General features: G+C 39.3%; 8 protein-coding genes and 1 long non-coding RNA gene across 16 annotated transcripts in view; 4 read left to right on the top strand and 5 right to left on the bottom strand.

Annotated features, from left to right (window-relative positions):
* The window catches only part of LOC109035634 (uncharacterized), a 226,466-nt gene extending 209,127 nt beyond the window's left edge, over positions 1-17,339 (bottom strand). The window contains exon 1 of one of the 5 annotated variants that reach the window (XR_011900338.1): positions 16,931-17,339. Coding sequence is in view for 1 of the 5 variants with exons in the window: in XM_072303179.1 (XP_072159280.1) it covers positions 16,931-16,960 (30 nt within the window). In the remaining 4 variants the exon portion in view is untranslated. The remainder of the gene's footprint in view (positions 1-16,930) is intronic. The other 4 variants (XR_011900341.1, XR_011900339.1, XR_011900340.1 and 1 more) reach the window with 4 other exon arrangements.
* On the top strand, positions 6,697-9,840 carry LOC109044578 (uncharacterized). The gene has a single exon (XM_019062386.2). It carries the CDS (start codon positions 6,697-6,699, stop codon positions 7,405-7,407), a length of 711 nt encoding a protein of 236 aa, XP_018917931.1. The 3' UTR covers positions 7,408-9,840.
* Positions 17,340-24,789: 7,450 nt separating the features above from the next.
* On the bottom strand, positions 24,790-37,094 carry jub (LIM domain-containing protein jub). Its single transcript, XM_019062168.2, has 7 exons — positions 35,976-37,094; positions 34,146-34,378; positions 30,744-30,874; positions 29,575-29,626; positions 28,433-28,501; positions 25,998-26,114; positions 24,790-24,870 (listed from the first exon to the last, which is right to left on the bottom strand). The coding sequence occupies exons 1-7, from the start codon at positions 36,955-36,957 to the stop codon at positions 24,838-24,840; spliced, it is 1,617 nt and encodes a 538-aa protein (XP_018917713.1). The 5' UTR covers positions 36,958-37,094; the 3' UTR covers positions 24,790-24,837.
* Positions 37,095-37,173: 79 nt separating this feature from the next.
* Positions 37,174-58,218, top strand: LOC109044447 (MMS19 nucleotide excision repair protein). 2 transcript variants are annotated; one of them, XM_019062166.2, is made up of 16 exons: positions 37,187-37,446; positions 38,294-38,532; positions 39,131-39,275; positions 40,430-40,620; positions 41,309-41,470; positions 42,780-42,999; positions 43,651-43,763; positions 45,084-45,198; positions 51,521-51,719; positions 52,116-52,210; positions 52,818-52,968; positions 53,881-54,045; positions 55,299-55,392; positions 56,410-56,575; positions 56,889-57,071; positions 58,102-58,218. In XM_019062166.2, exons 1-15 carry the CDS (start codon positions 37,338-37,340, stop codon positions 57,053-57,055), a joined length of 2,331 nt encoding a protein of 776 aa, XP_018917711.2. In that variant the 5' UTR covers positions 37,187-37,337; the 3' UTR covers positions 57,056-57,071; positions 58,102-58,218. The 2 variants fall into 2 exon arrangements, 1 of the variants encoding a protein (XP_018917711.2); XR_011900375.1 differs by lacking the exons at positions 52,116-52,210; positions 52,818-52,968; positions 53,881-54,045; ... (2 more) ...; positions 56,889-57,071; positions 58,102-58,218 and adding an exon at positions 46,862-50,949 and having other exon boundaries at positions 37,174-37,446; positions 51,521-51,654.
* On the top strand, positions 57,489-61,468 carry LOC140225276 (MMS19 nucleotide excision repair protein homolog). The gene is made up of 6 exons (XM_072303560.1): positions 57,489-57,521; positions 58,102-58,217; positions 58,630-58,777; positions 59,104-59,274; positions 60,059-60,139; positions 61,361-61,468. Exons 1-6 carry the CDS (start codon positions 57,489-57,491, stop codon positions 61,466-61,468), a joined length of 657 nt encoding a protein of 218 aa, XP_072159661.1.
* A 2,283-nt stretch (positions 61,469-63,751) lies between these two features.
* LOC109044452 (syntaxin-12) lies at positions 63,752-70,926 on the bottom strand. Of its 3 annotated transcripts, XM_019062173.2 has the most exons (7): positions 70,752-70,884; positions 70,614-70,643; positions 68,549-68,776; positions 67,515-67,680; positions 66,060-66,321; positions 65,214-65,296; positions 63,752-64,235 (listed from the first exon to the last, which is right to left on the bottom strand). In XM_019062173.2, the coding sequence occupies exons 3-7, from the start codon at positions 68,755-68,757 to the stop codon at positions 64,143-64,145; spliced, it is 813 nt and encodes a 270-aa protein (XP_018917718.2). In that variant the 5' UTR covers positions 68,758-68,776; positions 70,614-70,643; positions 70,752-70,884; the 3' UTR covers positions 63,752-64,142. The 3 variants fall into 3 exon arrangements, with proteins under 3 accessions (XP_018917718.2, XP_018917720.2, XP_018917719.2); XM_019062175.2 differs by lacking the exon at positions 70,614-70,643 and having other exon boundaries at positions 70,752-70,926; XM_019062174.2 differs by lacking the exons at positions 70,614-70,643; positions 70,752-70,884 and adding an exon at positions 68,881-69,025.
* LOC109044458 (uncharacterized) lies at positions 70,242-76,362 on the top strand. Its single transcript, XR_011900376.1, has 2 exons — positions 70,242-70,422; positions 75,560-76,362. It is a non-coding gene; the product is annotated as an uncharacterized lncRNA (long non-coding RNA).
* LOC109044456 (basic phospholipase A2) lies at positions 75,547-126,017 on the bottom strand. Its single transcript, XM_072303418.1, has 5 exons — positions 125,475-126,017; positions 89,944-90,157; positions 85,891-86,022; positions 78,138-78,244; positions 75,547-75,719 (listed from the first exon to the last, which is right to left on the bottom strand). The coding sequence occupies exons 2-5, from the start codon at positions 90,063-90,065 to the stop codon at positions 75,574-75,576; spliced, it is 507 nt and encodes a 168-aa protein (XP_072159519.1). The 5' UTR covers positions 90,066-90,157; positions 125,475-126,017; the 3' UTR covers positions 75,547-75,573.
* LOC109044450 (uncharacterized) lies at positions 78,652-83,106 on the bottom strand. Its single transcript, XM_019062169.2, has 3 exons — positions 82,608-83,106; positions 80,893-81,303; positions 78,652-79,556 (listed from the first exon to the last, which is right to left on the bottom strand). Exons 1-3 carry the CDS (start codon positions 82,959-82,961, stop codon positions 79,161-79,163), a joined length of 1,161 nt encoding a protein of 386 aa, XP_018917714.2. The 5' UTR covers positions 82,962-83,106; the 3' UTR covers positions 78,652-79,160.
* Positions 126,018-130,614: the final 4,597 nt, after the last annotated feature.

Raw genomic sequence — 130,614 nt, 5'->3', positions numbered from 1 at the left:
CCATTCTCGCCCCCGTACAACCTCAACGATGGGTTGCACTGGTGCGTGAGTTCGTAGAATATTACATCCAGCGTAGCGAACTTTTTGGTGTCGCTCCTGGTTTCTTTTACGTTCGCGACGGAATGAGATGTGTCTCTTTACCAAGCCTAACCTTCTTCGTTGATGGGAATAGGTTTTGGACTAACACCGAACAGTTTATGATCAATAATAATAGAAAAGTGTATAACCCTAGAACGTCGGTCACCTATAGTATAGCAATGATGGAAAGGCATCTTTCCACTTGTGATCTACACTATAAGTTAGCCTCTATTGGCTCTGACGAAGTTATATACATCCAGTTGCCCGTACGGTGTCCTATCATCTTCAAAGCGGAGCAACGCGACCCAATGCCACTTGAAATTATATATGATAAATATGATCGCAGTTTTATTACGGCTGTCAAAGTGAAGCCTCAAGCCATAGGTGTTATCACTTACTCTCAGGAAGATAGGACGGCTCCAGATTTTGCGCTAGAAAAATTGCAACATCCCGAAACCGTATATTTTTCAGACCATTATTTTAAAATATTCTTCATGGTCCCTCGTTCGCGGATATTTTCGACCCAGAATTGAGGAAATATTACTTGTGGAAAAGAGCAGCCTCGAGATAACCTCAACCCCGCTCCCCTGCCAAGTCCCAATTCCGATTCCTGAGTCTTGAACCCAGCCCTGTGGAAGCAGTGTCCCCTGTCCAGAGCTGTCAATTTCGCCCTGACCTCGCAATCCTAGCTAGTGTTACCTGATCCTAACTCACTTTTGGTGATATTCTTCCATTTTTTCTTTTTTCATTTTTTTTGTGAAAATTTTTTCCTAACCTCAAAGGGGATTTTTATATTATTTCTTCATAACCTTCAACAATTGATTCATTGCCGTAGTAACTAGATCTATAAATTGAGAACAGCTGTGATTATAAACTGTGTCATTTTCCGACCGACATTGAGAGTTGCCGGTTTTTATTTTTAAAAAAAAAAAAAACAAACTGTAATTTCTTTTGAGGTTGAGAAATAAATGCTACCTACTTTTTCACAGGCAAAATTTGAACTGGGGGTGAGAACTTGCAGTGCGGATAACATTATGGATTCTGAGTATGCAAAATTTCTTCGTAGTGAATTTGAATATCCATTGTCAAAATTAAATCGTGAACGTGGTGGAGTTGAGCAACAACAACCTCTAATTAATATTTTTGATAGTGATTCTGATACTCTTCTCATAGAAAATCGAGAATTAGAGAAGGTAAATAAATCGACCTTTGCGGCTCCGAACAGAGATTTTTCAGGTTCACCACTTATTCCTTCCCCTTCTTCTGTTTATGCTTCGGCGGAAAATAATAGTAAACATTCATTTTTAAATAGGAAAAGAGATTGCATTTTGGAGGAGGCCGTAACTATCTTGGAAAATTCGAAAAATATAACACCTGATAATTATGAATCATTTGAATTTAGAGTAGAAAGATTAAAGAAACTCCAGGATATGTTTGACCAAATCCAGAGTGAAATTCTTGAAACAGGTGCCTCCAAAGAGGACATAATTGATTATCAACGGAAGTTTTCTGCAATAAGTGATGAAGCTCAAAGTCTATTTTTTAAAGCAAAAAAAGGGTTGAATAATGCTTGCTCGGCAAAATTTAATTCTTCCGCGGCTGCATCTAGGGCTCATCTCAAGTTGCCAAAAATTAAATTACCGAGGTTTAATGGAAAGAATCTATCAGATTGGTCAGTGTTTCAGGGCTTATTTGAAGCCACAATTCATAATTCAACTGCTTTAAGTAACAATGAAAAATTCCAATATTTGCTGGCACAGCTTGATGATGAACCTCTTAGATTAATTAAAAATTTGGAACTTACTTCGGACAACTATTTAGTGGCGTGGAAATTATTAGTTGATTATTACCGTAATGAAAGAAGGTTGTTGACTCACCATCTTATTAGTCTTTTAGATTTGCCTGAATTAACAGCTACAAATTTATCTCTTTTTTATTCTAAAATAAAAGAAAACATGCAAGCTTTGGAAGCTTTGGGATTGAAACCAGAAAATTATTGCTCATTGTTAGTAGTTGTATTATTGAGAAAATTTAACAATTACCATAAAAGGAGGTTTGAAGATTTTCGGGACGAAAAAACAAAAATGCCAACTGTGGAAGAAATTTGTGAATATTTGCATACGGAAATTTCTCAGTTTTCAGAGAGTGAACAAAATAGGCAAAAGCCAAATCAAAAGTGTCAAAAACCTGTCACTGGGCCACCAGTGAGAGCTCTTCAAGTTGGAAATTTCAGATGAATCTTCTCGTACAGAAAAATTCAAACCTTCTACAAACATTAATGGTAATAATTCAAAACCGGGGAATTCGCTATCACCGTACTTTAAATGTGTTCAGTGCCAACCAAATCCAAACCATGCTACGGCGCAATGTAGAAAATTTAATAATATGAGTGCTGAGGCTAGAAGGGATTTGGTGGTTCAGCACAGACTTTGTTTCAATTGCCTTTCTAACTCTCACGGCGTTAAAGACTGTAAGAGCAAAAAATGTAGTATTTGTTCTAAAAGTCATCATACAAAATTGCACGTAGCTCAGAATACCGCATTGCCTACTCAGATGTACCAACATACCCCAGCATCGGAGAAATCAGTTCTTGGAAAAATGGACCCTACTTCGACTCTTAGTTCCTCCTCACACCAAAATAATGTAAATGTCACTTGTCATGTGAGTGAAACTAGACAATGTACAGCGATCCTTCCAACAATTCAGGTTTTATTAACGGCAAAAAACGGCCGAACGCTGTTAGCTCGAGCTATTCTCGACTGTGGAGCGGATCAAGGAATTTTAAGAGCGGAATGTTGTCAAAAATTAAAGTTGAAACCAAACCTTAACGGCTCATCAGTTTCTGGTTTGTCAGAAACTCCGGTTGAGACCAAGGGATCTGTTGAAATAACTATTTCAACGCCGGGAGGAAAGGTCGTGGCACCGGATTACCCTATGACAGTGGTAAAAAATATAACGGGATTATTGCCCTCTGTTCCTCTGGATCCGAAACTTAAAAAACTTTTGCGAAATTATCCTTTAGCAGATGAAACATTTGATGCACCTGGTAAACCGGACCTGCTATTAGGAATCGACCTGTATGCTGTAATAGTTACAGGAGGTCCGATAACTCTCGGTCCGTCACTTCCTGCCCTAATTCCGACTATATTTGGATATGTCGTTATTGGGAAGTCTTTTAACCCTCTCCCTTCCATGCATTCAGAGCCATTGCGCCCTCCAGAATGTACTTCATCCACAGTGCTTGTGTGTTGTAACATTCAAAGTCAAGTGGAAAATTTTTGGAAAATGGAAGAAGCCGATCCACCGTTGGCTCGGAAACCGGAAGATGAATTTGCTGAAAAGTTCTATCAGGAGACTACAATTCAGCTTCCGAACAAAAAGTATCAAGTTCGCCTACCCTTCCGCCCCCAAGCGTCCCATCTTGGTGAATCTCGTTCAATTGCTTTGAAACGGTTTCATCAGTTGGAGGCAAGATTACAAAAGAATCCCAGATTAAAAGAAATGTATGTTAAATTTATGTCCGATTATTTAGAAAATGGCTATATGAAGCCAGTTCCTACTCCTTCTACAGAGGTGCCACATTTCTATATGAGTCATCATGGAGTGATAAACGAAACCTCAAGTACAACAAAATTAAGAACGGTGTTTAATGCTAGCATGAAGACTTCAAACGGGTTATCTTTGAATGACCTATTGTTACCTGGTCCCTCTTTATTGGAAGAGATACCGACTATTTTGTTAAATTTTCGTAGACATAGGACTGTTTTCTCGGGGGATATAAAGCAAATGTACTTACAAATTGAGTTAGCCCCATGTGATCATTTGTATCAATTAATTTTGTGGCGATCTGAGCCTTATTTACCTCTTCAAACATATGCTTTGACTACAGTAACTTTCGGAGTTAATTGTTCCCCCTTTCTGGCGATTCGAACAATAAAAAAATTAATAGAAGACCACGGTCATAAATACCCTAGAGCTGCAAAAGCTCTTTACGCAAGTCTTTATATGGATGACTTGATACATGGAGAGAGGGATGAGAGAAAAGCTCGGGAATTGCTTGAAGAGGTAATCTTATTGTTAGAAGAAGGAGGTTTTTTTATGAGAAAGTGGACTTCTAATTCACAATATGTTTTGGAGGGTTTTCCCATAGGTGATCTTGAGATGCCAAAAGGGAACCCTGAGGATCCACAACATAAAATTCTTGGTATTCAGTGGTCTCCGGAAAAAGACGCCTTCACTTACAAAATAATTAGTATGCCAGCTCCAACCACAAAACGGAGCTTACTCTCTCTTATTGCTTCAATATTTGATCCTTGTGGCTGGCTGACAGCAGTCATTTTTAAGGTAAAAGTATTTATGCAGGAATTATGGTTGATAAGTGTGGACTGGGATGATCCCTTGCCAAAGGAGGTAATTTTTAAATGGGAAAATTTCGTGGACCAACTCCCTTGTTTGAGTAAAATATCTATCCCAAGGCTTATTGACACTGAAGGGAGGAAGGTGCAAGTATGCTGTTTCTGTGATGCGAGTGAGGCTGGCATAGCAAGTTTGATGTATGTAAGGATACCACCTCTACCTTCTGAAGAGAATCATAAGGCAAAGATTCAATTAGTTTTTGGAAAATCAAAAGTAGCGCCTTTAAAAAAGATATCAATACCTAGATTAGAACTTTGTGCAGCATTGTTGTCGGCCACGTTGATAAAAAAGTATGTTCCTAAATTGAAGGAGTTTTTTGGTGTTGAACAAATTTTTTCATGGTCTGATTCAACAATTGCGTTGACATGGATTCAGACTCCAAGTTATCGGTTAAAAACGTTTGTTTCCAACAGGGTGGTACAGATACAAGAATTAAAGGAAAAAGTTATTTGGAAACATGTGGAAGGTAAGGATAATCCGGCGGATTTAGCAAGTAGAGGTCTTTTACCTAAGGAAATATTACAGAATTATTTCTATTGGGAGGGACCACAATGGCTGAAAGAGAAAATAGAGAAATGGCCGGAGTCTATTACAACGTTACCATCCAGCCAAAAATTACCGGAATTAAAAGTAATAAGTCCCACCTTAATTGTGAAACAAATAGAACAGGAAATTAAAGATGAGGAAATAAAAATACCTCATTTGTCAACGTGGACAAAAACAATTAATGCTATGGCTTATGTTCGTAGATTTCTGGTCCGAAAAATATTATTAGTTGATAATATTAAAAAATTGGAAAAGATTAAAACAGGAAAATTTACTGCGGAGGAGTTACAGTTAGCGGAAACAAAAACTCTCCTTTTAATTCAAAAGGATAGTTTTAGGGGGGAGAGACTTTTGATAGAAAAAGGCGAACGTTTACCATCGAAATTTAACGCGGTAAAGCGGTTGACACCATTTTTAGATCCAAATGGCTTGATGCGCGCTGGAGGCCGGCTAGCGCATGCAACAGTACCAGAATCAGTGCGTTATCCCTTACTTCTTCCGTCGCGTCACCCGTTAGTAAAATTATTAGTTGTTTATTATCACCGGAAAAATTTGCATGCACCATCACAATTACTCCAATCGCTACTAAGGCAGAAATTCTGGATTTTAGCTGCCAGGCGACTGACGCGGATGGTTGTGAATGAGTGTATCGCCTGTTTCAGGGTAAAGCCGTCAAGTGTCTCCCCTCCTCTCATGGGAAATCTCCCCGCAACCAGGGTTCAACAAAGCCCCCCTTTCTTTAAAACAGCTCTTGATTTTTGTGGCCCATTCCAAGTGAAGATCCATCAAACTAGATTCGCTCGAGTGTTTGCCGTATATGTTTGTGTATTTGTTTGTATGAGCGTAAAGGCTGTTCATTTGGAAATGGTGTCAAATTTAACAACTGATGCCTTTGTTGCTGCTTTGCAGCGTTTCGTGTCAAGAAGGGGGTTACCAAGTTATATTTATTGTGATAATGCCAGTAACCATACAGGAGCTGCAAATAGATTTTTGAAACTTATATCGGGAACAGAGCCGGAGCTGATCCATTTTTCTGTGAACAATAAGGTTGAATTCCACTTTAACGTGCCAATGGGACCTCATTTAGGGGGACTTTATGAAGCAGCAGTTAAGAGTTTCAAATATCATTTTAAAAGGGTTTGTGGTTTGACAGTTCTCACCCAGGAGGAGTTTCAGACTCTGACGTCACGAATTGAAGCAGTTCTCAATTCGCGGCCATTAACTCCGCTGTCTTCCGATCACAGGGATTTGCAGGTTCTCACCCCTGGACATTTTTTGATAGGAAGACCTTTAAGTTCTCTTCCGGAGAAAAAGTACGATATTGAAAACCCCCCTTTCTTGCAGCGGTGGACGTACGTTGAGTTCTTTGCACAGGCTTTTTGGGAAAGATGGCATTTTGAATATCTCCACACGTTGCAAGAGAGGTCCAAGTGGTTAGAAGTCACCAAGAGTATAAAGGAAGGAACGTTAGTTTTGATTCACGATGCGCAGGCACCCCCGCTCACATGGAAAAGAGGACGAATTGCTAAAATTTTCCCAGATCCTGATGGGCATGTAAGGGTGGCTGAAGTAATTACTGCCACGGGAATGCTCAGGAGGCCTGTAATCAAATTGTACCCGTTGCCAATAATGTCCCCTTAACATTGACTTTCTAGAATGGAGAAGAACGGTTTCCTGTCCCTCCCGACCCCCTCAAAGGATGAACTCTCCCTCCCGACCCCCTCAAAGGATGAACGCTCCCTCCCGACCCCTTTAAAGGATGGCTTCCCTCTACCTGCCCCGTCAAGACATCAATCCCCCGTCCCCAACCCCTCCGAAAATGAACTTCCCAAATCTGGTCCTGATAAGACTGAGGCTTCAACTCCCTTCGGCAAAAAAGAAGACGATCCTAATGCTAATATGCAGCGATCACGATCCTATCGAACGCGAATTTTGAAACGATGGAGAGCGGTTATGAAGTGTCCCATTTGTTTATTCACCGCTGAGCCCCCATTCGAGTTGTGCAGTAACGGGCATCGAATTTGTCATCAATGCCGGGTTCGACTACAAAGTTGTCCCATCTGCAGAGTTTCGCTGGCGAATAACGTCAAGGATCGGGCCATGGAAGAGTTACACCAAGCCCTACGGCCACCACCAACGAATAGAAATGTATTGAATGAGGACAGTGAGGAAGAAGAAGAGGCGGAAAGACGACCACAGAGGAGAGAAGAAGAGAGACGTGAGGCAAGGCAGGGACAGATGGGTTTGGAATCGTTGTCGTTTGAAGCGCTAGCAGAAAGGATAGAGGCTATTAAGTTAACCCTACCAAGACACCTTTGGGCTGTGGCCCGCCTGAACCCAGGCGGAGGGGCCATCCTCGATATTTAATTAGGTCCCTCCCCTGGTTCGGTGCTAATACCCTCCCTTTCTGGGCTCTTCAGGATGATGCCTTTAGGGGGTGGACGTCTGTCTCGGTCTGAACCCCTAAAGGGGTTCAGGGCGGGCTGGATGTCCAAGCCCCGATCGGCATCAGCTGATGGAGCTTCGGAAAGGGAGGAGTTTCTTTTGTAAAAAAGTTTATAATGTTAACCTAAAAAGTTGTCGAAAAAAGTGGAAGTCTTGGATTGTTGTTCTCTTTAGTTTTTTCTTCTGATAAAAGTTTATTCCCACCCAAAAGTGAGTATTACTTCTCCTGCGGTTCCTGTAAGGTTCCTGATCCCCCCCAATATTCTTCAGTATGTGATTCCCTCTTAAAGTTCACTGATGCATTCTGCGGCTTCCCTGGGTTGTCACATGATGCCAGGGTATGGTCCAACTGGAATTGCTCTAGCTGAAAACAGAGACGACTATCTGCCACCAGGTAGTCATTTCCTCTGCGATTCAGCTTACACATGTACGACTTATACCATCCCAGTGTTTAAAGACAATGGTCATTTCACGCCTCAGCAGATGACTTGCAATAACGAAATCTCTTCAGTGCGCGTTCGAATAGAACTTGCCTTCGGGCGTCTTAAAGGAATTTTTCAGCGATTACTTCATTTAAATGTAACAAATCTAAACTAAACTTGGCGGATCATGCGCCTCGGTATTCCAGGGCTGCATACGTTGGTAATGGAGGGAAAACCACCTTCGAGAGGAATGCGGGAGCATACGCCTCCCATGGCTACATAGCTAACTTGCATGTCTTCGAGCCCGCCACCGTATGGACTTCTGATTTTGGCGCTAACAAAGTCCACGCCCCGTGCCAGGTGGGCGACAACCTGTCTCCCCAGCAAGCTGCCACCATCGGTAGGAGGCCTTTTCGCCCAAACTTTTTACCCCAATAGCCAAAATGTTCAGACTTCTTTTCACCCTAAAAACCACCAAAAATTCATCCAAAGAAAATTCACCCGACAATTTTACCCAATAATTTAGAGAGAAAATTTAGAATGCACTCAAAGCACTCCAAGCGAAACACCGGGGGAATTCATTCATCGTCCTAATCTGTGTGTCGCACGACAACACTACTACCGCTGCCTCGATGATTTAAATGCGGAAAATGATTGTTTCGTGTGCGGTCGTAGACTACACATTTTTAGAGGCGATGAGTGCATTGCCGAATTTTTCCAAATTTTGCTGAACCCGAAAAAACAATTTTCAGAGATCGTAGCCTTGAGCCATTACGGAAAAGGCTATGATAATGTCCATTTCCGGTCGGCCACCCAAAAAGAATTCTCGTAGGAGATCAGTGCACTGCAAACATAGAGCAATACAACGGGCTCATCATGTGCAAAGTTTTGCCGCCTTTTGACCTGTACTTTCCGGTTCTACCTGTGAAGTTCGTTGGAAAACAAGCGTAGGTTTGGACCAGTACAATCGAAGAACCCCGCCCACCTCACTGGTCGCGGATTACGCACTTACATTGCTACTATGTCAGCAGTTTGCAACTTGGATGCCCCCCAAAAAAGTAATATTGGCAAGTCTTCAGGTCACGACATGAGCACGCATGAGAAACACTATTCATTACCGGAAAAAATTAAATTTTATGTACAATGATAAGAATTTCAATGACATTTTCCATGTAACTAAACTATCATGTTCTCCAATAATAGGTCTTGCTCTCGCAGAACAACTAGGCTTCATTGATATTTTTAAAGAAATCAATGAATCCGAAACCACTTGAGAATCAACTCTCAAGGAAACCTTAGAATTCTCTGAAAAACTTCAATCTGAATTAGATGGCCAAATAGCCTTACTCGATGAAACCGTTGCTATGTCTTTTAGTGATAAGAAACTTGATGAATTTAAAACCGAGACTCAAAATGATGTAGTCTTAAATGTTCTAAAAGATCATTACTTTAAGGGTTGGCCTGCAACAATTAAAATGTGTAATATCCATGCTAAACCATTTTTCAAAGTGAAACATGCAATTTCCGTCAGAAACGGTCTACTTTTTGGATTGAATGTGCGACTCAGAATGGGGTAAGATGCTCCAATTTTCGGAGGATTGCATTCCAAAAGTTTAAGATAAATAGGTTTGTTTTGCAATGTTTTGCAACAATGGAAAGTTGAGCATGAGAAAACTGTAGCTGCAGAAGCAGCAGTGGAACTTGAGTGATAATGCAGCACAACATCAATAATTGGGGGCGATGAACTCGTAAATTGTGCATCTTCTGAATCCTATTGAGGCATATGAATAAAGTCTCTAAAGAGCATGAATTTATTTCAATTCCGTTCATAAATAAAATGAGAATGGATTTTTTTGTGTTCAAAAATGTAACTCCTTTCCAGCAGCCTCATTGTTTTTTTTTTTTTTTTTTGGCGCATATTGGCAGCATCCACTCCATAAATCAATTTGGGGTCAGTAAGGGATTAATTGCTGTTTCAGTATTGCTTCGTAATCTATTGATTCTAACAGTTTTCTTTCTTATGAATTTCAGGTGAGGTTTTGCCTTCGTTCAAGTGGAAAAGTGCTTCCATCAAGCTCCTGCTGAAATTGCGATTGGAAAAAGAAGAACAGTTTGCTCCACCGCCAACTGCCAAGAGTAAGCTGTGGGTTTCCATCGCTAATTCTATGGCTGAGCAAGGATACTTTGTCAGTGGTCCTGCTTGCGATGCCAAGTATCGTAATCTCAAAAGTACCTATCAAAACATGCGTTTGCGCTTATTAAAAACTGGTGAAGCGAGAGAGATCGATGGAAAAACTGAGGAATCGCCCAGTTGGGAGTTTTACGCTTTGTTCAGGGACAACATAGGGACAAAAGCAAGCGTTCAGCGGACGAAGGTCTGTTAGGAGGGGCCTTTAATCAGGCTGAGAAACCAGCTACACACGACACATCCTTTGGGTAAGAAAGTTCTCCTGAAGAAGGGAAAACTGGAATGTTTTCGAAAGGTAAACGAAAGAGAGTGAAGACACAACCAGAACTAACCGTGAAACAGTCTCTTCGTCAGAAAAATGCACAGGATTATTAGGACCGCGTTTACGCATTTAACACGATCTAGGCATGCAGTCACCAAACAACAACTAGTCAATTGGCATGCTGAAATAGAACCATGGATGCGTATCTGAAAACGAGGAAGTTTTTAGTTAACCCTGACAAGCCTACAGAATTTTTTAACCCGGAGGAAACAGAGATAGATCCGGAACGCCCAGCACCTATACTGTTGTTGAAGGTAATAGTGTAATAACAGACCCCAAACGGATCTTCAATGGAGATGAAGCTGCTTTTTTTTGAAATCCGAAAGGCTCTAAAGTCATTGTTGCCAGAGGTGAAAAATGTGTTTATCACGTGGTAAATACAGATGAAAAAGAATGTCTCACTGTTATGATGACTGCAAATGCTGCTGGTAACATAGTGGATCCTTTGATTGTCTTTAAATGAACACGAGTACCAAACGAAATTGCAAAAATTATTCCAAAAAACTGGGCTATAGGAAGGTCGGAGAATGGTCGGTTTTTCAGACACTGACTCATGGTTTGATATTCTCTTACTTTTAGGTAACTTAAGTGCCATTCAGGATTGTTAGCAAAAGCGTTGCTCTGATAAATTTCTTTGCTTGATCTCCTTATTTATATACTCTCTTATTTATTTACTATTAAGTGCAACGTGTTCTGCTATGCAGTTTACGTAAAACGTAATAAGCTCATTTACTTTCTTTACTTTAAGTGTTCTTACAAGTCAGAGGTGCTATTTTTTAGTTACCTATAAACTAAAATTCTGAGTTTGCTCAAAGATTTTTTAGTTACCTATAAACTAAAATTCTGAGTTTGCTCAAAGATTATAACTCAATAAGTGTAAGCATATTAATTTATTTTTAAATGTAACTTTCAAAATGAGCTTTCAATGCCCTTTAAAGTTTACTTTTGATTACCAGAGACTTTTTGATAGTTCCTAAAGAAATTCAGCAAACAATTTTGTGAAAATTATTTTTATTCCAGTATTTTTGTTACTTTAATATAATAAAATATTTGTTCTTTCAACTCTATGATCTTCTCTCATTACCATGAACGTATAATTTATAACTTTAAAATTAATAATCAAATATAAAACAAAAGAAAATCTGAGAGGCCATAATGGGGACGAGGGGATGGCTATAATGGGGACGAAATGACATTTGAAGTGGCCATAATAGGTACATTCACGTTTTTTCTCTTAAATAAATTAAAAAAAAAAAAAAAATCCTCACGCTCTATTATCTAAAAACATCCTTACTACCAAACTAGAACATATTTTGAAGGCCCTGCCCCAAACAAAGTTTAAATTTGATCACAACTTTCATTTGTATGATTTTTTTTATCGAGAAATTTTCCTTAAGGTGGCCACAATTGGGATATTTACCATAGTTGTTCCCACACATTGTTCCCAAATCGCTGCAACCTAAAATTTTAAAAGTTATCCATCAAGGACACATCGGTTTTCAGTCATCTTATCGTCGAACCAAACATGTGGTTTACCGGCCTATTATGAAATCAGAACTAAAAAATTTAGTTGATGAGTGCAGCGCATGTATCAAATATTTCAATGCCAACAGGTAACAACCTTTAACACCACACGAAATTCCACAAACTCCATGGCTGAAAATTTTCAGCCAAACCAGTTAATACCAATTTCCAGTACCAGTACCAGTTTTCAGTTAATACCAATTTAAATTGGTATTAACTTGTTCGAACGTAGCAAATCCAAATACTTGGTTGCTGTTGATTATTATACAAAATTTCCTGAAGTTGTACCCATGAAATCCGATACATCCGCTGAATTTGCGATAGAAGTGTTGAAATCTATCTTTGCCAGGCATGGTATCACTTCCACTATTATGAGTGATAATGGTCCACCATTCAATTCTGAAGCATTTAAAAATTTCACATCACCATGGAGCATTAATCATAATACGTCCTCTCCCAATTATGCTCAATCTATGATGGTCAGGTAGAGAGGACTATTCAGTCGATTAAAATTTTAATTTAAAAATATAGCGAATCAAATGAAGATTTTCACCTAGCGCTTTTAAATTATCGCAATACGCCCAAGGCAGATGCTCCTGCTCCTAGCCAATTACTCATGTCACGTAATTTAAGAACCATGTTACTATGTAGTTTAAATCATATAAAGCCCAAATTAGTGGATACGACAAATATAATCACTCTCCTCAAAAAAGAAAGCAATCAATGATTGACTGTTAGGCAAATTACAATCCCCTCAAAGAACTTTAAGCTGATGAAAAAATCCATTTTCAAAAAATTCTGGCCGACTATCGTGTTCACGGTGCCAAATATGGAATCGGGAGCCAAAACCGGTTCAGCTAGAACGTGACAGTCCGTTTTCCAGAAAGATAATTTATATTCTCGAGATAATTGCTGGGTAATGATGTCATAAACCGACTCGTTTGCATTGTTTCAATGTGAACTTCAAGTGCCGAACCAGTCTGTTTATGCTTAACGCAGAAAGTGGAGAGTGGTTGCCTTGATTTCCGTCACAACTTTCTCTATAAGATTTTATACTTTCAAATGCACCCGGTGACAATAGAAACTAGTCAATGCCATGCAAATGTGATGTTAACTTCCTTTTATCAGGGAAGTTTTCTCAATTTGAGTGATGATTTATCTCAGGAAGGCGTTCCGAGCACTTCAATCTTCTGCTGGCTGGCGCTCCCAAAACTAATAAGATAGAAAATTACAATTTTCACTCGGTTTTGGTAAATGAATAGACTCCGTCTTATTGTCGCGTTAACATTTCAGAATTTAGTCGGTTAGGTCATTTAAGATATTTCTTGTGCGAATAAGATCGATTAAAGATAATATTTATGTTTTTTATGCTTTCACTCAGGCTCGCAATAAATTTTGCTGTTTTTTTGTTTTCAGGGAGTGCAATGTTTTGAGGACCTTATGATTACTGCCCCGGCAGCTACCCATATGGGTTTTAACACGGGCGAAAACTATTGTGAGGCTGTCAATTTCGGCAACCGTTTCTGGCTGTCGTATGTGAAGGGTCGGATGGATGCTGGCACGTACCCGGAGTGCTCCTACAAGCACAAGTACGTATATAACATACAACCCCCAAAAATTGTTGCCTACGACTCAGGTAAAAAGCCTGTTGGTTTGAAAACCTGACCTGCATGGCAAAATTTTTTTTCTCCTTTGATGAAAAAAATATCACAATATACAGTATGAAAAATAATCACACCTGTATTTTTGCTTTTTTCAAAATTTTCATTTTTTCCAATTTTTTTGGCAAATTTCGGCTGGTTGCCAAAAGGCAACTCCATGCAGTAAAACGTTGGATCAGTACCATTTTTGGTACATTCTTAGCCCATTTTTAGCTCTAGTTGCCATTTGGCAACACCAAATTGGCTTTTTTTTTATAAAGAAAATTTATGTTACCATGTAGTTTAAATCATATAAAGCCCAAATTAGTGGATACGACAAATATAATCACTCTCCTCAAAAAAGAAAGCAATCAATGATTGACTGTTAGGCAAATTACAATCCCCTCAAAGAACTTTAAGCTGATGAAAAAATCCACTTTAACTCCGACAGATGTCTGGCAACCTGCACGAATTATTCGAAAATGTGAAGAGCCTAACTTTTAAGAACTTCAAACTTCATCAAGTAAAGTTTTTAGACACACCCGCCTCCACATTAAAAAATGTCCCACAAAGGCCTCTTTTAGTTTAGAGGATTCTGACATAAAAAGTGAATCTTGCGATAACCTCGCCTCTACAACTCTCAAAAATCAGAATATTCTAGAACCCAAATCTGATCAAAGTCAACACCAGTTGAAAATACTGTTACAGCCATCTGCTGTTAAACCAGCAACTACAAATCCTGTGCCCATCACACTCAGTGACAGAGTGTTAAATGATGGTAAATACTTTAAGTATTATGTGTCATGTTAATAAGCTGTTTAATATGTCGTATCTAATTATATACTTTCCAAAAATCCACACTTGTGAACCTCGTGAAATTATTGTTAAATTTAGTTCTTATGAAGTGAAAGAAAAGCTGCAAGAGAACTTTGGGAAGAAATTTAAAACAGGTATGCCTTTGAACATGGTCTTAGTTAAAAATACCAAAGCGAGTAATAAGAATAATGACGGTACTAGAATCTGGGTTAAGGACCACTTAACGCCTAAAAGAAATTTCCTTTGGAGGCTTGCGAAGCAACTCAAAAAGGAGGGGAAACTTAAATTTGCATGGGTAAAAAGAGGTAGTATCCTTATTAAGGTACATGAGGATTTCCCAGTTAAAATAGTCTTAAGCGAAACTGATATCCTTGATGAGCTCAAAAATGTTACGGCCGCCAATGCAACTGCTTCAAGTGCAGACACACCATCCAAGTAAATCAGGAAATCTTTAACCTTAAACATGCCTCGCATAAACATTAGATTAATTGCCAAGTCCTTCCCCCCCCCCCCCCTAACTGAGTTCTATTCATAGCGAAATATAAGTCTGGTCATAATTGTATTGTGAATTCGGTAAATGCTAATAAGATTGGTGGAATCTGGTCCACTAATATGTTCCTCAGTACCTAAAGTAATTTTTAAATTTACTGTGCAAGCTGCAGTTTGATTATCCTGTCTCTGTTGTCTACACCCCCATCTAACATCTCGCACCTGGTCTCATTAGTATAATAGCTATGACTTAATAATGTAATTTAATTTTTTTGAACTTATTACTTATGGTGATTCGTCAAGCTCAAGTGACGTGGTCAAACTGGCATGGGTTCTCTCGATGAAGTCTGGCCCGATTGGAACCGCTACGTCAACTGTTCTTGTACTCCTGCGGGGCGCTGAGCTTACAAATTTTGCAAGGACCGTCCAACAGTTGTTGGTTTTGCACCCAGAGCTCATGGGCTGGAACGCCCTAGCCAAGTTCTTTCCCAATATCATCAAGGCCTATAGGCAGTTTTCCTCCATGGGCAAGTGCGGAGATTGGATAAAACTACTCCTCCCAGATTCAATGGTTGAAGAATTTAAGACCGCTCATTTGAAGATTCCATTCACCATAGCGCGAGCTGTGGCTGAAGAATACGGCCAAACCACATTGTCTCAAGCCGAAGGGATAGACCAGTCTCCCGCCATTCAGGAACTGGTGCAAGAGGCAATTTTGATAGTGAAGATAGCGCAAGGTGCCCGCACCATAGATACACAGTCAATACGCCAAAGGGACAAAGTCTCAGACGTTGCTGGAGAGTGGAAAGTAGTTACTTATAAATGGAGAGAATCACAAACACATCTGCAGTAGCGATACATTTGAAAGAAGAGATTGAAGGTGTGAAAGCTGCTTTAGGTAAACCCCCATAAGAGCAGAGCGACACACCAAAGGATATCAGTCTCAAAATTTCAATACAGTGGCCATCACCGAGTCACTTGCAGAAGCAACAGCAACGCAGATCCAAACAGTTAAACCAACTCAAAACATACCGATGGAAATCCAAAGACTGGTAAAACAGCAACGAGCAGCCAGAAAAAAATGGACCAACACGCGACACCCAGCAGACAGGAAAGAGTTACACAGACTCGGACGCATATTGTCAAAAAAATTGTGGAAACAAAGGAACGAATAATTTCAGGAATTCACGGAGTCATTGTCACCTTATGAGGACACTAACTACTCTCTTTACAGAATAACCAAAGCAATACCCCGTCCCAGAATGAATACACCCCCTCTGCTACTACCAAATGGCCAGTGGGCTAAAACATCCTAAAGAATAGTATTATACTGTTCCTTTGTCCCATACAGAAAACAGGAAAAACGCGGCTCTGTGGATTTTTCCAGGGAGTTTTAAAATAAATAAGTACAATGAAAGTGTCCATGCTGTCCTGGAAAAGGAAATTGCCACCCTCCATAAACGTACTAAATGTCGAGTCACAACTGCTAAAAGCTAAGCGAAAACATGAAACAGGTTCGGACGACGACAGCCTTGATTCACAAGTTCCCAGTGTGTGTGGCATATGTAGCATCAAAGTAAGCATGATTTGAAACAAGCAACTGGGCTTGAAGCAAACTGAAGTTTACTCGGCGTTCTTTGAGAACGTGCCTAATGAGGATTATACATGTTGGTCTCTCCGATACAGGTTTGAACTTGATGTCGGAAAACTGTGATGATGTTTATCATCTTGATCGGAGCACACCTCCATGAATTATTGTTGTAGGAATGTAAAACAAACGATAATATTCATGAAAAATCATAGGAAACTCAATGGATTACTTAATTTAGTTGTTAAGATCGAACCGCCCCGAAAGTCACTTAGGCTACCCCAATGTCACCGTTGCCAAAGGCATGGTCATGTTGAGACCGGATGAATGCTTAAGCCAAGATAAGTAAAATGTGCAGGAGCCCATCTCACTAAATACTGTGCCAAAGATAAGAAAACTCCCCTAATAAAATGATAAACTATGTTTAGGAGTTATCAATTGAAAACAAGGACTCACCAGAGAGAAGCGGCCTAAAGCTGATGTCATTTGTGAGGGCGACCAATCAAGGGTTAAAGACGTTTATAACAGATCTAAGCGTATCTAAGTCACTCAATATAACTAAGATGAAAGTCCACTACGATAAATTCAGCAGTAGAGTAAAAATTCGATTGAATTTCGCACAGAAATCAAGGAGAACCGTAAACCGCACGTGCCTCGAGGCGAGGGAAAGCGGCCGAGAATAATGGTGGCACAGAGTATGTAGAGTATGATGCTTCTTTGCTTCTATGGAAACCATGATGGAAACCGGAGACCGGACCGGGAGACCTAGCCTACCTGTTGCACACGCCAACAGACACGACACGAGATGTGGTGTAAAATGCACGGTAGCATTCGCCGTTTTCAGGATTCCGAGTTTATTTTGGCATTGATTGGGCTGAAACTTTGACAGTAGGTCGCTCCAATCCATAGCTAGAAATTTTCTCTTCAAAATTTCAATTTTTTCGACTTTTGACTCTGAACAGAGGCGGCTAATAGTGAATCGATCCGAGTTGCACTCTCCATTTTCACGATTCCGAGTTTATCTGGGCATTGATTTAGCAGAAAATTTGACAATAGGTATCTGAAATCTATAGATAGAAATTAGTTTCTTTCCAAGTACAATTTATGGCTTGGTTATCTCACATTATGCTTCGGAACGGAGGCGGTCGATGGTGACTCAAACGATGTGCATTCGCCGTTCTCACGATCCTGAGTTTATTTGGGCATTGGTTGAGCTGAAAATTTTACAGTATATCGCTCAAATTTAAAGCTAGAGGTTATCATATTCCAAATTTCAACAACCGGCCTATTTTTTTCAAAATTTTACCTTGAACCGTGCCTAACTCCTGTATTCGCTCTGCAGTTCCATCGCTGTCTGCAGAATTCCGGCATTATTATAGCATCAATGAAGCTGAAATTTTTCAGGAAGGTAGCTCATATACGAGTCTCGAACTGATTTCTTTCTAAATTTGAAAAACTGCGATGAGTTTTAGATAAAATCACGGAAATTCAAACTTCGCGGTCTTTGCAGAGCGCCGTCGACGGTAACGCGCTCTCTTAGCACAGGTCTCAAGTTGAACTGGTGGCATGAAACGTAGAAGAAAGAAATGAAAGATCGGAAAATTTAGGGAAATATTTCATGCAATTTCACGCGGCTGTGAAATAATTCATGAAATTTCACGCGGCTGTGAAATATTTCATGAAATTTCACGCGGCTGTGAAATATTTCATTAAATTTCACGCGGCGATGAAATATTTTATGAAATTTCACGAGGCTGTGAAATATTTCATATTTTTCAGGGGCTAGAATATGTAACCCGCACTCAAACACACGAAAATAGAAGAAATTCACAATTTTTACATTTTGCGAAACGTTAGAAAGACCTAGTATTTTCATAAATTTCATGAGATCTCATGAAGTATTTTACGCGAAATTTCAAGATTTTATTTTTCACGAAATTTTGCCACCCTGAGTTGAACCCCTGTCGAATATCCCCTTAAGATTAGATTGTAGTCGTAATTGCATACGCGGCAGGCGCTCGGAGCGTCACTCGGCGCATCGCGCCGCCCCACGCGTCGTCTCATGCATGAATTTACGACGCCGAAATTGAATCTCCACAAAAAATGTAAACACGAGAGGACGTTTTAGACCCTAAGGAGGTCGGCTGGCGGAGTCTCGTGTTTGCTAATTTATCGCCGTGCGTCACCGCTGCGCGTGGAGGGTTGCGGTTTCGTCGCGAGAAGGGGCAGGTTGTAATGGAATCGGGGGAGGCAGAGGCGGCGACGGTACTCACGGTAATTCGTATGAATAATTAAACAGCCCGGGTATTAAATATCGTTCGCACTTTCTGCAGTCCGCTTTTTGCGTGCGGGAAGCTTCTCTCGCTCGGAATTCGATTACTTATCCGCAATGCTTTATTAAGCACTACCTCTAAATGGATCCAAGGCGTTGTCGCTCCAATTCACATTTTTGGTGACCATATGCCTCTTGCTGTATTGGGGGGGGGGGGGGGCTTTTTGATTCACGGAACGATCAAATTTTTCAGTCCAGATAATCGCAGTTTTCGGTTATGGGGACTGAAGTTCAATTTAGGCGACTATAATTTTAGTTAGACACACTCTATGCCAAAGATTTTGGTTAACTGGACTGAAGTACCTACCTTGAGTGTGAGTATTATGATCGCATCGCTAAACGCGGAAATCAAGCGCGCAACTATTCGAACTCCAGGGTGTTGTGCGAAAATGTAAATATAGCTTTTTCGCTGCTCCTCGCGATACTGAGATGAAAATCGCGCAATTTCTCACTTTTTAAGAATCGGAATTGAAGCGAGCATATATATTCCAACTCCGGAGAGGGTATGTGGTATCACGCAAAATTGAAGGAAAATCTTAGGCTTTCGTATCTCTGGTGACGTTTATGATTATTCTGCTTGCATCGATCGACGGGAAACTTTAACGTAAGTAATACATATATGAATGCAAAGCACACATCAAATGCTCTACTAAAGGCTCCGAGGTGAGCAAGGCAGCCTCAGGCCATAGGTCTGGTTGGGGAAGTGACAGGTAGATGCGTGATGCGTGTGTCAGATGTCAGCAAGTATAACGAATGATACAAGTAATGTAGACAAGATGTGTTATCGATGTTGCATAGGAAGGCGACCGGGAAAAGAAACCGTCCACCGGGAAAAGAAAATTTAACTTTTTTCATTAGGAGTATTAGGAAAATCATATAAGAAGGTAACCTATACCTCTTACAAAGCGGGTTACCTAATCTGACATGGCGTTTAAAAGTAGATATTGTAATTAATAAAAATACGATGACTGGTCCAGCTGTAGGACCTACAGAGACTTTCAGTGCATTAAGTCAAGCACAATGTTCAATTTGACTCTTCGTTAGATAAGCCTTTAAATCGATCAAAATCCTCAAATAACAGGCACAAAATCTTAATTGGAAATTCACATTATCTCGAGGATTCCACTGTATTTGCTAACTGGTGGGGCTATATTTTTAAAATGTTCAAGGCATGGTAAAAAGCATCCTATCATTTCTAACTCCAAGATTTAATACCTTTTAACTATCAAAAATAAGGAACGGAGGCAGTTTTATTGCTCTCCTGAAAAATCGGGTTTTCCGAGATACGTGGTATGGTAGTTTCACCATCGATGCAATGTTTTATCATTTGAAATGACAATAATTCCAACAAGCTCTACAAAATCTTTAAAATCATAAGTTGGAAAGCATCAAATACACGGCGCGGGGCTGGCGCGCACGGCGCGAAAGGCATAGTAGCGCCTTACAAGATCGCAGGATACTTCATGCATTGCGTGTACAGCAGTCCGTGCGACGCATAGCGCCTTACGAGTCTGCGAAATACTTCATGCATTGCGCGTATACATACCACGGTGCGCGCTCAAGTCGTTGAAAAGTCGCGCGGATTTTCTATGCGTAAATAAAAGGTTTTAAAAACAATTTTTTTTCCCACTCACTTGCGACGAATTTTTTCTTCGGCGAACGCGTTTTGAGTGAAGTGCGGCTCATCTCGGGGTTACTTGGTGTGCACCATTTCCGAACAGAGCACACCGCGAGCTTGCAATCCTGAACGTTTTCCGGTGAAAATGTAATTTACGAGTGGGCATTTTTCGAGTTGGAATGCTGTTGTTCTATCTTCTGGAAAACGTCGAACTTACCTAACTTCCATGGGAGAAAGTGGACATTTTTTTCACCACATGTGGCAAAATTTCCAAGGACATATCGACGGTGTGAGTCGGCCACCACATAGGTAACTCGGTTTGTGACGCCGCAGACTCCTTGTTATACTTTATTTTTTTTTAAACGGAAAACTACTCAGTGGGAATTCTTTAAAACTGCCGTGATTTTTTTTTTCTCTGCGCGAAGAAAATTCTGCAAAAACATCGAGGAATGGTGTCAATTTGTTCTCTTTTCGGAAATAACATAGAAGCGGAGATTTTCAGACACCGCAAAAGATATTGTGTGATTGCGGACTTACGCCGTCGATATATTCTTGATATCATTCAAACAAATATGAACTCCGGCAATCTAACTTAACTTCGGCAATTTTTGCAAAATGACCTAGGTACGCCTATGGCTAATATCGAACAATTACGGGGGGGGGGGGGGGGGTGTCCATCGCGGCACAGCAATGAGCCGGTCCGTTGGCAATTTCCCGAGGGGCCAGTCCGCCTCTGTTGGGATATTCAACATGTGATTTTTTTCATTCATTTTCAACATTCAAGCGACCGAGAGACACTAACAGCTGTAGGGTAGACATCATGACCGACTTCAGAATCATCCATGCTGAACTGCACCTGACCATCAGGTGGTCGCGGATCAAACGCGAAGTTCGTTCTTACCTAATAATGGTTTTTGCTTGAGACCACGCGCAAATTCATCCAATTCGAAATCGGGTGCACATATAGGAGCGAATTTTTCACAGAATAAGACTAGTTATACTTGAAATCATTAATATCTCAATTTTTTAAGAGACTGCACTTTTGCGCCTTTTCCTCCAAGCCCCTCATTAATAGTGCTTCCCAGTATGTTTGTTGCCTATGCCATAAAATTGAAGGTGAACTTGTAATGTACGATATCCATCTGCAGGTTTATTTAAAACATTATTCGTTAATCAAAGCTTACTTATGACGCGATACAAACGTGACCAACACCTTAATTATTTTCTCTTCCACGTACATTTATTGTTGGTTCAGTCGAAGCATACAGCAGGGTAAGTGCATAGTTTTTGAATAGTTTACTATTTGTGCTCCCGATGGATTCTTTACTTATTCAGAAAGCTGAGGGTGCTAAGTATTTAAGTATACGATATCTGTCAAAACAAAAAAAGGGGATGAAATAAAACTAAATATATTAATAGGAACTTGGGGTTCTCTTCCAAAATCATCATGTTCAATACTTCAAAATAAATTATACTTCCTACTTACATATCAGTGCAAGATAAAATAAGTTGGGCTTTTCCCTTATCTTGTTGTGCCAAAAATTCTGATTATTAACCAGCAGGGCACTATTGGCTTTAATCTAGGCCACACACACCTATCAGTGACATTCATGCCTCAGATGAGTTTGCAAATAAACGCACACCCCGTCTTTTAAAACTTGGGTGTCAAAAGGGTGGCTGATCATAATTAAATGAAACACTGAAGTAAAAATGAAATCATTTTAATGGAATAAAATATATACACAACGTTGCGAATTGCCGAAATACAAAAGGTAGATAGAAACAAATAACAATTGTGATGCAAGGAGAAAGGCTATATTATCCTTTGGGATTTGATTTTAAGCATTAAGAAAATCGCGTGTGTAATTCATAGCAGGAATTTACTTATTGCAATATTTTAAGAATGATGAGTAACAGGGATCTTGTAAGATAAAACTAACATATTATGCATTGAAAAGCAGACTGATCATCGTTCTGAAAGTCATATTTGATCATTCTCTTTGAGGCAAGGCCAAGCCACACAGGAAGACCACTGCATATCTTTTGGAAATCCACTCCTCCAACCTGCCTTCACTCAACACCACAGCCAATATAACGTAACATTGGCTTCTCCCATGAGAAATGCATTCAATTTAAACTTCTCGCTGCCAACGTACTGTAATGAGGTCTTAAAACTCTTCAATGATACGGACAGACCTATGTGAATTGGTTTTGCTGGGGAGGGGGGGGGGGAGAGCTGGCAATGAGATTTAAAATTTTTAAAATAGCGAAAGAATAAAAGTATAAAAATTGAGCACCTATGCGTTGAAAAAAACTTATCCGCAGTAAATTAAGCAAATTTGAAAGCCTGGGGAAGGTTTCGATTAGATATGAAAATAGTCCATGAAATAGGAAATTAGAAATAGAAAATAGATTGAATATTGTAAAAAGTATGGTATTTGATAAAAATGTATCACATTAAAACGTAAATTTTAGTCAACTATTGGAATTGTTCTGAACATTGATCAAAAGAGCAATCCCACAATTAGACTTGATTTAACTGGGATCAGATTGACTGCATTATATGTTGCATAATTTTTTCCTCTTTTTTTCCTTTTTTTAAACAGAGAACTAAACTAGGTACTTAAAGCCACTTGGAACTTTCTGTGAATTTACCATTGATTATGAAAAATATGTTTGCAAAATTTCAAGTTTCATGTTGCTTAAGTTTCTGTTCAAAAAAGGAAACACCAGAGAAAATTCGGCAACATCTGATGTAGTAAGGCTGATTTCAGCTACACTCGCCCAATAAATACTTAGTTTTAAATAAAGAAAAAGAAGAGGAGAACAATTCTTGAACAGTATACATAACATCACACTATAATGGAATTCCATCCAACTCTCAGCATAACACCAAAATAACAACAAAGTAAGGTTAGAATTAAAAAGAATACATTACAGCTTTAACTTCAACAAAATTTACAACTTGATACAGAGATATAGCTCGCATATTTCAATGATAATTATGCACTACACAGTACACCTAATGAGTATCAATAGCGATAAAATGCCAAAACGAATATTTTTTAATGATCGAATAACTATACAAATAAATAACACCGGTAGATTTACGTCCCACCTAAAATCAGTAACTAAAAGGAAATAAGATAGTTTCATAAAGAAAAGTATAAAATTTTTGTTAATGCAATCAGGATTCTGTATTATAAAGGTTTCTTGAACTATCAAAAATGTTTATTACAGCATAAAAGGAACTTCATGAGACAAAAGAGGTTTTGAAAAAATTAAAGTTTAAGAAACAAAAGAGAATAGACCAACAGGAAAGGTGTACCTCTCCTCCATTAAAATATACCTATACTGGCACCCTGCGTTCTGACATCATTTCAGCCGATATTATTTTTCATTTATTTTTGTGAATTAATTACAACTAAGAAAAATCACAAATTAAAAACTTCAATGGCCTATTCAAGCACTTAGAGAGAATCTAATGTTTTCCATTCTCCCCTAGTTCATTGAATTACATTATAGAATAATTTATGTTTAAAAATTTCGATTTGGAAAATAAGAAAATTTCCAAGGATGTGATGGAACTTTCCATGTAAATTGAAAAACCAACGAATCACGCAAAATCAAACAAAGCACCTAAGCATCCTAAAATTTTCAAAAATGAGAGGCGAGCTGTTGATCAATTCAGGAAGGCAACACTTGAATCAATGTAAAAAGTGATTCAATCGTTTTTTTTTACTTTCCATAGTAATTTTTTTTTGTTGCTAAAATAGCTATCAATCATAGATTTTCCCAAACCTGAACTTATTCGATAGAATGAAGTTCATGCTTATAATTTTTAATTTTAATAATAGCTCCCACGATTTACTTATCCCTCCTAAGAATTAAACCGCACTTGAATCGATTGAAAAAATCTTAACACTAAATATGATCGAATGCCAAAGTAAAGAAAAGTATTTACACAAACATTCAATAATTAAAAAATATATAAAATTTTGCCGTTTGAGCAAATATTAGAGCACACATTGATTTTAAAAAGAGACAATAAACAATACTACTAGCTCTACGAGGGATATTAAGAATGGTTGCTTCTTCCCGTTGGAATGAAAAATTTAGAGGCACCGACTTTCATAAGGAAGGTAGAAAAAGTATTACTGACCTGAACAATTTACTGGTTACATGAAAAAAAAAATGCTATTGGAATTATCATTTCATAATGAAATTCGACAGAATTTGAGATGAAAGCGATATGAGTGATGAATTGACAAAATAGAAAACATTATTATAAATTGGAAAGATAAAATTTCCTTGAAAGAACTGCGAGTTTTTGCAAAATCAATGTCGATCATAACAGGCATGTCGCTTTTGATGAGTAGCTGATTTGCTACCTTCAAACACAAGAAGGTTGAATTAACCCATGTACTGGTACGTTGCAGAAACACTCTGAAACACAAAAAGATAATCTTGTAAAAAACAGTTACTAAGGAACATGTGAGAAAATAAAGTTTCTGGGTGCCCTCTTAAATGCTTCATGGGTTATCTCCATCCAAAAAGGGACAAAGTCTTAAAACGAAGACATAGTAAATGATTCCTTGGGAGGAAGTAACAAGAAACAAGTACACTCAAGTTTATGAGCCTAAAAGTATTACATTGAGGATCAAGATCATATATGCTGCAACCCAAGCTAGTCACTGTCGCCGTGAATCGCGTTTTTTTTGCAAAATTTTGGCATTGGTCATATTAAAGCAGGACCAAGAAAAAAATGTTGGTGGCACTCGCCTATTATTAAATTCCCAACGCGAAATTGAGACCCTGGTGCAAAATCACGCTCATATTGCAACATCATCGTGAGTTTCAGGGTTTCACAATGCGAAATCCGCGAATTTCTGAGGTTTCTAGCCTTGTGCAATTCCGCTCAAGTTTTCAATGCGATTTCTTACGATATACTAGCAGAAATTACAAGTTTGCATTTTTACACTTAAAGGTTGACATGAATCCTTAAAAATTCAATATATAGTGTATTTGCACAGAGATATTTAAAATATTTGATGTAGGCACTGCAATAAATTTTTTCAAAATATGACCTAAGTTTTTGAGCCTCCAAAACAAAATTTCGTTGATCAATTCAAATTACCTATTTTGGCCTTTCAAAACACCACTTCACTACTGCAAAAGACAAGTTCAATACTCCTACTCCCGAGAATGTTAAGTTTAGAATTTGGAGCTTTTTTCGTTCTATTTTCATAGAGATCAGGCTCAGGAGCAGGTCTTTCAGCATGTTAACGTGAACTTTCAATGAGAAATGTTGAAGCGTTGCTAAATAAGTGACCAAGGAGAGTTCTCTTTTTCTTGCCCAAAAAAAAGACAGACCTCCTCCTCTCATATCTCATTTGAAATTCATGCTCAGCAAGATTGAAGCAAAAGATCTGAATCAATGAATAAAAGAATAAAATGAAAATCGTCAAATAAAAAAAGAAATAAAAAAATCGGTGATTTGCAAACGTCGCCATAGAAGTGCACATTTTTCACACTTAGCTATTGTTATACAGTAATACGTGCAGCTTACAAACCTGCAAATGTTTGGGATGGTGATTAAGGTGTTGGATGTGGCAGGGACGGCACATGAGTCGGCCTTCAAGAGGATAGCACCGCTTGTCCGGTTCATCTGTGAGCTGCATACCACAATCCTGTAATGAAAATTCAGCATCTTGGTTAGTGTTTTTTGACGATAATGTTGACAGTCAAATGCAAAAGCTGATGTTTCCGCTGATGTTTATGTTAATGTTGTTTGACAAACAGGTTTGTTTGTTTAATGTTTGATGTCCACTATTAAAATGAGTATAGAAGGATGTCAAAGAGAGGGCAACTCAGGAAGAACTGAATTAGAGACTTGCCTCTGGACTTGCTAAAAAAATGCCCTATCGTGGAATGTGTGGCAAACGCCCACTAAGCTAATATGCCAGATCACGAGAAAGTGTTGGGATTTAGCACGACCATTCACTTCCTTAAAACATATGCACTCGTCTTTCATTTCTATGTTGTGAAAGAATTTCACGAATTAAGTCAATACAAGGAGTCAAGCAAGAAGGTGAGTAAACTGAAGCTAGGTCCAAGGAAATCAAGGCCTACAAATTTCAACGATTTTCATTACATTAAAAAATTTGACTTTTAATGAGAAACATTGCGAGACTAAGGAGGAGAGCGTTCAGCTCACGCAGACGCATTGACTTATTAAGTTGGGGTCATGCCGAAAGACCTACATCAATATATCTCCGCGTGACCTCCAATAAATGTTCCAATTCATCTGCCAGAGCTGAACGCTCTCTCTCTCTCAGGTTTGTGCTGATGCCAATTGGAGTTCAATTTCTGATATTTTTTGACCTTGATTTCTCTGCTAACAGTATGGAACCGGTACTACTCTACCGGCTTGTTGTTGTTAATGGTTCAAACCACAATTGAGGCACTGGATACAAAAAGGGCACTTCTCGATTGCAGTGTTTCAGAATCTCTGTTGCTAATTAATCCTCTGGAGAAGAATATAATGGGTGATTTTGCCAGAATTCTTCCCATAGACAATTGTAGACTCATAAGAATATTCGGTGACATTTTTAGTGAAATGGTTGCATTCACTTTCCTTACAATGAATAAAATATTAGAGGAGACTTTGAAACACTGCAACCGAGAAGTGATCTTTTCGCATCCAGTGCCTCAATTTTAGTGGGTTTTTTCCTTTCCTGAGGAGTCAAGTTCATATCCAGTTTAACAGGCGCAAGATACTTGTACTTGCGCGCTTGTACTTTCAGGCAGGTAAGTGTCCATGCATACCCTATTACGCAAATGAGCTATGCCCAATGAATAGCAGGTCCAACTTGACCGATTGAGTATGTTAAAGGCAGTGAGATTGTATGCAATCTCCACTCACAGAGTTATAATTGGCCTCTGTAGGAGAGACAGTGTCTCCGAAACAGGATTGGCTCCCCTTAGTCATATTCTAGCAAGTGCTTGGCTGGTAATGAATCAGGGATTTTATGAATCAGACATCACCGTTTCACCCTATCAATGAGACAAATTTGATGAGATTGCTTCAATCAGCCCAGGCAAGCAGAATGTGCTCCGACAGGCAAAATGTTTCAGCGGGTGAGCGGTGTACACTAGCAAACATGGTGTAGATACCAGTAAGGGCTGTATTCCTATTCCCAAATAGTAGGAGCTTAGTTGCATGCTTGAAGCACATTCGTGCTTTTGATTGCTTTACAAAGAAATGAATTGGATAATGCCAGCGATGAATTGAGTTCGTTCTGTTGGCGTTTCGGAACAGAGTCAGCATTCGGCAATGAACTTTATCTTAAAATTATCTGTGTTTTTATGACTCTGAGGAAAATGAGTTTTTTGAGGAACTGATATCTGCATACTACAGGACAGGACAAGCTTTTCTTCATCAGAGTCATAGGAGTTCGGCCTTCATCTGAGGCCATTTTCAATGAAATTGTAACAAATGAGCTAGGTGCATCTAACTTCAATGATTTAATATGATTTTGAAGGAGTTCCAACTTCAAATTTAGACCATGGAAGTATTCATTATTGCTTAGGCGCTAACTTCTGGCCAAAATTACTTCAACTGCACTGCTTTTGATGTTCAGACAACTTTGACCACACTGATTTTTTCAAGCCCCCCCCCCTTTTTTTTTGAAGGAATGACCTTGATTCAATCTACCTATATACTTTGAAATCAATATGAAAAAATTGAATCCATGAATCATCATGATGCCAGTGGAGGAAAAAATCTGTGACTAATTTTATTCTCTTTTCATTTCAACATTCTGCTCAAGAGATAATCTCTTTTAGGAGCAATTATGACTCGTCAGATTTGATGACTCATAATACTTCAGATAGCTGTAGCTCACTCATTTTGAGGATTGCAAATACAAATTGAAAGCGCAAATGGTGTAAGTTGTAAGCTTTAAGAAAAATTAAGAGGAAAAAGAGACATGTAGATCAAACGAACCTCACACACGTAGCAATCAACATGGAAATCCTTGTCCATTGAGACAACTCGTACTGTTTCTTCTGTGCCCTGAGTAACAGAGAATTTATCATTGTCACATAAGAAAATAAAATGATTGAAAAATATAATGCATTTTTGAATATTGAGACAACATAATTCGTACTACACTGAGTGACATGCCATTAAGCTAGGGTAATCAATATCATTGCCTTAAGATACAAAATCATTGTCACCTGATCAATTGATATTAAATACCAGATTTTATAAAAGAGGAAAAATAGAATACTGTGAGATACCATTACAGGGTTTCTACTGGTACCCTGTCATTCAGATTCCTTGCTTTTCCCTTACTTTCCCATTAATTCCTTTTTTGGCGATTCTTAGAATCCTTGCTTTTTTCTTACCTTTTCCTCACCTCACACGTATTTTTCACTATACACGGATTGGAAAATTGGAATGATGGAATGACAAAGGAATAAACCGAAAAACATGAGGAATTGAAGCGGGATGTTGATAAATGGATCATGTTAGAACATCGCATACGACCAATGCTATATTTTTGAGTTTGTCACAAAAATCTTGAATTTCCGAACCTTTATACCGAAAAACCGTACCTTTTCTGTACTACCGTACCGACCTTTGAAAATCCGTGCTTTTTCAGTGTATCCGTACTTATCCTGTACAATCGACACCCTGTCTAGTGGTCCATACAACACCAGATTTTAGAAAAAAACAACATGGTGACTCTGTTAACTTTTTTTACTCGTGTAAATAATACTGGATGTTTCAGATTTTCACTGGGCAGCACTTGAAAGAGATTCAATTTATCACCGAGTCTTTCAGAAAACATGCGCTAATTCTACTCAATAACATTTTGTAGCTCTGCTTTCTTCATTAAACCCTTTTGAAAATTTCAAGCCTCCTGTGTTTGGCTCAATGTTCTATTACTTTCTGGGCGAAAAATTTGAAATATTTCTGAAGGACTTCATCCATTTAGAAATTCTTAGTCCTTCAGTTTATAGTTTTTCAAAAGTCATTTTGTATTAGACTGCTAGTCTTCTATACTTGGTCGAACGATAAGTGTAAGATTACTTGAGCTCTGGGATTTTGAAAAAATCAATGAATTTACTTTAGAAACTTACTTCAACAGGTGTGATTCCTTTCCCGCAAGCTGCACACTTTGGAGCAAACATTCTGAAAAATGAGCAATTGTTACGAGAAAGTCAAGATCACAGAAAATAAAGAAGAAACAACAGAGATTATTTGAAGATGGTAAAGAGACACACAGATATTAATCTCATGTCGTGTAGCAAAGTCTTGTGTCGAGCAAAATTGATTCCATTAATGAGACACCCAAATTCACTTTTTACTTGAGTATTCTGTGTAGATAATTGTGGCAGCCTCGCTCTTTTAAGAACTGGACTGCATTATGCAATTAGGAACTAAAATTTCTATCTCAGATAAGAAACAACACAAAAGCCATTAGTTGTCCTACGCATATAAGTGTTTTTACGTATGACTCAGAAGTTGTAGATCCTTGTCGCAAAGTTAAGTCCAAATCATCCTGAGCTTGAGATAAAAAGAAGAAAAAGTACTCAACACCACATTAAAATTTAGCATACCAGAGTGGATGAGAGGCAAACATATATGATTATTAAAAGTATTTAAAAATTAATGAAAATGTACAACACTGAAACCATGCAAACAATTTCTAAGTCAAAATGCAGCTTTAAACGCTGATGAAAATTCTGCAATCATCTGAACCCACACACATTTGCATACCTGAAAATCAAAAATGAAGAAATGTGCTTGAAGAGTGTTCCAGAGTTAACACAAAAAAATTTGGGGGTTGATTCTAGAGGTTAGAGGAAGAGTTTTCAGCCCTTTGAACCAGAGTCTAAAAATCGAAGCCTTGCAAGTTACATGGGAACATATTTGCGATGGATGAACATTTGGTTGGTAAAGGGGTTCCTCAACAACACAAGAAAGATAGATAAAACCAAAAAGGTTGATCTCCCTCCAAAACCCTCCCCATTCAATAGTTATTCTAGTACAAATTCAAAAGCAGTATCAGTAATTATACCAAGAGTGCTGCATTTCATAATTACCTGTCTACCAAACACCCAAAATTTACGAAAACCTGATTATCCTCTGGACCTCAAGAACTAGCTTGGACAAGATTGATTTTTGAACTCATTTTCAAAAGAAAAAAAATCCTAATTTTAGTCGCTTGAACTGACCCTTACATTATTTTATGTTAATCCTAGGACATGCTGTGCAGACTTCAAATGTATCCATTTATTTGACTAACCTGTGATAATCATTGACACAATAGATTTTATTGTCAACATCGACCGTGAAAGGAACTCCATCCAAACACTCATTGCACATACAACAGCGGAAGCAGCCTGGATGATAAGATTTCCCCATTGCTTGCAAAATCTAAAAGAAAATGCAAAGTTAGGATCTTAATACGGACAGTGGTAGTGATGTACTTAGGAATGTGAAGATGGAAAGAATTTATCGTAACCTACAACTGGTGTTTAATACACCAGATACTGATTCAACTATCCTTAGGGCTGACAGCTGGTGTCAGCAGCATTAATGGTACAAGGTCATTACAATCTAAGTTCCCACTGTTGAGGAGGGGCTAAAAAAAATTTAAAATGAAAATATAAAATAATTTAAAAAAGAAAAATTTTATTATAAATACAACTGGGTGTCAGTGTTTGAAACACACACTGGCCAAACAGCAATTTGCCGGTAAGAAATCACCTTGCTAAGAAATGAAACTAGCGGTAAAGCCTCTGCCACTAAGAAATTTGTTGTTAAACTCCGTTTTTAGAATTTTTTGGCGCATTCTGCAAGGTGCCATGTCGGGTCAAGCTATCAATTCTTCAATTTTTCATTTTGGCCGCTAAGAAATCTGAGATGGCCCCTAACAAAAAAGTTGCAGGTCAGATGGCTGCTAAGACTTTATGCCAAGCTTCAAACACTGCTGGTTGTATTCCTGTTAAGCTCAACCCAAAAGGTCTAGTCAGAAACCTGCTGCTGAGAGCACAACTGAACACGTGATTCTACTCACATTGTGTTTGTGTCCGATAGTGATCTGATCATTGATCATTGGTCAAACATTGGACCATTGGCTCAATGGTCTTAGGGTGACAGTTGTGAACAAAAATTCAAACTAAATGCTCCAGACGATAAAAAAACCATTGGTCTGCATAGTATGATGTGATAAGGTAACCGACCAGTACCCGTCACCTTAAGCACCTTGCGAACTTTGAGAGCCTGTAAATACCTGTTTGTAAACCTGTACATACAATTTGTTGTATATTCTGTGTGTAGAATTACTTTGGCTTTCATTTGTGACCAAGTTCATTAAAATCGGTCAAGTATTAACTCAACCCCGGAAGAAAAACGATAAAATGCCGAAAAGTACCAGTTTCCGGCACTTTTTGCCTATCTCCGTCATCCTGACCCCAATATCCGTCACCCGTTTGTTTACATCAATCTAACCTCAATTTTTCGGCGGGATCTTTGAAATATCAGCGGAAAAGACGAAAAAATAAGAAATTGCACTTGAATGAAGAGGAACGAAAGTTACCTACTTGTTAGTCTCTTAAAATGTAACTACTCTGGACATTCAGTCAAAAAGCTGCACTGAAAAAAAAAAGGTTTTTTTTTTCAATTTAAAACAAAAATTGTACCTCGTTGAACTTAATAAGTACTTACTCAGACAAAGTCATGACGCAAAGGAGAAAAACTTAAAATTATTTAACACTGGTGGGTAAATTATTTACTCACTAAATAATTTAATAATTCATTATTACTTATTTAAATAAATAAAAATTCAGAGGAACAAAAAAACAAAGAAAAAATTCTTAGGTAAAGTGTCTAAAGACATGTTTGGGCAAAAAGTAAGAATGCACATCAATGCACTAGAGTACCTATTGGAACACTAGAATAAAAATAAACTAAAGGTTTATTAAATACAGTTAAGCACCTCAAGTACCAAAAAAAGAGAATGAAAAACACAGAAAAAATTCAACTAGAGAAGTTGTGTCAGTAAACCTAAAAAATGAAAAATTAGGAAAAGGATGCCTCATTATGACATATTGACGAGGCTCAAATTGTAAGGCATACTTAAGTACTTAAGCAGGTAAGGGAAAACATGTTAGTAGATTGATAAAAATGCAGGGAGATACACCAGAAAGTTAAAAAGGAGACTCTTCTCACCAACAGCACCCTGTCCCCCCTCAAGGAGTAACTGATTTGAAGAAGACACCTACAAGTTCGACTTCGTAAGCCCCAAAATCTGACGATTTTGAGAGCATGCATAACCATATATTTTTATTTAAATATAGTTCTTGTAGTACAGATGGTATCTTAGAGAAAATGACTGATGTGGAATTTTACAAGATCCTTCTCAAATGTTAAACTCTGAAGAAGCGATAGCTACTCCTTGTTGAAGCCTTATTCATATGTAGATTCATACAGCATGACTGAAACTGAAGTCTGCTGCCTCCCCGTTACTGCTCCAAACAGTGGCTGGATGATTGCAAAGGGATTCCATGAGTTTATGGCCAATACATTGAATGACTGGGTGTAGAAAAAAGGAATGGAAGCACCAGTTTTGTTTCTTATTTTCTATAGCAACACTGCAAACGCTCCTTCTGCCAGTCCATGACCTTATTGATGTAGTAGACTGCCATCTGATACATCAAGAAGATTATAGACTTGAATATGAAGGAAAGATGCCCAATCTATTGAAGAATTCGGTCCAATTTCAATATGCACAGCTGGAATCGCCTTTGCTTGGGCCGATAGTGGGCACTGTGTTGGCAAAAAACAAATATTCACTCACGGATGAAATTGAATTTCACCTTTTTCTCCATTATTCCCCAGGAGCCACATAAACTTACTTAAGGAATCTGGAAACCATTTCAGAAGTACCTCCTTAGTAAAAGCAGAGAAAATCTACTTACCACCATGCAAAATAGGTTCCGCCTCAAAGAGCTTGCGGTGAACAGAAAAAAAAATCACTTTCTCACCAAGATTCTTAAGAGTTATACATACCCCTGAGCATAATGTTGCTTTATAACCTTATCAGACAGAGGAAATGCAAATTATGTCGTTTATGTAGTCGGAAAATTTGCAGAATAGCTTGTTTTTCCATGAAAACTAACGTGTGACGGATATTGGGTTTGGGTAAAAACGCGCGAGACCAAAACCCGGCACGGGCTGCCGGATATTGGTTTTTTCGCGAATTGCCGAACCACTACCGTCACGATGACATTATCAAGTAAATACGCGACGAATTTGGCTTTACTTGGTGTCAATCAGTAGCTGAATTCTTCCTGAAAACATACATGTATCACATCAATACTATCTAACAAATATCAAAGAGAAAATGACAATTTTCACCTTCGAAATCCTTACCGAAATTGCCATGAAAATAGATTACGGGGCGTGTTCGCCGACATACGATCTTTAGAGGACTAACCTCATTTATTCCTTGAATGTAAACAATATGATGTTTATGTATTAGTGCTGCTCTCTACGTCTAGTTTCTGGAACTATATTTAGTTTATCACAGAGTTGCCTTCCTCCCTATTTATTCCCAATAATGTTGCAGAGGTGACGGGTACTGGCTCGTGCCGGGTACTGGGTCGGTTACCTTAGTGTGCTTTTACTTGAAAAACCAACTTACCATTTCCATGATCAGATGGCCGCAGATAGCACACTTCTCGGCAGTTTGCTGGAAACCAGAGTATAGGTAGTCTTCTTCACAGTAGACTCTACCGTGGACATTGTAGAATGCCTTGCCTCGCAGAGCACGTCCACATGAGCAACAAATGAAACAATTGGTATGGTATAGATTTCCCATGGCCTGACATGCTTGACCCGCTCCTGTTACTTTTTCACCACATGTGTGGCAGATACCTGTAACCAAGACATTCAGAAAAAGGCATTGAAATATAATCAACTTGCTTACGGTGAGAAGTAAAGCAGATATCCACAGACCTTTAGAGAAATTACTCGGGGAGGTACTCAGGAGACACAGAAATATTAGATGTACATAATTTTGTTTTATGATAGAATTACGTAATGAGTGAATATGCGACACAGTGTGAGCCATTTGAATTACATTAGAGTGTTACTGAAAATCAATGCGCAAGCCTACTGTAATACAAAAATTTTATACAAGAGCTAAATAGCGATGTTATCATAGAACTTGGAAAATAAAAGATAGGATGTAAGTCGTATCAACCTGGATGCATCGATCATCGGGTGTCATCATTGACTACCCGTTGACTTATAACACAATCTAGACCGCGCACTAGGCCTAACTTCAGGCAGGGGAGGTAAGACAGGTAGGGGGGTTAAAGCAAGGCGTGCAGGATGAAGACGCTTAGTTGATACAGCCGGACGTAGGAAGGTTGCCAGGCAACAGCACAGGCAAGACTGGCATCTCTATTGTCTGGACACCCTTTGCAATCTGGGTTGCCTATCGTCTCTCCGAAATTTCCTAATGCGCGGTCTAGATTGTAATATTTATGTGACTTTCATTCATGTTGAGTAGTGCCATTTTCCCTCTCCTTCCTTCCCCCAGTTCTAATACTTTACATAATGCATGAAAACTTGCAAGATGATGCTCAACACTGTTGTTGAATTGCTAACTTTACTTTCATACACTGTTGTCTCATTGGCTAGATGCATTGTTAAATGAACTTACTGTTACTAAGTATAATGTTTAATTTCCCTGCTTACTAAGTATTTGAAACTAAATGGTCCTAACAGCCTCTGAAGATTGTTTGGCATTGGGTAAAAACTTTGTGGGCTTGCATTGGTTTGCAAACCAAAAATCAATAGAAAAATATTATCTGTTACACTGGAAATTCAATTTCAAGATGGTCCCAAACATTTAGTTTAACAGCTTAAACGTCATAAACGAGTAACTCAACTGTCAATTCTTTGATATAATAAGGCAGCTGCTAGAGTGATTCTTATGATAGATAGTTTTCACTTCTTTCTTGAAATGCTAATTTAGCAATAAACGTTATACTTGTAATGAGTAAATTGTAAAAATTGAGGAGAATTGTCACCGACACAGAAGAAGCTTGTGAAAAACTCATTAACGTATAATACAATCTGAACTGCGCATTAGGAAATTTCGGCGAGACGATAGGCAACCCGGATTGCAAAGGGTGCCCAGACAATAGAAATGCCCGTCTCGCCTGTGCCATTACGAACCCAAACCACGTGCTAGTGAAACCCTCATTACGAGTACAAGGCTAATCCATTAGTGATTACTATCAACTGTCGGCACCCTTCGTATATCTGGCTGTATCAACTAAGCTGAAGGCGAGTCTTTATCCTGCTTTACCCCCCTGGCTGTCTTACCTTCCCCGCCTAAAGTCGGGCCTAGTGTGCGGTCTAGATTCTGTTTTAAGTCAATGGAAAAACCTCACACTACGGAAAATTTAAGTGTATAACATCTGATTGAAATCAATATAAAAAATTGTTCACATGAAATTACCAAAGTATTCCCCTTCTTCCTCTTGCTTCTCCATTTCTTCCTCAAGTTGCCTGGTCAGCTCTTCAATTTTTCGTTCAGCCTCTGTTGGCCCCATGGGTCGAGGGGGTGTCACATTATACGGGAGCAAGTTCTTTCCAGATGAGGCTATGGGCTTCGGCTTGGTAGGGAGTGGAGGAGTCACAGGATCAGCGTAGCTCGATGTGTTGCGTTGATAACTCATAGCAAGTGCTGGCTGCCCCATCGTCACACCCACTGCACTGCTGGATGAAACTATTTCACACTTTGATGCAAACTGAGCATGAAGTGGAGGCATTGGCTTAGGAAGTGAATGAGAAGCAGGGTTAATCGGCTTGGGTAGAGAGTGAGCATTTGGCGAAATTACGGGTTTCGAGAGTGAATGAGCTGCAGGAGTTACACTCGGTTTCTGAAGTGAAAGCGATGAGTTTGAAGGTGTGAGTGGTTTCGGTTCTACAAGAGGAACTTGCGGACCTGGTTGTGACGGTTCATGACTGACTAGTTTCTTCAAATCCTGAATGTTTTCATAAACTGGCGGTGCTTCATAGGGTGGCTTGTCTTTGAAAGACATGGGCGGCGGAAATTTCATACCCACAGGAACTTGAGGCTGAGCCTTGTGATGATTAGACTCATATTGTGAATCGATAATATTTAGTCTTTGAAGGGAATGTCTGGAGTCCTGAGAGCTGATGGAATGTGACTTAGTATGCGTAGGCAGCTGGTGGTAGTACGGAGGACTTTGAGCTGGCTTGCGGCCGTTATAATAGTCTAGGTTTTCGTAAAGAGGCGAAGCTTGGTTCTTAAAATCGCAGCTCTGTTGAGGCATTGCGACCATATTCATACGGGAGCCGGGGTCTTTATTGAGTCCACTCATGCTTTCTGACTGGGCACCACCTAACTTGGGAGTGTAATTCGGACTGTAGAACTTGTTCATTTCGTTGGGTGCGGGAAGTTTACCATAACTCATCACTGAACATAAGTAGCACTGGTACTGAAAAAACTCACTCGGGAAAAATTAAACACTCATAATGAGAGCCGAAACACACGAAAGTGACAATGAATGAGATGAAATTTCTTTCCAAGACACTGAAAACAACAAAAATAATGGCCTCTGGTGAATGTTGACCACACGGTTTCCTCATCGTTGGTCATCGTTCATCACTAATTTTTATAGGTTATGTTACTGATAAACACACCTGTCGAAACCCTAAAGTACATGTGCTTTTGTCGATCATTATTATGTGAACTCGCCCTCTAAATCAGTAATAATCTTGGTCTTCCTTTCTCGTAAGTTACATACCTTTCTCAGAAAATTGCAGTTTTGTGTGGAAACCGCTTTATCTGGAAATGGATGTTGATCAAGACATAAACTTGTTGAGTTCTTTCACTGCTTATCTGTCCAACTTGAGCTCTGTAGAGGACATCACCGAAGAAGAATGTAACAAATATGTAAAAGGTGAGTCATGAAGTTGTTTTTTAAGCCCTGTGAAATAATGTCTTTGCTGCTCTCTCAGTTTTCATCCAATGAAGAAACACAGGTGCTCATGTTTCAACTCGTTCAATCCTAAAACCCATCACCGATCAGCATGCCAACTATTGAACATTTCCCTCGTTGGGACAGTATGAACTTACTAAAATATTCAAAATTACTGTATTTATCAGTTTTGCCAGTGAAGTATCTATTGCCTTTATTCAGTCTAAAGATATTGTGACAGTTCAACATGCGCCATGGTTTAACATCATACGCAATTCCACATTTTTTGCAACATCTTAGCACATGTAAGCCAACTCCTTTTTTAATGTTTCTTATTTTCAAACGGCGGTCACTGATTACCATATTGCGTTCTCAAAGTGTTTGGTCGGTGCTCATGTCATGGCCGAATGAGTGGTCATAGCTGGATCTGGTACTTTTGATCACTCCAATGATTGGAGTGACCGAAAGAATTTTCAGCACAATCCACTGGTCCACTAGTAGGAAACCCTAATTAGCCTCTCTTTTTGAGCGGTGACCTATTTCTTTTAGAGTCCATATCAAATGAATTTATGTACTTCTAGCCCGGAATAGAAGATCTGATCATCTTGATTCTGGCATCAGACGATCTTTTGTTGCAGCCTTTAAGTACGTAAACTTAGTCAGGGTACTTCAGTTTAGATCATGATCTGGATCTCCTATTTCCCCCCTTCATAGGAATGTCTCCCCATACAAATCTTGTTTTGCTATTTCCCATGATTCTGCACCTACCTGTTTTACTTAGGTACGCTAAAAGTTCTAAATGTATCACTGTGTATTTTCTTAATCATAGGTATCACCAGTAAAAACATTCAACTTGTGCAGTTGGTGGAGAACCTTGGGCCTTTTCTTCTGCACTTGGACAATGACAAGCGGGAGCAAGGCTGTTTAGTTCTCGCGAATATTTTGACCTTACTACCTCAGGATGCTCTCTCTTCTATGGAAGTCACTTTTATTGCCCGTTTTCTGTGCGAAAGAATGAAAGATCACCATTCAGTCATTCCGGCTGCATTGAAGGGCACCCTGGCCATTGTAAGTCTTACTTCAGATTTTGCTCCAGCTTCGTTCTCCAATTTTTTATTATTTTTTTGTTTTTTTTTTGTATAGGATTAATTAATTTCGGAACAGTGCAAGCAAGCCTCTTCATAATAAGTACTATACAGAATGCAGTAATTATGTTTGACAGACAGAGCAAAAAGGACAGAATACACAGTATATCAGTGAAACGCTTACTTACTTTATTCTGAGCATAAAACACCAAATGCTTCGACTCAAAAGAATAAAACTTTCGTTTGGGTGAAAAAATTGACTTTACATGTTCCAAACCACCAAATCCAAAAATTGCGTTGGTCCAGTAAGTCACCGTTTTATGTGTTCTCAAATTTTCCTCACATCCTGATGCACCAGAACAACATTGTTTTGCAATTCTTGTTTTGTAAGTAGATAAGTACCTATTGATAGTGTTTCTGTACCTCAAATTATGGAATTATAATTTAAATCTAAAACATAACAAAAGTCATTCAAAATTCTCTCTGTTTTCCCAGAAGCCTCAGAATTAGTCTCTCATTAAAAAATTAATAAATTTGATAAATTTGGCAGTTATGTATGTTTTACTGACTGAATGTTCCAGGCAAAAATGAAGAATGTTGATAACGGGATAGCAGCAGAATTCTTCTCTACAGCTTTCATCCATTTTTATTGTCAGTCTCAGCGGCATGATGACAGAAACACGTTTTACCAAATTATTTGCTGCTTTATGGACACAAAAACACCAGGTAAGAAACTGAATTATCAGAGCTAGGAGTTGCTGAAACAATATGTTAAAATTTTAAGTACTTTAGATACTTTCAAAAAATTTGCTGACAACTGTGAAAAAAAAATTCAACCACTTACCAGTGTAAAAAAATAATTTCAGGATGAATGAAATCTAAATAACAGCTAGGTCACCAGCAGAATTCTTCTCTCAATTTTTTTTCATGTTTTTAGCCTTCTCCCCTTTCGGCATGTTTTTAGCAATCAAAGAAAAAGTCTTTGTTTTTACTTTTGTTTCACTGCTATAGTCTGCTGTGTAAAATTATTTATCGGAATCAAAGCAATTATGTAGTGCAGTTATTTATGTCAATAAAAAAATTAGGTGAAATTTAAATTATCTCAGCTAAAATGCTTGTAGCGTACCTTTTTTAAGAGAAAAAGGATTAAAAGAAAAGAAGGAGGGGGGGGGGGGGAGCTGAGTTCAACAAAAAGATTCATTTTAGCAAGCCTTTGAAAGCTAATGACAGGAGTCAAGGAGATACATCAGACAACCACATCGTTCATATTGTATGAAATTTTACAGGCATCAAATTAATATTTTGCAATGAATTGATGTCAGTGGTGGTTCACAGCCGTTTTTCTTCTATCACTCAGAATTAGTACAAAACCATATCAAAATGCCTATCGTAATACTTAATGATGGTAAAGTTGAAAACATTCAGTGTCATCTGGCAATGGCAGCATATTCAGGCATTTAGCCATGACTGAATCAATTGTTTGACGCGCTACTCTCTTGATCATAGAAGTCAAACATATCTCTGGAGTGGCTGAGTCAAGTCAAAAAGTTGTTTAAATTCCAAAGTAAGAAATTACCGCATGACACTTTAGCTCCTATAAAAATTTAATTGTTTGATGTGTCTATGCAATTAGCACTAAAAACTCTGTGATACTCAAATTTTCATTCTTGTCTGAGTCTAAGTAATCTAAAGCTTTACTCGACTGATTACCTTGATATTTTGGCTATCAGCAAGGAATACTTCCTACACAAGCCAGCTGTCATAAAATCTTCTTATCACTCGAGTGACTAACACAGGAAAAGTGGCAAAGCCCTCTTTCCTCAGGCTTCTTCATGAAACCATACTACTTCTTCTAGAATTTTGTTGACTTTGTGTTGTAGAGTTGCTGGCAATGGGGACAGACTTTGTTTACGGTGTAATTAGTTCCATGGATGGAGAGAAGGACCCGCGAAATCTAATGCTTCTCTTTACTAAACTTGTGCCAAAGTTTGTCACTACCTTTAAGCTAGGACATCTTACGGAAGAAACCTTTGAAGTTCTCGGTTGTTATTTTCCTGTTGATTTCCAGCCAGTAAGTATCTCGCTGATCTGGGCCCATCATCAAGGAGGAGGAAAAATGTAATCACTTACCTAATTGAGAGTCAGCACTCTCATATTTTATCACAGATTTTTCAAATATTTGGACTAAATTTTATCAGTCACAGAAAAGAAGGAAGCTAGCAATCAGGAAAAGCGGGAATTATCAGGGGAAAGTCAGCGAATTTTGTCAACGGTCAGGGAAATTTTTGAGGAGCCGTATTCAATGTAAAAATCGGGTCAGCAACAGGCCAGCTGATCGTATTGTTGCGGCAACGTTTTGACCACATCAGTTAAGTGCCCTCAAGTAGGGACTTGTTATTGCAAGAAAGTCAGGGAATTTCCTTCGAGGAAATAGGGAAAAGTCAGGGAATGATAGGGTGAAATTTTGCTAGCCACCCTGACTGTATCATACTACTTGAAAATCATTCTGGCAAAAGTGCTTCAGTGAGTACAAAAGTACAAAAGTGATCTGATTTTCCTTTTGTAACAGCTTTTTATTGTTTCGGAACAAAAATGCAAAATCTAGAAAGGAGATACGAGCATTTCAAGTTTTGGATGGCAGAGCTAAATTCACAAGTCAATATTTTTGTGAGTTTACCCGACCTTCTGTTCACAAATTACTCGAAGTACCATTGGTCATTGCCGACTGTTTAATTAATTTTTTTGCTTTTGCTTTGCAGTTGAGTAATGATCCAGCTGCCATTACTCGAGTTGACCTGGCGTCTGCGCTACAACCGTGCTTGGTGGCACATCCTGAATTTGCTGAATTTGCAGTACCTTTAGCTCTTGAGAAATTAGTCTCATCTTTACCTGTTGCCAAAGCGGATTCCCTCAAACTCTTGGTTTGTCTCAAGCTTTCCATAATTACCCTTTGTCACATCAGGCTTTACAACTCGAGGAAAATTTTGAGGAGCCTTGTCTTTAATCTGTATTTCTCCTTTGACCCTCCATGACATAGCTTTACAAATTCGTAAGAACGTATTTCTTGGGTTTTTAAAAATTGAATCTTTCCTCTGTGGCATGATTTTAAACATTTTCATCAGTTTTTCTCTTTTCCCAAAAATTTGAAATTTTGAGAAAAAGAAATTTGGTACCCTATGTTTTTTATGCAAGCCACAAAATAAGTTAGTGTCCCTCAGAATCTGAGATCTAAAATCAATTCATGCCATAGAAGGTTGACTTTTTGTATTTAAATTTTTAGGTGGAGGTGTGAAGGATAAAGGGAGTGAGGGCTTAATAATCACATTAACCCATTTGTATGTCATTATAAATGCACGGCCTGCGCCTAGCAATACAATTATGTTTTTCAATAAAAATATTTTGTTGCTTTATATGAAAATAAAAATCACTAAGATTCATTCACGTTAGTAATAGAATACTCCAAATTTATATCTAGCACAATAGTAATAGCGCTATCTATCAAAATGTCAGAGAAACATGATAAAAATAATCGCTTAGCAACACTGCAAGATAGTGCGACAGGCGTGAGTTAACTCGTCGATGCTTTACTGCCCCATGTGGGCCATGACAAGTATAGTCATCAATACATGCGAATGAGTTAAGCTATAAGAAGAGAGAATTATTAATTTCTTTCATCTCTTTTTGTACCCTCAGAGGTATAAAACGTATAAGGAAATGGTAAGAATCTCATCTTTCTTAAATAATTCACTTTTTACCATTCAATAGTACATGTCTATGGCGAAACTCCCAAACCTTGTATCTCGTTTGGTGTTTTTAAAAATCTCTGCTCCTATATTATTTTTTTAATGAGGAAGAAATCAATTGCACTCTATGAGGTTTTCTCAGAGTCTGCCTTGCTTGGAGAAGAAAAATCACAGAAGTTTTAAGAATTGACATTAAGTAGTTCTCCATTTAAAAAATAAAGTATGACCAAAAGTGTGCAACATTGCAAACTGAGAAGCATTGTTTGAAATTTTCACCACATATATGTCAACCACCAATATTTTGACAAAAATCTCAAAGTGACAAAATGAGAATTAGTGGCTGCAAATGTAGGAAGCTCTCTTGTGAAAAATTTCGAAATAAATTTTCCATTGGGTTTCTAAGAAACTTGCTCTAAAGGAATAGAAACAAATTTTTGAATATGCTAATAAATTTTTGCAAGTAATTTAATTGCTATCAATTTTACAGATTGATTCCTGTGCAAAATTTCCTGCAGCTAACCTAATGTCTCATGTAACAATGATTTGGCATACATTACGATCAGAAATCCTGACTTGTGTCGGTGATCCTGAACTGCGAGACTTATGCTTCAAGGTTCTATATTCACTAGTTCAGAATCTTTCCTGCTCAGCCTTAGACTCAGACCAGATGGCTATTTACAATGGCCTACTAAATGACATATTTTTATGTAAGTAGTAAGTGTTTAAGTGGGTTTTTACTTATTGAGAATTAGATTTTGCCCATTCTGGGTGTGCTTAATAAGTTTTTAAACCTTTTAAAACCTTCAATCTCAACTCAAACTCCCTAAAATTATCTATCACTTGCGCATCAACAGGGTGTAGGAAATCATAGAGAAAAAAAAGGGAGGTGTTTGTATTTTGGGCATCTCAGACTTTTTTGATGACATAGGTCGGCATGGCGACTTTTATCATCGATTTTCTTGGAAATGGTGTAGTTAATGGAAAAAAGTCATTCTACTTACAGTGTTTGAAATTATATAATATATTCACTTAAGCAAAAAAATCGGACGTTATGGTCCGTTTTTCATACTTTGAATTCCGGATTTTGCTGACCATGTTGCACTGACCTACGTCACAGAGTGAACAATCCTCAAGATGCAAACACCTCCTTTTTTTCTCTCTATGGTAGGAAATGCCCGATCTCACAACCCACCTAAAAAAAGGCGACCGGAACTTTAGAGGATTTTAACTTGCATAAGCATGTATTCCACTCCTTTCAGAATCTTTAACTAGGGGCTTATTTTTTTTACTTATTTTGGAATTTATGTCTCCTACGTCATTGTTTTTTTTTCAATTTTTTTTTTTAATTTTTGCTCCAGCTATGAAAGGCTATCTGTCTGACCTCAGCCTAAGTCTGTTCAACCCAATCTGTAAACTGCTAGAAACCGTTGCCTCAGCATCACATAGTTCATGTAGTTTCATGTTGTTGAAGGTAAATAAATAATTTTATTTAATGCAATCCTTTGCTTGTTCAGTAAGAGAAAATGTGCACAGTATTAAATATACTAGAGCAGTGCGATTAAAGTTTTTTAGATTTGGTAATCTAAAAAAGTGATTATAATGGAAAGTGAAAAAAAAAGGAAGAAACGATACTGTTTTGTCATTGTCATTTTTATATGGCTTTTGTACCCAAGAATATGTTATTATTTAAAAAAAAATCTTGAAGAAATTTTCAAAAGACTGCAAAAGCTGATGGTTCTCTTCCAACATTTTTTTAGGGTTGATTCATTATCTATTTCTGTCTAAAAAAAATCCTCGCTGCCAATAATGAAGTAGATCTCTTACTTAAATCACATTTAAGTTGCAACATCTGATTACACAAACATTGCCAATGAGAAAAATCGAGTGTGAATTGAGAATATTCTCTCAAAATTCGCGTAAAGTATGTCTGACTGCTTGATGATCTCATTTTTTTATTTTTTACACTGCCAATCTCTCCTAACTAAAGTATCTAAAAAATCTTTATCATCGGCATTAAAGTGGTTTCACTAGTACTTTAAAGGACAATAAGGTAATTAATCAATCAATTGATAAATTTCTGAATTTTAGGACAATTATTGGGAATTTTCGAGCATCACATTAAGCTGGAGTATATCAGGTATTTCCACACAAAATTTGACATAGAAACATTTTGAATTAAGTACAGAAGCCTGTTCTAAGTAAATATCCAAAACTGGAAGGCAGAACAATTTGTGATATTCTCTCAGGGTGCACTTTTAAAGCTATATCAAAATGTTTCTTTAACAAATTTTGTGTACTTAAATACTTGACATGCTACAGAGTGAAAGAAATTGATCAGCTTAAGGAACAGGGTGTCTGTTGCTGGAAGAAATCCGCGTGCCAAAACCTGACCAGCAAGATCTGCACCTGGTCCAGGAGCAGGCGAAAAGTGAATCCCTTTTAAGACCAATAGCATTTACTGGATGGTCGGACTGTAAAATCCCCCCTGAGGAATCAGAAACCCAGCCACTGGGGTTCCGTGGACAAAGGTACAGGGGCAGGAGGTTTGAGGGTTAGTAAGTATATCAATATATGAGGTATCAATTAATATAATGTAAACCGTTTTTGCTTTGAGTTGAATAACAAGTAGGTGGTTGTGTAAAGTTAAAAAGGAAGAAATATTTTATTCAAATTTTTCTTTTTTCATCTAATACGTTTTGACTAGATTCAAGGCCGAATGACCATACCCCCTAATGTATGGTAACAACATTTTATAAGCATGCTGGGTAATGAGTTATCTTTGTGCCTACAGATTGTGCCAGTTTTAACAGCACTGACCCCCAAGTCTTCAGCAGAGTCTGTGACTTTGCTCAAAGTGATGTCAGCATTCCTCTTAGTGTGCTTTCAAACTCAGGTTTTGCCTGAAGGTAAGTTAATCCTTCAAGTACAAATGTTAAAACGCTGTTTTAGCAATTAATCCATGTACATACCAGCATTTTTCCCTGCTGTGCCTAGGAGTGCAAGCAACCAGTAGGTCTTTAGAACTTTATCCATGACATTATCTATCCTAGGCTGTCCGTCAAAATTGACAGAAAAAATCGCTGATCAACAGTGAAAGTTAAATCTCCTATGCACAGCTTTCCTGGAACTTCCGTGACACGTATACTTGTCTATGTTCAAGAATGGGTTTAAGCTATCAGTGAATGAAGAAGATAAGAAACTGTTTTGAAAAAATTAAGTCATTGTTCAATTTTTTCAAAGTTTACTTTGAGTGAAATGGGCGTCGGGAACTGAATTTTCAACCCTGCAACATCATTTCGGATTTTTTATGAGCCATCAGACTGAAGGTTACCTGGAAATTTTGGAATGACAAGAATGTTACCAGCATCTGTTCTCTCAGATGCCTCAATCTCACTCATACTTTTAAATTAAATGCATTTCATCCAGTGTTCTGCTTCCTTCCAAAAATTTTAGAAGTCACCTTTGCTAGACAGCCCTTGTTTTAGGAGCCAAATTAACTTATTGCGTAGCATGGCTGCAAATAGTGCGTTCAGAGCGCTACTGCTGCTTTGCGATTTATAATTTGAAAAAACGAAGGGGTGGGTGAACTTCATAGGTGCCACAATAGTCTCAGCCCTCTAATTTTCAGCCGGATTTATTGAGGCATTTAGTGCATGCGTCCAGGGAAGGCAGAGCACTGATTTCACCTTGTCTGATTCCTCTTATTATTTTAAATCAGGCTCATTGAGATGGAAGAGAGTGGTTCAGAGAAGTAAGCATTGTTAGTAGACCCAGTAAGGTACCTTCTAGAAGGTGGTCTTCAGGTAGTGGCTGTAACGTTGCTCATTAACACTGAATGCTTTTATACTTAACTAGCTCAAGAGCTTCTCCTTTTTTCTAGGTTATGCTTAGCAGATGCTTTTATGTAGCGCAATCAGGTTCAGGGTTCTGCCTGAGCATTGTACGATAACATTTAATGAAAGGGACTACATAAGTGCCCAGTGATGAGTACCTTGGCTTATTGCTTTTTAATCTTAGTGGGATGGCAATCTCTCCTGCATGCGTAAATTCCCGTAGAAATAGTCAAGTAGCAGAGTGTTGTGTTGTTGTATATATAGTATCATAAGTGCTAGTTTTCGCTTTTTGTGAAAATTGTTGGACAGCATATACTACTCGAAGGGAGTTAGCATCATTACCAAGGAACTTGCGCAACTCCATGCACAGAACTTTTTGTGTCCAACAATGCTTTTTCATAAATCTATTTTTGTGGCAACTTTATTTTTTTTTCCCCGGAACATTTTGAAAAGATCTGCTCCTCTCCTTATTAGCATCCCTTTTTTGTCCCTCATGTCGTTGCCTTTCTGACTTAAGGGCGCATCCCTATTTTTCATGTGAGCCCCACAAAGCGTTGAGTTATACGGAGAACATGGATCATGTGAAAATAAAATTACGCTGTTTAGTCAGAGAGGCGATGATGTGTTACAGCAAGACCAATCGTTCGCTTTGAAATAGAAGCATAACAAGCCACTGCTAGTAGTTGGGGCGATTGGTCTTTCTTCTTCTATTCCTATATTTTTTCTTTTTTTCCAGAATGGTTCCTCTCTGTGGCCCAAGAACTTGTACAAGCTCAAGCAGGTACATTACGTCTCAAAGTGATGCCAAGAAATGGCAATTGTCTTTTTCAAGCATTACTTCATCAGCTGGAATATCATTGCCCTCATCGACCGAAAATAAGTGTCCAGGAGCTGAGATTCAAAATAAGAGACTACCTCCTTGACAATCTGAACCAAGCACCAATTTTAATCAATGTCCTCCAAACAAGCAGCCAAGACCCACAGTTCATGAAGCATCATCAGAGTACTTCCCCGCATATTCGGGTCAATCATTTTATTCAACGTTTAGGTCATAATCAGGCATGTCACGGAGGAGCGGAAACCATACATGCCTTCTGCGAGTTATTTGGCTGTAGTGTCCGGATCTACACTGAGAATGGACTTGATCATAAAATTGGCAATGGCGCCCCAATTTTGAAAATTTGCCACAGATTGAACAAACCTGACACAATAACTGGAGCCACCAATTCAACTCATTATGATAGCGTATTGGTACTTATAAAAGATAAGACTAATACAGCTGATCAAGTTGCACCTGTAACCCATTCCCAGTTGAGAGCAGGAAAACGCAAGGCCGAAAATTCTATGAGGAACGGAAAAATGCAAAGGAAAGAAAGCCCTATTCCCCTTCAGCATTTAAATGAACAAGCACTAAATCCTCTTGCCAACTTCAACAAGATTGAAACTCCAGTAAAACACCTTGAACACACATGTACAGGGTCTATATTAGAAGCTACCCAAAGTATCAGCTATAAGGCGTTGAGGATTGGCCTCTGGAACTTACATGACTGCACCAGCGGTGTGTCTCAAAGTGTATTAGAAGACTATTTTGAAAAGTTCAATTTGGATGTTGTCATCTTACAGGAAAGTAACCTTATCTGCACGAACAGCAATTCTAATAAGCTTGATTGGTACAACTCAGAGATTACTACAGAATCTCGCCGAGTCAGAGGTGTCAGTATTGTTGTCAAAAAGAATGCCCAAGTTACTGAAGTTAAATACCATTCTCCAGACCTGCTTTCCATCAAACTGCAAAATGCCGATGATGTGTATGAGATTTTTGGATGTTATGCGCCAGCATCTGGCACAGCTGAAGCTGTGGAATTCTTTTTATTTCTAACCCCTAAGCTGACAGCTATCATACCAGATCACCGACTGGTTGTAGCTGGTGATTTCGATGGCCATATCGGCTCTGTGGATCGAGTACCGGAAGATATTGGCATAATCGGCTCTGTTCTAGGTCATGAGCACTCTAATGATAATGGCAAAGAACTCAAAGACCTAGCAAAGAACTTTCAACTTCAGATGAAAAATACCTTCGGTAATATGAAAAAGAATATTTCTCTGTCCTGGAGCTACAAAGAAGGTGACCAATGTTCACAACCTAGTCATATTTTAGTAAGAGGTTTGTGGGCCGGAAAGTTTCGTGCTAAGATTATTGATAGTTGTCATGGTCTTACTCCCAACCACAAGTTTATATTTGCCCATCTTAAACCATCGAACAAATCTGCTAACCTACCCACTAACTCCAACAACAAGAAAATAAGCTCCCTTTATGACAGCAACAGGATCAATATGCCAACAGAACACCAATCATAGATATCAGACTACCAGCCTATCCTCTATTGTTTTTAGCCAAGAACCAAAGTCCTTTCATCCTTTTCATTGTGACGCAAGGAACTTGCATTGCAGCACCAGTATTTTTCGAGATCAAATGGAAAATGTCTCAGCCATTTCTATGAGTATTCTCATCTTACAGGGAACTCATTTCATCAACTCAAACACTGATCTTAAGAATTTCTTATGGTATAATTTAGACATCACGGCAGAGTCGTATCTAGCCGAAGGTGTTCGTAATTGGCTCCATGAATTGGAGGCATAATTATAGCCCCCCTATCAGCCTCATTCGTGGCTGTTAGCATTCGAATGATAATGGAACAGGACTTGTGAACCTAAGACAAGCGAAATAGATCTCTGGCAAAGATCAACATGAATCTCGAGATGAGATCATGTAAGAAACGAAAGAGTGCGTGAGATAATGAACGCAGAACGGACTATTGTTCATGAAAGCATGACCAATCAGCTTGTCTGGTATGGCCGTGTTAAAAGAATGGTGGATTACAGGTTGCTGAAGAAGGCACTAGGCTGGTAGCATTCTTTCTAAAGGAAATGAACTGGGGAACCAAATTTATCAAATTTAAAAAAAAGTTTAAAAGAATATAAACTGAAAAATTATATTTGTTCATTTGATACAAGAAGAAGCAAACCTTCTATCCCCAGAAAAAATCTTAAAATGGCATTGTTATCCACATGTTACCAGGCAGATACACCATTAGTTGATGGACTGTTGTAGCATAAGTGGCACTGAACAACACAGAAAAAAATGAATTGCTGATTTAACAATTAAATTGTTATAACTTATGTCCGACATGTTTCAAATGTGCATTTTACAATAGTGGAAAGCTAATTTCACCACGTGGGGATTAGCATTTTTTTTTATATAAAATCTACATTGAAATGTTTCGGACACTTGTTTAAACTAACTACAAAATTGTTAAATCAGCAATTTCATTTTTCCCGTGGAGCAGGAAAGCGCTTCTCATGAAAGCCAAGTTTTAGGCTTTGAGACCAACTGAAAGGACACCTTGTCCCCCATCTTCCTAAATGTAATAGGCTTACAACGTCAGTATGCATTAAGGCACACGAAGGACTGAAATTGACAGCTTCTTCTGTCACTTTTCACACGAAGGAAACCCAAGTCAGAAGATGTCAATTTAACAGGAGTAGAAAACCAGTATGACACTATTTCAGGAGCAGTTACAAAAGGCTTCATCAGCGCTCCCAAGAGTTCAAGTAACGCACAAAGGAAAGAAAATTACTACCTATCGACCACGCAGAATCATAAATCTGCAAAACAAATCGGTTTGATCTTCAAATTTTTACACAACAGGAAGCCAAAAACTGCTACCTCCAAGCCAATAAGGACCATCCCGAGTAGAATTTTCGAATATCTTATGATTTAAAGCTTGGTTAGATTCTTCATTGAGTAAAACATCCTGCACACACACAGAAGGCCACAAAATTCCGGAGATTGAGTGTCACATAACTGGGCATTTTTTTCCTTGGAATTTAGGATGAAAAAGACATTTCTTTGTTTCGTGGAGAAAATGTTTATAGTATAAATAAATCATTCTTTTTTTAGTATGTATCAGAAATGAGGTTTAAAATCAAGATAAACATTTGGAGATTATTATTTTTTTATGGAAAAATGTTTTTGAACCAAAAGGACGATGTAGTGCCCGTGACAACGAAGAATGAATACAACTTTTAAAATCGTCGTCAAAATATTTTACTGGACATCACGTTTTATGAAACCCACATATGCAGTTGGAATTTTATTAGGATCACTGTACATATGATGAGGAAAATTGAATTTTGAAATAGTTGCTCAAAGTGCATGTCCAAAATGTTGCATGTTTGGTGTAGCTCTCTCTGAGGTTTACTTTATTCATTGAAACTTCGAGGGGAAGGAGGGAATCTTCCTTGCATGAGTCCAAGGATTTTTTTTGCAGTCTTCATCTTCACTCCCCTCTACCCCATTAACCCTGCATGACATTTCGAAGTGCCAACATGTAATGTCCGTGACAGAAAAAAAAAAAAAAAGGGCCAACTCTGAATCCTCGAGAATAGGAAAATCGTCTTCTCTCAACTGCTGAAACTCAACCCTGGAACAAACAGCCATCTGCAATAGTAAGGGACCTGACTCTGACTATGTGTCGGAGCTCTTTAGCACAGCTATGGTGTTGAAGCCATACCCTTCGTCAATCAGATGGTCTGATGGTACAATTACCCTCCAAGTAGTCCAGTTATAACCATGAAGAATGGCAAGAACTGCTGAAACGGGGTCAAGTTGCCCCAGACTTCTTCAAAGAAGTAGCGTAGCAGAGTGAAGAACCAGACACCGATGTTGAAATTGGTACAAACAGCAGTAACACAACTCCAACTCTGAAAAAAAAGTGCTGGAAAATTTGGTGTATAGTGCTTCTGTAGTCTTTAAAATTAGTGGTAAGAGCTTTCTATCAGTTGATTTGTAATAGTTCCTATTTTTTTTTACCCTTTCCGTTCTTTGCCTTGCGTCGCTAATTCAATGCTTTGCTATGAAGAACCGGCTTGCCTCATCACTTTTTAACAATTCGAATATATTTCAAGTTCTGCTCCCTTTTTTGATTGTTTTTGTTGCCCATGTATTTCAGCAGAAGGGAATTGTTCATTTTGAAACATAAGTATAAGACACGTTGCTAAAGTAAAAAATTGAAGTCAGTAAAATGACGTTAGCTCGCCATTTTTTTTTATACCCGTCGTGATTATGTAAATTTGTTGGTAAACAAGTCTTGTCTGTCATCGCAAGCCCTAGACCATAGGTAATTTGTCGACTGATTTTGCTAACAAGATGGCTGGTCATCGAGTAATTTCAGGAGAAGTTTAACAACACTCTGTCTGAGCTCAGTGAACAATCAGGTACTCAGTGCCGTGTAATGTGGACTGCGGCAACACATACGATAATAAACTATCTTTGGCAGTGTGGGCATCAACCGATTTGCATGTAATTTTTTTTTCTTTTCTTTTTTTTTTTCAGATTGGCGTCAACTCCAGAATGACAGTAATAAAATTGTGACATTATATTTATCGGCATTATCCAGTAACAATGAAGAAGAAGTTTTAGAAGGTGCTGAAGGATTTATCGTTATTTTATCACTGCTGAGTGAAGAAGAAAGAGCTCAATTTTACAGTGCCATCCGTAATTTGTTACAGAAGGATTCAAGCTCTCTTCCCAGGTAAAGAAAAAATGAAATAGTGAGTTTTCTTCGGAAAATATACTAAAAAGGTTGGAAAGAAAGATAGAACTGCTTTTTATGAATTCACAAATTATTTATAAGCCAAGGAAGCAAGGAGTATAACTTCATATTTTTACTCTCCTTTTGGCTAGATTTTGAGAAAATTGCTGAGTTTTGTAAAAGTGTCTGAACTGATCTCTTTGAAAGAGGTATGGGTTAAAATGAAATAAATGAATTACCTACTTAAGAAACTACGGGAAAAAGGAAAAAAAATAAAGCAGAAAATGAGACTTGAGCCTAGACATATATAGTCTTGTTTTGAGTCGTCTTGTTTGTTCATTTTTTTATGTAACTTATTCTGTGGTTAATGTAATGTACTGTTGTATTTTTGCTTAGGATTCAAATATTAAAATGTATTAAAGCTGCTGCACGTCATTATCCAGAGGAAGTTTTGAATCAGTTAGTGGAGGGTACTTTGCAACCAAACCATGGTAAGTTTTTTTGTATGTTTCAGTATTAAAATTTTATGTGCAAATTCATACGTATTCATATGTAGGCAATATTGTAAGTAAAGTTGTGTCCGTCAAGGTAGATCGAAAAATTAGATCTTGAGATTTCAGCAAGAAATGCTCTGATAAGTGACCAAAGAAGAAAATGGGGGCGGTCCAGTTATTTTTTGCGCCAACAAAGGGTGTGCAGTTGGATTACAATTTCTGAATTTTTGCACCGTGAACATGGCAGATTATAATTTTAAACAGTTTTTTTCCCAAAACTGTGTTTTTAACTAAGAACCTCAAGTTGCCATGCCAGTTGGTTCTCTCATTTTCAGGCATCGAGTGAAATGTTATTATTTCTTTCTCAAAAATAATGACGACTTTCAAAATCCCATATCTTTTAACTAGCTCTGCCCCGTTAAAAAAAATAAATAAACAAACAACTGCACTGTAAATTGATGATCCAGCATTCTACTCATATTCGTAATGAGTATAGCGAGGCATATGTTACCCCACAAAGTTTATTCTAATAATTGCTTAACTTTTGCTTCCATAAAGAATTTTATTTCTCCTCCCTTTAATCTGATTCGACCTTGTTCAACAGGCTCAGAAATTACTACTCAAGAAAAAGGCTTAACCGTGCTGTGTTACCTTGCTGATCAAGAACCATTTTTCTCGCATCTGTACACACACATCAAGTCCATAACTGATACCCCATCAAGAGAAGGCATCGGAATTTTTCTCTCTTGCTTCAAGTAATTTAAATATATATTTTTCTTTATATGTATCTCGTTTTGAAAAATGCATCTCAAAGCTCTCTTTGCTGTAAAACTGTTACTGACCTTTTAAATTTGTGGAAGTAAGTGATTGATTTTAATGTATAAAAAATTTATGAAAAGTATCACTATTTTAAGAACTTGGGTAACAAAACATGGAAGCACCTAGCCCAGATCAAACACAAATAATCGTCTGAAGCTGAAGAAATTGCGACTTTGATGCAGAAAACTAGGATTGTTTAAAGCTTTTTGATGCATTTGTGAACTTGCACACATTTAGCAAAAATGGAGGCAGCTACCCTAGATCAAGCACAAATATTTGTCTGAAGCATGGCATCATGGGGTGGTGAAGGGGACTGGAGGGTGGGAAGAGGGACCCCATGATGCCATGCCTCAGACAAATATTTGTGCTTGATCTAGGGTAGCTGCCTCCATTTTTGCTAAATGTGTGCAAGTTCACAAATGCGTCAAAAAGCTTTAAACAATCCTAGTTTTCTGCGTATAAGTCGCAATTTTTTTTTTATTCCAGAAACCTAATCAAGAGCATGTTGATGACTCTACTCGAAAAATGCGAATCAGTGTGCGATGCGTTAAGTCCTCGCCCACGTTTTATTCCTTTGAAAGAGGACTACCAAACAATTTCTGTGGAAATTTTTTGTGAATTTTTCTCATTCACAAAAAAAAAAATCTCACAAAAATTACAAGGAAATATCCTGATGGGTGTCTCTTGAAGAAAGTAAAACATAGTCAGAGATTTTTAATCATTGCAATGGAGATACGCATTTTTGGCATTCAGTTTTCAATGTGTCATGGCTGAGTAATGAGTCCGCCATCTCCAAATTTGTTGTACAGCGTTGCTTACACCTTAACCTTTCTTTTCCAACTTTGCAGAAATCTGGCAGAAGTAGAGAATATCATCTTGCCAAAGAGCAGTACGGTCATTTTTGCCCTGATATCTGGCGTGTTGCAAATGGATTGTGCTGATGATAATTTTTTTAAATTACTGGAAAACTTTTATCATGTAGCCAGTGCGTTAATGCTGCACTTGAACGAAAGGTATGAGTTTTAGTGATCTCAGTCTTAATTTTTTTTTTATTTTTTTCATTATCCTTTAATATTTAATTTGAACAGTGTATGCTGCACATGAAAAAATACAAATAATTTGGAAACTCTTTTAGTTGGCATCAATGCTATAAATATTTCAATCCTTCATTTACATTCAAAGCAAATTGCTGACGCCCTATTAATTCATTAATTTCCATAAATACGAGTCTACCTAATGAAAATAGCCAATAGTATGCTGCACAACGGCTTTTCTGGCCTGTATGACTCAGTTAATGTCATACTTTAGTAAGTGCAAATTTGTAATTTTGTCATCTCTAAATTGTCAGTACTGCAATTTCTACATGGTCAAGCTAAATTGTAATGGGTACACCAAGTCGTCAACTGCATAAACTCTGAGCTCACTCATTTTTTATACAATTAAGATTTTAACACTCCCTCTCCCTATAAAAAAATTGGTTCCACTTGTATCTTTCTCTTCAAGGCTATAGAGAAAAACTCCAAATCTGGTTTTTTAATCCAAATCTACAAAAATCAAACAGTAACGGATTTGCCTTCAAAATACCTACTTCCTTTCCAGTTTCCATGGTCTCTGTGCTGTTTACAAAAGTTTAGCCTCTTTGATTATTTTGCTGCCCGAAGGTTCCGTAACAGAATCGCCAAAGAAACAAAACAGGGAATTTTCTTGTCGTATTACCAATACAGAGGTCCCTTTCGTTGTTTTGGACACGTGAGATCCATCCCCCTCAACAAAACAAAAGACCCTTCCGCTCAGTGATGTCCTTTCTGCTGGCTAATGATGTTTAAAAATACCTTTTCCTTCGTTTGTTCTGGTAAGCTCGGGTTTCCTGTCGCTGAAAGACAAGGAAACAGTCTCTAAATTGCACCCTGATTGTAATATACTATGGTGTACTGATGCGCTGAGAGAAAATGGAGATACAAATTTGAGCATGGCCAACTTTCTTCTGAAAAAGCATGATTTTTCCGGTTAACTTGTGAATGTGTGTCAAAGACTCGACTATGAGATGAAGATAAATCGATGTTCATATCTTGAACTCTGGAGAATAAAGTAGCTTTCAATGAGCCAATCTGGGAAGTGGGAGACAACTTTCATCAGTTAGTTAGATTTAGATGTTAGATTTTGTTGATCTCGTTAGATTTTTCATTCAGTTTTGCTTTCCTTCATTTCCATTGGCTTGTGGAGCTACAAAATCATTATTAATTTTTTCTCTCCTTTTTTTTTAAAGTGACGAAGCAAAGCTGGTAATTCATTTTCTGCCCATATTACTCAATGAAGTAGAGCGTTCAACTCCTGGTGCTGAGTCACGTGAAATTAAAATTGTGAGTAATTTTATCTTTTCAGTCAAGAAAAAAATCTAAATTAAGGATAAGCTAGAAAGTCTGTATTCTACTCTATTTTTTATTCTATCTAATATTATTCCTTCAATCACAGCATTGAGCTTCTTTGTTTTTATTGATAAACCGTGTCTTTATCTCTTTTTTCTATCTCTTTATTGCTATTCTGCCAAGAATCATGTTATTTTAAACAACTTATCAATCCCTCTGTCTAATCTAGGTTTTTAGATGGTATTTCACTTCTTTACCAATTATTTTTTATTGTGGTTTTTATTTTAATAAGTTAACGAGAGTTCATCGTTAGATTAGAGTCAAGATTCCATGCAGGAAAGAGGTAGGAGACCTCTGACACAGCCATGAGTAAAGCCAAATTAAGTTAAGTTTAAATTAATTAAGAAGTGAGAAGTGATTTTATGATTTCTAACAGAAGAAAATCTGACGTAATTTCTTTTGGGTACCATCTCTAGGACTTGAAATGGAAAATTTACACAACCGCATCTATGTTTGCACAATGCAGATTTCTCTAAACTGTCAACTTCTTTGCAAGATCACTGATCATTAATTTTTAAAAAATTATGTGTGATTTTGGATGGCATCATGAAGAAAATTCATTGAGAAATTCCTATGAATATGCCTCCAGGCACATGATAGTGGGAAGATGAAATAGGAGTAGAAAAGACTTAGCACAGAATACCAAGAAATTCAGTGCTGGCTAAATTTTGATATTATTTGATGTAACGTCCCTTACGCCCTACTGAGCACAATGAATTTTTAAAATCAAACTTTCTTTCCTTTTTACAATGCAATATCTTCAGTTTTGCCGTTGATTTGATTATCGGCTCTAAGCATTAATAAAATTGATATAAATTTTGAGGCCAGAAATAAAGTTCATTAACAGTCCTGCTCCAATTTTAGTGTATTTTCTATTTTTTTTTCTAGGTTTTTAGGGTATGCACACTGTAAATTTTCACTGATTTTTTTGTTTTTGTTTTCTTGTTTCAGCTATTCTTGTTATCTAGTCTTTTAACTCGCATACGAATGCCAGTTGATAAATCCACAACAAGTACAATTTTGAAATTTTGTGCAGATTTGATATTTCATGCAACAAATGAAGAAGTTATTCTTCATGCAGCAAGACTTATTGCACTCCTTGTGAACAAAGCTTCAGGTGATTTTGCTTAACATTTCTCTTAAAAACAGCATAAAAACATATTTGTTACATGATTTAACCTTTAAATTACCACAGACACAGCATCTGCGCTCAGTAAAACAGTATCTCTCCTGCAATATCTCAGCCATTACACGACAACCTTAACTCAGAAGTATTCACATTCGTAGCTCTTTCTGTCAGAGCTCGCCCCAATTTATTTGCATGACAACCGATCTGTGTTGTGGGGCTTGTGCATAAGATTAAGTATCTATCCTAGTCTGTGTTTTTAGGAACTTACTCTTATGTAGTTTCTATCTGTCTCATGTTTCAGAACCAGATGCGAACCTCAAACTAGAGCAAATTCAAAACTATCTTCTTGATAAAGAAAACTCAGGAAACGTCTCTGCTGAGGTTGATGTTGCCTTCTTATGCAAAAAAGCCTTACCTCACCGGATGGATAGTCAAAGCCTTGCTCAGTCGAAATCACGCAAATGCTAATTTTTGGCTTGATAAGGTTACTATATTTATTTTTTAAGTTATCTTCTTTTTCATTAATATACTACTAGAACCTAAGTCAGAGAGGCTGGGGCCCCTTGAAGCATATTTAAAAGGCCCTTTATTGCATAATTAGCTTGAAAATCGGCGCTGTGAACTTCTTGTTTCTACAAAAATCTAAATCAAAAATTTGAATTTGACGTCAAAAACGTCACTTTTAATAGGTGATATTTCAGAAGGAAACCATTTTTCTCCCTCTGACAAAGCTATGAAAAGGGTTGTCACAGTCAGGAAAAACCAGGAAACTTTACAAATTTGGTAAAAACAGGAAAATATGAAAGAAAATAACAAAAATTTTAGAGAAAAATTGTTGAAATTCCTCTACTAAGTATTCCTTAGCCCCAAATAGTTTTTTCTCAAATCATCCTCTATTAAAATGCAAACTTCAGATGATCATAACTCTAGTTTGGTCTGATATTCTTGGACAGGATTTGTGTCAAAATACTCTTCTTGCAGGGTGACAAGTTCTTGGAAAGTTATTCAAAACCATGAAAAGTTTGGGAATGGCACCAAACCTTGAGAAATCAGGAAATTTTGCTGCAGAATCTTGAAATTCTTTCTTCCAGCGTAACTTTTGATTATTTTCCACTGCATCCACATGCTCTATTGGCGGAAATTGGAATTTCTGCCCGGAAGTTCCCCCATTATTATTTATTTTATTTTTTTCAATTTCAAGAGACGTTTTCTGTGACAGGCATTTCTATGAGAAATCATGTCAAAAAATTCATTGAAATGTCATGGAAAAGTTGAGGTATCATACGTCCAAAAACCTCAGAAAATAATGGAAAAATAATAAATTTTTGAAATCGAAGATAACTTATCACCCTGCTCTTAGTGGTACCAATGTCTTAGCTTCAAGTTTAAGACTATGGTCACTTTTACTACCGATAGTCTGTCTTGAAAATTAGGGTGTAATTTACTTTCTGTAATTATCTGCTACTACTTAAGTTTCTTTAAGCTTACGTGTTTTCTTGTTCTTTCATTTTCAGCTAATTAATCTATTAGGACATGGAGTTGATGAAAATAAACTGAAGGCTGCTGAAATGTTCAGGATTATTGTAGAAGATGATGCTTATTTCAGTATAGCCAGCCATTGCAACGTAAAGTGAGTTTACTTTAGTTTCTAATAATTTCTTTTTTCATTCAATCGATAGGTGTTCGTAATCTATCGATGATATATCGGGTTTGGACTCTCAAACCATGTATCTCGTTTGCGGTGTTTTGAAATGTCTGCTCCCATATTATTATTTTTAAAGGTGAACAAATCAACATTTTTCCTCAAAGTTATCATATAATTTTCTTTGCATGTAAAAGAAAAATCATTACAGTTTTTTCTAAAAATTGCCCTTGAGTAGTTTTCCTTTTAAAAAATAAAATATGACAGGAAGTCTGCAACGTCGCAAACGGAGATATGTGGTTTAGGAGTTTCAGCATCAATATGTTATCTTGTTTGGTTGTTTTTCAGCTTTTTTTCTCTGAAAACATTCTATGTTGTTCTTTTTTATCTGTTTTCTCAGGATGTTGTATAGACAAAGACTTTTCCAATGTGTTCCAAAATTAGTTGAACTAAGTAAATCAGCGTCATTTAAGACTTCATACCTAATGGCAGTTTTATATCAGCTGAATTACATACCTAGTCAAGTTGTCAACATGTACTTATCAGAGGTAAGATATATTTAGGTATTAATTTTCTACCAATATTTCATGAAATTGTCACTTTTCTTAATATTTTTTGCATGCAAGGATAATAGTATAGGAAATTCTTTTTTAAGAGAAAAAAAGCATGGAGAAGAAGTAATTTATAGGTGTTGTCAGCTTGTCGGAAGTTTTATTTGATCAAGTTACAGCCTTCATTAATTGATTAATTGTCCGTCAGCTTCTAATTATCATTAATCATTTTTCTAAATTTTTTTTAATTTCTTTATCTTATATTTTAATTTCTTTATCTAATATTTTTTCTTCTTTAATTGTTAAGTTTTTATCTTTCACAGGTGTTACCCGTGCTCATTGAGACCTTGAGATTGGAGTCTTTAGAACAGCTACAATTACCTGCACTTAAAATTATTTCCAGTTTGCTTCAAGCCAAATCAAACTTACTCCAGCCTCATCTAGGAACTTTCATGACATTATTTCTTAACCTCGCAAAATCTTCACCTCAAATGGTTTGTTTTAGTTGAATTTAAATTTTAACAGTCCACTATCCTCAGCTCCTAACATCTAAGAAATTTGATTTATACCTTTATAATGGAGTTTGAAAGGGATTATCATAGTATGCCAATATTTATTATTTGTTACGTTGGAGTTCATATAATAAGCTCTAAAAAAGGGAATCCGAAAAGAAATGTGCAAGAAATAAATTATTCTTACATCTCCTGTTTTCAAAACTTGCATAAATTTTGCATTTGCCTTTGTAATTAAATTTTGCATTTGCTAAGAATTTATTAATTTTTACTCTTATAATAGAATAAAAGTTAGAGTATTTTTGTTCATTTCTTTATTTTTTTTTAATTTTATTTTTAATTTTTTTTTGGGATTGACTCCTTATGTTTTTTCTTGCTCTTCTCACTTTGTGTTTTCTATTAGCTTTGGTTTCCCTTTTTGGATATCTTAAACTTCGTAAGAAAAATTGCAACAAGGTTCAATGGAAATGTTGGCTGGTTTTCTTTAAAAAAAATCAAGATAGGAAATGAAAGATTTTGAAACACCCCAATTTACATGCAACTGTTTTACTGAGCCCTATTAATTTAACCTAGCTTCGTAAGAAAAATTGCAACAAGGTTCAATGAAAATGTTGGCTGGTTTCCTTTAAAAAAAAATCAAGGTAGGAGATGAAAGATTTTGAAACATCCTATTAATTTGTGTTACTTTTTGAACTCGCATAATTGTTGCACGAGTAACTTATAGTAGTTCTTAACCTTAATTTTTTCTTTCTGCTTTGTTCAACAGAAAATTCGAATGGCAGCGCTTCAGTGCCTTTTTGATTGTAGTCTATTTGAAGAGTCTGTAATACTACCTCAAAAATCATCTGTAAGTTTTATTATACTGCTTCCCCTCTCTTTGCTCTTTGCTAATGCATTTTATCTTGTCGTTTTCATTTGATTAAATATCCATCTGTAAATGACTCTATACAGCATCTTAAGAAAGTTGGCGCCAGCTAAATTTTGTTTTTATTTGATACAATGTTCCTTACAACCCCTTAAGCCTCTGCGGTTAAACCTTCTATGTGCCAAAGTCAAGAAAATCAAAGCCAAAAAGCATATTTTTCGACACCATTGCTTGCGTTTTTGCATTGAGTGGTACTGTTACTTTGTGTGTGTGGACACTGGCGTAGGCTATTATCATAAGGAGGCATTGGATTCTCTTCCTTGTGTCTTACCCTCCTGGCCAGTGGAGAAATACAAAATCTCCAGGATCACCAATCAGATATTGCCAATTTCACACGATAATTAGTGTAAAGATGTTGGGAAATTCCTTTCTCAGCTCCTTTTTTCTCAAAATTGGCATTTATAAAGTTTGATTTTACTAGCTCATGGTGCTCAGGAGGTCACAAAGAATATCGTATCAAATAATCTTGTGGCTAGCGCCAAATTTTTTGATTTTCCGTGCTGAGTCTTTTTCCTCATTTCCGGTTAAGTTCAATTTTTTTGTTAGAAAGTGGTTGCTACAAGTTTTCAAAAGAGTTGGGGGGGGGGGGGAGAATTAGAGACTAGAACCATAATAAGCCACGAAGTGGAAGTTTTTTATTTTCCTCACGTAAACCATGTGCTTAACTTATCATCAGATTTGATCCTGCAGAGACTGAGGACATGAATAAAACTAAATTCAGTTTTAAAAGTGATAATCACTTATCATCAGCAGGTATGAGTTGAAGCACTAATCAGCATGTTTCTCTTTTAAAACTTCATGAGGATAATGAATCACACTACGGTAATTCTGGAAGTCAACACCTTAACAAGATATCAGTGTTTACGACGGGCCTGTTGCAAAATTTTGCTAGAGCAAAAATTAGAGTTGTTCTGTATAGATAATATCTCAAAAATCATGATGAGCGCATTGGCAACCTCTGAAATGCACTCCTTACTTCACTTACTTAAGAGTTTTTTCTTTATCAATCCTTAAATTGGATGTAAATACTCTTTGAATTCTCCTCAGCTATTTTTTGTCCATTGATAAAGTTTTTTATTAATATTAATGCAAGTCGAAGCCTGAGTTCAAATAACTACCATTCGCATTCACTTCTTATTTCAGGTACTGCAGGAGCTGATCCCTTGTTTAGATGACAAAAAACGGCTCGTGCGTCGAGAGGCAGTGAGGACACGATCTCGATGGTTCCTAGTTGGCTCACCTGTTGGCTGACCTCTGCCCCTCTGGTTTAAAATGAAAAGCTTAGGAAAGTTCTTCCACCTCAGTGAAGAGTTTTATTTTCCATACTATCTCTCAAAAAGTGATGTTTTATTGTTTACAGTGATCTTTGCCAGAAATGCAGGAGGGCTTTTGTGTTTAACTAACTTAGTATACTTGCGAACATCCATGGAAAAAAGGACCATAGTTTGAGCAAACAAAAAAAAACACATTTTTTTAAACGGGGGGGGGGGGGGGGGAGATAAATTCCTTGAAGTTCTGACATAGAGCTCTTCCTAGAATCCCAATGAAAAACTTGTGAGCACCTTTTGTTCCTATTTTTGTCAAAGAAGAGCTTAAAACTATGCCCACAATTATTTCAGTTTAAAGCCTTGAAAACATCAGGTTAATTTTGAAAATCAGCCAGAATCAGTTTAACTGCATTTTCCTTTCAAGTTTTTTTTTTTTTTTTTGTTTGTTCGTTTTTTGGTAGAGAAATGAACGACATAATGCCCTGAAACTTTCTGTGGGTTTCCCCGAAATTATATAAAAGAAAACACTCACAAAATTTTGAACAGTTTTCCGTTTGAAAAATTAAACATTAGAAAAAAAGTAGGCAACATAATTATAATGTTGTTAGGCTGATTCTGCATAAATTCTTCCAATTGAGGGGTGCTCTTGGTTAATAAATGGTAATTTATCTATGGTCTATTTTCTGTTAGACGATCATAGTTCGTAAATTAGAATTTGAGCTTAATTACCAAGAGTAACCCCTGGTGAAACGTGGGAAATATTGACTTCAAAGAGAAAGCAGTTAGTGCATTTTTAATGATTAATGTTAGCTATTCTGTTCTTTTTTCTTGTTTTTCTTTTGTTACCAAAGCCCTGTACCAACAAACTAAAAAATAAAGTAAATGTTGGTATCAGGAATATTTCCGGCGTTGAATTTTTTTCCCCTCACACCAATACTCTTACTTGATTCCTCTGCATTCTTCCTCTGTAAGGTACCAACCTAATCTTGTCTTGATTCTCAATAAATTGGTTTGATTTTTAGTAAGGGCATTCTAAAGAGCCAAAAATACATTTTCAAAGAGGGAATGATGATTAGAGAGGAGAAAATTCTCTTTTTGAACAGATGGTACGTAAGAAATTGTCATGAAAATGATGTTTTTGGATCAAACTTTGTTCACGCACCCGAGTGCGTTATCGCACAATCCTGCGGACTCAGGGAGCTTTTTCGACCAGAGATTGGACTTTTCGAGTCATTTTCAAGAAGACCAGCTTCATTCAAGCCTGATGAGCGAACTTTTAATTTTGACAGCGAAAATTTAGTTCTTGTACTTTGGTACTTACCAAATCCCTGTCGATTTTTCTCAATTTTTGACAAGAAAAAAAATTTCCCCGAAAAATTTAACTGACTAATCCTACACAGTTTGAGGCGTATTTGAGTGCTTTGAGTGTTCGTCAATCAGATGTTACATCCTTTTGATGTACAGGCAACATTTCAGCACCCTCGGATAATTTGGGGGAGGGATAAGGGAAGCATAGCCCTCACCTTTTCAAAACTCTAAAAATCAATATCTTTACCCGAAACAGTGAGTGTTAGTGCTGTAGTTTTTGCTGAAAAATGTGGAAAATATTCACCATAAGAATATCCAGCTGCTCAGATTGTTTCCTGATTTACCTTTGTTGTAATTTGATTTTTTTAATCTTGACTTTTCTCCACCCTCTGCATGTTATGCTGATGCAATCATTGTTGCTTTTGCAAAGTGGATCACCTCGGTAAGATGTGAAAAATGGATAAAATCAAACCATAATAATCGAAAAAATTAGATTAAGTATGAAATCCTGATAAATTATGTAGCCATCAAAACAGCATAGATATTCTCGTAGAGAACACATGTTTAAGTTTTTTAACGCAAACTTCAGTACTTGCACTTACACAGTGCAAAAGACATCAAATTCAAAGTTTTGTACAAATTACAACTTTATCCTCCTGCTCTTGGCCTTCATTATCCGAGGGGTTTGAAATTTCGCCCAGGCTTCAGGGACACTTACATAACATTTGAGCGAAGTTTAGTCCAAAACAAAGGGAGAACTAAAATGATAATTTTTTGAACGACCTCTTTTACACGAATACACCTTGAAGATTGCATCACCTATGCTAGAAGAACCATTGATGAGGATTTTTATACTGCTTTAGGCACTAGCTTCAAGAGAGAATTCTCTGACTGCTAGCAGAGATAAGGGCAAAACTCGTGGCAATGAACTTGTTAACAAAGAAAGTTTTAGCTTGTAAAAAAATGTTTAAATTCATGTTCACCTTTTCGAGTGACACGATTTCCAAATGCAACTTTATTTTTAAAATCAAGATGTACAGACTCACGACATTAATGTTTCTAATTTCGATATATTAAGTAAAAACATTTTTAGTCCAGTAACTTTGCGGAAAAAAAGTATAAATGAAGGTACATAACAGGAGCAAGGTGCCTAGCGATTTAGGAATGAAGCACGGGATAAAGGCTTTGGATAAATTTCGAGTCTTTCCCTAACAAACAATGATACAAGGTTAAAAAATACTTAAACTAGGTAGAGATAATGCGAAATAATCAAATATACACAATAAAAAACAAGGTAATGGAATTTTCAAGGGTAGACATGAAGCAGGCTAGAGAAAGGTCATGAATGATCACCTAGAAAATTGCCAGAAAATTATGATAAGAACTACGAAAGTCGTCGCTGCAACTGTCAACAAACAACAGTTTTTTTTGCGCCGCCGCACCTGAAAAAACGAAAACCAAGTCAAAAATTTCATTGATGCATTGACCTGCAAAATATTAGACAAGCTGAGTCTTACAAAGAGCAAAAGCTTCCTGAGAAAATAAAAATCAAAGTAGTATGACTGAATCTATCCCCATTGCGATTCTGATAGGGTTCAATTTGCCTTTTAATTCCAAGAGTCGCTACAGAAGATTTTGGTGCATTAAAGAAAATTCGGTGCCATTCTCAAATTGTGTTTAATATCGTTTGAGGGATAATGAACATTCTGGGTTGTGTTTCATCGGTACGCCTCTAGAGTTTGACAGGCTGCAGACTTCAACTTGACATGCCTTTGAGTACACACACTATCATCAAAAAGCCTTGAAAGTCCTTTCATCACACACAGTGGTAATTGAATTGGGACGTGCAAGAACCGCTAACGTCCAGTTTCCCATCTTAAGTTTTTTTGAGTTCATTATTTTTTTCAGAGTTGGTTGCAACCACGAATTTGACGTTTAGACTCGTCTTTGGGTTTCCTTAATCATAAAACAAGTCCTTTCATCACTTTCATGGTTGTATCAACTCTTTAAAAGTATTATGAAGTCAAAAAAACTTACAACTGGAAAAATGGACATTAGCGGTTTTTGCACATTCCGATTCAATTATTGACTTATTTTCATATCACTTTTTATTTGAGGAAACCACCGTAAGTAGCCACCGCTTGCCGTAAGTTTCATGGGTGATCGCTTATTCATTTTAAAATGTATAAGCTCTGATAAGAGCAATGAGTTCTTTGGAATGGTCAATTACTATGGTCAAAATCTAACAGAAAAAGTTAAAACGCACTTTTTTTAGAGCAAGATTTTTAGCTAAGTATGTGCCTTTTCTTCAAAGAGATCCTTAATTACAAGTTAAGCTTTAAAGTGAGTAAAAAAAGGACAAGTGATGGGCACTTATTGTTTTTTATGAGCGATGATAAAATATGATTCATGATTATTACCTGATACTCAGCACCTTTCCTCAATTCCTCTGTGCCCCTTTCAATGTTGTCATAGATAGATTCTACAGCACCTTCAATTGAGTCTGCATAAAGGAAGAGGGGGAAAAAAAGAAAGAAATTAGAGCATATCACTAAAATAGCGAGTAAGTAGTTAATGATATGTATTTGTCATTCTTGCTACTTCAGACTGTGAATTTGAAGTCGGTTTTCCAGAGGGAACTTATCTCTGAAAAAGTGTTTATTATTTTGAAAATGATGAAAGAGCCAGTTTAGTCTAAAGGAGATTAACTTTTTTTTTTCAAACAAATATTGAAAAATATCTTGCCTATTACGAGAACTTGTGCCTTGTATCTATCTACCTACATGGAATAAATTAATAAAGGTGTTAAGATGCAAAGTAACATTACAATAATAAAAGAGAGACAAAGTACCTAACATTAAAGCATAAATATTATCTAAGCAAACAGGAAATCGGAATCTTCTGTCTCTCATTTGAATCAACCAACTAACATTTCTTTCCTTTCATTATGATCACAAAAACATTGAGCTTATTAAAACCTTTCAAACAATCCTCTCCTTGAGGAAATAATGCTGATTTCTGCAAAGATATCTAAAACACTTTTGAAATGCAATATTCATCACTATCGTTCCCAAAGTGGTGGTGATGCAGTCTCAGTGTTGGTGGATTAAGCGCAACTCTAAAAAAACAGCTCTGTCAGCTCACACAGGAGAGACAAGCAGCGGAGATTGCGAAGTAGCAATTCTTCTCTGGTAAATATTGGAGGAAAACCCGTCTTAAAGAATATTTAAACAGATGATAAAATTTACACGTTATACAACACTTACTTATATTTTCATTTTGCTGACGTGTAATGGCCCCTAGTTCACGCATAATTACGTTGACATCGATTATATCCCCTTCAATCTGCCTCATTCGTGTTTCACGCTCCAATAGTAGACTCTGTTCGAATTCGAGTTCATTCTGCAGTTGTTTCTGAGCTATCAGCTGCCGTTGATCGCTTTCTACAGCTTCAAAGTTTAATTTATTCTCTTCTTCCATCGTTAGCACAGTTGGAAGTGGGTTTGATTTCATCTTTTGTGCTACTTGCTGCAATCATTCATAACAAAATCAGAAAAATGAAATTTGAGAGAGTAGTTTGAATAGTTCAGGGGGGGTTCAATAGGGGGCAATGGCGATTGGGCGTCGCAGAGCGGGAGGCTGCGCTATAAAAGCGGCTTTATGTATGTGTGTATGTTGAATAGTTCAAAATGGACAATGAGGATATTTACCGAGACCTGATATGAGGGTAGACATTTACCATTTATAGTGGCCTACTTGACAAGTTGATAAATTATTAAGCACTTCAGCACACGATTTTTCATCAAAATTTCACATACAACTTGTTGAGCATATCAAAAACTTCCAAAAGAAACTCATAAAAGAAGAACTAAACATCCCAGGTCATATGATGAACATCATATTCAAACTTCCTGTTCATGAAAAAACCATTATCAATGTAGGCTAAATTAGACATTGAAATTGACCAATATATGTTCGAAAAATTACTTATGCTCGATTTCTTAGTGTTTGACGCAGGATGTCAACTGAAAGTCATTAAGCACTGCAAAAATACATGTCGAAGCAAAAGTGTGTAACTATATACCTCCATCATAATGTTTCAAATCTGCGCTCTTATTATATTTTTTTCGAAGAAAGACAGCCAACTTCATAGCTTGGAATTCTTGCAGAATATATGTTCTCCTAACAGAGAGGGAAAATCAAGGTAATTTTCAAGAAATTACGTTGACCAATTTTTGAAACAGTGTGTGAAAGCAAGTCTCCAACATTGCAAACAGAGGTACCTACATGGTTTCACACTTTGGCTATTGACATCCTAGTTTCGAGTTTTTCAAAAGGCACAAAAGCAACAGCTTAAGACTGGTAACAAGAGGTAAAAATGTCTTGAAAATTAGTAGGAGAAAAATCAAAGAAACCATTACGACCAAAAATATTTTTAGGCACAAAATGGCTCAGAAAAACTACTCATTTTCACATTTATAGCGGCTTTACAAAACTAGAAACTTTTAGGAAGTAGGCAAGGTAACATTTTAGTGTTTTTAAAAAAAACAGTGTGGCATTTGGCATTTAAGGTGCAAAAGTTGGTGACCTAAGGCAGCATGACGATCCGTTAATGGAACTCTACTGGATTTCCTTTCACAAGTTGGTATGTTGCCTGCAGACTAGCGTAATTTAGGTGCTGTATTTAACGTTAGGTTAATTTTGTAGCAATGCAAACTTACATTCTGAAGGTCACTGTAGGTTTGGACTGTTTCCTTGAAATTGTTGACGAGCTTCTCACTTTGTAACTTTTGAGCTTTATCACCTGATCGGGAAAGAGCTGAGAATTTCTGGAGATCCTTTGACATTTGGGCGATAATTTGATTTACACTCATCTGAGTAACATGCCTGCAAAATCATTAGGCACAATGGCTTTAGTTAGGGAGAAAAGTTTGAAAATTAGTAAAGAATCTTCAATCCTATAAAATGAGAAATACATGATTTGATTCAAATGAACTGAGATAATAACTGAATTGCAAAAGGTATTTCCTTCCAACATGACAGCGAAATAGAAACAGGAGTGCAGAATCTTCGAAGCTTCAACATTTTTATGTATCTACCTGCCGGCTTTCCACATCTTCAATCTCATTGGCTTTCCACAAAGTTTCCTCCAAATTCAGAAAAGAGGATATTCTTCTACTTTCCTTTGATTTTCGACTTTAGACCCTTAAAACTGTCCCTTGCACCACAGTTCAAGGAGCCGTTCTATACTTTCTTCACTCCTGAATGGAAAGAACTTGGTGTTTCAATAGCTGCTATGCTTAAGTCAAGTCTTAAAACACCAGATTCTGATTTTGAAAAAGAAATTCTTGAAGTTAATAAAATATGTCCAAAGCATAAATAGGAAGCAAATCTTCCTAAGATTGGTTGGCGTTAAAGATGACTTGCTTTGAGATTCTTAAGTTATTGGAGCTGGCTTGTTGATTTTTCATGTCAATGAATTTTAACCTCTTCGCTTCCCCACAGACTAAATGCTCTTATTTTGTGTGGTTGACCTCTCAAACTCTGATGTACTTTCTTTCCCTCATTTTCTTTTTGTTGGAAATATTGAAAGCTATTATGCCACTTTCTTGACAAAAAATCAAAGGTGGAAGTTCACACCGTTAGAAAGAGGGGTTCATTAGAAATATTCTGTTCCGGGGGCAACTCAGAGAGTAATCCTTCATGGTATTCTACACCGCAAAAACAGTATTCCAGATCATAAATTTCTGCTTACCATTTGTCTCGTACGGCTTGATTATCCCTGGGAGTTCCAATGATTTTTAGAGCCTGATCCAAAGTACGACTGCCATTGTTGATTGTGTACATATTAGTTGTGATACTTTCAGCCAATTCCTTAGATTGTCTATCACTTGCGCCTGGCTGAGGCGAGCCCATGCTGGAGGACATTCGGGAGTCCATAGTTCCGTACCGCTTCTGACTCATCTTCGAAAAGTCAATTTACCTAGGACATCAAACAAAAGAATCCTTGGTCATGGAACTAAGACTGAGATTTTGAGACAAGATTCCAATTTACTCAAACTTGTAAAAATGAAAATGATTCAATACCTTGAGTAGAATATGAGTGACCTTGATATGACGAACGTAACATTTCTACTGGCACTCTGACGCTAAGAAAGGTCAACTTTTTGAAATTTTAGGTAAAACTATGAGGGTTTTTGAACAATATTGAAGGCTATGACACTAAGCAGCTTAACAAATGCCTAGAACTGAGACAAGAAAAATGGGCAGATGTGACATTAGAAAATAGCACCATTCAACAAATATTAATGTGGTGACAAATGGGCTAACTGATGATGGAAGTAGTCAGATTGATAGGACATTCATCCATATTAATATTTCCCCAGTTCTGAATGAATGACCAATTGTTGCTCCTCTGACGTAAAGGCATACCTCCATTTCCAAGTGAGCCATGTTCTCCATATAATTCCATGCTTTCTGGGGCTCATCCGGAAATAGAGATACGCCCTTACGTCAGAGGAGCGACGAAATGAGGGAATGATAATCAACAAGTGTGAGGTCAAATTAAATGTTTTTTTCAATAAATTCCAATATCTCATTGAAAATCAGATAAGCTCACTACAGGTTCTTAAATCTCTTTTTTCATTCCTAAGAATATTTCTTCAAGTATTAGATTGACAAATCGTGCACGACGTCATGTCCAGGCAGTTATGCTGGTATGGACATGTGCAAAGAATGTCGGAGGAGAGGTTGCCCAAACAAGTTTTGGATTGGGTACCACCTGGGAAGAGGCAACGGGGACGTCCCGTAAAGGGTTGGCGGCAGGGCGTTGACGAAGAGATGTTGCGTTGTCAGTTGCCCGATAACCTCTGGGAAGACAGGCATATGTGGCGTTTGGGTGTCGTAGAACGCCAGAGTGCGTTGTAAAGCGACTTTATATATATATTAGATTGACAAATCCAATCTATGACAGTCAAAACAGCTCATTTTCTGAATGTGGCAATCTAGCAAAAAATGTCTATTCCAAAATTAATTAGTAGTGGAGTGTTCTATATTTTCTGCAGTAGGCTACAAATCCATCGTGGGGATTGATGCGTTCGCTTCACTTGTGATTCTATTAAATTGGTGCTGCTCGCCGCGCCCACTTACTTTGCAAGCTACTTTAGAGTCATGTAAAGGAAAATGTTTAAGACCTCCAAATAGTGACTGAAAGAATGACTTTAAAACAAATCAATCCATTCCACGAATACGAAGCGTTCAGTGTCCATTCTTCACTTTAGTTATAGGGCCACAGTTCTCCCAATCAGTTTGTGATCTCATGGGTACCTTCACAAAGTTTGGCCTCTTCCCAAGTCACAAATCTGGACTCAACATCTGATCTTACCCTCTGGTGGATATGTTATCATGTGAAAAAGGGATCTCACTTCACTGAAATTTGTAAGGTACAAGGAGCAGTTCTTCTTGCTCCTTTGATGCCTTCTTTGACTGCTATTTTTGTTTTCAGGAACTGGGAAACAAGTCTTCTATTGTTAAAAATTGATTTGAAGAAACATCATTCGAGACAGGCGGCCAGTTTACTTCCACTGATAGATTTGCTCCGCGCATCAATTCATTACAGTCCAAGTACTGGTACTGATTTGTAAAAATTGTTGAATGCTTGAAGTGCATGCATAAAACACACCTGCATGACGACTTGCGGAGGGCGTGATGCTTAAATGGCCCTAGACATGACCTAAGCGCTCTCAAACCGAATCACCTCAATTAAAAGAATGACGCACTTTGGTGCGACAAGCTGCTTTCAGAAAAGTATAGGTACTTACTTACTACCTTACAGCACTTTTGCGTTCAATCTGTAAAAAGAAAAAACGCACAGCAGTGAACTTAGGTCAGAACAGACAAATAGACCATGACTAGACATGTACGTAATATCTAATGAGTGAATGAACTGATTTACTTACTTATGCAGGATGCGACTGATGTAAGAAAAAAAGAAAAGAAATACGTCTTAAATAGAAATAATTAAGATTTGAAGAGGAGAAAGAAATGTAATCATGTAATCGTGTGTGTTCCACAACTTTTTAATTGCGTAACAAAAGCACTACAACAATAACAAATAACAATAACACGAACATAACCTAAACAGCTGATTCAAATTACCATATACTGAAAAATTCCCCTGTTTTGTGTCTTGTGAAAAAAAGTTAAAATGTAAATCCATTAAAACTACGGAAGTGACGTGCTTGAGAATGAGGCTTTAATATAAGCGTGTTATAAATGCACGACCATAAATAAATCAAATCGTAAGATTTTGAATGATGAAAACATGAAATTGCATGAAATCAAGTAAACATTACAAACCAGCAGTAAGCTTTCGTGCTTGTGACCTTGGCTTACCTGCTTTCTTATCAGAAATCTGCTTTGTTTGTTTACATTGTTCAAATTCAGTGTTTTTCAGCTTTTCTCACGCTGCAATGTAATTTCCAGTTTCTAGCAGTCAAAGCCGCGAATTTTCTGCGCTAGAATTAATTCTCCTCACTGTCCACGTATTCACAATTTTCTCTTAAACTCCATTTTGTCCATTATCGTCCCAAGTGAAGTTGTACTTACCCACCCTAAAGTTTAACACTGTGTCGTTGAAAGATTGTGATCCTCATTTTTATAAAGGTTAATCGTATTTAATTTCATCCAACCATGTCTGACATGAAAGAGAATGTCACGAAGTTATCTGATGACAAAGAAATAATAAATGTTCTCTATGAGATCTCTCGGCTGCTCAAAACCAATTTGGATAAGGAAAGTTTAGTCTGTTGCGTTAAACTGTGCGAAAATGGTGCAAATCCAGAGGGATTGGCACACGCAGTGAAGGAAATTCGTCAGAGTGTGAAGAACACTAATAGAAGCATACAATCTTGATGTTATCAGTAAGTATTCCTCAGCACCTACTTGCTATCTCTTGATATCTGATAGGCGTTCATGATAGACATCGTGCCTCATAAGAAATAACCTGGTGAGAGCGTCGCGGGTTTTTTTTTCACTCCAAATATCCCTAAGGGGATAATCTCACGCTTACAGTCACTAAGTCCCATTCCCCCTCAGTCCCTAACTAAGCCAGCCTCAGGTAACCAATGTTTAAGACCAGGTCACCCGCCCGGGGATCGCACCCGAGACCTCCCAATCATAGAGCGAGCGCTATAGCCACTACATCACAGGAGGCTGGAGTTTGACAGTTGTTCTTGAACCTCTATTGAGACGACGCTTTTTGCCTGGTGACTGTCATGGTGGTTCAATGCTCACCTCAACTGTGCAGCACCTTTTGTGTGAGACACCCCCGTAGGTTTTGTTCCCTAAAATTACGTATCACTCTGCCGAATTTTATACCCCGTTGCCCAGGCTGACCGAATGATTCGTCTTCAATTAGCTGGCTGTGCAAAATGATTGTCTTGGATAGTGGTATCAGAATTTCGCACTAAGATTACGCACTGGGTTGAAGGCGCTCTTCTGTATCGTATTTGAGTGGCCCTGTGCAATGATGTGGACCAGAAATGTTCCGTTGTTTGAAGTCTTGGATAAAGCTGTAGGTTTGAAAAGTGCCCAAAAATCATTATTTTACGTTCCAAGATTTTTTTTTGTTTGGAAGTCTTATTTCAAAGAAGAGAGTCCACATGCTCGGTTCAGATTGTGGTCATTGTATTCTCATGTAAAACTGAGAGAGTCGCCTTTTACAAGATCGCAACTTACTCAAAAGCGGTTGTGAATTCAATAAGTTTCGCACAGATAAAGTGTGCTTTCTACGATGTCCTGTGAATAATCAGAATTGAAAAAGAGGTTCTTTGTTCACTAGTCCATTTGAAAGGAGTAGAGCGTGGATGGATGGAGCATAGATGTCCTCCGGGTTCCTACGGGCACTAGATGGCTGTGTGTTCCCAATGGTGTATATGTCAAAGTGTTGGGGGAAAAATAGAAAAAAAAGTATTACCTCTATACTTTTTTGATGATCCAGGCAGAGACAATATATTCTAGAGACTATGTACTGTCTTCTTAGGTACCTGTGGTGTAAAAGTTACCCAATGCTCTGATTCGTATGTCGGTATCTCATCATATTGGATCAACTAAAGGTTCTAAACAAGTTTTAAGTATGAATAAACTCTATTTTTTATCTTAATGATCAAGAGCAGGTTCAAAACACTAATTGAAGAAATGCGTATTTTGTGATCAAATGTCATTTTCCAATCACCTAATGCTTGATCTGGCCATATGAGATCACACTAAAGCTTATCTGAGAAGGAATTGTAAACGCGAAATTCTTTTTTCAGTCTTCAAATGATCCAAATCCGCCAATAACAGGTTTGAAACACTAATTGCAAAAATGCGTATCTCTTGATGAAGAGTCAATTCTGTGTGCCCGAAATGCGAATCTCATCATTTCTGCTGTATTCTATAAATGTTTGAGAAATTATTCAAAATGCTGATGGAGTCTGAAAAAGCATCTTATTCTTGCTATCCTCAAGAATTATTACCCTTCTACCAACATTTAAAGAGGAATGTAGACAATTTTTTTACTCTCCTGGAAAATCGTGTTTTCCGAGATACGCACTTCTGCATTTTCACCATCGATATTTTCATTGCACTGTGCTACTTGGGTAATGGGTTATTGACGATAGGCAGGTAATGAAGACAAAATCATTTTAATTATTATTATATTTCAATAACTCAAATTAGAAAGTTGCAAATTGATTCTTGACATGTATTTGTAACACAACTTCATACTTAATTTTAATTGGTAGTAAGTAGGTACATTATGTATTGCATTGCACTGGAAGTGGTAACAAACAGTGGTGACAAGTGGTAACAATAAATCTATGTACAGTAAATGGTAACTAATTTATACATACAAACTAAACTGTATTATCATTTCATCATAATACAAGTTTCCCTTCATTTTTGAACAAAAATGTTAGGTTCAACGTTTGATTCTTATAGATTTGTTTTCTCTTCATGAATAGGTATTTTGATTTTCATCATTGAATTTTGCTAGGATCCTCCTCAATTTGAAGTTGATCTATTGCGATTGACTACAAGGCAAGCTTGCTGATCAGAGATGCAAAATGAAAATTCATGAAATTTCATGGGGGCTGCATAGGTAGGACCATTCTACCACCCGCAAAAATTAGCAGAGAACTTGATTAAAAACTTCAAAATTTGACGCATGACACCTACTCCTCTTTTTCCAAAATTTCAACATCGAGATTTTACCATTCCTAAGAATGCGTTTCATGGCATACTAAATCCATCGTAAAAGTTTTAAAAAATTTCATGAAATTTCATTTTATAAAGCTGCATGAAATTTTTCATCTCTGTTGCCAACACATCTAAAGAAGACTGATTTAGTGACCACGTCACTTGATATTTGGTACATTTGATGGTTTCACCCAGAGCAAATGGACTGTTTTGATATCAATTGCGTTGCCGTGCTTTTAAGGGCGGTACAATTTAATGGCAACATTATCGAATGACGTAGCAAATTAGTCCCTTAATTTTGTGGTCCCTGGCCATTTTCACACAGAAATAAGAGGTAAGAATAGACTGCATTCAAAGAGCAAGGCTGTCTTTGAGTTATCATTTGCCACATGTTGATTCAACTGGTCGGCTGATCAGCTGGTGCTATTGGCATCTGCAATGGTGTTAGTGTTTGACTAGAATTTTTCATCACTCCTGAAACAAAAAAATAAGAACATCATTATTCGCTAACTTTTTTTTTCATCTTCTAACTCAGTTCCAATTTTACAAACTCAAAATGATTGCTTAGTAGCATTGACTGTTAATAAAATTTTGACAAACTCTTGAAAGACTGTTTAAATATCTGATTTAGGAAACCATTTTTGTTACTTTTATGTACAGATGCCACATTGCACTTTTTTAAGTTTTTTCCATAAGTAAATTTTAAAAAAAAATTTCACATACATAATTCGTTTTTGGTGATGCATACTTTGTAGTTTATTTTGTGCTCACACATTAATAAATATGAATGACTTTTAGAGTTGAAACAAAATTAGGTATGATGCAATTTTTTTTCTCATTAGGTACCTCTTTTTAAAATTTAAATTTCTCAAAACTTTTATTTCAAGAAGAACAAAAAGGAGGAGGCGAGAAGATAGAGGAATGTTAGGAGAGTTTCCTAACTCATACATTGCAACAATCTTTTTTTCAAGTCCTGTAACATGCTACTTAGGGCTTGTTTTCAAAACTTGAATTTTAGTAGGTATTCAACTCATTGTGTGTGTTGAATTTCCTTTGGAAAAACAATGTGTAACACTAACAATGTACATACATTGGAACACATTGTCTTTTTAGCTGTTTGATATTTGGTCACAAGAAAAGAAAATTGCAATTCTAATCAGATGCTTTCTGCAGAAAGTTCACAAGAGACTATCAATGTCTCTTCTGTGCTTCTTACTTTGAGTCATGTGAGTGAATGTTCTGCAACATAATCTGTTTAAATTTTCTGCAACAGAGCATCCAATATATGTAAAAAAAAATATACTAGATAGCATTGATGAGGGTGAATTCAAGAGAGTTTACCTATTTTTTTTCTTGGAATACAGGAAAATTAACCCAAATCAGCTTTGAAAGAGGAAAATTTTACATCACTAAGTTTCAAAATTAACCGATGGGTTGATGAAAAATCACATGTTTTTCATACCTTCCATACTTGTTAATGTCCATACATTATTATAAATTAATTTTGTATTACCTTTTATGATTTCAGATTGAGAAGAAAAATCAGAGCATGAGTAAGTTCTGGAAAAGCCTCCAAGGAGAGGAGGTGCAGACAGCCTTACGACGTGGACATGGGTACCTTCGTAGACACTCAGCCAGTTTTCGATCGCACTCACACAGCCGCTGATTACACGAATGCCGCCCATATGCTGCGCAGAAACAACATTGTCAATATCTATTTCATCAATTTCCCAATTTATCAAAATAAACTTGTAAAAATGGTGATTTAATTTAAGGTGAAAAAATATGTATAAACTTTTCTTTAATAATAGGAGCAAGTCTTTGTGATATCCAAAGTAGGTTTTTTCCTACTCTTCTTTAGTTATTTCCTTGTTTTCTCAATAGATTTCAAAATTAAATAGCTGGGTCAGCAAGTGACACAAGTAGGAAATTCAGCCTCTTCATTCAGGGGGGGGGGGGGAGCCTGGATTTTTTTCGCCGACATCACTGTGTACTTATCAAGAAATAATTAATTTAGAGAATAATTGTATTTTAACACTTTGGCCATCCATCTCATTACGCGAATTGTGATGCGCAAGTCTCAGATTCAGTTTCTTTTTTACAAGCATAGGTGCATGGTGACTTGAACTAAATCCATCTTTGTATGGATACTATTATTGCAAATAATTACTGTTCATTTCCAGACAAAGATTATCATTGTAAAACCTGTTTGTTCAATACACTTACACTAAACATGCTTTGGCCAATTTTAAGGATTTTTTCCCACAGACTCTCTTTTAGAAGTCTCTAAAATTATTTTGAATAAAACATGAATTTGAACATCCTCCTTTACCCACGAATATTTTTATTCAAATATTTATTCATCCAAAGTGACTTCCCACTGTTATTTACAACTTTTTTTTGTCATAACTGATAAATTCGATTAGCTAAGGAAAAAACTGTTTTTTATCAGGGCCGGATTTAGGGGGTGGCTACATAGGCCGCGGCCAATGGCGGCAAATTTTGTAATTTTTTTAAATGTAGGTATAAAGAAATCAGATTCAGAAAAAAATTACAAACGAGAAAAGGCGACAAAATCTCTCATTTCCTGAGAGTATAGTAATTTCTAATTTTGTCGTAATTCGGCGATACAAGAGACTAGAGACATCACCTTTAATTAGTTGAGTTAAGAGAGAAACCAAACACGCAATTTTGCCTGGCGCGGCGCAGCGCTGAGAGCACTGATGACGAGGACTTAATATGAAATGGAGAAACCCTTGGCGCGGCGGTCGGCATGAAACACCTAATAGCGCCTTCAAGACCGCATGAATACTTCACGCATTGCGTCAAACACAGTGCGGTAAGCAGCGGTCGGCGTAAAACGCACAGCGCCTACAAGACTGTAGGAATACTTCACGCATTGCGCCTAACACAGTGCAGTCTGCAGTGCGGCGCGGCGGCGGAAATTATAGAATTATTAAACCACATTTTTGTTTGTTCTTTTACATTGTTTCGTACATTTCTATAAATGGAAGGCCTTGTCCACACAGAGATGGGTTTACGGAACTTAACTTTCGCCCAAAGTTCCGTGAACCTCTGCCAGTAGTGTTGACAGGGCTTTCGCAAAAAATGTGTCCAACATGAGTTAACGCGTCTTATGCACTCCTTTCTTCGGCATGTTCACTTGATGGTTTTTAATGATGTTTCAAAACGAGTGAGAAGCGGACGGCAAGTAGGTAAATCCGGCCCTGATCAGGGCGCAGAAAGTTCTCAGTGTCCCCTTCTTTAGCAATCTCTTCTCTGACTCCCAAGACCCCTCTATAATTTTTAAAAATTCTACTCTTTTCGTCCTTCTATATTGTAGTCTCCTCTTAAATTTTTTTGCGAGTTTGCTGACGTTGTACTTTCACACACACACGAATCAGCTTTCATAATTTTATACACAATTTGCAGGTCCAGTGTTGAGAAGTTTTTGCACCCTTCTTCCTGAAATACACGCTTGAATGAGATTTTATTAAATGTGTAATAATTATGTAAAATCAATACTATCACTGCATTTAAAAAAAAGAAAAAAAAGAGAGAAAAAAGTTTGGAAGATATGCAGGGTTAAAGTTGAAATTTTATCTTCAGGCATTTTATCAAAAGGTTTTTTACTGCTACTTCTAACTGCTTTGTTGCTATTTGCAAATGTCTCTACATTTAAGAAGCTCTGATAGATTTTGCATAGGTAAGTACATTAGCTCTCAAAATTTTGGATCAATTTAAGTTTGCCATGACTTTATCTGCATCAATCATTCTGATTGAAAAATTTCACACAAAGTTACGGATTGTAACCTTCCAGAAAATTTTCCAATACCTAATAGCTACCGAAGAAACAACGTCACTTCTCACAATTTTGGTGGAAATGGCTCAGAAACTAAAAGCGTATTTGTACATAAGTAAGTAAGTATTGTTAATGTATTGATAGGAAGATTTGCTGATCATATACTATTGACTCAAAATGTCAAAAACGACATTTTTCATTGCCACTCTGTCATGAGATTTTTTTGGATTGCAGACTAGCGTTATGGTCGCATAGGGGACGCTATGAAAAAAGATTTTCCATCAATATCAAGCTGTTAGCTTACCACAGAGGGGGCGGCGTCGATAACAAGTCCATACATATGGTATAAAATACTCAAGAAACATGGGGCAGTCAGCAGCACTGTAACACCAGTCGTGCATCTTGCAACACCTGTAGCAAAATGAAAAAAAAACAAAGGTTACCTACACTGATTATGAGCCTTCGCGATTATACACGATAAAACGCTCAGTCAACTAATATTTTAACATATTCTTCCTAATGATTCCAAAATTTTTTTTTAAAGTGAGTGGCTATCTACCTAGGTATTTGTTTTATTATTACTATCATCACGACGGTTGCAAGAACAATGCACTGATCAATATGCGTGTGAGACTGAGGTAGACTTGCCTGAGACACCTGGTCATTCCTTAATATTGTGATTCCAAGAATCATCAGAGGTGTCATCAACCAGTCGTGTCAATTCATAAACGAGATATCATGGTGAGTGCAATACCAATTTACTGATGATGCACATGGGGCTGAGGCAGAATAACTTGAATGATTGGATAGCATTCAAAGGACGGTCCAAAATGCCATCAACCAGCCGTGTCATTCCACGAGAGACTTGAGTAGAGCGCCTTCAATCATGACAGATGCAACACCAATTCACCGATAACGCTCATGGGGCTCGGGCAGAACAGCTTGCAGTATTGAGCTCTTTTGGTGATTCAAAGATCTGTTCCAAAATATCATCAACCAGCCGTTTCATTCCACGAGAGATAGACTTGAGTAGAACGCCTTCAATCACAACGGATGCAATCATTAATTCACCAATGTTACGGGTGTCAAAGTAGCTTGAAGCACTTGGTTCTCCTGGTGATTTTAAGTTCTTGGTCGAGACCGCGAACGGTCTCCAACCAAACACCATTTCACGAGAGATAGACCCAAGTGGGGCGCCTTCAATCACAACGGACGCAATAACCCATTCACCGATGTTACGGGTGTCAAAGTAGATTGAAGCACTTGGTTCTCCAGGGCGCCTTCAATCACAACGGACGCAATAACCCATTCACCGATGTAACGGGTGTCACAGCAGCTTGAAACACTTGGTTCTCCTAGTGATTTTAAGATCCTGGTCGAGACCGCGAACGGTGATAGAGCTCTTGAGGAATCGGTCGCGTCGCTCTTGGCGGGTCGTCTCGATGGTGAGGACGTTGCTGGGCCCCTTGCGGGGGCGCCGCGGGGTCTCGATGCGGGCCGGCCGGGCGGGCGCCTGGGGTGGGCGCCGAGGGGGCGCCAGGCGCACCGCACCTCTTAGCGACTCCTGCGTCCAGCTGAGCGGGAGCAGGTGCTGCGGGACGCCCCTCACGCTGAGCCGCACTTGGGTCTGCGACTGCGTCATGTCGTAGTCCGCGTGGCGCGTCAGCCGGTAGCCCGGCTCCATCTCGCTTCGCCGCAGCGAGGGCCACGGTTGCGGGTACTCCTGCAAAAATTTCCAATGAGGTCTCGATAGACGATCAAATTCCCGAAAAAATTACCATCAAAGTGTCGGGAGTCATCAGTCTTAAACTCATTAATTTGCTTAATTTTAAAATGAAAACTTGGCAGAAATGTTTCCTGAGGCAGGAAATGATGAATGGTGGCACTCTATTCTGATCTTACTTTGAACAAAATAGTGCGGCCAGTCAAAATTTGGAGGTAGATGGCGACCATCAGTCATCAGCATGTCTACTTTGATCGGAGTAGGTTCGGAATTTGATCGTCTATCCAGGGCTATGGGCAGGGATGTAACATTTCATCAAGAAGCGAATTTTATTTAAAGTTTCGAACCTTTTTGGGCAGTTCTGTCTCGGTTTGTCTCATCAATCACCAACACCGGTTGACCAACAGATCCATTGGTTTTCGATAGGTCGAACCTCTTTTAGAACCACCTCACGAGGCGGTAACAAAATCACGCGATGCGCGTGATTGACGTGACTGACGAATCGCGTTGCGATTCGTCAGTCACCGAATCGGAAGTTCCGAAGTCAAATAGAGCGCGGCAGCTCGGAAGTACGGGCACGAAAGTAGTACCGAACCTCTAAATAAAATTCGCTTAAGTTCTATGAAATATCAGAAATATGGTTCCATGAAAGGTAGGTGATGAAACTGTTTTTAATTAAATCAGAGCTCGATTTCGTAAATTTTTATGAAGAAGAAAAAAAGTGTATCACAAGTCGACATCGGGCTACATTTTGTAAACGGGAACTACAATATTATGTTCCGTAAAAATATTCATGTGCATAGGGAAACTGATGGTATGTACGTTGTTCCCAAACTGAGCCAGAAATTTTAGTCCCAAATTCTGCAAATTGCAGTCCATTTATAAAGCCCAAGTCATTTTTTCCGGATTGCATACACAGCCCTAAAAATTCGATGAAAATTTATGAAAGCTTCTCGGCAACTAAAAATTTTATGAAGTTGCCAAATCTCCTTTGACGAGCCGTACATTATTAAAAAAAATGTTTAAATATTTTCTCTCCGTGAAAATACTCATGTGCATAGGGAAACTGATGGTATCTACGTTGTTCCCAAACTGAGCCAGAAATTTTAGTCCCAAATTCTGCAAATTGTAGTCCATTTGTAAGGCCCGAGTCATTTTACCGGATTGCATACACACTACACACACAGCCCCTAAAAATTCGATAAAAATTTATGAAAGCTTCTCGGCAACTAAAAATTTCATGAAGTTGCCAAATTTCCTTTGACGAACCGTACATTCTTAAAACAATTTTTAAAATATTTTTCTTCGGATTTTTCGGAGAATTTTGTCGGGGTACCTGAAAGACCTTGGCGTAGACGCGGCTCATCTCTGCGACCATCTGGTCGGGGATGGCGAAGCTGTGGGACCTGGCGACGTTGACCTCGAGGGGCTCGAGCTCGTCGAGGATGCGGTTGAACTCGGCGAGGGTGTTGTCGGCGACGGCGCGGCGGAGGAAGCGGAGGAGGGCGGCGCGCTGGGAGGGGCGCGTCCCGTCGGCCCGGTCCAGGAACGCCGTCAGGGCGAGCATGGCCGAGCCGCGGCACCCGCCGCGCCGCGACTCCTCCCCGCGCATCCGCATCCAGTACTCCACGTCGAAACGGGGCTCCGACGGGGTCGCCGAAGTCTTCCGGGTCCGACGGGGGCTCGGGCTCAGCTCGATCGAGGACTCCCAGTTGGAGAACAGGGCGCACTCCAGCACGTCCACCACCTGGACGGGTTGCAGGAAGGTAAGTTCAAAGGGCTACGCACGGAACAGAGACAAGAGACCCTCCACTGGCCTCTTGGCGACAGGTGGAAGCTTTTACCTTCGGGGATTCAACACTTCTTTATGGACAGTTATAAGGGAGCCACAGTCATCACTCTTTTTTCGGCTGTTGACCTACCTACATGGTGGATGATGAGCTTCGGGTGATGTCATGAGCCAAACAAGTTTGCCAAACTTCGGCTTGTTTGCAAAACGAAACTGACAACACGTTGTTAAACATAAACCGCAAGTCAACAGTTTAATGTTGAAGACCCGAAAGTAAAAGCTTCCACCATGACCGAGATACGAGTGGAGGGTCCCTTGTCTCTGCTCGGAAACCACGTATCTTCATTGCGGAGTTTCGAGATCTCGGCTCATATTTTATTTTTTCGGAACCAGCGACAGGTAGGAAAGAAGGGATGCGCTCGTCAGTCGAGCGTTGTAGGAATGAACGGGAATTATAAAGCACCAGTGACGCTAGCGGCGACGAAGCCGTCGCCACGGTTGCCCGTTCTCCGCTTCAACTCATGAGCCCTGTCCACAACGCTCATTTGCCATGCCCATGGCTCACAAGTGCCGCATACAGTTGGCGCTTTGTTCCGATTGGTAGAATGTAAAATCCCGCTTTTCCATTTCCCCAAAGGGAATCACGCCCCACTGTTACATTGTTTTTTGTCATTTTTCAAAATCACACCCCATTTTTTCCACACAGTGGTCTTGAAGAGAAAAAAAAATCCGACAAAATGCACCCAAAAACGGTTGGGGGGGGGGCTGAGTCTATACTATGTCCTACTATGTAGGTACGGCGACCTAAATCCGAAAAAAATCAAAATCTTGGCTGATCCTAATTTCTAGATACCGCAACATTTTGATGTTTCGGAATAAAAATCGCATCTTCGTTCCAAGAAAATTTTGTCGCAAAATGTAACTTGAGCACTGCCGTGCTAAGGAAGAACGCCGTATGAACCATCGGGCGTTGCCTTTCCTTCGACGAAATAATAATTTTCAGGTAATTGTGAATATTTCTCTTCTGATTTTTCAGAAGGGTTCCGTTCGTAATTTGATCTAAAAAGTCTGAGGATTTCAAGGAAAAATATTCATGATTCCCTCCCAAAATAAAGATTTTTTAGGAAGAAAAATGCCAACTCTCGAATGTTCATACGACGTTTTTTCTTAGCACGGTAGAGTAGTAGTGGCTGTCTTTTCGCCTCGATGTATGAATAAATCAGTTGTCAAGCTAGTGATTAAGACTGAAACAAGTACTTGACCTGGACAGAAAACGGAACGGTCTCGGCATTGGGGTCCTCAGCGAGCAGTGGTTCGATCTGCGCCGTGTAGGTGTTCTGAAAGGCGTACCAAGCCTGGAGGCGGTGGTAGAAGGACGAGAAGTCGAGGATCCTCGCCCAGGTGGCGGCCCCGTCAGCGAGCGAGTAGAACTCCCGCAAAACACGGGAGGCCGAGTGGCAAACGGCACTCCAGGCGCCCGGGTCGAAGGACTGCCGCCAGACCATCGCCGTGAACATGAGCGCCTCCCGATAGGTATACTTAAGCAGAAGCATCTTCCGCGCTTGGCTCAGCCGCAACTGCTCCTGCGAGAACATCGAGTTTTCGACCGTCTCCATCTGCGCCGTGATGAGCGACTTGATATGCGGTAGAAGTCGGAGGCAGCTTCAACCGCACCGAGGACTCGTAGACCGCCTTGAAGGCGTGGCACAGGTTCCGCACCCGCCAAAGCTCGTCCTCGCTCACGAAGCCCAGGATGATCGATACGATCTCCGGTGGGAGGTTCTGCAGACACAGTTCGCGGAGCACGCCGCTAGATGTCGCGCTGATGCTTCCGCCTGGAGGCGCATCGGATCGCGAGTTTGTGGGTGTTGCGCAGGGCTGGATGTCTATGCTACGACCTGGTAGGAAAGTCGGGGAGACTGGTTGTACTTCGACGGAAGCTTGAAGGATCGGGATTTTGTCAGGGCTACGACGTTTTGGGGAGGTCGGAGAGGCTGGTGGGACTTTGACTGAGGCTCGCCGGAGCGAGATTTTGCTGGTTCTAGGACCTTGCGGAGGAACTGATGGCACTTCAACCGAGGCTTGTAGGACTGAATGGTCATTCACATTCCGACCTGGTTGAGAGGCTGGTAGTACTGGTGATGACACTTCAGCTGGAGTTTGTAGGGTCGATATTTTGTCGGTTCTGCGACCCAGATGGGAAGTCCGAGGGATTGGTGGCACTTCAACAGAGGTTTGCGGGATTGAATGGTCGTCGGTGCTACGACCTGGCGGGGATGTCATAGGGTTAGTTGGCCCTTGAACTGAGGATGGCAGAATTGGACGATCACTGGCATTGCGACCTAAAAGGGACGTCGAGGGGATTGGTGGCACATTAACAGGGGTTTGCAGGATTGAATTGTCGTCGGCGCTACGATCTGGCAGGGATGTTATAGGGTTTGTTTGCCCTTGAACTGAGGACCGCAGGATCGGACGATCATTGGCACTGCGACCCAAAAGGGACGTAGCGGGGATAAGTGGCACTTCAACAGAGGTTTGCAGGATTGAATGGTCGTCGGTGCTACGACCTGGCGGGGATGTCATAGGGTTTGTTGGCCCTTGAACTGAGGATGGCAGAATCGGACGATCATTGGCACTGTGACCCAAAACGGACGTCAATGGGATTGGTGGCACTTCAACAGGGGTTTGCAGGATTGGATGGTCGTCGGTGCTACGACTTGGCGGGGATGTCATAGAAGTTTCTTGGCCCTTGAACAGAGGATCGCAGGATCGGACGATCATTGGCATTGCGACCCAAAAGGGACGTAGCGGGGATGAGTGGCACTTTAAATGAGGCTTCTTGAGTCGAATTGGCGCCATTGGAGGAGGCCGAAGAAGCTTGGGTTGGCTGTTGAGATGGTTGTCTTCGCAACGGATCGGTTTCGTCATCCGAATGGGTAGCCATCGGAAAGAGTTCCGATTTACGCCGGACCTCAGCGGATCATAGACGAAAAGATGCTCCGTGTTACCATAGCTACGAATTCGGTAGTTTTCCAAGATTTGCGTGAAAATTCCATTCTAAGTGTCAATCATGGGTTGAATAACCAGTATTGGTCACAGAGACTCATTCTATGAGACGGCGGTTATCATTTTAAGGGTCATCTCCGATTTTTAGTGGGGTACACTCGTGTACGTCTTTAATACTTTGTCAAAAGACCCTCAACATCACTAGAATTTTATAGGATAAGAAAAATTGATCACTCGTTTAATTTTGCGACCTGCATGTCGATTTGTTTCCATGGTTATGTTTCTCGACAGCCCTTGCTATCACGTTAATCCCTGAAAACGGTACTTTGTATAAAATAAAAAGGAGTGTGGCTATTAGGGGACGAGGGGGGGTTTAAATGCCCCGTCTTCCTAGATGTAGATAGACTTTTTGGTAGGGTGGGGGGAAATTCTGGTGAAGCTTAGACAGATCGTTTGCTGCCTCTTTCAAACTGATATTGATTTTTACGACTCTACTGATTTAACGTGCTTCTGTGCAAGAGCAGTCCTGTTTTTGAATATTTCCATCAACAACGCATTTTTCATACCAAGTTTGACCATGCAAAGGGGCTGTTCATCAAATCTAATGCGTAACGATTTAGGAACGGACGGGTGGAGGAGAGCGTGACACCATTTTGTTTTTACGTGTTAAAGGACAGTGACCAACGTCGCAAAAGCGTTACGATTATGGGCGGGGGGTTTAAAAAAATTCTAATTTTACAGCTTTAGGTACGTATTTACGAAAGGTCCCAAATTGATTTTTCTGATTTGTAAAAATCTACGAAAACATAATATTTTTATTCGAGCATATAATCGAAGTGAGGATTTTATATAATGCATATTATAGTTTTTATTTGAAGCACAATTTCTCCCCCTCGTTAATGATGTGAGGACACCATTGCTTTCGATAAAGATAAAATAATCTCAAAACAAGAGCGGTGGAGTGCGGTGGACGTTCAAATTTTTTTCTCTCCTAATGAAAAATGTCCGTGTCACAGGAAATCAGCAATCGCTGGCTACTTGCAAATCACCAGTGAAAAGAAAGGCATGAAATTCAGAAATAAAGTAACAAGATTAGAATACTGGTTATTTTGCTTGTAATTTAAATAGTCTTTTTCTTCCGTTAACACGCGGTAGTGACACGCACAAACGGGAGAGCGTGCAATAAGAACCATGACCTTACTTGGGCTTTGATCGAACAGGCAACTAAATTAACTCCGTGACGAAGCGTAGAGTATCACAAAAACTGAAGGCGCTTCGAACCGAGATCATGGCTTTGAAGGCTTTGCATCTTCATTATGCCGATGCGCATTATTGCGATTTATTGAAACGACACGTAAACTGTTTACGGATTGCCGGCTGTTACTTTCCTGTGACATGAGCAAGCCGTTTTGACCACTTTTTAATAAGAAGCAAATGGGAATGGGGAATAAATAGCATTCATTTTTTCACTTTTTTGAGGAAATGCGTATCTTTTTAACAACTCACAGAGTGTATTCCGCATATATTCATACTACTCACCTGTCAATTGGATCAACAGGGTACCCGGAACCTAGAAATCCACAGTAACACCCGTACCCCTTGTATGTCAATGGGTTGCAGTTAGTGGCGCACAGCACCATATTGTACAGCTGTAGAGCGCTCCTTTTTGGCCTGAAAAAAGCATACGAAAATATATTATTGATGAATAAGTATAGCATGCGATTGCAATTTTGGATTATGAGCAGTAAATTTGTCCATGAGAATACGTTGAAAACTAAGCAGATTTTCTCAAAAGAAATTGTTCTCGAGAATCATTACGAAGTTCAGCTATGTCAGGAGCTACAATTATTCGGGGAACAAGTCAATTGCCAAAATCTCTGATTGCTAATGGCATTGTTAAAAAAAAACAAGCAGAAAAATCCAACATGAACATGTTGGAAAAGCGTGCCGAATAACTAAAATGTTGGACACATACCTACTATTTTCACGTCTTTGTTATTTATATCAATTGGTACTTTTTGCTAAATTTGGGAGAAAATATTGATTCATGAACGTTGAATGTAAATTGATTTTAAAGATTCCGTCCAATTATCTTGATTTTAAGCTGATATGCGGCATTTCGCACGACCGTGATTTGGGCGAACTGCCGTGCATCGAAATCGCGTTGAGTTAATCTCTTTGGATTTCGAACTGTAACTTCTCTCCTATTCGGCCGATTTTTACAAATGAGGTCTCTTTTTATTTGTACTTTAACGGAAAGTAAGGAAAAACTCGCTAAATAGGCGGAAAACAATTTTTGTGAAAATTTGGTGGATCCTGGCGTCACGGTGAATGGTTAATCGGGCGTGGAAGATAATAGGTTCGACAAGGCGACCCTCTCCTCGCCGTCTTTTATTGCCTTGCTCGAAACCTGACACCCAAAGCTATATCGGGAGATAACTGCAGTGGTTTGAGTGGATTTCTGCAGGGGCCACGGTTAGTACATGGTATAAAGAGTCACGAGGCTCATCACAGATTGCACTTGCAGTGCAAGACGCTCATTGGCTAAACAGTTTTGGCGGGAAAGAAGGTTCTAGAGTTGAGTCCTCCGAGCGTAAGAAAGCTTCTATGAGGTTTTTGTCAAATGAAATAATACGGTTTTGACAGGAAAATGTTCTCAAGGGTTCCCAATTAGCAGTTCATTCGGTTTTTTGGTAAGAGACCATCAGGGCTTGACAGTATAATGGTTCAAAGACAAGAAAACGGGTCCGAGGAAAAAAATATTTGGACGGCCCGTTGAATAGCATTGGTTGATCGGTGTGCTGTACTATGGTACATCCGAGTGATTTCAAAAAGCGAGCCCTACTGGCACGCTTAAAAAAGATTATGATGAATGCATGAGAAGTTAAAGGTAACATTGCACGAAAGATCATTTTTAAAAAATCCGACATTTATGAGTTCACACCGAATAATACAGTAATAAAATATTAAAATAAATAAATAATTAATTTTATTTTTTATTTTTAATTACTTTATTAATTTATTTCAATTATAATTTTTCTCCATAGGTTTGGATCTAATATTTCTTCGGGACTATTGGGGTCTTTTGATAAAACGTTTATTTGAGGGACTGGAGGACAAGGCACGTAAGTGCAGTCTTGGAAAAATTGAAATATAATGAATACAATTTAAACTAGCCTTAATGTGTATTCTGTGACGAATTTCCTCCCAAATTCCAATTTTTAAGCATCAAAAAGTCAGTTTGAACTTTCTTTCCGCTATAAGGATTCATGAAATTTCGAGATTTTATACACGCATTTCTCAAAAATAGCAAAAACTGCACTTAAGCGCCTTGACCTCCAAGCCCCTCATTTATCCTAATTTAAAAGTTAAAAATTTTCTCGGATTTTTTATATTCTCAATACTCTATGTTTATTGTTTGTTTTACATATACGGATACCCTCTCAACCATCGTAGTTTTTAGCCTGAGATGCTGAATGTCTATAAATAAATTAACTATAACTAACTTTTACCCAGGCGTGTGGACATTTTGAAACACCGCCATCAAGGACTGCATTTTCATCGTTTCATCATTGTTACACGCTACAATGATTGATCCAATTGCTGAAACGTCGAACAAAAAGATAATCGCGATTCGTGAGGCAAGTCCTTGAGCATCCGAGCGTGTGTTTTGCAACTATTTAGTCATAAAATTGGACGTATTTATGCTAAAAGGAACTATGTCACACGAAAACCCCATGCACATAGTTCCTTTAAGCATAAATACGTCCAATTGTCACTTCGAGAGATGCCCTGATGTGACCTGTCCGTGACACCGCATGGTGGAAACGATCAACCGCATCAGATAATTAAATTGGAGTTCAATTATTTGCCAGTGATGGAGGTTCAAAAACCACAGTTGGAATACGCATCGTGTAAAATATCTTTTACTCATGTGTGTCGCACATTAGACCATGACAGCGCGCATTTCAGCTGGAAGTCATTGATAATCAAATTTAAACGGAGCAGTGGGTAGCTTGGGCACTATTTTATGCAGCTGTTGACGATGGCGTGGGTATGAGAAAATGACATATTAGGTATTTCTTTTAAAATTAAAGGTAAAGTAATCATTTATTTGAATTATTAGGACACCTACCTGTCAGAATTAAGGACAAAAACATGGATTTCTAATGCTTTTTTTAACATAATATCTTTAACATGATGCCTAATCCTTGTTTAAGCTATTGAAATGAAAATTAGTCCAATTTCCATATTATTATTTTTAAATTGCCAAAGTCCTGCAGGATAAATTGTAGTGTTTTCTCAAAACTTAACTTCTGAACACTTGCTGGTCAATTTATTAAAAGTTCCTAACACTGTCCATCCTTTTTCACTCACAAATAATCTACATGTATTAGAAAGTATTAGGTTCATATTTAGCAGCAGAGAAAATGGGACTGGACTCCTACGGTGCATCATTGTATATTCTGAAAACTTAAGAAATGTTTGTTTCTGCCCGAAGAAGACGGGATTTTCTGGGAAAATCAGGGATCCAAATACTGAATTTCCAATCGCACGAAACATTAAGTGTATCACATGCTGCATGCTTTTATTTTGAAGGAGTTTTTAACTTGCCGTAGTTTATTGAATATATGAGAGGCGCAGCCCCGCATACTATGGACCGTTGAAGAGTTTAAACTCTACAGTGTATTACTCAATCACATACATATGTAGTTACATATTCTTTTTTAGTGATGTCATATATGACGGTTCCCGGTATTCCCTGACTGACAACCCTGTTTTTATGCTTGGGAGTTCGTTTCAGAGCAAACCAGTGATATCATTCTGCTTCACGCACAACGAAAAAAAAGGATGTTGATTTAACATCCTAAATGTGAAAAAGTGTGCGACACCTCACAAAACGATGAATTAACCACCATACTGCCGCGCTAAGGAAGAACGCCGCGCGTATGAACATTCGAGAGTTGCGAAATTTCCTTCAATAAAATGTTCATTTTTGAGGAAAGTATGGATAATTTTCCTTGAAATTTTCAGGAACTTTAGATGAAATTGCAAACAAAATTATATCGACGGTGCAAGTCGGCAATCACATAACTCGTTTGCGGTGTCTGAAAATCTCCGCCTCGTTGTCATTTTTTTAAAGGAGAACTAATTGACATCATTCCTATAAGTTTTTGCAGAATTTTCTTCGCACAATGAAGAAAAATCATGGCAGTTTTAAAGAATTGCCGTTGAATAGTTTTCCGTTTAAAAAATAAAGTATGACAGGAAGTCTGCGACGTCGCAAACCGAGTTATGTGATTGCCGACTTGCACCGTCGATATGTAAATTGGAAGAAAAATGCTCATATGTTTACCAGGGAATTCGTGTTTTATCAAAGGATATTTGGCAACGCCTGAAGGTTCATACGATGTTTCTCCTTAGCACGGCAGTACAGTAGTTACTTTAGCATTGTCAAGTTGTAAAACTAACTGCTGTGGTGATTAATTCAGCGTTTTGAGAGTTGTCCTACACTTTTTTACATCTAGTATGTTATATCAGCATCCTATTTTTCGGTGTAATAGCTCTATAAATATATCTACGCTAATTTACCTTGGTGTGGTGGCGACGGGGGCGGAGGAGCCTTCGTGAGCTCTGCCCTCGTGGAAGTGTTGCTGGTCAGGATCCGAGTCCGGGTCCGAGTCCTGGTCCGGCTCCGTCGAGTGGATCATCATGGAGGAGCCCCACGGATTGCTCGAGTAGCCCACGAACACCTGCAGCGGCAAGCTTCCGTTCTCCACCGGGATCTCCAGCTCGTACGATATCTCTGCAACACAAAATTCCGAAAGTCCAATCAAAACCCGCTCCAAAAATGAGGGTCTTATCGCAGCAAAAAGTACATAAGTGCCGTTTCTTTTTTTGAAAAAAAAGAAAGAGAAATATCAATGACTAGGGGGCCCACCTCTGGCCGCCACGGCGCCACGCGGCCCAACCCCCACGGCACTGCGCGCCCTCAAAGACTGCTTCGCGGCCAGTGAAATTGTCGAGATCGCCCGTTGGCGGTTAATGAGTAAATAATTTTAATTGAGTAACGAAACGATGTTTCAAAGAAAAATTTCCTGCCAAACGCTAAATTCTTAAGGTGATTCGATGGACGCCATATTTCGTGTTAGAACGGCATGCGATATATCGCATCAATTGGTTCCATTATTTCAGCTACTCGTCATTTTTTTCCAATTTTGAGATTGCAATTCTGTTGTCAGGAGACTAAAGCACTCACTTACCAATTTTGACAAAGAAACTCAACGTAATAAAGGCGTGGTTTTTTGGAGAGAAAATACCGCATTCGAGTGCAGTTTCGATATCAGTATCAGTATCACTAGTTGGTACTTCAAACCACCATTCTCTAGCATGAGTAAAATGAAAATGAATAATAGAGAAGACAGAAAGCTTGAAAAGATGGAGCAAGCATTTTGAAACATCGCTATCCATGCTACTCGTATTTCTAGTTGCACCATCAACATATCGTGTACCAAATATGCGCAGTGACTTATCGACGCAGATGGTGCACCGTCGGCCACTAAAGCTGGTTAAAGTCGTAAATCGTCAGCTCAGGCTGTATTTAAAGCTTATCTTAAACGGAGAGGGGGAAACAGACGGAAAAGCACCGTTGAAAAGTGGCACAAATCTCCTTTCGAGGGATAAAACCAAGGATAAAGTTATTGACCTTGATCCGCAAACATAACGTATCTGGTGGGTAGGATAGGTCAGTGCCCGATATAACTCAGCACCGCTCCGTCCGAATGTGCAACATAACGCAATGACAGACTGATCGGCGCTAAGCCGTACAGTAGGGCCGATTTCATTTCCATTTGGACTGCATTTTGCAATTTGGAACTAAAAATTCTGGCCCGGTATAAAAACAACGTATGTGCCATTAGTTTCCCCATGCACATAAAAGTTTTCTCAGATGAGCCAGAATTTATAGTTCCAAATTGCAAAATGCAGTCCATCTTAGGAAATAGAGATACAGTATAAAGTCTCGATTATCCGCGCCTCGGTCATCCGCGGTCTGTGGAGCGGACTTTTTTGTTACTTTTTCTATTTCTTTTGAAAGCGACCGGGACCGAACGGAGAAATTCGGGGTCATTCCTCTCCTCTTCGGAAAAACCATATTTCCATTTGTACGGGCACGCGCAGGCCTCCATTGTTACCTGAGTGTTAGAAACGAAGATGGAAAAGGGTCGTATAAAAATTTGTTTAACAGGTAACGTTTATTGATTCTTAGTTAGAAACTATATTCTTTTCTAATGCATGGCAAAAGTCTTTACTGATTCCTTTAAAATAAAGTCTTTCCGATGATTTTTTCCGGCCGTCTTGCGTAGATTCGGATTATCCGCGAGTTTCGATTATCCGCGATTTTCGATTATCCGCGGTTTTCAATTATCCACGATTTTCAATTATCCGCGATTTTCGATTATCCGCGGTTTCTCCGGTCCCAATTCTCGCGGATAATCGAGACTCTACTGTACTCTCTTACGCCAAAAAGACTTCTGAGGAGGCCTCGTAGTGATGTCACCCTGGTGAGATATTAAAAGATCGTGATGTCAGTGGAGGACCAGAAAACCGTAGCGCTGGATCCCGGTTTTATGACCTTGACCGTGCAAGAGGTGCGGGTCGCTCGACTGTGCCGTAACAAGTTGTCGTTTCGTTAACGCTTCCGCGGCTGTGTCGATCGAAATCGAAAGTTGAGGTCAATAACTCTTGCCCTCGGTCAATACCCCGACTCAGCGTCAGCGTGTTTTTATACCTACGCTTAAAAAAAACCGGCCTATATAGACATACCGTCCGTTCCGGACTCTGAGGGTGTTTGCAACGAACACCTTAATAATCGATTCTTTACCACAGCTTCGAATGGAGAAAAATCGATAAACGATCATTCACGCCTCGCCACTACTCGCCGCGCAGGAGGGAGTTAGGTTCTCTCGTGAATCACGAATCAAGAGCCGAAGAGACGACGCGACGTGGTGCTTGAAGTATCCTTCTAGTTTTGCAGGCGCCTTGGTGTACGCGAGATAATTTTGGTGCAAAGTTCAATGTCTCGGAAATTTTCTTCCGGCAGGTGAGCAGGTTCCTTCTCATGGATCCGGTCACGATTAAGAAACCAACAACACTCCCTCGCATATCTCGAACAGAGAATAAGAGCTTGACCTCTTTTCCGCTGATCCAGAGATTTTAACGCAGGAGTAGACAAGTTGGATGGGGGCGAAACGTGTGATACAACTATTTCGACTTCCAAGTGGGTAAAATTGCGTATCCACAAAATGAAGGAGAATCTCTTTTTGGCTGACTTCAGAGACTTTAACGCAGGAGTAGAAACGTTTGATGGGATGAAACGAGTGATACAACTATTTTGACTTCCAAGTGTGTAAAATTGCGTATCGACAAAATGAAGAAGAATCTCTTTTTGGCTGACTTCAGAGACTTTAACGCAGGAGTAGAAACGTTTGATGGGATGAAACGAGTGATAAAACTATTTCGACTTCCAAGTGGCTGAAATTGCGCATTCACATAATGAAGGACCTTGCATATCCAAGATATTTTTTCTTGGATTTTGGATCTTTGACAAGAAAAGATCACTCATGACTCAGCGTCATTCCCCCCTCCCTCACAAAATGTGGCTTCACTTCCTCACCACTTCTTCCCGTTCAAATATGCCTCCCGAAGAGTAAGCCACTGTGCGTAGCAAGTAAGACGTCTTTACGTAGACGTTTTGACGGCCAAATACGAAGGAGAGGCGGAGAGGCAAAGAGAGGGGGGGGGGGTGGTTGTTGAGAGCACTGGAATGCGTTGGGAGTAATTTCACGCGTTAGGAGCTCTCGCGCCTGAGCAAACAGATCGCCAACAATGAGCTGACCATGAACGACCACTGGCGCTACAATCAGCTGATTGTCCGTGGCCAGGGAGTTTGTTCCCGGCGCCCTGTGCTGATTGTGGCTGTGAGTGACTTGTGTCCGGTGAAAGGGGGGGGGGGGGGGCTCAAATTTGCGTCGCTTGGATTTAGATCGCGGTTTGGCATCCCGAACTCACTCCTGCGCGGCGAGCATTGGCGAGTGAATGATCGATTATCGATTTTCCTCCATTTGAAGCAGTGGTAAAGAATCGATTATTCGGGTGTTCGTTGCGAACATCCTGACTATCGATCCTTTTCCATAGGTTTGAATGGTAGATCAATCGATAAATCGCAGAGCACGCCACACCGATGGCAGCGGGGCATTCAACGACGATCAACAAGCGCACTGCCATGCTTAAGGGAAATATTTTTAGGGAGGTCAGAGCTCATATTTTCCTGATAGGATTGATGGCCAAAGCAGCGGGCCGATTATAGAAATTGATAGACAAAGGTATAGACAAAGAAGACAAAAGAAATATGGAGGGATCTCATTGGTGGAGGCGGGTGGTTGCAATGGACAAAGGAGGTAGGTGATAGACTAAGGAACGGCAACGCACCAGGGACCCGATAGTTAGTCCATCATTCTCTCCCTAGTCCATTGGATCCACCCATTTCAGACACTTGCGAGCCGATTTTTTGCGGAGAAAAATTGAAATTTCTGCACAAGCGTACGCGAAAGCATAAGAAAATCTGATCGGACAGTCGAATTTTTTCAAATCCTGATTTTACGACCGATTTTTCCTCAAATCCTGATGAAATTGGGATTAAATCCTGATTGACCGCAAATCCTGATAGAATCGAGAAAATCCTGATGCTAGACACCTTGTTTTATTTTAGGGTGTCTAATTGATGAGAAAGATGGGGTTTCTCAAATCCTGATTTCACGACCGATTTGTCCTCAAATCCTGATGAAATCGGGATTAAATCCTGATTGACCCCAAATCCTGATAGAATCGGGAAAATCCTGATGCTAGACACCCTGTATTATTTTAGGGTGTCTCATTGGTGAGAAAGATGGGATTTCTCAAATCCTGATTTCAAGACCGATTTTTCCTCAAATCCTGATTTTACGACCGATTTTTCCTCAAATGGGCCTGTTGCAAACTTTTGCTAGAGCAAAAATAAGAGTTGTTTCTTATAGATATTGCCTCAAAAATCACGATGAGCGCATTGGCAAAGTCTGAAATGCATTCATAACTTCACAATCTGCGTAGGAAATTTGCGGTTTTTTGAGCTTCCCGCTTCAAAAACGATACTACGGCACAGGTGAACATTTTGTTAGAGGAGTCGTTCCATCGTCGGCAATACCCATCATGGCCGACGACAATCCGCCAAAATACCTGTGATGGGACGAGATAACACCTGAACAGGATTAGACCAGATAACAATCGGCGTGTTTACGTTCATATTTTCCTCACCCGCCTTGATTGACCTTGAACTCTCCTCGAATTACGCGAGGAACTGCGCAAGCGTCGGCCATGAGGAATATTGCCGACGATGGAGCGACTCTTCTAACAAAATGATCACCTGTGCCGTAGTATCGTTTTTGAAGCGGGAAGCTCAAAAAACGCAAATTTCTTACGCAGATTGTGAAGTTATGATTGCATTTCAGACTTTGCCGATGCGCTCATCGTAATTTTTGAGGCATTATCTACAGGAAACAACTCTTATTTTTGCTCTAGCAAAAGTTTGCAACAGGCCCATTCTGATGAAATCGGGAAAATCCTGATGCTAGACACCCTGCATTATTTTAGGGTGTCTAATTGGTGAGAAAGATGGGATTTTTCAAATCTTGATTTCACGACCAATTTTTCCTTAAATCCTGATAAAATCGGGAAAATCCTGACTGACCCCAAATCCTGATGAAATTGGGAAAATCGAGAAATTCCTGATGCTAGACACCCTATTTTATTTTAGGGTGTCTAATTGGTGAGAAAGATGGGACACTCCAGATTGGGCGCCACGCGGGCTGGTGGGCTGCACGGCGGAGTTACCGGTGAAAGAACTAACCTTGAAATGGAAATTGATTTCACGCGCCAGACATCGTGTCTCAATCTCAATCGCCGCGATCGTTTGATCACTCAATCAGCTGCAGCGGCCGCCCCGCCACCGTGCCTTGCGCCTTGCAGTTTTAATCCACCCGTCAGCTCCACAGTCAACAATCAATGCTCAACGGTCAACAGTTAACGGCTCCACTGCTCTTTCCACCGATGCCAAATTTCCAACGCAGTTACTTTCAGGGTGGCATTCAACTAAAGTACCTGTATAGGGAGAGTATGGACATGTCGAAAATTTTGAGGTCAGGTGATGGAGCTCTTAGGGCTCAAAAGGGTCATATGGATCAATACCATCTACCCATACCTGGTCATGGGTTTGAGGTTAAGTGTTCGTAAACCCCGAGAACACACGGGATTGTATAGGGAGGACTTAAAATAGTTGATTTTTTTTACTTGAGAAAGTGAATTTATTCCGGGCGTGGAATTTTCAGTTGAATATTATGGCAAGTTTTATCGAAAGAAACAAATTTTTTCGACAGAATCACATTTTAAATGAAGGAAAAAATTATTAAATGTATGTCACTACATGGAATTAGGACAGGAAAGGAGTGAATAGATGCAACCCGCCAAACGTAGCCCGGCGGCTTCCCTTTGTTCTTGGGGGATATTACCCACACACTCTCACGCGTATTCTCCAATGGCCAGGAATGCTAAGTAGGAATTGTATGGATTCAAATTGTCCAGAGTGATTTATAATCACAATTGTTGGGAACTGTCGTTGGTTAAGCACGTACTTGACTTAGTTTTTTCATAAACTTACTCATTTTTGCGGAAGACTGCTTACTTACGAATTTTCTAGTCCATTTTCGTTTGATATTAGAGTCTAAAGACTGACAGTGACATTTTTCGTTTTCAAAGGTTAACTGCCTTTTTGAGCCCTTTGAGCTACATATTTCGAGATGTCCATACTCTACCTATATAGGTACTCTACATTAAACGTAAGAAAGGAATGAAATATTGGAAATTTCAGTGAAATAATTCATGAAATTTCAAGAGGTTGTGAGATATTTCATATCTTTCAGGGGCTGCCGTATGCAACCCAAACTCAAACACACAAAAATAGAAAAAAGGCACTATTTTTATACTTTGCGAACCATGAGAAGGAACCGGTGTTTTCAATATCTTTCATAAATTTCTGAAATTTCATGAAATATTTCACGTGAAATTTCAAGATTATATATGTCATGAAATTTTGCAACCCTGGTACTTTCCTTTTAATTTTAAGCAATTCGGGGAGGAAAAAACCAAAGCGCTTCCATGGAAAACCCCCTGAAAGAAAGCTTGATTCAACTCACGGAATGATATTGGGAGCCGTGCATAAATTAATAACGTGAATTGACAATTTTTCCTGACACTTTTGTCATTTTCCCTAAAATTTCCAGGTTTCTCCTAACTATTTAAAATGCCCTGACATTTCCCGGGTTTTCCGGTATTCCCTTACTATGGCAACCCTGACACTCACCCTAACGTCCAAGCACAATGAAGGATACATCGTCAATGGGCCCAACCCGACCTCGGACAAAGTCAGTATGACCACGTGGAGGTGACAACGCTGTCAACTTGGTTTTTCGATCGGCTCGGCGCGGCGCTGAGCCGCCAAAACCACGGCTGGCTGCTTCTCCGCCCGGTTTTCCTCACCCTTCAACTGAAGGCGGCATTCAGCAGAATAAAGAGACATTCCAGCAAACGGGCACACAGCACAGATCAGGCGATATTTCATCATGGATTCCCACTTCGCAGCCGCTGGAAAAGAATCGTTGATTTTGGGCCCAACGATCCAAGTGGGGGAACGAGCTAGAGCAAGCGGGGTGCCATTCAATGCGAGACAGGTTGTCACAAATTTATGAGACCCCATTTCAGATCCTACCCTTTCGTAGATTGGTAATCTGTAGCTTTGTAATAGCTGTATTGGTCACAAGAATTATACGTAGTTGTAGCAATTTAGACTCTGAATGCGCCGTTCTTGCACATTTAGAAGATGTTGCACACAAGTTGAACGTATTTTTACCAAACGGAATGGAGATGTTGCATGTGTGAGGAATTCGCGATTTGAGTGTTGATACTTATGTAAAATTTCGCGAGAAACACGATGGTGCTACTGGTTTTCTCTGAAATCAACTCCCAAGCTCAAAAAAAGCTCTCAAGTTGAGGCCAAGATGGAGGGTATATCTTACGCTATCCTGAGAGTCCACCTCTACATCAAGACAGACTCTCCATGCAAAGATAGGGAGCAAATACATTAACAGGGCTGCCACCTTATTTGGGGACTCTTAAACTAAAATCACGGCAACCCTGTCAATGTATTTGCTCCCTATCTTTGCATGGAGAGTTTTTCTTGACGTAGAGCTGGACTCGCAGGATGGCGTGGGATATCCCCTCCATTTTGGCCTCAACTTGAGAGTTTTTTTTGAGCTTGGAAGTTAATTTCAGAGAACACCAGGCGCACCATCGTGTTTCTCGCGAACTTTTACAAAAGAAACGATAGTCAAATCGCAAATTCCTCACACATGCAACATCTCCATTAAGTGGGAAAGATGGGGTGTGCTCTAGAAAGCTGCATAAGAAGCAATGTTAAGGTGGGCGTGATTCCCTTCAGAGAAACGGAAAAGCGGGATTTTACATTTTATCAAACGGAACGATGTGCCAACTGAATTCGGCACTCATGAGCCATGGGCATGTGACAAGAGCGTTGTGGACAGGGCTCATGAGTTACTGACTCCCGCGCGGAACCGCAGGCAGTGGCGACATCGTCGCAGCTGACGTCACTAGCGCTCTATAATTCCCATTCATCCTTACGGTCCCCGACTAACGAGCACAGAGCACACCCCTTCTTTCCCTCCTGTCTCTGGTTCCGTTCGGCAAAAATTCGTCCAGTTGTGTGGGTTAGTGTATCGGTTGAAGCTAACGTCAGAAGTACGCTCAGCTGGAGTCGTTTGAAACCGCTCATAGTCTCAAATACAAAGTTCGAAGTTCGTCTCAAAGTTCGAATATAAATGACGTTCTGTTTTCAGTGCGTTTCCCTCTGTCCCAAAAATATTAGTTTCCCAGGTATCAAAAGTTCGGCCACAACTACTTCAATCATACTGGGGCGAAATTTGTAAGTGCCACTTACCCCACGGGGACTATAGCGCGAGGAAGACTTATGTTAGTCTTGATCAGTATCCGCTCAGTGCTCATGAGGACTGGTGTAAGAGCGAAGACTGTCAATAGGAATATTGCACGAAATCCCCATGTGACCATGCATTTGCACAGTTTTTAGCCCAAATCTGATGATTTCACGTGAATGAACCAGGGCCGGATTAAGGGGGTGGCCACATGGGCCGCGGCCCATGGCGGCAAATCAATGGGGCGGCAAATTTTGCACTTTTTGTTAAAAAAATCAGATTTTGAAAAAAAATTACAAACGAGAAAAGGCGACAAAATCTCTCATTTCCTGAGAGTATAGTAATTTCTAATTTTGTCGTCTTCCAGTGATACAAGAGACAGCACCTTTAATTAGTCGAGTTAAGAGAGGAACCAAACACGCAATTTGCCCTGGAACGGCGCGACTTAGAGAGAAATGATGACGAGGACTTGAGATGAAAAGGAGAAGTCCTCGGCGCGGAGGTCGGCATGTAATACATATTAGCGCCTACAAGACTGCACGAATACTTCACGCATTGCATCAAACGTGAAACGCTTATCACCTACAAGACTGCGTGAATACTTCATGCATTGCGTCAAACACACTGCGTTCAGCAGCGGTCGGCGTGGAACGCATAGCGCCTACAAGACTGTCGGAATACTTCACGCATTGCGCCAATCACGGTGCAGGCTGCGCGGCGCGACGGCGGAAGTTAAAATCATTAAACTCCATTTATGTTTGTTCTTTCATAATTTGCTCGCTCTGAATGGAAGGCCTTGTCCACACAGAGATAGGTTTACGGAACTTAACTTTCGCGCAAAGTTCCGTGAATTTTTGCTAGTAGTGTTAACAGAGCTTTCCTAAAAAATGTGTCCAACACGAGTAAACACGTCTCATGCACCCCTCCCCCGCTATTGATATTTCAAAAGAAATGAGAAGGAGGCGGCAAAATACAGGCGGCCCATTGGCGGCAAGTAGGTAAATCCGGCCCTGGAATGAACACTAAAAAATGTGTACTAGTGCAAATTTTCATTCGCCTACATGGCCCTCAAAATGCGCCTTGAGGCGTAAAAGAGACGCTTTTGCTAAAAATTCAAAGTGAAATTGAAGAGCTTTTAGGTCAAGGCGCAGAAGTGCAGTTTTTAAAAAATCGAGATATTTATGAGCCCAGCTGAAACTAGCTTGAAAGTAAGCTCTGTGAAAAATTCACAGCTAAAATCCAAATTTTAAAGCATCAAAAACTGCGTTTAAACTTCATGTAAATACGTATTTCTTGGAATAGCAATACCTGCACTTATGCGCCTTGTACTTCAAGTCCCTCAATTGGATTGCATTTTGCAAAAAGGAACCACTAGCATTACAATGTTGCTAAGATTGTGCAACTTCTTTTGTCTTGGAGGAAAAACCCGATTATCCATTAATAGTTTCTATTTTACTCGCTAAAAACTGTAAATTTAAGACAAAAATTACCATCTAAATTTCATAGTTTTTCACGATTTCCGCAATTTTATTGCAAAAGATGAAGTTGCACAATCTTAGCATCATTGCAATGCTAGTGGTTCCTTTTTGCAAAATGCAATCCAATTAGTCATGTAGAATAAATGAATCTGACGTCTCAATATTTGTTGACTTCCGGCGTAGACGCTTCTTATTAAATATCACGCGGAAGTCCTTCCCTCCAATTCAACGACCCATTCATTTACTTATTGAATCTCCGGTATTAAGGATTGATTAGGACGGAACAAAACGAGGGTCCCGCGCCGTGAGCCAGAGCGCGCTCCGAGCGAAAGATCTCAATCGGCCTAATTAGCTGAGAGTTTTGCACCTGGAGGAGGCGGGTTTCGTCACGGCGCGAACGCATGTTTGTGTATGCCCACTGCCTACGGCCTATTGTCATGCCAATGATTCTTACCACCCGCGACAAGAGGTTGCGCGGTGCGACAGCGGCTCCTAGTTCCTCCACTTCCCACGCCGCTCCGCCGCGCTCGAGAGGTGTCGCAACCGCAACCGGCGGTTCTCGCGATTTTGTCCCGTGCGCCCCGCAGCGGCTCCCGATGTCACGAACTCACGACCGAGGGTCCGGATGGGGTTCCGATCACCTTGAGGATCCGGTACCCGCCGAGAGGATCGATCGGAGGTATCACGTGAGCAAACAAGGAGTGGAAATTCAGAATCTGATAAGCGGCTTCGTGTGTTGCCAAAATGGAGATGTTGCATGTGTGAGGAATTTGCCATTGACCATCGATTCTTATGGAAATGTTCGCGAGAAACACGATTCTAAAGTTCCGGAAAAACAAAAGATCCGATAAATTCCGGGGAAAATTCAGGAAAATATCAAGAAAGCTACTAACATAATATCTAGAATGAGAATCGGCCATGGGTTATTCCCAGAACATCTCAATCGTATCAGACTGAAAGATAATGATAAATGCACTCGTGGCCAGATAGGAACTATCGACCACATCCTCCTTCACTGCACAAAAATCAAACAACCTATAAATATCTACAATCTCATGAGAATACCGGACCCTCGAGTGATAATTGACTCCAAAACCATCTTAGCAAGAACTGAAATCGAACTATACCAGGAACTAGAATCCCACATAATCAGTAATCAAATCTCATGTTAAACTTCCCATCATTTAGCGGTGGCTGTTTGTCTACACGACTAAGGCCAATGAACTATACCTAGAGTGCGCAAGCTCTCAAAAAAAAAAAAAAAAAGTTCCGGAATTCGGTACAAGTTCCGGGAAATGGATCATTGCTCCCATTCCATGCCCGTTAAAAGTTCCGGGATTTGGAAATTTTTTGTTAAAATGGAGATGTTGCATGTGTGAGGAATTTGCGATTTGACCATCGATTCTTACGGAAAAGTTCGCGAGAAACACGATTCTAAAGTTCCGAGAAAGTTCCGGAAAAACAAAAGATCCAGTAAATTCCGGGGAAAATTCAGGAAAACATCAAAAGTTCCGGAATTCGGTACAAGTTCCGGGAAATGGATCATTGCTCCCATTCCATGCCCGTTAAAAGTTCCGGGATTTGGAAATTTTTTGTTACAATGGAGATGTTGCATGTGTGAAGAATTTGCGATTTGACCATCGATCCTATGGAAAAGTTCGCGAGAAACACGATGGTGCCACTGGTTTTCTCTGAAATCATCTCCCAAGCTCGAAAAAAGCTCTCACGTTGAGGCAAAAATGGCCTCAAAATAAAGTCGATAGTATCCGATCGCACAATATTGCATCATTCGATTAGTCAAATAGAACGGTTAATTTTCGCGGTTGGATACTTTCAGCTGTAATTCAGGTTATACAAAAGATTTTTCTTCGGGATTTTTTCACATGCTCAAGGAGTCAATAGGTCCTCAATTTCTTTTGTGTCATTTTTGAACTTTAAATTTAGGAACCGAAAAGTTTCAAGCGTTTCCCGGCGATTTGCAGACAATTGCGAGAAATTCATTTAACCTGTCACATTATTCGCACCGCAAAGACTTGAATGATATTTTTGACTAAGAATGCCCGTCAAACTAGATACATATCTACATTCTTACGGCTCAAAACTCGCTCAAAATTGAATAAGTAATTAGCAATGATGAGCTTGAGCTTGAAGGTCTCATTATGACTAAAAATACTTCGTCAAGTAAGCAATTAAGTGCACCTGCCGGCGTTTTTAACATTTTGCGAAAAGGAGAATATATTATTTTGCTCAGCCGCGTCAAAGAAAGTTTGGTAGGTTTTTCTCCGGTCACTGATCAAGTGCTTCTATCATTAACGCATGCGAACAAAATATTTATCGACCGAGAAAATCAAGAAATGCCGTGTTCGAAGTATTCGTTTGTGAAACGTGCTCATTCACTGCCGCAGGTGAAATTTCATTACTGACGCATGGAAAAAAATATTCTGGTACGATGAAAATACGGTTTTACGCCATTTACGATTAAAATCCAGAGATAAATATATGACTCTGCACGGCGGAAAAGTTTGGTTAATATCGAACACCGACGTTTTTTAGATTCAAGTGGTCGAATGTTGAAACTTCAAGTTTCCCGTCACAGAAAGCGAAGTTTGGTTCAACTGATCAAAATTCGGTTTCTATGACCGAACACTTGTCGAACCTCGGTTCAACTCACCAAAGATCTTTTCTTAGAGCGAAGGTTGTAAGATTTTACATCGATTGCAAAACTTTAAAACATGACGGCAGAAAAATTGGTAAAAAAAAAAAAAACGAAAAACAAAAATCCCGACAATCCGCCCTAAATGATACCTAGAAATTCATGAAACATTTATTGACAAATATTTGACAAGGTTGAACCTTTTTTGTGGAATTTGAAAAATAAAATGAGAATCCTAGTAAAAAATAAAAAGACGAATAAATGAAACACTCCAATTTTGTATCGGTTGCTCTGCAGGAAATGATAAAAGCTTACATTTATTACGAACTTTCCGAGAGATCCACGATTTTTCATAAAACTTGGCAACAAGCGTTTTGACACTTTGAATGACAATAAAATTTGCTCGAAGCCCAACTTTTAATTTTGTGATTTCTAGGAAAACAAGCCTGAAGGTGATTAATAACAAATAACATTAAGCTTTAGAATGAAATAAAATCAGCTTATTCCTCTGGGATTGTTGGACTGTAAGTCGAGATTCAACCTTTTACTTAAAACGTTTTAGTTCTTTAAGATTACTTTTACTCAAAGTAGGCTGTACCTCATTTTCACCGGAAAAAATTTAATTCCCTTCGTTCCACGGAAGAATTTCGGATTTTCACAAGCTGCGACGGGAATTTAATTTATTCCTTTTAATCTCCTCTCCTCTCTCCTACTTAAAATATCGATTCCAGAGAGAGGCGAGATATGATACGCTTGTCGATGGCCCGTCACAGTGCTGTCACGACCATACCCTCGTCCCAGACGCTCAAACGGTTGTCAAATCGCTCATCCGGCTTTAGCGCCACTCTGGTCGACTCGTCAAAAAACAACTCGATTAGTTGATCAATGGTTTAAATATTCAACTTAATCGGTCCGGAATGATGATACAAAATCAACTTAAAAAGGGACGAAGGCTGCAAAATCAAAACATAAATTAAAAACCCGGGACGTTTTGCAGTATCACAACTGCATTTTAAAACGGAAAAAAGGGAAATTAAAAAGAAACTAACTACTAACATTGTGAGTCTTAAACGTCGATTAAACGTGGATAAACGTCCCGGTTATTTTATGTTTTTTTTGCGGCCCTAGTCTCATTTTAGGTTGATTTTGTATTTATAGATTCATCTGTCCATCATCCTAAATAAGTTAAGAGATAGATTCGAATTAATCTGATAAAAACAAAATTAAGAGGGGTAAAACGGGGGAAATACAGGTACGTTCATACATGAGCTGGCTTAAATTAATACTATAGACGCAATCGATTACGGTACAGTCTTGATTATTTGCGCTCCGATCATCCACGATTGGATTATTCGCGTTTTTTCAGATGGCTTTGGCCCAAAAACTCTGCAATTTCATGACGCAAACTTCTATAAAAGATTCCTTCAAGAGATGAGGCTCGCCAAAATACCCTTTTTGAGGTAAAATGTATTAATTTTGAACGGATAAATACATTTCTGTCAATTATTTGACAAGTATTTTAATGAATTCTTTTAAAATACTGACTTGATCTGAGCTACTTGGCCGAATCTGAGCTGTTTCGCGGAATCCGAGCTATTTGGCCGAATTTGAGCTATATGGCCGAATCTGAGCTCTTTGACCGAATCTGAGCTATTTGGCCGAATCTGAGCTCTTTCGCAGAATCCGAGCTATTTAGCCGAATACGAGCTAAGTATTTGGTCGAATCTAAGCTATTCGACCATTTCCTGGCCAGATAGCTCAGATTCGGCTTATCCGCGAATTCCATTATCCGCGGTAGATCCGGTCCGCGGATATTCGATACTCGAAAAGTGGTTACTCGATTAAATTATAAAATGGTCGAAGCACCGCGCCACCCCGACACTTCGAGTGTTATTCGACAATTTGTCAATGAGCGCCTCATTCCCTACCCCTTCCTCAACCGCCCCCGTTTGATTAGCTGCGGAATGTGTAACGTCGGCAGGGGGTGGAAAAGCGGGGCGCGGGGGATCGGGGGGTGTAGATTGTCGGGCGCGCCGACACCGGATAATAAGCGCTGTCAGAATTTAATACATGTGTTCGCGCGGAGCATAGACAGGGCCCCATTCATTTGAAAATAAGAACAGACATAAATGGATATAAATTGATCCCCCTTTCCCGGGGCTCCTGCACCGGGGCCCCGCCAATCTGAGCCCGGCGATTATCAATTTCAATTACACCCGCCGTGTCGAGCCGTTTGCATACGCTCAAGGCGCTCCGGGAAAAATCCCCCCCGACTTGTTTTCGCGGCTACACTCCAACTCGATGATTCCCGGACTGCGCCCCGGATGTTTCGCCCGTGCGTAATCGCTCTCTGATTGGTTAATCACTAATAACGCCCGGCGGGTCGACTATTCAAATTGATAGACAAAGCGATAGAAAAAGAAGACATAGGGAGTATGGAGCGATCCTATTGATTGAAGTGGGTGGTTCCGATAGACTAAGGGAGAAAATGATGGACTAACTAACTTCGATATGCAAACTCTTGATAGCAATGATAGGGCATCAACGATATGGAATTTCAAAATTAAAGAACTTTTTTGAGCTTGATGCATTGCAACGAATCATTTACAATTCCTTAAGATTTCTCCCTAGACAAGTGTAAAAGCAATGATACGCAGCAGTCACCATTTGCGTACCCACATTAACCGCGCCATTTGCTCTCGGACTTAAAACATAGTCGATCCTCGGTAGCGCAGCATACTCTTACGCAGCCATCATTACTCTGTGGGGGGTTGAGCTTATATATGACTTAGCGCATAGAGGCCATGAGGAGACCAGCGGGCTGATTGTTGAAATTGATAGACAAAGTTATAGACAAAGAAGACTTAGAGAGTATGGAGCGATCCTATTGGTTGAAATGGTTGCTTCCTACGGACTAAGGGAGAAAATGATGGACTAACTATAGGGCCTCTCGTGGGTTGCCGTTAGTTAGTCTATCATCTACCCTCTTTATCTATTGCAACCAATTACTTCCACCGATAGGATCCCTCTACATTCCTTTTTGTCTTCATTGTCTATGGCTTTGTCTATCAATTTCAACAATCAGCCTGCAAAAGACTCGCTAGTAGTGAGCTTGATAGGAATTGAGAGCGCTTTATCCCTTCCTGTCACATTTGTCACAGGTCAAGCTTCGTCAACTGTGAAGAGAGCCTTACTGTTCGAGGTCCATTTCAGTGAGTAAACACTCAAGGAGGACCAAGGTCACTCGCCATTGAGACGTCGATGCTCGCACAAAAGGCACTTGCAGACGAATTTACATGAAAGCCAAATGCGCCGATATTATGTCCAAAATTGAGGCCAAGTGTGCACAGCGCGAACGGCACAACTTCCATTGCCTACCGAACTTAGGACCGAATAAGTGAATAAAGGAGCTTGACCTAATTACTCACAAAGAAGGCGCTGCTCTTGAGCGGCCAAATTCAATGGCACTGAAACAAAGGGCCAGCGAGACAGCTAATGATGATAGATTTACTCGAACCATCACTCAATTCACCGTTGGTTTACTTCGCGCGCAAAGAAAAAGGGGAACAGAAGCCTCGAAACATTGACGTATTTTTCATTCTTTTATTTCACTCGATTTTGTGATGTATTCGCATTCTTGTATGAAAGACAGTGAATGGAGGAAAGGTCAAAAATATACGTGACCACTTTAGGGAAAGATGACCTTCGTCAACTAAAAATTGAAATGGACCTATTGATAACAGAACATAGAGGAGTGTTTAATGAAGATTTTGGGACTTAAAATTCCGCAAAATTTTAAGCCAAACCGAAATAATGATGGTTTAAAATTACGTACACATAGTTCATAAAAAGAAGTTTCAAGAAAATCGATTGGAAAGTTTACCATTTCCGCTGATTTTTGCTTTGCTTCGAAAATTGTACGTGCGCCTGTACCAGTTAATGTAATAGTATATGTAAAATGTTAAATAAAGAGATATTGAAAAGTCATTCGACTTGAGTTCTGCATTAATCATCGTTTAAGTTTGAAATCAGTAAATCTCACTAAAAATTTAAGAGAAGCAAAATGGGACGAAGGGGGTTGAAAAATACGCACTTCTATTTTTCGCCTTCAATTATCGAGGTAGGCCGAAGAATGATTCCCGTGCAACAATAATTATCATTTTGGGAATTTACATCACTGAGAGATCTAAAAACTTTGTCTCGCGTTATACTATGTCTAATCTGACAATTATGGTGCCACTCTATTTTTTCTGGTCAAATTTTCGGTATTAATCGTACGCGAATAATATGATAATAACGCTTCACTCTCAAATTAATTTGGGAAACTAGCATCTTCAAAGAGTCCATGCGTGCAGAAAACGCTTCAGCTGAGTTTATCATACCAAAAAAAAATACCGGAAAAAAAACTGAAGTTGATTTGACATTCTGGATTCAGAGAAAGTTTGCGAGTACTTATAAAATGCTGAATTACCCGCCATATAGCAGTAAGTTTTACATCCTGGCATTGCTAAAGTAACTGCTACAGCGGGTAATTCAGCATTTTACAATTTACAAGTTCTCGCACACTTTCTTTACATTCAGAATGTTAAATCAACTTCAATTTTTTTTTCGGTGAACAGTTAATTGTCGCCCGACTGAATTAGAGTCCCTTTATACCCAGAGTTAAGACAACTCGATTATCAGCTGACTGGCAGCCGGCCTTGGCTGGCCATGGAAGCCGAAACGAACGCACCCAAACGAACGATATTGAGGGATAAGGATCAGGAATCCTGCGATGTCTGTCACACAAAAACAACAACATCAACAAAGTGATCAATTAAAAAGAAAATGAGGTTGGTTTGTGAATAATTTCTTAATCTATTTTCATTTTGAACCTATGGAAATAACAATTTACTCTTGATAAACCACATTAGGTAATATTTTCATTATTCTTGTTCCATTCGAGGTACCGCCATCTTGGTGCACTCGTTTCGGCCTCCATGAGCGAGAACCAATCAGAATTGGATTTTTTTTAGGCCACTCTCAGCCCAACCCTGGCCCAGCCAAAAGTGAGTTGTCTTAACTCTGGGTATAAAGGGACTCTAGACTGAATCACATTTTGCGGATCCGATGTGTCAAACGTAGAGAGAGAAGAAGGAGAAAACAATTCGTTTTATCATTTTATTGGCATCGTGCTAAAAGCTTGTCACAGCTCATTGCTGAACGCTGGTATTTATTTACAGATCGTTATTGGGTACTCGTCGAGTAAAGGTACTGCCGGAAGCTCGGTTCTGCGGTTGCGGTTGTGGGTGCATTCGGTTTAACAATTAGGAAACCGCAAAGCCACAAACCCGGGGCAACTCTGTTGGACGTATTTATGTCAAAAGGAACTATGTCTCGCGCAAACCCTAGGCACATAGTTCCTTTTATCATAAATACACCCTGTTGTGCAAAGGTAAAACGCCGCACGAACTAGTGGATGTTGCCAAATTTCCCCTTAGAAAGCATTTATTATCGCGGATATTTATGGGTATTTTTCCTTGACATTTTTAGATACTGTAGAGTAAATTGCGAATTAAAGTCTCTAAAAAATTGGGCAAAGATACATATGGGTTTTCTTGAAGATTTTTATACTTGTGGAGGACATTTGGCAACGTATAAAGGCTTATACGGTGTTATTCCTTAGCATGTCGGAACTGAGCTCGATTGAGGCGTTCAATGGTCCGCACAGTGGTTTTGTCAGCGCACATTATCGCAGGCCTTTTTTAATACTAGGAAACGCTTTAATGGGGAAGATCATCAAAATGTTTACAGTACCTAGCCTCTACTCACAGATTTGCGTTAGGTTTATTGAAAATTTGGTCAGAAAATTTCCTTCACAAGTAAGTAAAAATGTTTTCTTCTTTTCTACCAGCTCTAAAAAAATGGAACATCAGTAATGCATTAACGGTGTAACAGTACTTACGTATGTACAGCTCATTAATACATTAATGTTGGTGATAAGCATCCAACAATAAAGATATTGGCTCACCTGGAACAAGAAAAGGGCAGAAAGTCAGTTTTCAAGAAAAATGTTCATTTGTATATTGTTTATAAGAGAGTCAAAGGCTTGAAATTATGTAAGGGTTGTATGGCTCAATGTAATTCGGAACTTAGGGAAAGTTGAGGAAATTGCTTTTAATGTTATATTGTGATAGACGAATGCTCAAGATAGAGACAATTAAGACTCAAGACACGGGTAAACCCTAATCAGTCTCTGAATAATCCCCAATTGTAGGGTCTAATCACGACCTAAATTATTTTCACTGAGAGATTTCAAAAAAACCCACATTTATTTGAAAAAATAAATGACAAAAGCTTTGCTTCCACCGAAATTTTATCAAATTATGGAGAAAAGATGGATCCAAAATAGGTGCATTCTTCTTTTACATTCATCAATCAATATCAGACAAAGATGAGTTCTCCCCTCAGTCTTGCACTAAAATTCATTGCATTGGAGTCCAAATTTTTGAATCAAATGAAATTCTTTTGCCTTGATTTCCCCGCAGAATATTGTGGATCCAGTCCTATCCCACCATCCCGGTGGCGTGGGGTGAACGATCGATTATCGATATTTCTCCATTTGAAGCTATGGTAAAGAATCGATTTTTAAGGTGTTCGTTGCGGACACCCCGTTTATCGATCCTTTTCCATAGGTTTAAAAGGCAGATCATTCGATACATCGCAAAACACGCCACGCCACTGGACCATCATGTTACGTACGGTTCGGGCCGCATTTTTGAAGTTTTTTCCTTGTTATCCCTGCATAAGCCAATTGTCCGTAAATGTTCAAATTATGGTTCAAGTTAGTTTTTCGCCTTCTTTTTTGTGATGACCAAGCACACTTTCGGGGGAAGGAAGTTCTTCATGTACTTGAGCACTACCAGCAGCTCCGACAGTGCTGCCATTTTATTTTATCAAAAGATTCCGAAATAATTCCGATTTGCCAAAGTTTCGAGAGAAATTCCGGGAGAAACTTCCGAAATACGCCCGGATTTACTTCCGAAGATCATCAAATTTGATCAAAAAGTCCCTATGATTGATCAAAAAAATGGTCAAACTGGTGAAAAACTGCAAATTTCGAGAAAATTCCGAAAAAAGCTGAAAATTCCGGGAAAAGTTCCGATTATTTGAAAAGTTCCGAATTTCGGAGCTAATTCCGGAAAATGGCAGCACTGAGCTCCGATGATGCCGGGGAAGTGGAGGTCGTTGCAAAATTCGTCAACTCGAGTGTCCATTGCGCGGAACGTGGGAAGCGGCGTGCGGACAGTGAGGTGACGGGTGACGGGCGAAGATGCGGTGGCGCTTTCATTGAAAGTCCATTGTGGCCGTCGTAGCCGTCAAAGCTGAAGCCGAAAGCACGCTACGCGGAGCGGTGAGCGGTTCTAGTCAGCTGCTCGCATCACTAGCAACGTCACCGACACCAACTCACAGTCACCGTCGTTTCTGTCTCTGTCTTCGTCATGGAGTAATAATTAGAGCCAAACCGGAAAGACTGCTCGCTGCATTCGCTCATTCAAGTTCTCCTAGATCGCAGCACCGTTGCCAAGATGCTGGGGTAAAATAGAGTCCCTTTATACTTAGAGTCCCTTTATAGAGAGAGTTGAGACAAAGCGGCTTCTGGATGTCACAAACAAGAACAAAGATTACACAAATCGGACGTTTTTTGTAGTCTTTGATAAACCCATTCCTGAATTCCTGTCTCCGTTTCCTCCCTCATTCTATTTGTTCCTTGCCGTACCCCCAATGCCCCGGTCCATTTCAGTTTATAATCTTCGCAATCGGTGAAAATGTAATCTTTATTCCCGTTTACTGTGAAAAAACGGAAACCAATCAGAAATGGATTCACATTGTCTTTTCTCAGTATAAAGGGTCTCTAGGGATATAAAGAGTACCTACATAGACAGAGTATCGTCACCTCCCGGCCAAAGGATCACAAGCGCCATGCGACGTTTAACAATTTCCGCCATTTTATTTTTTTACAGAGAAATTATTGGTTGAATCTGTTTGAAAATTGCACCGAATTTTATCGGCAGCGGAAAGAAAATTTAATGAATTTGCGAACAACTTCGTTGAACAATTTCTCTGTAAAAAAATAAAATTGCGGCAGGAATTGTTAGACGTCGCATGGCGCTTGTGATAATTTGGCCGGAGGGTGACGGTATGGTCATTTTTGTGCTGGTATTTCATCGGTAAAAATGCTCGAAAAATTGTCTCTGCGGAAATAGAACACTTCCTTTTTTCGGCCACCCTAATTTCTGGCACTCTCAAGGCAACTCCTCTCTCGGTTGCACTCATATAAAAAAAAAAAAATAGGAAAAAAATTGCAAGCTTCGAGCACTTACCACTTTCGAATGATTCGAATGGGGTTTAAACCGCGCGTTTCGAAGGTTGATAACGGTACCGAACGGAACGGTTCAAACATGTTTTTGAGGCCCCCTAAAAAGGAAGTGTTACATTCCTGCGGAGACAGTTTTTCGAGCAATTTGAATGACTTACCTAACTCGTCAGTTACCTTAATCAGTACAATATGTTTAATTAGATATCTATTTCCTGAACAAAGATTCGATTCAACAAAATCATCGATCTGAGTAGAAAAATTGACCAGTCATCATCACATTACCTCATTTTATTAGCGAAAGCAATTATCCCCTTGACCGTAAATATTTTTCGGAACCTTGACTAATTAGTGCAGGGCTCCATAGACATTTTCTCTGCTTGATTCTTCTTAAGCGTGATGTTTGAGAGGCGTCATGCAGAGCGGGACACCCCGTCACGCAGGATGAGACCCCCTCCATCCCTCTTAAGCGTTACGTAATCCACAGCCACTTAAGCCTACGCATGATCATGAATTCTCACCACCTCCGGTGCCACTTGACAACAAACCGTCTCGCTTTCAACCGGTATGAGTTGTAGCCTTGAACTGGTAAGTGGTAACCTGACGCAACCATAGACAATGACTCTACAGCGGTCGCTTCTCGCGTCGAAATCGGCCTTACCACCGTTGGTTTGAGTGCTGAAATTCGGTGGACTTGACAACGGTGGATGACTCTCCACACAAAAAAGCGCGCGAAACCGCGTCCTGCCGGAAAGGAGGAGGCAGGCAAAAATACCGGATCCCGATAAGAGCGAGAGCCGTGCACGACTCGCCAGGAATAAGAAAAAAGTCTAGATAAAGAGCTTAGAGAGAAAGAGCTTTTTATTCGCGCATCTAGTTTTTTTTTCTCCCGGTTCCGAGCTTGCGGCGAGGTTGCCGCTTTTCCTAGATAAATGATCAATTTCATCCACTGGGCGAGGAATGCGCATACTTTTGGATTTGGAGGTGCCGAATTCTGCGAGCGTTTTGGCTCGACGAATCGAGCAGAGGCGGATCCAGCAATTTTGTAACACTGGATTTCCTCTACTTAAAGCTATGCTAAATAATCGATTCTTCTCGAAACACCTGGCCCCTCCAAGAATCGATACACTTCCATAGGTTTAAATGGAGAGAAGACGATGTTGCCAATTTGCTGGACCCGCCAAAGTCCATACTAACCTCGATGAGATGCCCTTCTGTGCAGGGGTGCAATATGGTCACGAGCTAACGACCGATCGGTCTATCGCAAAATGCAAAGGCCGTCGGAAAATTGCGGAGAACCTTGAATGATACTGAAAATGATATAAATTCGTTATGCGTTTTGATCAAAATGCGCTCCATTTTTGCGTGCACCCTCCGAGGTTGTGTACATGCGCTGCCTGAAGCGTTTCCAGATAGCGTAATCATCTCGAATCTTAGCGTGGTTCATGAGTCAAGAGCTAGAGACTGCTGAAGGTGCTGAGCTACAGAGACGGCGTGGTGCTTGAAGTATCCTTCCAGTTTTGCAGGCGCCTTGGTGTACGCGAGATAATTTCGGTGCAAAGTTCAATGTTTCGGAAATTTTCTTCCGGCAGGTGAGCAAGTTCCTTTCCATAGATCCGAGTATGGAGCGATCCTAATGGTTGTAACTGGTGGTTTTTACAGACTGAGGGGCAAAATGATGGACTAACTGTCCGGTTCCTTGTTGGTTGCCGTTAGGTAGTCTATTGCTTACCTCCGTTGTCTTTTAAAACCACCCGCTTCCAACAGTAGGGTCCCACCATATCCTTGTTGGTCGACATTCCTATGTATTAAAAGGTAATTGATTATGAAAGTAGTAGTGCCTGAATACTTTGGTCCAGGGCCGGATTAGCCGAAGATCCGCTTTGATTCTCTAAGGTTCTTTGCAGTCTAAAAGACAGATTTAGAGAGGCCCTGAGACGGAAATTTTAGGTATCACTATCATGGGGCCTGGAACCCATAATAACCAGCATTTCGCGTTTTTAAGCGCTAATTTGACCCTGCGGGCCGATAGTTGAAATTGATAGACAAAGCTATAGACAAAGAAGACGAAGGGAGTATGGAGCGATCCTATTGGCTGAAGTGGGTGCGGTTTCAATGAACTAAGGGAGAAAATGATGGACTAACTATCGGGTCCCTGGTGCGTTGCCGTTACTTAGTCTATTACTTACCTCCTTTGTCCATTGCAACCACCCGCTTCCACCAATGAGATCCCCCATATCCCTATTGTATTCTTTGTCTATAGCTTTGTCTATCAATTTCAATGGAGCGATCCTATTGGCTGAGGTGGGTGCGGTTTCAATGAACTAAGGGAGAAAATGATGGACTAACTATCAGGTCCCTGGTGCGTTGCCGTTATTTAGTCTATTACCTACCTCCTTTGTCCATTGCAACCACCCGCTTCCACCAATGAGATCCCACCATATTCCTATTGTATTTTTTGTCTATAGCTTCGTCTATCAATTTTAATAATCAGCACGCTGGATCGGCGGCAACGGGGACCGGTGCCATGCGCGGATCTTGACCATGAACTTGACGCAACGAGAGGACCGGGCGTCCGCGGCGCCGCGCTGTTGGGGCAGGAACTCCGTGACGAGCGCGGAGGGAGAACCGCGGCTGGCGTCGCGACGCCGCGGACGTGCGAGGTGCGTCGGATGACGCGGTGGGGGATCCAACTGGTTGGACGCAGTCGTAAAGGATGATGAAGAAGAAAGGACCGAACCGCCGACCGTTATCATCGGCAGAGAAAACGAAAACGCCAGTGAGCGCCCACTGCTCGGTCGAGACGCATGTCCCGTTCTTCGCCGAGCGCTCACGTCCACGCGACGTAGCATGCGTTAGGGTATTACGTTAAGGTCACGTTGCGGTGCGCTCAGAGATGCAAAATTTGATGGAACTTTATAAAATGGCATTTCGTGAAACCTTATGAAATGACATTTCGTGAAACTTTATGAAATGACATTTTGTGGAACTTTATGAAATAACGTTTCTTGAAACTATATGAAATGACGTTTCGTGAAAGTTTATGAAATAACATTTTGTCGGACTTCATAAAATGACATTTCGTGAAACAGCAAGAAATGACACTTCGTGAGACTTATGGAGTGAAATTTCGTGAGACTTTATGGAATGAAATTTCGTGAAACTTTATGAAGTGACATTGCGTGAAACTTCATGAAATGAAATTACGTGAAATGTCATGAATTTTTAAAACTTCTGCAATGCACTCAGTTTGCCAAAAAATTTAAATTTTGAAAAATATAATGGGTAACCGCCGTGAACGCACTGCTACACGGTATTGAATACGTTTTGGCATTACGTTAGGGTTACGTTGCAGTGCTTCCAGCGATGCAAAATTTCATGAAACTTCATGAAATGACATTACGTGGAGAAATGTCATAAATTATACTCAAACTTCTGCAATGGACTCCAAGTAGGCCATGAAGCGCATGGAGACAGTAAAACTTTGATGTTGAATTTTTGAGAGGAGAAAAAAATGATGAGCCAAATTTTGAAGTTTCTCATTGAATTTCCAGATAGCTATTGTTGAGAATTGCATTCGAAGCCTCATAAAACTTGTTGAAATTTCATGGAAAAAGAGACGCTTTAAAGTAAAATGAAATCTCATTCCGTGACATTTTATTTTGCATCTCTGCGGTGGTGGTGGACGGAGACCAATATTGGCCCTTTTTCCTACTCCTGCGTTAAAGTCTCCGAGGCTTGATATTTAAGGCACGTATTTTCCAGTGTGCAGCCCCCCAAAAATTTCACGGTAAATGACATTTCATTTTGCACCTCTGGTGGTTTGCGGACGGAAATCAATATTGGGTCTTTTTTTCTACTCCTGTATTGAAGTCTCCAAGGCTTTATATTTAAGGCATGTTTTATGCAGTGAGCAGCATCCTTAACATCGATGAAACTTCATTTTACATAATATACAGTTGCAAGGTGACGCGCCGCACATGCGATCCTAAGAAAGATGCTAGAGAAAGATTCAGGACTGGTGTCCCTGTGATAGGTGGTAATTTTCTATTGAAAAATAGAGAATTTGTACGACAAGATGTTACTGTGAAAAATGTTAGTGCTCGATGAAATAATTGTTGATTATATTATACAATGCTTTCATGAAATGAGATTTTAAAGAACCACAGCCCTAAAGGTGAGAAAGTATGGTTGGGTCATGCGGCAGCGATGGGGCAGACAGACATATTTTAAGCGAGAATCCTGCCATACACTGAGAAAAATTTTCCTTAAGATATTATTTTGACTTAAACCGTCCTTTCTTGGCACCAAATTCGGTTTTCTTGAGCTAAATTCATGCGAATTCAACTGAATATCAGTAGTTTTGAGTTTAAAAAGCGTAGTTTTGTCATCGTTAAGTTTAAGTTGAAAAACGATATCAAAAAAACATTTCCTCAGCTTAGATAACCCGAATTTTTTCGACAAGAGACGAAGCTTTCAGCAAAATTAATATCTCAAGAAAAAATGTTTTCAGTGTAACTCTTGCTCTATATGTAGAGACTGAGGATATTTCCTCCGTTATTAGTAGTTTTGAGAATAAATTTCCAATTTCTTCTTTGGGCCACTAGAGAGTCGTCCGTGGACTAATTCAAATCCGATTTCTCAATCCAATTCAACCAAAAATCACTCCCCGAAAAATGGCTTTTGGTAAGGTTTTCCACTTTTACTGAAAATTGATTTGATCAACATGCGACAATAATGCGACATGCGACGCGACGTTGACTACAAAACATGCAACTATTCCTACTTAAAGGATGTGCGTGTTACATATTTCAAAAAATGAAGGCGTTCTGGCTTCCCTGCACGCAGCGAAACCTTGCAAAGCAGCTTTCCACCTTATGATTTGGAGGCAAACTTTCTAGGGCGTGCAATTCTATTTTGATCTTTAAGATACACGCAGTCTCTTCCGTTTTTCTACGACCTTAATGATCACATTCAGAAATTGAGTCACGGACATGTGTCAAAGAGGCTTATCCGACTTACGAGAGGATGAAGACAAAGAAAAAGCACCGATGCAAAAACTTTGACAAATAAATATCCGTTCGGTCGAAGACTTTCAAAAGCTCCTGGGTTCATGAGTCATTGTTACGTTGGATTTACCACTCACTCGAGTTGACACTTTCTACTGAAAGTTCAAAGCTCTTCACCTTGGACCCGCGTTACGTGGCGATGGGAGCTTAAACGCTCAGCGAAATCCTTTTACTCAAGTTGCCTTTTTCCATTAGAACTCGACAAATTTTCGTTCTGTTTGGTAAGGAAAATGGAGAACTCTACGTAAAATTACCGACTACAACTGATTGAATGTGATTCATCTACATATTTACTTTGAAGATCACTGAGACGAAGTTGAGGAATAGTCAAAATAATGAACTAACTAGCAAACAGAAACTTGACAACTTTCAATAGGAATCACACTAACACTGTTGGTCTAAGAGTTCACAATCAACAATGAGCAATTGCACAACGGCTTGTAAAATATAGCCACTGGGCGTAAGCATAGGTCAGACATTTGTATTCCAATTTTTAGCGTGATCTTTATATTAGTTTGTTTCATTCGGATTTCGGTCAATTTGTTCAGGGAAATCTGGTTCTCTCTAAGAGAATGCTATGGCTTATACCAAAATTAGTGGTTCAACAAAATTATGGAACACCACTAATAGTAATAAAGACAACACAATAGCACATATATCTTAGTGATGATATACATATCTGGAGTGGGTCCCCCCAGGTAGGCGACGGAGAGGGCGTCCAGCCAAACGGTGGGTAGAGGGCATCCATGAAGAGATGGAGAGATGCCAGCTTCCGGAGGATCTCTACCATGACAGATTCCTGTGGAGAATAGGCGTCGCAGAGCGCCCTAGCGCGCCGTAAAAGCGGCTCATACATACACATGATATACATATCTTAGTATGGTACGAGATACCTTAGTATGGTTCACAGACCGAGAATCTTTAGTTCATTTACAACTATTAGTGGTGTTCCATATGAACCACTAATTGGTTCATAAAGCCATAGATTTTTCTCCGTGTGGTACTTATTCATTGTTATCATTTTTTCTCCTGTTCATTTTCTTCAGTTTGATTACAATTTCACTGATGATCCATTTTTCAAATTTTCACTGATTTTTCGAGTGCTCATTAATCTAACGATTATTTCAGCCGAACGGAAAGACTACATACATATGGATTATTAATTCGGTAAATTTGTCAATCTCTTCCAAGTGCGTGAAAGTAAACTTCATCACGAAGATATTGTCGCCCTCTTTTGAATGCAGATCACGCCTAACCCATTGACGATTATGTCAATTTTGTGAGCTGGTCTGGACCCGACAATTATGCGGAAGGTCACGGATCTGGAGACATCCTGACCCCAAGACTCACGCCTGCGCGAGTCTTTGCCGTGTTTTTGCTTATTTATGCATAGACCGAGCCCTTATAACCCCCCTCCTCTCACTCCTTATTTCATTTAAGACTGACACTTGATGAGCGAAAACAAACGCGGCCCAAAATTGTGTGCCATGATAACATCCGCCCCGCCGCCGACGTGAATGCACGTGTGTCGATATTTCAAAAGAACGTATTTCTGCCAAACGGAGCTATGTGCATTATGACGTGACGTGACTGACGTGAGCCCTTTTACGCATGGATTCTTATGGGCCTCAGGGCTCATGCCTTAATGCACATAGCTCCGTTTGGCAGAAATACGTTCAAATATAGCCGCGTCGACAATAGAATCGCATATGCTGGAACAGTGCGAGATACAGTCACGCACAGGGTGTTTCAAAAATAGTTGCGATCCATATCTAAGGAGACGAATGTTACGCTAGTCATTGAAATAAGTTTTGGTGGATGAAATATGTAGACAAGCATGAACACCGAAAAAAATTGTATGCTGTTTTGGCACCTAGGATGTCAAAAATGTGTCTGGTCATCCTAAGATGCTACCTTGATTGCCCACGCAGTTGAATTTGCATTAGTAGGATGTAAAGTTAACTGCAAGGGCAGTGAAGGCAGCATTTTGGGATCACCGGACACATTTTTGACATCCTAGGTGCTGAAATAGCATACTATTTTTTTTCAGTGCATAGTGAGAATTGCTCAAACGCTGATGATGAGTTATTCGGTCCACTTTCAACGGAAACAATCCCCTTAAAAAACGCTGATCCACACATCTACACATTTTTCCTTGGTAATCGTCCCTTTGGAATAGCAATTTTCAAGGGGTCTGAGAGGTCTTCCCCTTTCCATTGAACATGAACTGTCAACCTTTTTCCCTTGAAATTTTGGTAAAATTAAGTTAAATATAGATTTTTACTACGGAAGTCGAGCTCGAAACGTAACATTTACGTAACAAGAGGAGGATAGGTCAATGTTACAAAAGTTTCCGAAGAGGGACCTGGAACCCTAACATTTAATGTTTTGGAGTCTGCCATAAAGTTGTCGCGTTTCGAGAGAACCCAGTGATTTCATTGATACGGGGGTAAACTGGATTACATTTTGCAACAAGGAACCACTATTTCTGGCCAATTTTAGAAACATCATACATGCCATTAGTTTCCCTATGCAGTTATGTGCTTTTATGGAAGAGTCAGAGAAAGTGGTTCCTTATTGCAAAATGTAATCCAACTGTAACCTTGTGTGGAGGATGCCTTGTTTTCAATTATTATAAGTTAAAAATTAGTTATGGCGATACAATGATGCAAATTTTACATAATCAGCATATGAATAGAAAATGTTTAACCGTAAAGAATGTCCTGGGCTTTCAACAACGCTATACCACTAAAACTAGCTTTAGACTCTACTTATCATAGGAGGCTTGGGTCATTGACTACAAGGTTAACAAGCACTGGAAAAAAAAACCACATTGAATCTAGAGTCCAGACTCTTGAAAACATACATACATACATACATACATATGAGTCGCTTTACAGCACTCCCTCGCGCTCTACGACTCCTAACCTCCACTGCTCTCTTTCAAACCACAAATCTTGGGGGATTGAGCACCTTAACATTTCCGCTTCAATCCCTTCCCTCCAACCTTTCATTGGGCGCCCTCTGCGTCTTCTCCCAGGAGGAACTCAGTCAAGGACCTTCTTCGGCAACCTGTCTCCTGCCATTCTCTGGACATGACCATACCAAATGAGTTGTTTTGTCATAATGTCATATACGATGGTCTGTTTGAATAGACCATCGTGCTTGAAAACATTGAAAAGAAAAAATACTCTTGATTGAATCGGATCTTGCTTGAATCAAAACGAAATCCGCTTAAATTAAGAGGCTTGGTTCTTGATTTAAGCTAGATTCTGATTGAATCAAGAGTACTTTTTCTTGTCGATGTTTTTAAGAGTCTGGACTCTTGACCCAATGTGTTTGTTTTGGCGCGTATACGTAGTATACCGCCTTTGCGATCGTTTCGACCCCCCCCCTCGATACAATAACCGAGTCCCCTAGTTCCTTACCGAAAAGTGACTACCGCGAACTTCTGAGATTTTCCAAAGCGTGTAAAAAGTTTACTAATCCGTCAATAATAATGATTAAAATTTGTTTCTCATTCTGGGGCTCGCTAGTTTATGTGTAATGAATACCAAGAGTCTACGTTTCTTGGTTTTTTTTAAAAAAACCTTAGAATGGGGCGCGCTGATTTAAAATATGCATATATAAGCGGAAGCAAGCGAACTGATTCGAGGATGGCTGACCAGTTCGGCACTCCTTGAATGAGAATTTCACTCACTCCGTTTTGTTCACAACGTTGCTTTGACATATCTCCACAACACTGTTATCCTTTTCAAAAGTTGGTACTCCTTGCTCTGATAGCCGGGGCCACCAGGATAGTGGTAAGTGCAATCTGTGATGAGCCTCGAGACTCATTAGACCATTTGCTAAACGTGGCTCATACAGGAGTCCACTAAGCCCTCTCGTCCCCACGCTCCTGATCACTGCGTCGGCGTCACGAAGAACAATGGGCCTTGGGTCCCAACGCGGCCGATACCCGTACCCCAATTACTCACGCTTCATTAACCATTTCACCGTCACGCTAGGATTCATCCAATTTTCAAAAAAAATTGTTTCGCATGTATTTAGCAATTTTTTCCTTACTCTCCGTTAAAACACAAATAAAAAGAGACCTCATTCATAAAAATCGGCCGAATAGAAGAGAATTTACAGTAATCGAAATCCGAAGAAATCAACAAAACCTCGACTCCTCGATACGAAAAATAAAATGAAGGGGAAAAAAAGAAAGTATAAATTACAATTAAATATAATTGACCTCAAAATTTGACAAACAATTCATTTATATACCTAACGCTGAAAAAACTGGGAGAAATTACAAAAAATTTGCCTCTTGCAAGGGGCTTCTTTGTAAGAATTTTGACCTGAAGACAACGGTCGAATAACAGCAGTACTCCATACAATACACGGTGTGCCTGAACGAGTTAAACATTTTTCATACGTCCAAATCGAAAAATCTTTATATTTTTAACTACAATGTTTCTTGAATCGTTTAAGCAAAAAAAAAAAAAAAAAAAATTCCGTCGAGATTCTGGAACGCAAAGGCGCTTTAAAAGTATTCTGGGGCTATAATAGCTAAATCACCGGTAGTAAATTCGTTATATTATTAAAAAGAAATTGACTCCATAGTTTAATTCCTTAGTTTCTTGAATACGATTATTTTAAGCACTTAAACATTTATACCACCAATTTTAGCCATGGGGTGATTTCCTGAGAGCCGATAATATCACGAATTTCTCATAGAACCCCTCAACAGTGGCTTGCTTTTTTGGCAGCCGATTCGGCCATCGAACCGGAGTTTAAATGGAAGCTGATAATAACCCAAAGCTCTGAGAAAAATTTTGAGATGAGTATAAGAACGGTTTGTTGTAAGTAGCGAGGAGAGGCGGGCAAAGCGGCTAAAATCCTATCTAATTTTTACAGTTTTTCTGTTGAATTAATGTTGCCGCGGGCTTCTGACTGTCCACACATAGTTCTGTTCAGCATATCGATACATAAGTATTTACATTTTACATACGTAGAATCTAATTTTCACGTCGGGGAGTTGACATATTTTGATTTTTTCGATTTTATACGGAAAATTGATGGTTTTTCGGGATTGAAATTATTATTGTTTCATGAAAAATAAATGCACCCAAAATGACTATAGCATATTGATTCTTACACATTTGCACTCACAAAATTGGTTGGTAAATTCAACGAGTGGGTGCATCGACCTGGTATATCAAGTTTCTGCAATTTTTTACGGCAAATCAGTAGATTTTCGGGATGTAGATTGCTTACTTTCAATTCATGAATGAATAAAGCAACGACATGGTTGAACTTCTTTGCATGGAAAGACGTTTAAAATAACAAAATCAAGACGTATTTAATGCAATTGCATTTATATCGAGTCAATTTCTTTTCAATAATATAACGGGATTTTTACTACCGGTGATTTGGGTATTTTAGCCCCAAAATACCTTTAAATCGACTTTATCTTCTAGGAGTTCGACAGAATTTTTCCTTTCTTCGCTTAAATTATTCCGTAGCACTTTTCTTCAAGAATCTGATAAGATTTTGCTTGAGGCAGATCAAAAAACTTAAATTCGATCGAATAGCTTTCTACTTTCACAATACACGGTCTCGTCAAGGTGCGTCTTTGACCTCGCAGTGTTGGATCGTGAATTCTCTTTTTATGCTGTTTGCCTATTTTGAAATCTCTGTAAATGAAAACTAAAGGGGTTGATATGTGCGAGTTAATGACGCGCCTTATCAACACATTGTGTTGGAGTTCACTGCTTGTTTTTTTTTTGTTTGTTTTTTTTTTTTTCAGTGAGGGCAACAGGTTTTGTTAACCACAGGTCGACGAACCAAAAGAACAACGAAGGAGATTACAAGAAATTCGGCGTCGGCTAAATCTAGAAATTTTGATGTGATGCTCCTTACAATCTCCTTAGTATGACAAGTTACCATAGAAGCCACCTCACTTTATGCAAAACGAATATTATTACGAAGAATCGCGCGAACCGCGGCAAGCGGCGCCGGGACGCGAAGTAAAAGTGAGCGTGATTAAAAGAGGCGTCGACATCGTGTGGGTTGCGGGGGCGGGGTGGGGGGGGGGGGAGGATGAGAAGGAGGAAGCTCCAACCTGGAAGCGCGCGGACCAAGGACGGGAGAAAGATGGGAGTTGGGAGAGCAATTGACAGGGCGACTCGGAACTGGGAACTTGCTTGCAACTCGGGGGCCGCGGGTCAATTGCACTCGTCGTGCGCCGCGGCGCTCCGCTGGGGGGCGGGGGGACACCGGCGCCACGACGCCCGTAGCCCCCTCCTCAAGGTCGCACCCCCCGGCCGCGATGCAAAGTACCCACGAGTTTACGAGCGACCACCGTCGCTGCCAGAGGTAGCTGCTTGGACGCGAGTCAAAGAACCTGATTTATTGGAAATGTATTTGGAGTACATGACTGCCGTGCTAAAGCAAAACGCCGCATGAGCATTCGAGAGTTGCCGAAGTCCCTCCATCAGTAAAATGTTACTTTTTCAGAATTACACTGCAAAAAATTCTCGGCGTTTTTACCAAGGTCCGTTGGTACCTTTACCATCTCACTTTTTTTTACCAATTATTGGTAATTTTACCAAGGCAGGCTGGTAAGCTTACCTAAAAACTGGTATCTTTACTGTTTTTTTCAGGTAAGAATACCACTTTTATTGGTAATCAATTCCCGGTAACTTTGCCATTTTATCTCGGTAATTCTACCACAGTCGATAAAAAATATCGGCGTTTTTACCGGGGTCCAGAAAAATTACCGAGATAGTCAATAATTTTACCGAGATTTCTCGGTAAAATTACCGATTCCATAAATGGTAACTCTACCGAGAAAAAACTGGGATCAAATAGAACCCTGAATTCTTGGTAATTTTACTCTTTTTTTAGTAAATACACCGAGATTTTTTTTCAGTGTATGAATATTTTCCTTTGAAATTTTCAGATATCGTAGATTAAATTGTGAATGAAATTCTGTAAAACATAGAGAGCAAAATATGCTCAAGTTATCCAGGAATTTCGTATTTCATCGAAGGAAATTTGGCAACGTCTGAAGGCTCATACGGCGTTTTTCCTGAGCACGGCAGATGGAGGTATTTATATTTACTTTCACGTCTAGGCCGATACATGTGCGGAATCATAAAGCACCGTCTCTTACACTCACTAGCTTATCTTATCCGCCAATCCGTTCAGTAAATGTGAGGTGATATTCAGATTATTTTTTATCGAAATGGGAGGGAGGTCCGGGCAAGCGTTACGTAATTTTTTAAGAGGGTCTAGTACAGTATCACGGAGCATTACAAGAGGGTGGGGGTTTCGAAAAACCGCAAATTTAGCGTTACGTAATTTAGTGATAGCCCCAATGGTTGAACTCGAAAATCACGTGACTCGATCGTAGTGCTTCAATATTTCGGCCGATCAAAAGGCAGCGAGTCAATTATATCGCTCGGTATTACGGATACTTAATATTCGTGTTTCGGTATATTTTTCTAAATTAGGATACGCTCAATTTGTTCTCTTTTTTTAACACGGAGAAGAAAGTTCGGATCTCTTTCAACACAAATGTTTTTCGGTTCAGGTAACCGAAGTTTTAGGTCGTAGAAATCTTACACCTTTGGTTTAGCTAACCGACATTTGGCCCTTGTAATCGAAAAATTTGGTTACCTAAACCGAAAAACTTTCGTTTTAATAAAAATCGACCGGAGATTCCTTTTCAGGGTACATTTCCAAAAGTTCCTTGCGTGATATTCTTAAAAGGAACATGCATCGCGACGTTACGAAGTTGTGATCCCTGTCCGCTGGTCTATGTTGCAAAAGAAATGCATGTGAGAAGTGCATGCTTATTACTTGAGTGAAGCTCTTGAGATATCGTTTATTGGCGGTCTCCGCTACGTGCTATCTGGACAGAAATAGCTCATTCTTTGTTGCTGAGACCAGAGTCACCGAAGCATGCTGAGGAGCATGCAAAATCGCGCAATTTCAAAAAATCTTCGTAAAACTTACGCGGTTTTGCCCGCGGGACAACGCAGGGAACGAAGAGAGTCGGCAGGAGGGGAGGAGGGGAGGAGAAAGTAAACGTGGACTTGGCGCTTCACTTGAATCGTGATGCTTGACGCTCGTTCCTCGTGCAACGCGTGTGAAAAACGTCAAAGCGTGCTACTGCGCACACCTTTTGCCATTCATCAGCAATTTAGCATCAGTTCCATGGCTCGGGCTGGCACTTTTTATCCTTCAGCCTTTTGCAAAGGTTTTATTCAAGTGCAATGAGGTTATTAGAGAGTGAACGCACTGATTAGGTCCTTGTTCCAAGCATGAAAGTGTCTACTTTCTGTCCACCAGGGAGCAAATGTCCCGCTATATATTTTCACTGATTTGTCACGGCCAGTCATGAGTCATAATGTAGTCATAATAATAGCAGTCACAATATCGTAACCTTCCGGCCAGAGTATCGCAAGCGCCATTCGACGTTTAAAAATTTCCGATGCCATATTATTTTTTTTACAGAGAAATTGTTTGTTGAATCTGTTTGAAAATTTCACAGAATTTTATCGGCGGCACAAAGAAAATTCGGTGAAATTTTCAAGCAGATTCAACCAACAATTTCTCTGTAAAAAAATAAAATGACAGCGGAAATTATTTAACGTTGCGTCGCGCTTATGGTACTTTGACCGGAAGGTGACGATATAAGGTCTGATTTTAAAGGGCATTTTACGTGTATTCTGGGTTATGGTATAAATACCGAACCCTCCGTGCTCGAGACAAGGCTCTAATCAGGACATTTTCTGTTTAATGATCTCATCGAATGAAGTCTGATTTGCCATCATATCGATGGCCCAAGTAGAAACCACGTATCTCCATTGTGATGCTTCAAAATGTCCAATCGATAGTTACCTCGATTGCAGTTCTTCGAAATTTCCTCTCCTACTTTCGATTATTGAAGAGGATTGGCCTGCTCTACTCTTTGAAATTTGCACAGATTTTTCGTCGAACATAGGGTAAAATCACAGAAATTTTCAAGAGATCACCAAATGCCCGTTCATAAAATGAAGTATGACTAGATATTACATCATGGAAGTAGACAAAGATATGTGTTTTCGTGTTTAGTTATTGATATGTATTCCTGTAAACGTAAGGATTTTTTCCAGTATCTTCATGTTGTGATTTTGCAATTAGGGCTCTTTTATTGGTTTTTACCGTTCAACAAAAAGGGTCCGTAGTCCCAGACTCTCGTTTACTGAGACCTCAATTCACGGAGAAAACATTTTCAGCAGATACCATTTGATCGACAGGGTTCGAAATATAAAATTTCGAGTTTTTGACGAAAATCGCTCTCTAGCGTCGTAAATTATTAGTTCGAGCGGTTCAGCTCTTTTTGCGTCGAAAGCGGGTTGTAAACTTTTTATAAGCCGGCATTTCTGTGCCCTGAACATGGTAGATTAGAATCATTGTAAATAGCGGTATCGAAATTACCTTTTTTGAAATGCAAAATTCAAATCTCCAAACCTGGTATGCGATGCTTTGACATTTATTTTAGCCTCACGTTACCACCCTAAACTATGACAAAAAATGTCGGTCACATGAACCGAACTTTCGATGTTCCATATCATCCAAACTATTCGGTTTGCCAAACTGAACTTTCGGTTCATGTAACCGAACTAGAACTTTGCTCGTCAATTCATTCTACCGTTTAAGTTCGGTTTGACAAACCGAAAATCTGGTTTGCCAAACCAAATCAGTTGGAATGATATGGAACACCGACCTTCGGTTCATTCGACCAAACTTTTTTTCAGTGTATCGCATAAACGACTTTAAATCTTAGAAAGGAATTAAGTGTCGACTAAAAATCTACCAACTTAAACTCCACACAAGCGCGAAACAGACTTTCATTGGTCACATACTCAATGTATCACAAAACTCCCAAGCTTGGTCCTAAAATAGCAACCCGAGAAGATGATTCTAGATCGAGGCTGGTTCCGGACTCGCTCGCACGAGCGCGCACTTGAGCATGTACGAAATTCATAAACCAAGAATCTACGAGCTGCTCATGGAACGAGATTATGATTGCTGGCCGACGGCAATTACACTCGTGTGTTTTAGTAATGTTTATTGATCTTAACTTCTTGGGTCCCCGCCCCGCCACGCCTCCCGGCTACGCACACAGATCCAGATGCCAATGTGGAGATGCAGCCCGTCTTGCGGAAAGAAACCACCTCAACCTGAACCTGAACAAATACGGAGGATTCCGCATTTCACGCCGTGTGCTTCGTCCGATCCAACGCACAGTGCATAGAGCCAATAGGAGAGGTCTGGTTAGTTAGTTAGTTAGTTAGTTAGTTAGTTAGTTAGTTAATTAGTTAGTATATTTTGAGACATTCAGCGTCACGGGCTGTTAACGTCTTTACAGAGAATTTTGAAAATGGGAGTATACACGAGAATTTAGATTTTTAAATTAAGAGAGGTGAAGAGTTTCAGAATTTTGGTAATAATATTGGGTTCATCGCATGTAAGTGGGTTTGTATTTATGTTGATTGTAGGGGAGTAGATCTGTGATTGGAGATATCTGAGGGCAGAGCAGTCCATAAGTACGTGGGTGAGTTCAAATAAGCGTCTAATTTGGTGTCCCGAGCTGTTTTAATCGTCATCATCTGAAAAATATGGGCAGATCAAATTTTTTTCTCATTTTCCACACTATTGTTGACTATTACATGCTATTTCCCACTTTATTTGGACTGAAATAAAAATTTAGGAGAACTTTGAATGTGCAAATTGCCTACATTTGTCCCAAATTTGCGTGTCCCCCGTGCCTGGTTCTTGACTTTAAATCGATGTTGCAGCATGACTAGAGTGATTATTTAAGAAAACTTTAGCGGAGATGATAGGTAATGCTTTTGAATTTGAGAAAAAAAATATGTCAATTTGTTTTTTGCTCCATCAATAACTTTTTCACGCGCTGGAATCATTGTCCCGAGCAACAGTCAGCAACAGTCAGGAGAGACATGGCAACGATGTAATAAGCTCTAAATGATTGCCAAAACGTTGAGGTTTTTCCAAAAACGACTTTTTTTGTTTTGATTGAATAGTTCACACGTCGTAGATGGCAAAAATTCTGAAATTCGCCAATTTTTCTGCAAGATTAACGCCATTAATGATGCCAAACAGAATGCTATACACGATAACTAACAGAACGTCAAGCATACACACACACACTAATATCAGCACGTAAAATACTTTCGAAGTGTGCGTTAGGGAAAATTTTCTCTTATTCCGATCCTCTAGGACGTGCTACTAAATATTCCGTGAAAAAAAACACCAAAATTGTCTTTACTGTTAGCGATAAGCTTAAAAAACAGCTTATTCCATCCTGTCCCGTTCCATCTTGTCCCGTTCCATCCTGTCCCATATGTTTCCATCCTGTCCCATGTCTCAGTTTAGTGGGACAGAGTGGAAAACTGTTACAACTGAGACTTGCTTGTTTAAGCCCTGTAGGCGCTCTTCTCTACCGATTTAAGTGAAACTTGGTACCCGGAGGTATTTTTCAATGGGGAACTCGAATTTTCAGTCGAATTTTGAAAAGTCGAAAATCCAAGATGGCGGACATGACCTAAAATGCTATCGCAGCGCCTAATCGATCGATTCACGCAAAACTTGGTACTCGGGGGTATTTTTGAATGGGAAACTCGAATTTTTAGTCGAATTTTCAAAATTCGAAAATCCAAGATGGCGGACGTGGCCTAAAATGCTATCTCAGCACCTAATCAGTCGATTAAAGTGAAACTTGGTACCCGGGGGTACTTTTCAATGGGGAACTTAAATTTTTAGTCAACTTTTTTACATTCGAAAATCCAAGATGGCGGACATGGCCTAAAATGCTATCTCAGAGCCTAATCAATCGATTTACGCGAAACTTGGTACCCATGCGCCGCGGGTATTTTTGAGTGGGGAACTCGAATTTTAGTCAAATTTCCGAGATTCGAAAATCTAAGATGGTGGCCGTGGCTTAAAACACTATCTCGGTGACTAATGAATTGATTTTAATGAAACTGGACCGGAAAACCATGGTATAAGGAAAAGAAAGGAAATTTTAATAGGGGTGCAATAGGGTTTCTTATGAATCTTAGGCTACGAAATCGAAAAATTCCTGTGTTTTTTCCATCGTGCACAGATTCTCCCGGAAAATTGACTCTTCTGGAAAAGCTAGATTTTTAAGGAAAATTCTGATTCCTCCGGAAAAATTCCGAACTTTCCCAGGATAAATCGCATCGATACAGGTAAATGGAGGTGTTCTTCAGAATCAGCGCCAAAAATCTACTCTGAAACCATTGGCAAATCTTCGGAAAATCAAAAATCAAAAAAAAAAAAAAAAAGTTGACCGGTGTAATTGTTATATTAATGTAAGTCCTCAAACTTTTCCTGGCTTTATCACCACTTCAGCGGGTACACACCCACTCGAAGTTTTAAAATTCGGTGTTTTTGATCCATTTTGTATTGCAATAATCCAAGAAATAAAAGCTTCTTCTCGTGTGAAACGAAAACAGTGCGCATTTTGATAAACAGACGGAACTGTCTAAAAGACAAGCAGAATAAGCTCCAGATATCTTTCATGACGGATGAATTTTTTCTTAATTTTTTTGGTTCTGCAAGATATGAAAGGGTTGCATGTTTTCAATTATGCTTTAATTTAGTGCTCGACGATGCTTTTATGACAATTGTGTTCAATTTTTAATTAAAAGTATTATATGTCACCTCTGAGATGAAAATTTAGGAAATCAGGCAAAATTACGGCAAATTTTGGGAAGTGATACACTTGACGGTGGAAATTCGGGTTTAAGCCCAACTATTAAGCTCGACGAGCTATATTTCCTAAGTCTACACCTAATGATAGTCAAAATAAAGTTTGGTTTGCCCAAAAATTCAGAAAAAAATTTTGGGAGGAAATAGAACCTGGAATTTGACCCTTATTTGAATTCACCCACGTGTTTGATGGTTAGAGGTGATAAATTACAGAAGTGACAGATGGGTTGATTTTCTTTGGAGACGATAACTTAAATCATACAATGATTCAACTATAAAACATATAAAATTGAGAGAATTTTATCAATAGTTTTTCATACCATTTTCTAAAAGCTGAACTGGATAACAGGTTACTTTTATAATAAGCGCATACAAAGTTTTTGTGGAAGATCAGCCGATGAGGAGTTGCCAAGTCTCAACAAGGTGGGACAAAATTTGGAAACTTTAAACGCTTATAACTCCGTTCATACAGAACCTTGCGGTTCTAAAAGTGGTTCCATTGGTTTTCTCGTGAAATTTTCTTCCAAAAGCACCCCTTGTAGATTAAAATTTGACGAAATAAACACGGATATTTGCAGTTTTGGTCAAAAATTTTATTTCCGACCTCTCTAATTGAATCGATCCACTGTGGGACGCAAGGGCGTACCTCCGTTTCCACATGGTCCCCGGGAAGCATGGAGGTATACGAAGAGTAGGGCTCACGTGGAAATTGAGATACGCCCTTACGTCAGAGGGCGACGAATCGTGCACTGAATAACACTTCGGGAGATGCCTCTTGGTTGCTATGTGACCATGCGCGTTTTTTTTGCAAGACTCATTTTTTGGAAACTTAAAAATATCGGGTGCATCTAAAATTATTTTCTGGTCCGAAAAATCCTTGATTTTGGCATGGTGGATCGTCAGATACGATGACGACAAGAAATGCATATTGAGGGAATCGGAGTGCGTAGGGTAAACATTGCCGAGAAATTTACCTGAAATTAAGTAGGGACCTACCTGACGATAACCAAAAATGATACGTCAGTATCCAGCGCACGCAAAACAAAGTGCGTTATTCTTTACTCCGTGAAACAGTCCCTGGAAATTGGCCGATAAGGAGCCACATAGCCATACTGCCGTCCGAGAAAAAAACGCCGAAATTCCGTTGTAGATATTCTCAATTTTTTCCTGACAAAATGTTTTATCACAGAAACGCTAACGAGCATTTATCCTCAAGAATTCTTGAATACCTTTGTAAATACCCCAATAACCTAAAACTGCATGAGAAAATGGAGTAGAATGGATATCCTGCCGTGATAGCGAAGAGAGCCGTAAGTGCAAAAATGAAGTTCTGAGAAAACGGGCTCAGAAGCTTCTGACCGGAACATTTTATTGAAAGAAGCCTCCGTTCTTTGTCAAATTGCCACTATTCATCCGGAAGACTCCTAGAAATCGTATAGATGATTAAAAATCGACCAATTTTATTTCCATTACAGAAAGAGGGTATTTCTCATTTTCATGCTAGGTTATTTTTAGGCAAGACAGCCGTAAGTGCTATCTTCTGCATGCTTTCGTGGTTGCGTTTTGGACGCATAACAAACACATTTTCAGGTTAGAAATTGGCAGAAGAGGGCGGCACTTTACTGGAAAGCACTGTTTTCATTGGCTCGCATGCACCTGCGGCTGTCTTGAAAACAACTATGTCATTTTTTCTGCACTTACGGCTTTCTCATACGCCTCGTTTTCATTAAATTAGGATGAATTTTGCTGTTTTAGCTGTCTCAGTAATGACATCTAAAAGAGTTTCGACGGATTTTGAAGAAAACCCGATTTCGAAAAT

This window comes from Bemisia tabaci, chromosome 8, assembly GCF_918797505.1.
Source record: "Bemisia tabaci chromosome 8, PGI_BMITA_v3".
Taxonomy (NCBI): Eukaryota; Metazoa; Arthropoda; class Insecta; order Hemiptera; family Aleyrodidae; genus Bemisia; species Bemisia tabaci.
Note: the sequence above shows the minus strand (reverse complement) of the source record. Positions and strands in the feature narration are given on the sequence as shown.

Coding starts and splice junctions, on each gene's coding strand:
- LOC109044578 (XM_019062386.2), top strand. CDS start 6,697: ATGGAGAAGAACGGTTTCCTGTCCCTCCCGACCCCCTCAAAGGATGAA.
- LOC109044450 (XM_019062169.2), bottom strand. CDS start 82,961: ATGGAGACGGTCGAAAACTCGATGTTCTCGCAGGAGCAGTTGCGGCTG. Junction 81,304..82,607: donor CCGTTCCGTTTTCTGTCCAG/GTCAAGTACTTG, acceptor CAACCCGTCCAG/GTGGTGGACGTGCTGGAGTG. Junction 79,557..80,892: donor TCTACGCCAAGGTCTTTCAG/GTACCCCGACAA, acceptor AAATTTTTGCAG/GAGTACCCGCAACCGTGGCC.
- LOC140225276 (XM_072303560.1), top strand. CDS start 57,489: ATGCAAACTTCAGATGATCATAACTCTAGTTTG. Junction 57,522..58,101: donor ATGATCATAACTCTAGTTTG/GTCTGATATTCT, acceptor TTTCATTTTCAG/CTAATTAATCTATTAGGACA. Junction 60,140..61,360: donor TACTACCTCAAAAATCATCT/GTAAGTTTTATT, acceptor TTCTTATTTCAG/GTACTGCAGGAGCTGATCCC.
- jub (XM_019062168.2), bottom strand. CDS start 36,957: ATGAGTTATGGTAAACTTCCCGCACCCAACGAAATGAACAAGTTCTAC. Junction 30,875..34,145: donor GCCATCTGATCATGGAAATG/GTAAGTTGGTTT, acceptor ATTTTCTTTTAG/ATTTTGCAAGCAATGGGGAA. Junction 29,627..30,743: donor TGTGTCAATGATTATCACAG/GTTAGTCAAATA, acceptor CTCATTTTTCAG/AATGTTTGCTCCAAAGTGTG.
- LOC109044452 (XM_019062175.2), bottom strand. CDS start 68,757: ATGAGTCAGAAGCGGTACGGAACTATGGACTCCCGAATGTCCTCCAGC. Junction 65,297..66,059: donor TCAGCAAAATGAAAATATAA/GTAAGTGTTGTA, acceptor TCCTTTATGCAG/ACTCAATTGAAGGTGCTGTA. Junction 64,236..65,213: donor GGAAAGGTGCTGAGTATCAG/GTAATAATCATG, acceptor TCGTTTTTTCAG/GTGCGGCGGCGCAAAAAAAA.
- LOC109044447 (XM_019062166.2), top strand. CDS start 37,338: ATGGATGTTGATCAAGACATAAACTTGTTGAGTTCTTTCACTGCTTAT. Junction 45,199..51,520: donor AACTCAGGTTTTGCCTGAAG/GTAAGTTAATCC, acceptor TTTTTTTTTCAG/ATTGGCGTCAACTCCAGAAT. Junction 56,576..56,888: donor CCTTGTGAACAAAGCTTCAG/GTGATTTTGCTT, acceptor CTCATGTTTCAG/AACCAGATGCGAACCTCAAA.
- LOC109044456 (XM_072303418.1), bottom strand. CDS start 90,065: ATGATGATCCACTCGACGGAGCCGGACCAGGACTCGGACCCGGACTCG. Junction 86,023..89,943: donor CCCGTCGCCACCACACCAAG/GTAAATTAGCGT, acceptor TGCTTTTTTCAG/GCCAAAAAGGAGCGCTCTAC. Junction 78,245..85,890: donor CCTGTTGATCCAATTGACAG/GTGAGTAGTATG, acceptor ATTTTGCTACAG/GTGTTGCAAGATGCACGACT.